This window comes from Schistocerca gregaria, chromosome 7 (assembly GCF_023897955.1).
Source record: "Schistocerca gregaria isolate iqSchGreg1 chromosome 7, iqSchGreg1.2, whole genome shotgun sequence".
NCBI classification, from domain to species: Eukaryota; Metazoa; Arthropoda; class Insecta; order Orthoptera; family Acrididae; genus Schistocerca; species Schistocerca gregaria.
Genome location: NC_064926.1, coordinates 82,207,875 through 82,352,053, shown reverse-complemented (window position 1 = coordinate 82,352,053; position 144,179 = coordinate 82,207,875).

Below are 144,179 nucleotides of genomic sequence, written 5' to 3'. Positions count from 1 at the left end.
AACAGAAGACTGATAAATGACTCTTACTTTTTTCGCGCTCAATCAATAAAAATTGTCCGCCATCTTGTGATGCATTTACATATAATAGAAAATGAACTAATGCAATTTTTAGGTAAACTAAAAAGAAATGGAAAAGAATTTGGAAAAAGGAACTGATGCGTTCTACTCAGTGGGTATCGAAAAAATGAAAAAAAAAACTGTCCCACATTTACTTTCAACTAAAGCGGATTAGTGCTGTTGTTCTTACCTTACGTGTGTTTTCTGACGGTTTTGTAGTGAGAAGAATTAACATTAAATGGTCCAAAACTTTTTTTCGAAAATTAGTAATTTCCATGTGGTTTTTCGTTTCTGGTACGTAGCTCGCATGACATGCAACAGAAACAATATGTTGTAGTGGCAATAATGGATGGCAAGAAAAAAAGCTTAAATATTTCAACTAACAATTCTACTGATTTTTACTGAAATTATGGTCATGGCACTCGGTCGCCATTGTAACGTTCCCTCTTTCTGTTTATTTAGGTTTGATTTGTTTGATTGTTATTCTTTATTTCTATTATTCGGAATCTTCTTTTTTTATTAAATTGAGCCTGAAACTCACGTAATAAATACTTCGCGTGAAGTACGATTTGCAACATAAACAAAAATTAATTTCGGAAATGTAATCCACTGAATATTAAAAGTAAAGCTTTTGAACAACGCGCGTGACTGACTAGATACATTCAGAGGGTACGTACATTCGCGTGCGAGTGGTTGCGGTCTGATGAGAAATTTTCATTGTGAAATAATTTCGTCGTAACACACTCGGAGATTGCGAACGTACATTCAGAGTAGAGGCACGTACGTTCTATCATTCCCCGTGGCCTGGGTAAAAGAATGGCAATTATTTAAATCTAAGAGTATTTCTTTTGCATCGGACTAGTAGTTTTATAAGAAAAAGAAGATTGCAGCTTCTGAATGTCTCGGCAAAACGAATCGGAAGTAATTGTAGCGGCCACGAAAGGAAAGTAGAGAGCACAATCACGCACCTCTATTGTTGAGCAGCGCCGTTCTGAAGATCTTCGGTTCCATCTAAAACTCGCCTTCTCTGCTTAACATAAATACTCCATAGGCATGGGAATAAGGCTTGTTGTGCGATGAAAATAATATAAAACACATCTTGCGTCTTTTAACTCTTTCATTTACCACACACACACACACTAGTAATTAGACAGTACGACATCCCACCAGCCCATCAGAACAAAAAGTAGTCGTTCATACAAGAAATAAAAAACGAAGGGCGAAATTGTTCCTATGTCTCTCAAAGATAAAAGGTTTACCAGCTATTTCTCTGGTGTGTCACTGGAACAATTTTTCAGCGCCTCTGCGATTAAATCACAATATTTTCAGTTCCTTTACACTAGGTTACACAATGCTCCAGCATCGCAGAGTTCTCAGGTTGTAATAATTATTTGTGGCGGTGGTACTCAATACATCAGTTGTGAATTTTGCAATTTTTTTGTCAATTGTTGAGTAGATACACCAAAAAGATGCTTACAATAAGTAATCTTTATTTACACTTACGATTAGCACACTGGACTCGCATTCGGGTGGACGACGGTTCAATCCCGTCTCCGGATTTAGGTTTTCCGTGATTTCCCTAAATCGTTTCAGGCAAATGCCGGGATGGTTCCTTTGAAATGGCACGGCCGATTTCCTTCCCAATCCTTCCCTAACCCGAGCTTGCGCTCCGTCTCTAATGGACGTGAAACACTAACCACCACCACCTACACTTACGACAGCTTAATCGCCATTTCCAAGTACGTGCAATTACAGTTTTAGTGAGAACAGTATTTGAAGCCAATGTCATTGGTATTAAATTAGATGTGTTGTACTCATGTCTAGATTGATGTCACATCCATATTGGGTAGTTAGTGGACAGTTTTGTAACTGACATTGCTTTAATAAGGTCGTAAATATTGTCAAGATGCTGAAATTAAAAGTTAATTACTACGTGACTGTAGTTTGACAGTTCCCCTATTATGTCGCTGTATGTTTACAAAGATTATACAGATGGGCAGCGATACCATTTCATTAACTACAAAAAATGGTTCAAATGGCTCTGAGCACTATGGGACTTAACTTCTAAGGTCATCAGTCCCCTAGAACGTAGAACTACTTAAACCTAACTAACCTAAAGACATCACACACATCCATGCCCGAGGCAGAATTCGAACCTGCGACCGTAGCCGTCGCGCGGTTCCAGACTGTAGCGCCACCACGGCCGGCTATTAACTACAGTTTGTTACGATTATCTTTTTTTGTTGCATATGTTACTTCCGACTCATCCATTTTCGTGTTCTAAAAGTTCAATAAAGTTTTTAAAGTAGTACTTGTGTCTAAATTCTGCATGTTCGATTAACATTTCTTTTGGGTATTTTCTCGTGTACATATAAGTTTCTAATTCCTCAAGAATGTTCTTTGTAAAACATTTTGGTATTCTGTGCAGAATCTGTAGTACATTATCGAACGCACTAACAGTGTGATTTTAATTTTTAAAACGTTGAAAGAAGCTCGACTGATTATATTTACTCTCTCTAGTGAGTTCTTACATCTACATCTACATCTACATCCATACTCCGCAAGCCACCTGACGGTGTGTGGCGGAGGGTACCCTGAGTACCTCTATCGGTTCTCCCTTCTATTCCAGTCTCGTATTGTTCGTGGAAAACATCTGACACATAATTCGTATTATGCTTGTCCATTATCTCGGTTCACAGGTTCGTCAAGATAGCTGATGTTTCTTCCAGCATTTACAAAGACAGATTATTCGAAGCTTCTTCGTTGGAAAAAATTGACAAAGAAAATTATATCACATGGTTGCGCCGTTATTATACAGCAAGGAACCGCAGACTAAAACGCATTCACCTCTCACCCCCCCCCCCCCCCCCATCCGCAGAAATCATAATAATAACGTGTAACACTTATTGCGCCCTTGATAATAGTCTCATTCGGTGAGGAAGTTTCTTTAGGTGTGTCACATCCGGCTGAAGCTGATCTGGTCACGTAAAGCTACGATATTCGTGGGGTGTTGGTTACTACATCTCACAAGACGTTCCATTTAGTACGAGACATTTGATAATACGTGGTATCACGGAAGAGCGGAGTGCTCACAGTACGCTCGTCATCAAGATGTAGAGTACAGGACAACAATTGGTCATCGAGAACATTTAAATAAACAGAGTGATTATATCTCACGTAAAAATTTGTTCCTGTCTAACTAACGTAAATGCTGTATAGCTTAGCATCGGCATTGATTGTCACGTAGTAGATGAAGTTAAGGAATTCTGTTACCTGGGCAGCATAATAACCAATAACGGCCCTAGCAAGAGGGACATCCAAAGCACACTAGCCCTGCAGAAAGGGCATTCCTGTTCTTCTACTAGTCTCAAACAAACGCCTTGATTTGAGGAAGAAATTACTGAGAATGTACGTTTTGAGCACAGCGTTTTATGGTAGTGGGACATGGGCTTAGGTAAAAACTGAACGGAAATGTATCGAAGCATCTGAGGTGTGATGCTACCGACGAATGTTGAAAAATAGGTGGACTGATGAGGTGAGGAATGAGAAGGCTCTGCGTGGAATCGGAGAACAAAGGAACAAGTGGAAAACACAAGGAGAAGGTACGGAATGACTCCCGTGGTAATAGAGCGAGCTGCACAGGGCAAAAACTGTAGAGGATGATTGGTATGCATCCAGCAAATAAATGAGGACGCAAGTGGCAAGTACTACTCTGAGAGGAAGGAGTTGGCACGGGAGAGGAATTCGTGGCGGGCTTCATTAACCCAGTCAGAAGACTAAGAAAGTGAAAAAAGAAAAAAAAAGAAATATTAGAAGCATGATAGCGACATATTGACACTCTTTCCTGTACCAGTACGTGGGAGTATAATATAATAGAAAGTTAATAATACTGTCTACAGAGTGAGCTGTAGTGCCATTGAGTTAGTAGACTATCCGGTCTGGCGCCGCTGGCGCCATTGCCAACACATGTGTGGAACAGATGATATCTGAGAGTTGCGTTCTTTGGGCTTTGCCTGCCTATATACAGGGTGGTCCATTGATAGCGAGCCGGCCAAATATCTCACGAAATAAGCATCAAACGAAAAGACTACGAAACCCGTATAGCCTGAAGGAGAAAACCAGATGGCGCTATGGTTGGCTCGCTAGATGGCGCTGCCATAGGTCAAACGGATATCAATTGCGTATTTTTAAATAGGAAACCCTATTTTATTACATATTCGTGTAGTACGTAAAGAAATACGAATGTTTTACTATTAACACTTTTTTCGCTTTGTGGTAGATGGCGCTGTAACATTCACAAACGTATAAGTACATGCTATAATGTAACATTCCGCCAGTGCGGACGGTATTTACTTCGTGATACATTACCCGTGTTAAAAAGGAGCGTTTACCAATTGCGGAAAAGGTCGATACCGTGTTGATGTATGGCTGTTGTGAACAAATGCTCAGCGGGCGAGTGCTATGTATTGTGCTCGGTCTCCAGGACGACACCCTCCAAGTGTCCGGACCGTTCGCCGGATAGTTAAGTTTATTAAGGAAACAGAAAGTGTTCAGCCACATGTGAAATGTCAACCACGAGCTACAACGGATGGTGATGCCCAAGCAGGTGTTTTAGTTGCTGTCGCGGCTAATCCGCACATTAGTAGCAGACAAATTAGGCGAAAATCGGGAATCTCTAAAACGTCGGCGTTGAGAATGCTACATCAACATCGATTGCACCCGTACCATATTCCTATGCACCAGGAATGGCATGGAGACGACTTTGAATGTCGAGTACAGTTCTGCCACTGGGCACAAGAGAAATTACGGGACGATGACCGATTTTTTGCACCCGTTCTATTTAGCGACGAAGCGTCACTGAGCAACAGCGGTAACGTAAACCGGCATAATATGCACTATTGTGCAACGGAAAATCCACAATGGCTGCTACAAGTGGAACATCAGCGACCTTGGCGGGGTAATGTATGGTATGGCATTATGGGAGGAAGGATAATTTGCCCCCATTTTATCGATGCAAATCTAAATGATGCAATGTATGCTGATTTCCTACGTAATGTTCTACGGATGTTACTGCAAGATGTTTCACTGCATGACAGATAATAGCATGATGGATGTCGGGCCGTTGAAGCGGTACTGAACAGCATATTTCATGACAGGTGGATTGGTCGTCGAAGCAACATTACATGGCCAGCACGTTCACCGGATCTGACGTCCCCGGATTTCTTTCGGTGGGGAAAGTTGAAGGATATTTGCCATCGTGATCCACCGTCAACGCCTGACAACATGCGTCAGCGCATTGTCAATGAACGTGCGAACATTACCGAAGGCGAACTACTCGCTGTTGAGAGGAATGTCGTTACACGTATTGCCTAATGCATTGAGGTTGACGGACATCATTTTGAGCATTTATTGCATTAATGTGGTGTTTACAGGTAATCACGCTGCAAAAGCATGCGTTCTCAGAAATGATAATTTCAAAAAGGTACATGTATCACATTCTTTACAGACGAATGGAAAAACTGGTAGATGCAGACCTCGGGGAGGATCAGTTTGGATTCCGTCGAAATGTTGGAACACGTGAGGCAATACTGACTTATCTTAGAAGAAAGATTAAGAAAAGGCAAACCTACGTTTCTAGCATTTGTAGACTTAGAGAAAGCTTTTGACAATGTTGACTGGAATACTCTTTTTCAGATTCTAAAGGTGGCAGGGGTAAAATACAGGGAGCGAAAGGCTATTTACAATTTGTACAGAAACCAGATGGCAGTAATAAGAGTCGTGGGGCATGAAAGGGAAGCAGTGGTTGGGAAAGGAGTGAGACAGGGTTGTAGCCTCTCCCCGATGTTATTCAATCTGTATATTGAGCAAGCAGTAAAGGAAACAAAAGAAAAATTTTGGAGAAGGTATTAAAATTCATGGAGACGAAGTAAAAACTTTGAGGTTCGCCGATGACATTGTAATTCTGTCAGAGACGGCAAAGGACTTGGAAGAGCAGTTGAACGGAATGGACAGTGTCTTGAAAGGAGGATATAAGATGAACATTAACAAAAGCAAAACGAGGATAATGGAATGTAGTCAAATTAAATCGGGTGATGCTGAGGGAATTAGATTAGGAAATGAGACACTTAAAGTAGTAAAGGAGTTTTGCTATTTAGGAAGTAAAATAACTGATGATGGTCGAAGTAGAGAGGATATAAAATGTAGACTGGCAATGGCAAGGAAAGCGTTTCTGAAGAAGAGAAATTTGTTAACATCGAATATAGATTTATGTATCAGGAAGTCGTTTCTGAAAGTATTTGTTTGGAGTGTAGCCATGTATGGAAGTGAAACATGGACGATAACTAGTTTGGACAAGAAGAGAATAGAAGCTTTCGAAATGTGGTGCTACAGAAGAATACTGAAGATAAGGTGGATAGATCACGTAACTAATGAGGAGGTATTGAATAGGATTGGGGAGAAGAGAAGTTTGTGGCACAACTTGACTAGAAGAAGGGATCGGTTGGTAGGACATGTTTTGAGGCATCAAGGGATCACAAATTTAACATTGGAGGGCAGCATGGAGGGTAAAAATCGTAGAGGGAGACCGAGAGATGAGTACACTAAGCAGATTCAGAAGGATGTAGGTTGCAGTAGGTACTGGGAGATGAAGCAGCTTGCACAGGATAGAGTAGCATGGAGAGCTGCATCAAACCAGTCTCAGGACTGAAGACAACAACAACAACATGTATCACATTGCAAGAAGCGAAATAAAATGTTCATACGTACCTACGTTCTGTATTTAAATTTAAAAAACCTACCTGTTCCAAACTGTTCGTCTAAAATTGCGAGCCATATGTTTGTGACTATTACAGCGCCATCTGTCACAAAAAGTGAAAGAAGTGGTCCGACTAAAACCTTCATATTTCTTTACGTAGTACACGAATATGTAATAAAAAATGAGGGTTCCTATTTACAAAAACGCAGTTGATATCCGTTTGACTTATGGGAGCGCCATCTAGCGGGCCAACCATAGCGTCATCTGGTTTCCCCCTTCAAGCTAGACAAGTTTCGTTCTTTGTAGTTTTTTCGTTTGACGCTTATTCCGTGAGATATTTGGCCCGATCATCATCAATGGACCACCCTGTATATACGGGGTTCGCTGGCCAGACAGGGAAGGACCAAGTTTGGGGACTGGCGGTGGCGTCCCGACAAGAGGTGGTCACGTGGTCCGAGTGACCGAAGCCACGAGCTGCACAAGGAGGGCCTGCGCAGAGCGAAGATACCGGAGTACTTCACGGGAGTCAGCGTCGACTCCAAACAGCATTCCGACATCCCGTCGGTTGGTTGGCAACATTCGTGTCGGACGACCGCTCGTGGCCTGGCTGCCCTCTGCTACCTGGCTTTCATCGACACCACTCAGTAACCGCTGAGACGCACCGTAGATCCATGGAACCGCTTGCTGATAAACTGGAGTAACATTCTGTAATCCTCGTGGTGATTTGTTTCATTGTCTACCTGCCCTCATTTTCTGGTTTGTACCCGACCCTCAGGTTTACTTGGTCGGCTCTTTGATTGTAAATATAGGCAGCATTGTACTTGAAACAGATATTACCTCGGGGTATCATAAAACACCCAAAGGACTAAGTAGAAGGACAGGAGCTTAGGACAAGGGAGCATTCAACATTTTCTGTCCACAATATTTATTAAATTCAATAAAATAACAATTTCCATAAACTTCAAGTGGGAACTTAGTTGACTTTCAATAACCAAGCAAATATAACAACTCTTAAGATGTGAAAGACAGTACCTAAAAAAGGTAACTTTACACGTGAACTGTGACTAACTGCGAATAACTCTTCTTGCAGTTGTGTACCGTAGGTCTCTAGAAGAGCGTAGCGTTCCAAAGGATTGGAAAAGGGCACAGGTCATCCCCGTTTTCAAGAAGGGACGTCGAACAGATGTGCAGAACTATAGACCTATATCTCTAACGTCGATCAGTTGCAGAATTTTGGAACACGTATTATGTTCGAGTGGAGTGACTTTTCTGGAGACTAGAAATCAACTCTGTAGGAATCAGCATGGGTTTCGCAAAAGACGGTTTTAATCTGCCAGAAAGTTTAACATCAGCGCACACTCAGCTGTAGAGAGAAAATTTCATTCTAAACACAATTATACTCCAACAAACCGTGTGTGCGGAAGCAGCAACAACACGCTACAATCAAATGTCTATGTTAATTTGTTAACAGTGCTATGTTAATAAAACCAAAAACAATCACTTAAAACAACTTTAAATAAAAAGACATAGGAGCAGTATCACAAGAGTTAAAACAAATTGGGACTGCTAAATTTTGCTTACAAGTAAAAATTAAACATAGTATTGCGATATTTTAAGTAAGCGATTTAGCTCACTTCCACACGTGATTCCCCAGAAAAAGAAAAAGAAAAAAAGCACGAAATGGCATTTTATCCTAACGATAACCGGCCCCTTGGTGGATGCCGACATTCATACCTCCGCAAAAGTGTCTCACGGAGTTAGCATACCTTGATACATCATACAGTTCAAGATCCACCAGATTGTCTCTAACAAGCTAAGCACTCGTTTTTAAAACGGCTGGGATGGTAAGGCAGAATGCCGACGTTACTAGACACCAAGCAACAGGAGTTCTATCAAAATGGTGCAGCAAATTGCGTAGGGTTCGACCACACATGGATTACTAACAGATTTTCATAACTCAGCACTCGATAATTGTTTGTCTCAGATGAGGTACTCTTGCAATGCGGAGGCAGAAAGTGCATGGCCAGTGAAAAACATGAACAGAACGACGTCACCTCATCAGTCCGGAGAAATAATCGCCCAACAGCATCAGAGAAGCAGGTCGCCAGCCTCCCAATAAATTTGTCATCAGTTAACAGCCACCAACTGCTTGGCTACGCACACCAGCCGTTACAACTGTCACCTGTGCAATGCCTTTTCAAAAACAACTCTTCACTGATCGGGTTACCTCCCCTCCTTGAACAATCGCACCGTCTTCTCTGCCCCTCCCAACTAATCAGCAGTCACGCTCACCCGTTAACCCGCTCACCGGCGCACCACCTCGCGAAGGACTCACCAGCGCCGAAAGGTTAGCATCTCTGAACAAATACCGATAGCCGCAATGCCACCATGGCTAAATACTGGGACACTAACTGTCGTTTGAAAATATGTCTTGCTATTATATTGTCGCAGAAGAAGATGAATGGCACCGTGGTGTAGTGGTTATGATTCTAAACTGCTGCATGGAAGGTCGTCAATTGGAAACTCACCTGGGCTGTAAAACGTTAATTTCTATATTCGGTTTGACTATATTCTAGAAGTATCCAAAAACGTCAAGAATTGTTGTACTGGAATGTTCTGTAGCTGTATATAAACTGTATGTGTTCTGAAACTTCCTGGTAGATTAAAACTGTGTGCCGGACCGACATTCGACCTCGGGTCCTTTGCCTTTCGCGGGCAAGTGCTCTACCATCTGAGCTACCCAAGCACGACTCACGCCCCACCCTCACAGCTTCACTTCTGCCAGTACCTCGTCTCGTGCCTTCCAAACTTTGCAGAAGCTCTCCTGCGACCTTGCAGAGCAAGTACTCCTTTCTGGCGGAGGTGCTGCGTATTGGAACTTGTGATACCGCACATTATCGACGACACAATGGCTCCCATCGGGCTACCACAGAGCCGCCGTTTACGTGGCGAGAACCCGAGTTCGAGCCTGCCGGGTTCTCTGCTGACGTTGGCCAAGATACAAACAAGTGGCTGAAGGTATATGTGCGTATAGCCAAATGTAACACATGGGATGACACCGTGTGTTTGGATAACGTATTTTTCTACTCGGAGGGCACTCCCAAGCGATGGTATGAGAACAAAGAGGAGAAGTTCACAAGCTGGGAAGTATTCCAGGCGGAACTGTACAAGTATTTCGGTGACACACAATGACAGAAGTGAAAGGCTGAAGATAAATTAAAGTGCAGGGCACAGCGTCCAGGAGAAAGTACAGTATCCTATATTCAAGACGTCTTGGAGCTGTGTAAAATAGTGGATCCTAGAATGAAGGAGGAAGAAAAGGTTGCACATGTCATGAAGGATGTTGCTAAGCACATGTATCAAACCCTACTCCTGAAGGAGGTTTCGACAGCAGACGACTTAATAAAATGATGCCAGTATATCGAGACAATGCATTAAGAAAGAATTACACCTAAGAAGTTTGAACGGCTTCTAAACGTGCTATCGATCTCTGTGATGGAGGAAGCAACTGATTTCACAAGTGTTCTTCGTCGGATAGTGAGACAGGAAGTTCGAAAGGTACTTGGATTGCACGGTGAGCAAAAAGACAAAGACGCTTCTAGAGGTCATAAGGGAGGAAGTGGAACAGACATTGAACCCAATCTATCGTCTTTCACTTCCCTTTAAAACGGTGAAAAAGTCGATACGCAGGCGAAGTTACGTTCCTACCATGCCGCATCAGGAACCTGTTTGGGCACCAAGGAAGACTGACGTCTGGAGGACACAGGATAACCAACCAGTATGTTTCCACTGTGGACGACCGGGAGATGTGGTTCGCTATTATCGAGAAAGGCGGCGGATATTTGATGACGCCCGCGACAGAAGACAGCAGACCAATCTTAGCCAACGCCAACTCCGGGTCGACGACGATGAACAAGAAGATGTGGGTGCAGGACGACGAAGGTCACCATCGCCGCAAGCTAACCGCTGCAGGGGACTTTCCGCAACACGCCGATCAAGGTCCTCATTGCCGTTTAAAAGCTCCAGCCGATCACATAGCCGTTACAACCTGGAAAACTAATGGGTGCGACCTTCCTTGGAGGTGAGGCCGCTGACGAAAAAATCCTTCTCCGCCGATCACTACAAAAGTGATACCAAAATAAGTCTATATCCTCATGGCTGGCCGACCAGCCCAAGCTCTTGTAGAATTTTGATTATCGTAGTTATTTCGGAGGAATACCGTCGCCCATTGCAGAAAACCGTATTCGTCCATAACAAAACGTCTTTGCTGAATGAGGCTAAAGCGAAATATGTAATACCTACAGGAAGATGTATCATTCGTGTGGGTATACGAGGCCATACACAACCCTTAGAATTCATCGTCTAGCAAAAGTGTAGTAATGACGTCATTCTCGGATGTGACTTTTTGAAAGATTCTCAGGTAATTATACATTGTGGTCACTCGAAGAGAGATGATAATACTGTGGACAGGAAGATGAGCATCAAAGTGTGTGTAAAATATGTGTCTTAGATGATGTGGTTATTTCTGCAGTCATCGCTAGAAAGGTAACTGTCACGTGTAATGCCATGCATGGCTCATGTAGTGGAATGTAAAAGAAGCATACCACTGGAGAATAACTTAGTCATCCCAGCCTCTGTCGTCTAGTTTAAGAAAAATACCGCTGGTTGAACTTCACCAATAAATACAAGGAATTCAATGATTAATAATAAGGAGCTCCCCAGTTACCTGCCCTGGAAATGAGAGTATTTTTGCGGACCTTTCCTCGCCTTGGCTCTGCTGTCCGGTGAGGCGTGTAGTTCGACAGCCTCCTTCATTGTGGTCCAGATATGTTGTTTCTTATGGTCTAATTTGGTCGTAGAGGTTCCTTCTGCTTCAGGATGTTTTAAACACCGGATTCTGAAGACGCAGTGCTGTCCGCCATTCTGCCTTGCCTGGGTTATTCCAGACGTTAGGTAGATTTTGCAAGCGTGTTGGTCCTCGTTTAAACTGTCACTAGTTTTAGTTGCCAGCTGGTTAAGCGAATACAACTCTTGGCTGCCCATCTTGTCGGTTACAAGTTCAGCTACTTTCCCAGGTCGATCCTTAGAGCACTGTCTGAGGTCCACTTCTCTCTTGATCTGCTCGGAATGTGATGATTGTCAATAAGGTCTTCAGCCAAGAATGCAATTTGCCTTTTTAGTTAGATATTGTCTCTTAATATGACTGTCACTTTTTTATAATATTTTTGTAAGAATTTGCTCACTGGACCTTCAGCCATCAAATTGTTTTTGAGTAATTACTATTGGGGCCTTCATCTAACAAATAATTTGAATTTCTTGTCAGTAAGGCCTTCCACCGTGATTGCAATTTGTCTTAAGAATTTTTAATTAGATGTTGTCTTAACAGTCAAATTTGATAATTGTAACTTATTGTCAACCTTATATGCAACTGGTTCCAGATAAAGTGTACGTGATTTTAAAAAAAATTGAGCTATCAACGGTAACTGAGTAAGACCCTGACCACACCAAATCCTGCCTTCATGTTCCACGTAGTGAACCACTGAAATCGAGTGAACGCAGGATGCTTGTTACACCCAGCGTGTTGTAATTGAATTGCTTGCCATGGAAAAAGAAACCATGATGAATCTATAAACGTTTGTCGTCAATTTATAGTAATCATAGAGTTAATAGGAGTTACTGTTGGCCTCTGGGTAAAGAGAGATGAAGTGTTAGGAAGTGCAAAACCCGAACATCATTTGCCACGTTCAGGACGTTTTCTCAAAGCAGCTGCTCTTTCAGGGTGAATCGTCTGGATGCCGTTATTCACGTAGACCAGTGCATCATAGCTCGACAGATGGCCCTACAGTTATGGTTTATTTATTTATTTATTTCGTATGGCTTTAAATACAGCATCAGATACGTCTCGTACATTTTGAGGTAAAAGATATTATCTACAGTATATACTGATTATTACTGATTATAAGATAAAATACTGGTAACGACAAAAGTATACAGTGGTAAGTAATGATGTACAATTCCATAAGGTGGCCATGTTGTTGGTAATACTGTACTGTTCAAGGATGGTTGTTCAGCTCTTTCAGGCAGGCGGTAGCTTCTCCCTTAAGAAAATGATGGTCCTGGGAGGTCCTAGGAATTTCCTAAAAGGGCATTCAGTGGCGATGTGCCGTAGTGTCTGTTTGTTGCGTCCACAGTCGCAGTCAGGTCTATCCACCACGCCCCATTTATGCCTGCAGCAGTGATAATTTATATGCCCTGTTCGGAACCGGTTGAGTAATGTCCAGGATTTCCTTGGTAGCTCAAACCCGACAGCGGTGTGGCTCGGATCTTTGATTAAACTATTTGATTTTGAGCAGACTGACGGTGTTGCCATGGGAAGTCCTCTCTCGCCTTTGGTAGCAAACTTTTTTATGGAAGACTTTGAGGAAAGGGCACTAGATTCGGCAGAACTTAAACCGAGTGTATTCTGGCGGTACGTAGATGACACTTTTGTAGTGTGGCCCCATGGTGAAGAAGAACTGTCACGGTTCTTGCAGCATCTGAATGCAATCCACAATAACATCCAGTTCACGATGGAAATAGAGAAGGATGGTTGCTTGCCGTTTTTGGACGTCTTGGTTACCAAGAGAGTGGACGGGTCATTAGGGCATTCTGTCTACCGTAAGCCCACACATACGGACCTCTACCTGCAAGCGTCGAGTTGTCATCATTCTTCACAAACTACTGGTGTCCTTAGAACGTTGGTGCACCGGGCTCATGTTGTTTCTGATGGAGACAGCCTTACAAAGGAGCTGGAACATTTAGAGTCGGTGTTCAGAGGTAATGGTTACTCTCCACATCAGATTAGAGCAGCGCTAAAAAGGAAGAAACGTGACCACTCACATCAAGAAGATAAGGAGCTTTTCAGGTCCAGGGCGTTCCTTCCATACGCCGGCAACCTTTCATCTAAAATAGGCAGGATCCTAAGGAAACATCAAGTAAAAGTAATCTTCCGGCCACCGGCGAAGATTAGTGCCCTTCTCGGTTCGGTAAAGGACGATCTGGGTCTGCGGAAGGCCGGAATCTATAAAATTCCTTGCCAGTGTGGCAAAGCTTACATCGGTCAGACGACGCGCACAGTACATGAAAGGTGCGTTGAACACGAACGCCACACTCGCCTTTTGCAGCCCAGTAAGTCGGCCGTAGCTGAGCATTGTATTACCACAGGACACGCTATGGAATTTTCGGCCACGAAAATCTTGGCCCCAGCGAAAACTTTTTGGGATTCCGTTATTAAAGAATCTGTGGAGATACGCCTAGCGCAAAATCTTATAAATCGTGACGGCGGTTTTCAACTAGACAAGGCTTGGGACCCGGTGATCTCTCTAATTTCCTCTGAGAGAAGACGGTTTATTCTAAATGACACGTCTAGCGACATCTGACGTCTGTTTTTAGCGACGCGGGCGCGCATTCCGACAGAGGGCGGACATGTAGTTTTCACCTTTACGCATGTGCCTGCGCTCCAAAGATAGAACAGTAGCTCCAGAGGGCGCGGACTTCGACAGAGGACGCTCCTGTGACGGTGGCCAATGCGCATGCGTTTTCGCGCCAATTTTTTGCTATAAAGCTGACTCCCGGAACTTGCAGTCTCCAGTGACGCACACTCACCTGAAGATGGCTGGACGATTGCCAGCCGAAATATCGTGGCAAGAAGTCAGCGTGATCCGGCTGCAATCCCGAAATCTCATCGAATATTTGATTCTAGCTTAGAGGAAGACCATTCTCAGCGCCAAGTGTCATCAATGTTAAAATTGTCTCTTACTAAACCCTCTTCCCGCTTCCATATGGATTTATGAGACCTTACTCGAGATTGGGGATGAGGTCTTGATGGAAAGGAAGTTGACGATTGTCTAGGCATTTTTGCCACTCTTTTGTCAGCGACATCTGTCTTCGTAATTGTAGAGGATGGATGTTGGACAGAACAGGGAGCCACTGGGTTGGTGTTGGCTAAATGGTTCACGATACCAGCCTCATAGTATTATTGAGTAGAGTATCTACAGCTCTTGCATGGGCGTTATTTAACCACGTAGAGCTGCAGTATCTGCTGCTGAATAGATAAGAGCAAGGGCCGATGTCCTGAGGGTTATCGCATTCGTTCCCCAGCCATTGCATGTCAGTTTTTGGATTGTGTTTGTCCTAGTTTTTATTTTGCAGGCTGTCTTCTCCAGGTGGGCTCTGAAGGTGATAGTGCGGTGAAGTGTTACTCCCAGGTATTTTGGTTGAGGGTTGTGTCTCAACATTAGGTTCCTGAAAGCGATTCTGGGCGCATAGTGTGCCTACTTACTGTTTAGGTGAAACCAGGCTGTCTCTGTCTTTATGGCGTTGGGTTTAATTCGCCATACTTGGAAATATTCATCCATATTTTACAGATCATTTTCAAGAGACATTTCTGATGGCACAAAGTCGACAGATTGCCTAATTAAACATATGTCGTCGGCATAAATGAACTTTTTAGGGTGGGCCTTTGGTAGCTCAGATATGTACATATTGAAGAGCAGAGGAGAAAGAACTGATCCCTGCAGAATGCCGTCATTGAGTTGGTAGTTGAGGCTTTTCTTGCCATTAAGGTGCACTTCGATGTGTCTACTTTAAAGCATGTTGTTAAGTGGTGTGGCCAGTTTTCTGCAAGATATGATGTGTAGGAATTTCAGCAGCGTCCCTTGTCCCCATACTGTGCAATAGGCAGACGATACATCAAAGTCCCTTTCGATATGCGTGGTTAGTGCTAGTGCCATGTCGCTGCAGCTCCTTTCAGGTCTAAAGCCAGCCTGTTCAACTGGTATCTTCTCCTCAAACGTGAGTTTTATTCTGTTATGAATGAGATTCCTCGAGCAATTTACAACAGACGCTTAGGGAAGCTATGGGTCTGTAGTTCAAATGGTTCAAATGGCTCTGAGCACTATGGGACTTAACTTCTAAGGTCATCAGTCCCCTAGAACTTAGAACTACTTAAACCTAACGAACCTAAGGACATCACACACATCCATGCCCGCGGCAGGATTCGAACCTGCGACCGTAGCGGTCGCGCGGTTCCAGACTGTAGCGCAATAGAACCGCTCGGTCACCCTGGCCAGCGGGTCTGTGGTCTTCAGCGTGCTTTGCTTTCCCGGTTTTAGGATTGCTATGATTTTGGTTTTCTTAAATAGGGCTGGTAGCTTTCCAGTCTGTAATTCTGTTATCCATCATAGAGCATTGGGGCCGAAGTCCTTCAAAAATTCTGGGTAAGCGCCGTCTATTCCTGCGGCTTTCCCTGTTCTTGTGTCCTAATGGTCTTGGAGACGCTATTCAGTTAAGCTTTTATTTCTCTTTTTGTCTATCTTCGATGTTCTACGTGTAAGTTTCAAAATTCTGTTGGCAGCATCATTGGGACTTATATCATCACTATTGCACACTGTTTTCTTTGAAATCACACCCAGTCTGGACAGTAAGTGCAATGGCTTTCTGCTGGAATGTTAGAAACTCATTTCATTCGTTAATGTGTGCCATTTTCCTCGGCGAGCTCAGTCCAAACATTCCAAAAGCTCGTCAGCGACGGCGTTCTCCAGGTATTCGTTGTAGAGGTCAATGCATTCCTGGCTGCATCCAGGAATGTATGTTTTCCGATAGCCCCTGGGGACATTCTTTCCGGCGGTGGATAATAGCAGAACTGGACTATGTTGAATGCGAGGGAAATCTGAGAGGACTTTCTCGTTGCAACGTAAAGGTGTATTTTGTACATCTTTTGTGACGAAGCACAAATCTGGAGAGTAGTCTGTACCCCATCTAGCAGAATGGAATGTGCCCCTGTCTTTGGAGTCACATGTTAGAAATGTATTCTGTGTCTTTGCCCCTTTGGATACTTCTGCGCCATCTTGGTTGGAGTAGTTGTATCTCCAATGCGTGCAGTGAAAGTTGAACTCTCCCATGATGACTGTGGGGTGTTGGATATCTCAGATTATGGTGTCATCCGAAGCTTGGGGTGGAGGCTTATAGAGGTTTATGATTTACATATTAGAAATTTTAATGCGTGCGACATACGTGTTTCCTTCTGTAGAGGATACCATGATATTCACTGTCTCGATGTCATTCGTGACATAGGTGGCAGTGCCATATATCATGTGGCTGCTGCTAGGGCGAAACCTGGTAGTTTAAACTGTTTCTTAGTTGTCTCTCACCAGCACAGTGCCTTTTCTGAAGTAAAACGACACCAATAGAGTGATCATTGTGGATCTTTAAAAGGCAATCTGCTTCTATGTTAAGCTGTAATACTTTCAAGACATCTCATCTCCAATATCCCTCGTCGGCCGATTCTGGTAACAACCGTCTGTTTTCGCATTTGCTTTGGTATTCATTGTCCTGTATTTACAGTACCGGCTACTGGACCTAAACGAGATTTCCCAGCTTTCTACAGACTATTTAGGCGTGACAAATCACGTTGCCCGAGATGTATCACGTGGAGGCAAGTCTACATGTACCCCATGGTTATGGGTGAGGTTTGGAATTAAGAGTGCAGTAACTGAGAACTTTGGATATACAAAGGTGTGCTTGAAGCGAGTTTCACGACCGCTCACAACAGAAAAGATTCAATGACATCACAAATCCTGGAGAATTTGGAACCAATGGACAGCTCTTTCTGTCACGTACTGTCACGTACTGGAATAGAAACACAAAGCCAGACACTGAAGTGGCACCACCCACAATCACCAAAAACTAAGAAATCCAAGGCATCTCCCTGTGCTGGCAAAGTTATTATGACAGTCTTTTGGAATAATGACGGTATTCATAGGTGGACGTGTTGCCAGAAGGGTTAACAATTAATCCAGAGGCGTATGTGATGACTTTAAAAGCACTGAAGAACTGTTTCTGATGTTCTGAATATTCCTGATAAAATTCGAGATCAATCTTGATCCAAGACAACAATGCACCCACCACACCCCTCCTCACACACACACACACACACACACACACACACACACACACACACACACACACACACACGTTTCATAACATGGCAGTACATTACTAAATTGTGTTGGACATCATTGCCTCATCCATCCCAGCGACCCAGATCTGGCACCCTTGGACTTCCATCTGATTGGGCCACATGAGCCTTCTGTACATCTGACGTGTAACACCTACTGTTATTTATTACAATAACCAAACACACAAAAATACAGTCCCAATGACAGGACACCAATATTATGTAGGCAAGTGAGAATAGAAGTCCATTCTGTGTCTGATAGCACGCAATGCTCGTCATACAAAAACACAGAACAAACCTGGTTAATAAGAGGAACCTTCAATGAGCATAGCTGAAGTAGAAGACAGTGCATCCTCACTGGTGGCGTGCCGCCAGGGGCACTCGATGAGGTGTGCAGCTGATTGCAGGCGAAGCAGGAGCGTTCTTGCCGACGGTGCCGAATACAAAATTCTGTGGTTATTGTGATGGGTGCGCCGCCACATCCCTTCCCTCCTACAGCCGACACCACAGGTCTGTGGAATAAGCCAGAAGGCTAACCACCCAGAACCTCTGGAGACGGGCTGCAGTGGCCGAGTAAGATAAGGGGTCCATCAAGTGACCCAGAGCTAACAGCAGTGGCAGCGACAGCGCGGCAGGCGACGATGTTCGTCTGCATCACCTTACCAGTGTCAGAAGACACAACACAATCACGTGGGTGGACCATAACCTATCTCCTGCTCAGTGTGACATATTGTCAGAACTGGCCCAGACAGTGGCATGCCTCACACGCGAACGGCGGCTATGGTAGCTCACACTGGGTGGCGAGAGATGGTGGCCGTGAGAGGTCACCACGTGCTCCTGCCTAAGACCGGGCAGTCACCATCAGTCATCGGCTGTGGGTTTGTCACAGCCAGCAGCTGCATATCGCCGTCTTCAGCACCTAACGGCACATGGAGTGGAGGTGTTCCTTGGAGAGGAGTGGCACCCACTGGCGGACTTTCACCAGCATCTGCTTTGGTTACAATAGTGGTGGGATACTGTCCAACGTAGTGCATAGTTGGTTCTGATGGCGGGAAAACAGTTCCTCAACTGCATACATGGTGACGATTCATCGATATCACAATGTGTGAATTGTGGCACGTGCCCAGACAAGGTTTCGTGGATCATATCGTAGGATGTTCAAGTGCACTACGGACTCGAACGTAGTGTAGCCAGAAACGCAGATGCTGTAACGCGTCTCCTGGTGGAAAGATTAATTCAGAAATTTGGGATACCCTCAGTTGTACTCAGCGACAAAGGTGACATACGAAAGAAGGTGTAAGGTTGTTAAGGATTCATGGGGTACAGACCTTTTGTTACCATTCCTAATCGAACGAAGCATTTGAAATATCGCACCAGACCATAACAAATTCCTAACGCTATATCAATACGGCTCAATCAAATTGGGACGAAAGGCCTCCTTAACACATTTGGTACACCATTACGCCCCATGAAGCCTCGAATTACACACTACATGAGTTATTTTTCGGTAGAGTATGGCGCTTATCGCCTATATTGCAGAGAGATCTCACAGGTGTTATTTGTGAATACGATGTTTATGTATTCGAATTAAAACAGAAAATGAGGTAGATACAACAATGTGCTAGAGATTATAATAAACAGTTAAAGAGAAGGACAAAAAGTACTATGATAGACATTAGAATCCGAAAAAATTTAAAACAGATGATCAAGCCTATTTCTACGATGAAAGCGTTATAAGGGGCAGAAGCCGTAAGCTAAACACGCAGTGGCGTGCCCCATATACTGTAGTAAGGAGGAAGGGTCAAAATGTGGTCCATCGTTTAAAGAGAAACAAAGTTTTAACAAAGCATGCCATTAGGTTAATGAAATTCAAGCGGTATAGAACTTTTTCTTAAATTTCAGATGAGGAATTCGACGGTATTGCTGCACCTGGTGTGCTGTATTGCCATAGTGTACACACTTGGACAGTTTCAATATTTTAGAATTTAGAAGTTTCCTTCATCGTTGGGCTTATCTTATGACGGTATTGGCAAGGTAAAAAATTGTCATTGTCACGTGGAAAATCGTCACTTATGTTAGTCTGTGAGAACTTGAGGGAAAAGCTGATGTGACAGAGAGATTGACACATTTATCGGTAGGATAATGTAAACAGAAGTTTACAAGTTTGGAAATAAGCGATCAAGAATGTACCTCTGTATAGGAAGCTTAGATGATATATCAAAAAGATCTAGAATTAGTAAGGTCTAACTGGACAATTAACCAGACATGTGGGACGTAGAAAACGAGATGGCTTAAATTCTGTGGGTGAAATAAGTAAAATATTGTTATGGACATTAGATGAACAGTATGCCGCCAGTTTCAAATCAAAGATCATTGAAAATTAACAGAGGCAGTTGCTGCAGTTGGCCAAAGGTCAAGTAACACTCGTAAAAACAAATTTGACGAGTTTCACTCCTACAGTAGTAAGCCTTCCACGTAACGAGGAAGTGGTTGTTAAGACATGGAAAAGCTCCATAGTTAGATGAATGATCATGCCAATGGTACCGATCAAAATACACAGCACTTTGCTGTGATCAATAGTGTTAATGAGCAGTTAATACAGTTGGCATCGATTTAGACTTAGAAAGGAAAATGAGATGTTAATTTTTCCTACAGTAAATGCTTAGAGCCGGCCGTTGTGGCCGAGCTGTCTAGGAGCTTCAATCATTGACCTTGACATTTGACCTTGAATATCTCAAAACACCTCGTCTTCCATTTTTTTGAAAAAATATATTTAATTGGTCCAGTACGTTACTTTAAATTTAGTGTATATCATGAAGGCTCACCAAAGGCATCATGCAAAAAAAATTATATATATGACATACAAATTATGAGAAAGTACAATCCATAAGTAATATTGTGCAAAAATATGATAAGTAATATTGTGCAAAAATATGGTTTACATTATTATAGTGGTATTATGAATTATTTACATTTCATTATATTATTTACATTAGAGTTATAATGAAAAGGCAATGAAAAGTTATTATATCTCTACTCACCATTCTCCAACTAAATTGTTAATGTTGGCCACATCTGATGCAGGGAGATAGTATGTCCTTCCAGTTGGTGGCACTGGATCCACTATGGTGATAATGTCACATTTTCTAATTACAAAAGTGTCTGATTTCGGTCGGAAACACAAATGACAAGAAGGTCATGCAAGGAGTTGACCTTTACTTCATCTGTTTCTTCATATGTTTGTAAGACATATGCAACCCACCAATGACTGTCATACATGCAGGCAGCAAATCAATGTATATTTGTTAACAGAATTTCATTCATCATAGCAAGCACTGACTCTGCCCGCATCTCGTGGTCGTGGGGTAGCGTTCTCGCTTCCCGCGCCGGCTTCCCGGGTTCGATTCCCGGCGGGGTCAGGGATTGTCTCTGCCTCGTGATGGCTGCGTGTTGTGCGTTGTTCTTAGGTTAGTTAGGTTTAAGTTGTTCTAAGTTCTAGGGGACTGATGACCATAGATGTTAAGTCCCATAGTGCTCAGAGTCATTTGAACTGACTCTTCTCTATTCACTAAATCTTCGTTAACAGGTATTACACAATGAATCTTACAGGTAACTGGAAAGGCCCTCGTATTTTTGAAACGTTGTTTAAGCTTGGCCCTATCTTCATCATGATGGGAAACCGATGTATAATGGAAGTCACGTGAAGGAATAATTCCCTTGCACCACTCAAACAACTGTCGTTACGTCAAAATATAATTTTCGTAAGGTCACTTGCGGCTGGCAAGTCTTGCTGATCTCTTTACAGTCCCTGCCACCCCGTCGCAAGGTCCTTTACCATACGCTGTAGCAAAAAAATGCCTTTCTGCTGTAACATCAAAATCTTCTTGCGGTAGAATATTCATAAAGTTCTTTCTGTTTTTGTGTTAGACAGCACATCCATCCGAAAAGTAATAAATGTGTTTTCGATTTGAAAACTCACATTTTAAGAAATTAATGAAATTTGTCTGGAAAGAATAAACACACACTGTATCACACTAAAGGCAGACATTTCCACGTATGATACATGTCGTATTTCATTAGTGCTTGAGTCTCAGTAGTAAGCCACAAATGGGTGAATTGTAGCCTGTGAATTATTCCAGTGGACTCCTTGTATCTCATCCTGAATGGTGAAGGAGTAATTTTCTGCAAAGTCACAAAGAACAAGAAACTCATTTACCTTGAGACCTTCTTTAGTGATTTTACAGGAATGTGACTGCTGCTGGGAGATAAATGAGTGCAGTAGGAGCTGTTGTAACCTCGATGCAAACATCTCAATGAAATCATATGTTGACTTTGTTATAGAACTACACTGCCTGTAGTTAACCAACACTTTTATGCAATTTTGTCAGTGTAGTTTTCAGTGTTACGTGGCTTTATGCCTAATTACAGACTTACTATTATAGCAGTTGATTTGTTTTCACCACGTAACGCCCGCTGTTTACGTCCTTCTTCGTTGCTGAGCGATGTATCACTTTTCGTTCTGACGCCGCAACTCTTCCTTTCCTATATCTTTACTACTTTTTATCTATATAAATGATGAACTATTGGTTTTGCCGTTTAAAAGCTTTGTAATAACTGTGGAAGTATTACAAGCATAGGGTTCCACCTAATGTGTCACCCGCCTATTCGTTTTTCATGAACCTTTCAAGACTCGATCGATCTGTTTACAAAGAGAAAGCAGAATATCTCTTCCTTTGAGGTTGTCCTACAACGACTTAGGAAGCTCGACACCCTCACGGCCCAGGCTCTTCCATAGCTCGCGGTAGTTTGCAGCATTCGTTTTATTCCTCGCCCACTTGCCGCTACGTCGAACTTTCGTGGTGATCGTTGGGCAACGTCTTCCACATTATCTACAACATAAATAAGCTTTCTTCGCACAGTACTTCTGAAAACCCAAAAACAAACTTAAAGAACATAATAATAATAACTGTTCTTACAATTATTCGTATAAGTCTTGGTCGATTTAATGAGGGGTGGGACAGGCCTAAGCCTTGTGACACCACAAGTTGTTACCAAACAGACAATACACACCTGGACAACAGGGACATGAACCTAACAAGGGAACCTCCCCATTGCACTCCCCTCAGATTTACTTATAAGTTGGCACAGTGAATAGGCCTTGAAAAACTGAAAAGAGATCAATCGAGAAAACAGGAAGAAGTTGTGCGGAACTATGGAAAAGTAAGCAAAATATACAAAATGAGTAGTCCATGCGTAACATATGTAACATCAAGGACTGTATCAGCTCAGGAGCGCCGTGGTCCCGTGGTTAGCGTGAGCAACTGCGGAACGAGAGGTCCTTGGTTCAAACTTTCCCTCGAGCGAAAAGTTTAATTTTTTTATTTTCAGACAAATATCAAAGTTCAGGCACTCACACATAATCAACTTCGCTCTCCAAAATTCCAGGACATGTTCAGATTTGCTTGGACATATGCAGGATTTGACGATCTACACAAGGAAAAATTTGAAAACGTTAAAAGGGAAAACTGTGCGACTGTGAAAGTGTTGCATTCATTTGTTGCTATTTATGTGACAAACTCTTATGTTTTCATCACTTTTTTTGGCAGTGATTATCATATCCACAAGGAAACCTAAATCGGGCAAGGTAGAAGAATCTTTTTACCTATTCACCAAGTGTACAGGTTAGGTGGGTCGACAACATATTCCTGTCATGTGACGCACATGCCGTCACCAGTGTCGTATAGAATGTACGAATCGGTTGACCTATGGCCTTGCGATCAAATGTTCTCGGTTCCCATTGGAGAGGAACGTTCTTTCGTCCACTAATCGCACGGTTTTGCGGTGAGGTTGCAAAACACTGACACTAAATCATAACTTTGCGAAAATAAAAAAAGTAAACTTTTCACTAGATGGAAGATTTGAACCGCAGACCTCTTCCTCCGCAGCTGCTCACGCTAACCACGTGACCAGGGCGCCCCTCAGCTCACATTATCTTCGATGTTGCGTATCTTGCTTATGGACTACTCAGTTTGTATATTTTGGTTATTTTTTTCGTTGTCCCACACAACTTCTTCCTGCTTTCTCGATTGATCTGTGTTCAGTTTTTCAAGGCTTATCGACTGTGCCAGCTTATAACTAAATTTGAGGGGAGTGCGATGGGGAGGTTCCCTTGTCAGAAACATGCTAGTAGTGCATGATTCCATGTAAAAAATGCTACACAGTGATTGTATGATGGTAATGTGTATTGTTCACTCTTCGTTAATGCTTTACGTTTACAGACTTCAATCATTAACTTGAAATTCTGGTGCAAGACACAAACACACAAACAGCATTGGATTCCACTGGCCATGGCAGGAACACAGTGTTGCGTTGGCGAGTAGCTGCTGCTCCGTATTGAGTGGCGCTGAGATCTGCTGCGTCTGGAACTGAAACATCTGCATTAGTTGTAATACATACAACGCTTGCGGATGTGGCGCCTAAGCAGAGGGCTGGACAGGTGGGATTGGCATAATGGAAGTGACATATGCAAAAAGCAGATAAGGCAAGCAAGAAAAATAAGGACAAGCAAAGAAAACTTCTGCAACACCCAACTGAAAACATTTATTACCAAAAAGGACAAGAAACTGTTAAGGCAACAAGCGCTCCTGCAAAGTAAAGACAATAGGAAATTAAGAAGCAGGCAAAAAACAGTCCGTTGCCGTCGGGCACTGGGTTCGGAGGATACTCATCACCAAATTTGGGGACCTGCCTACTCATCGCGTGTAGGGTGCCTAAGGCATGCTGCGTTCTCAGAATGCTATACAACAGTTCCAGCTAATAACATTAGCAGTTTTACAACAATAAAGCCGACTGACGATACTCAACATTGAAATAATAATGGAGGGCAACATGCAGCATAAACACGAGTCCTTTGCTATATATAATGCTCATACAAGTTTGACACAGTTGGTGGACATAACTACTATCATAGCACTCTCTGCTAAGGCGTGCTAATACTTTGCGAACACTGTACAGCCGGCCGCTGTGGCCGAGCGGTTCTAGGCACTCCAGTCTGGAACCGAGCGACCGCTACGTTAGCAGGTTCGAATCCTGCCTCGGGCATGGATGTGTGTGTTGTCCTTAGGTTACTTAGGTTTAAGTAGTTATAAGTTGTAGGGGACTGATGACCTCAGATGTTAAGTCCCATAGTGCTCAGAGCCATTTGAACCAGTTTTGAACACTGTCCACTATCCGGGTGAGGCTGCCAGGAGCGGCGCGTTTACCCACTTCGGCCAGATGCCGCCATATCGTCCAGACAACCTGGTTAGATTACTACTGGCCAACAGTGCAAACACGCTACATTTCCTGAACTCTGTGAGGTAGTGTTGTAACTAAATGCTTCGAGTTTGGCAGAAATATTTAACTGCTAACACCCGTGTGGCTGTCAGTGTATCGTCTTACACTACATAATGACCCTACATACTTAAACTCACATTCTCCTCACTGCGCCTCTGCGAAAATTCCCGCATGCTCTCTCTGCTTCACGCTTGTAGCTGGTTTGCGTGTCACCCAAAAGAGACCCTTCTCATGGGCTCTGAGGTCATTCGTCTCTTTTTTTTTTTTTTTTTTTTTTTTTTTTGCACGTTCCTGACTTGTTTGATGTGTGATGTGGCCCACCTCGTATTCTGCACACATGCCAACCTCATCACCTGGAGGTAGCACTTGCATCAAAAGTCCTCGGTTATGTGTTGCGTGTATGGACTCCACCCTCTGTGTTTCCCTCCCAGTTTTATTCTCGGCAGTAGTTCCCTCTGTTGTATACACGGACCCAACCAACCAACTCGCGCACGCGCGCCCTGGCCGTGACATCGCTGGCCTCAGCTCTGCGCCCTCTGCATTTTGCATATAAGGAGGAGCGCTGGCCCCGAGACTGACAGTCTATTGTCTGTTGCTAGCCTTTCGTGGAGTTTATAGCGGAGCCATCGAGGTATGATATTTGCTATTGTGTATGACTAGGCTCAGTACACGGGTTACTCCTGGATATTACTTGGACTTGTATTGAAGGTGCACGTTTCGTCGGAAATACAGATACCTCTTCATTCTAGCTGGCGCAATTCTTGTCATTAATTATTTTTCGGCCAACAGACATAGCTACATACTGGTCACTACCCACGCTTTATACAATTTGTGGTGGCTGCCCCAAAAGTACCACTGAGGACCTTGAGTTTTGTGGTGAGCGTACTGTAAGACCTTCGGTACACACACCATTAGATTATTTGACTTGTCGCTCTAACGAAGTAGGCAACTGTCAGCAATATGTCTCGTGGTCTTATCGTGGCGTGTTTATCTTTGCCATTAGGTCAGACGATAGAAATGCCACTTGCATACTTAGAGTAGCCCATTGACGGTGATCAACTTTAAACAGAACTTCATTAATTTTCACACACTTTTATTAAAATACTAAAACGCTTAGACCTTACATAACTTGATTCTGGATGCTGTTTACATTTGACAATCTGAAGTTCCTTTGGTATTGGTACGTTAATCTTATTCACATATATCTCTGATACTTGACAAAGTGTCTATTCATTTCTCTTCATGGCTACGTATAGGAATATGGTAATCTTATTAGGTGCACACTGAAACTTGACTATACACTGGTACAGACTAATGCAGACTGGTACAGACTGGTGCAGCCAAATGCAGACTGGTACAGACTGGTACAGACAAATGCACACTGAGTAATCGGAGGTCTGTACACTCGTTATAATACCTCACGCTTTCAGGTATCACTGCTCGAGTGTGATCCGTGAGGAGAAAAGGTTCTACGTGAGAAGCAATCTCATTGGCTGCGTTACACATTAATAATCGGATCGGCAGAAGCAGAATTTGGTCCATCTCTAAGGCACCGCCATCTCGTAGTGCGGAGACGGACGAGCGCTGCGCCTGCGCTGTTGTGCTTAGCGGGGCATGTTCTAGTGGGAAATTTGTGTACGAGCTGACTACGCGGAACTATGTACACAACGGGTTTGGGAGCCGTCACAAAACCCTCTGTATCCCTGATGTCTTATTATGTGTCTTATCATCCTTCCCCTTCTTCTTGTCAGTGTTTTCAGATGTTTCTCTGCTCGCCGATTTTGATGACAACCTCTTCATTTGTTACCCCATCTGTCCACCTACTTTCCCAGATCCGCCTACGTCACGCCGTATCTTCTTTTGCAGCTTTTCTCACAGCTTATGATTCGCTTACGTAAATGCTGTGCCCCAAACGTACCCCCTAAGAAATTTATTTCTCAAATTAAGGCCGATGTTTGATACTAGCAGATTTTCATTGGCCAGGAATGCCTGCCTACGGCAATCTACTTATGCCCCTCACCCCTTCTTCATCTACATCTACATCAGTGCGATTCCTCTGCTATTCACAGTTAAGTCCCTGGCAGACGGTTCAATGAACCACCTTCAAGAACCACCTTCAAGCTGTCTCTCTAATGCCCACTGGAGTGGCCAAGCGGTTCTAGGCGGTACAGTATGGAACCGAGCTACCGCTACGGTCGCAGGTTCGAATCCTACCTCGGGCATGGATGTGTGAGATGTCCTTAGGTTAGTTAGGTTTAACCAGTTGTGAGTTGTAGGGGACTGATGACCTCAGCAGTTTAGTGCCATAATGCTAACAGCCCTCAGCAGTTAAGTGCCATAATGCTAAGAGCCATTTGAACCATTTTTTGGTCTCTCTAATGTTCCACTCTCGAACGGCACGCGGGAAAAACGAGCACTTAAACTTTTCTGTGCGAGCCCTGATTTCTCTTATTTTATCATGACGATCACGTCTCCCTATGTAGGTGGGTGTCTAATGAATGTTTTCGCAATCGGGGAAGGACACTGTTGATTGAAATTTCATGACAAGATCCCGTCGCAACGAAAAACTCCTTTGTTTTTTGATCGCCACTCCAACTCACGTATCATGTCTGTGGCACTATCTCCCATATTTCGCAATAATACAAAACGAGCTGCCAATGAATCGCAGTCTTTTGTTTGCTCTACCCACGACATTATCTGTATCATCATTTCAATTTAGGTTCTCGCTTCCCACATCCGGGTTCCCGGGTTCGATTCCCGACGAGGACAGGCACTTTCTCTGCCTCATGGTGGCTGGGTGTTGTGTGATGTCCTTAGGTTAGTTAGGTTTAAGTAGTTCTAAGTTCTAGGGGACTGATGACCATCGATGTTAAGTCTCATAGTGCTCTGAGCCATTTTTTGAACGCTTCCTTGGGGAACGCCGGATATTACGTCTGCTTTACTCGGTGACTTTCCGTGTTTTTCTACGAACTGTGTCCTTCCTGACACGAAATTACGAATGCAGTCGCACAAAAGAGGCGATATTCCACAGACACGCAGTTTAGTTAGAAGACGCTTCTGAGGAACTTTGTGGAAAGTCTTCTGGAAGTCTAAAAATATGGAATCAATTTGACATGGTGTTCAAACACAGTATATATGTTGTAAAACCCTACTGGAAATCTACGTTTGTGTTATGGGTTTGTGATTCAGCGTATTACTCCTACTTCCATTTTTGGGATTTGGTGTGGCTCAAATGGCTCTGAGAACTATAGGACTTAACATCTAAGGTCATCAATCCCCTAGAAGTACTTAAACCTAGCTAACGTAAGCACATAACACATCCAGGCCCGAGTTGGATTCGAACCTGCGACCGTAGCAGGAGTGCGGTTCCGGACTGGAGCGCCTACAACCGCTCCGGCACCGCAGTCGGCTGAAATTGGTGTGACTTGAGCAATTTTCTAGTCTTAAGGTACGGATCTTTCAGTCAGCGACTGATTGTATATAATTGCTAAATATGGAGCTATTGTATCAGCATTCTCTGGAAGGAACCTCACTGGTATACAATGTGGACCGGAGGCCTAGCCTTTGCTACACCGAGGATATCTACTGTGTTTCTCACCTTGGCAGTTGTACTTGATTGGAATTCAGGAATATTTACTTCGTCTTTTTTGGTGAAGGAGCTTCCGAATACCGTGTTTAATAACTCAGTGACTTCACCGATGTTATCGCGCAGTGAAGGTACTGATTGCATCTGGTGTGCTTTATGTATGACCAGAATCTCTTTGTGTTTTCTGCCATATTTCGACACAGAGTTTCGTTGTGGAAATTATTAAAGGACTCTCGCATTGAAGTACGCGATATATTTTGAACTTCCGCAAAACTTTGTCAATCTTTGGGGTTTTGCGTTCTTTTAAATTCGGCATGCTTTTTTCGTTGCTTCTGCAACAGCGATCTGACCAGTTTCATGTACCGTAGGGGATCAGTACCACCACATGTTAATTTATATGGTACATATCTCTCAATTGCCGTCGATACTATCTCTCTGAAATCATTCCACATCTGTTCTATGCTTACATGATCAGATCGGAGGGAGTGAAGACTGTCTCTTAAAAAGGCGTTAAAAGCAATTTTATCAGATTTTTAAATAGATATACTTTGCGTTTCTTGTTGATGGTTGTAGGTGCTAAGGTATTCAGCCTAGCAGCAATTACCTTGCGGTCTCTAATCCCTGTATCCGTCTCGATACTCTCTATTTGTCCAGAATTATTTGTTGCTGAGAGGTCAAGCATGCTTTCGCCACCATTTACGCTTCGAGTGGGCTCATGAACTAATTGTTCAAAATAATTTTCTGAGAAAGCATTCAGTACAATTTTGGATGACGTTTTATGCCTGGCGCCGGCTTTAAACGTATAATTTTTCCGGCGTGTCGAGGATATATACAAGTCATCACCGACTCTAATTGTATGATTGGGGTACCTATCTGAAATAATGAAGTTTCCTTTGAACTGTTCAGCAAGTGTATCTTCTGCGTGGAGGGAGGGGGGGGGGGGTCGGTAAAACGATCGAATTAATAGGTTAGTCCGATTGTGAAGTAGAACCTCTACACATACTATTTCGCAGGAACTATCAACTTCAATACAATACAGCAATAAATGCTCCACCAGCAACTGTGTTTAATCTGTCCTTTCTGAACACTGTTAGATTGTTTGAAAGCATTTTGGCTGAATTTATTTCTGGGTTTTGACAGCTTTCTGTTCCTATAACTATTTGAGCTTCAGTGCTTTCTGTTAGGGCTTGGAGATCTGGTTCTTTCCAAACACAGCTACAACAATTTACAACTACAATTCCGATCGTTTCTACAGCTACCTTAATGTGTTTTACCTACCCTCTTAGTCTGTCATGTGTTACTTTTATTCCAGTTTAATAGTATTTCTTCACGTGATCTACTTTGCTGTCACCAATTATCATGGTAAGGATCTTAATTATCTCATTTCAGACACAACTAATTATTTTCTTCCTTCTCAAGTTTACTCTGTCGCTTCACCCTAAATTTGAATCCCATCCTTTAACTTTCTTTTCTTTCATTTTCTTCATTTCTTCCTCGATGTATACAGTGGACACTAAGGGTGAAATAGTGCATCACTGCCTTACACACTATCTGATCCGAGCACTTCGCTCTGGGTCTTCCAGTATCATTGTTCCTTCTTAGTTCTTATACATATTCTGTATTACCTACCTTTCCCGTAGCTTACTCCTATTTTGCTCAGAATTTCGATAATCTTCGATCATTTTATCCTGTCGAATGCTTTTCCTAGATTGACAAACCCTACGAGCGTGTCTAGATTTTTCTCCAGTCTTCCTTCTACTATCAAGCGCAAACTAATGGTCCTCAATTTTCTTTTCGGTAATTCTGTATTATTCTTGTCAGAAACAAGGATGTTGAGCTGTTAACCTGATTGTATGATAGTACTCGCACTTATCTTCCCTTGCTGAGTTCGGAATGGTGTGGGTGGTATTTTTCAGGAAGTCTGATGGCGCGTGTGCAGATTATTTTCTCAAACTAACTTGAATACTTGCCGTTTTGTCATTTTCCTCAATGATTTTAGAAATTCCGAAAGAAAGTTATTCTTGCCTTTCGCCTTATTTAATCACAATTCTTCCAAAGCTCTGTTCATCTCTGACTCTAATACTGAAGCTTCTGTGAATTCCATAACGGCTCCCATTTAGTCATTTATCGCGACATTAGACTGTTTCTCACTCTCGTAGAGACCTGCGTCCTCTGTCGTTTTTCATCTTGATGTTGATTATTTTACTTACAATCAAACGGAAGGTTGTTTTGACTTTTCTACGTGCTGAATAGCCCTTCGACGGGCATTTCTTATTCGATTTTTTCTGTAGATATTTCGCCTTGCCTTTCCTTCAGCTCCTGTTTATTCCATTCCTAATTGGCTTATATTGTTGTGTCCTCATCTTTTCCTGAATATTTTTGTAGTTCCTTCTTTCAACGATAATAGACGTATTTGTTCTGGGCACACATTTATGTGTGATTGCCCATTTTGGAGAGGGGGCTATTACAAATGTTATTCACTATCGCGTTATCTACAGCCGTAAAGATATTCAAACGCATCTCATAATTTCTTAACAGTATAGCATCTCATTTCTTTCCACTCTGATAACTCCAGACAGTTCTCTTAAACTTCAACCTGCTCTCCATCAGTACTGTATTGTGGTTTGAGTCTACATCTGCTCTTTGGCACGCATTACAAAGTAAAACTTGATTTCGGAATCTCTGTCTGACCGTGATATAATCTAGATGAAATCCTCTTGTTTCTGCAGACGTTTTCCAAGTGTAACTCCTATTATTGTGATTTTTGATCAGTGTATTCACCACTAGTAGCTGAAGTTCACTTCAGAACTGTATTAGTATATCTCCTCTCTCAATCCTGCTACAGTGTCCATATTCTCCTGCAACTCTGCCCTCTTTTCCTACCCCTACTGCAGTTTTCCAATCATGTATCATTATTAGAAGCTAGTCTCCCATTGTCTATTCAATCAGGCGTTCAATACTCTCAAACATTTTCTCTATCTGCTCATGTTCTGCTTGCGGCTCCTGCATGTATACCTGAACTACTCTTGTTCACGTAGGTTTAGTGTCATTTGAAACGAGTATAATCCTATCGCTGAACTGTTCATTCTCACTTACTCAGTGACCTACCTTCCCATCAAAACAAAACCTACTTCTGTGGCACCATTTGCGCTGATGTGGATATTACCTGATATTAGCAGATATCGCTAACTTTTTTCCATTTCATGTCACTGGTCCTCACTATATCTATATGGAACCGTAGAATTTCCCCTGCCACTTTAATACTTCTGACTTTCCACACTTCGACTCGCAGAATTGTACCCGTTCGTTGCCTATTCCATTTTTCCCCATGAGCTCTTCACGCTTGGCAGTCCGCTCCCGGAGCTCCGGATGGGAGACAAATCTTGAAACTTTTGCTAATGGAATGAGCATCATGACACTTTTCCAGGAACAGGCCACAGGTCCTACGGATATCTTTAGTGCAGTGGTTTCTATTGCGTTTCGTAGCTTTGCGCAATTTATCATTGGTGATTCTAACGCAACACAGGGACAAGGATTTTGATTGGAGTTGATGAAGTACTCAAATGTCAAACTGAGGGCGTGAGAAAGACTATAAATTTCTTAGGTGCTTGCATCAGGCGAGAACGGAATGAATAAGAACAAATTTTTTATGGTGTTTTATTAAAGAGGAAAAGCGCAGTAAACTTCTTTCAACTAAAGGAGTGGGAATATACATCTACTACGCTGATTGAAATTAAAAATCTACGAAAGACAGGATCATTATGTTGTTTACGTACATAGGAGCTGGAATTACGTGGTTAACGTGTCATTGTTATATTAGACATATTAGATTTAAGTATAAAGGGTTTAGTCGGGATCACGCTGTCTGCTCTCTAAAGAACTGTACAACAGATTCCATCAAGTACCCTATGTGACAGGTCGTATGTATCCTTCACACTTCATTAACCATATTTTATGGACATTATCTTCCTTTTAAAGGGGTTCGACATAATATGGAAACACCGTGAAAAATACATTCTAGAACATAAATACAGACGCTAGTCAAATATGCAGGTTGCACTGTTTAATTGACTATGACCGGCCCCTGTGCAAAGTCATCAGTATGTTGTGTCACTCCTGTCGAACGTAAGTGAATTCGAATGTGGGCTAACTGTTGGAGCTTATTCAGCCATCATATTATGCTCCAGGAAGCTATTCCCAGGGCAGTGGAGATGCAAGAAGCATCCAGATCATGCAATATGGGAAGAGGTACCGGTGACAGATGTTAGATTCGGTACCGTTCCCGTGAGAAAGACCGCCTGCATGATGCAGCTGCTCTGTGATTGGCTGCTGTGTTCGGCGATAGCACGCGAAAACGTTAAACTTTAGTTACTATTAATAATTAAACCTGTCATCCGAATTACTACATTTTTTTTAAATAACTTCTCTCAACAGCCAGCTATCAATCAGTCATGTCAAAATTATTAAAATCAAAGTATTACTAAAACAAAACACTGGCGATATTACTGCCAATGCACTTCGGTGGCGTTCGGGTCACGTCTTTCTCGTGTCTATATCAATAAAAACGCAAGTGGCATCCCAAATGAGTTATAGTTTATTCGTAGCAGCAGTTCCTTGCGAAGTTAATTTCAGCCTCAAGAAAAAGAATCCACGACCTGCGTGCTGTTTTCTGCGCTGGGGACATCATCATCATGAAGACAGCAGGTTATGGAAGTGTACAAGAACTTATGTATTCCACTCAGGGCAGGGGAAACAACTAGGCACCTCACGTGTACTGCATGCACAGTACAAATGTGCTCAGTGACACGTCATCTGCAGTAATGCAGAGGAGGTAAAGAAGGATGAAAGTATTAACACTATCTCACTTTTATTCCTTTTTCCTTGTCGCAAGGTACCGTATCGAAGATCCGTACCACGTAAGCGACAGAGGAGAAGCACATCGGCGAAGTCATAACGCAGAGGAAGGTGTGTGTTGAATGTTCGTGACAGACGACCAATGACGAGGATTGTGACGAAACATAAGGAGGCGACACCTGAAAAAATCATTGCCGAGTGGAATGTCACGCTCGTGTAACCTGTCAGTACCGAAACACTGCGAAGGGAATTGCAGGTCGAGGTGGAAATCCAGAACACTCATCAGTAATGCAAATGTTTGTAACAGGAAAACTGACACCATGCCTTAGAACCTGAGCTATGGAGGAATAGACGGAAGTCGTTTGGTCAGATGAGTTTTGCTTGCCACCGTTTCCAACCTCTGGCAGAGTATACGTCTCGACATGGCGGAGGTTATACGATGATTTGGGCAGCCATATCGTGGTGTTCTTTGGGCCCCAAGGTTATTCTGCACCATAGCATTAATGCTTACTCTGCAAGGTCACATTAGTGCCACGGATTATGTGACGATTTTGATGATCAGGTCCAAGCTACGGCACAGTTTTTTTCCCCAACGGTGATGCTGTGTTCCAAGATTATAGGCTCCCTGTTAACGCAGCTCGCGTCGTTCAGAACTAGTTTTGTGAGCGAGAGGATGAACTGTCGTACCTCCGCTGGCCACAACAGACACCAGATCTAAATATAATTGGGTCTTGGACGTCTGTTTTGGAGAGGAACTTGAGTAACCGTTATACACCTCCTGCACTGTTATCTGAACTTGGCACTATTTTGCTAGAAGAATGTTATAAGATACCCTTAAAATCATGCAGGACCTGTATTTAATCTTTCTGAGATGACTGGGAGCTATCTCGAATGCCAACGGTTTTCCTGCGTTGCAATAGGCGTGGTAATGCATAGTGTTTCCATATTTTTGTCCAGCCTCAGTGTGTACCTGTACGTAATGAAATAAAATCCGTGATGTGCTTCGCATATGTTACTGCAGATGTCAGAAACCACAGCAGCGACTGAAATGTGGAACTACCACAAACTTAAATTGAAACGTCCCCTTTGAACAATTATCCAAGACTGTGCTTAAACTGAAACACAATATTTTTGGCGCAACGCAATCTGACTTCCAAAAATCCCTACAAAAGAATGGCCCTGACTAACATAAACCTATACGTTTCACAAATCACTTACCTCACAAAAATCTTCGTTCCTCAAGCTACTGCAATACAGCAAGGGCCACTACTGTCAGCTAAATAAAAGATTCAAACTACTGAAGGCACTAACTACTGATAGGCATAGTTAGCAAATGAAAGATTTTAATACAGAACAAACAATGTATTTACCTTAATAGACAATATATATATATATATATATATATATATATATATATATATATATATATATATATATCAGTTCATGACACCAATTCTTACAAATTTCAAAACTCCGCCATCTCTCTCCCCATGTCCACCACTCCTGGCGACTCACCTCCAACTGCGCAACGCTACGCGCTGTTAGCATCCAGCTGCCGCTGCCCAACACTACAATTGCACACAACAATGCAAACGAGCCACAGACTGCACACAGCACAGCCAGTGATTTTCTTACAGAGCGCTACGTGGCGTTACCATTAAAAAAACCTAAACAGCCTACTTACATAGCCCCCACGCTCCCCACAAAAAATTTTACAAATCGTTTTGGGCAGTGGCCAATACAGGTTTGAAAAAAAAATTCATAATTACAATAACAAAGAAATGAAATGCACACACTTATCGATACAATGTTGGTCAAAAGCTAAAATTTTCTCACAGTCCACAAAGACAGTCCTGATCATTCATCAAAGTAGAATTGCAGTGTTTTTCTCAAAGTCTGAGTAGTAAAAGAAAATGCACACGGAAGTAGTGGATTTCCATGCAGTCTTGAAGAAGTAGTGTTGTCCTTCCAACGGAAAGACAGTGCTGACTCTTGACATGCTGACAGGTAAACAACAGAGCAAACCCACAGCAGAGTCCGTAGAAGGTTTGAAGAATGTTGGTAGGTAGGTTGACACAGAGTAGACCCATTGTAGTCCTGGTAGAGTTTACGGTATTGGTGGGCCACCAGAGGTGCAGACCCACTGCAGTCCTTGTAGAAATAATGGTATTGGTGAGTCATCAAAGGTGTAGACCCATTGTAGTCCTTGTAGAGGGCCAGCAGCCATCTGTTGCGACTGTGCAGGTGCACAATCACCATCGAAGAGTCTTGCGGAGAATATAGCAAGTCCATCAACCACCACCTGTGCACGCACAAAGTTGTTTTTGATATGTCCTTAGAACCAGCAATGCTGTTATCCAGTCCCTTACTGTATTATTAACACACGTGCAAACACTATCAGTCCCTACTTCTCACATTTTGTCCATATACTATGACCAACAGAAATGCGTGCAGTGAAATGTAACTCACAAGTTACTTAATTTGATGAACAGGTGTCAATTACAATTTTATAACATGAGAATACAATAACAAAGGTACAAAATATATCATTGAAGAACATAAAAGTACAGATAACATTAGCAGTAATACAGGCTTTACAAAAGAATCGAAATAACATATACATCAGTGTTACAGGAATTGTGACAGGAGCATAACATAAAAAATCAGAATAAATTTCGAAACATCAACTTCACACATGATCATTAAAACAAAATAGAATGAATAATGTCTAAACATCTTTACAAAGTAAATAACATATTATTGATGTAAATTATATTTGAGGATAACAGTATTCCTCATCATAGTGAATGTACCTTAGTATTAGAACAGAAAAATTCTATGAAACAGTACACAGAGACATGAAGAAAATAAATACAAAAGGGTACACAAACACATAGTGGGATAACACAAAAGGAAAGGACAGGGTTTGTTTTCAGGGTAACATTTGGTACTGGAGTCCAACCCAAAACTTCATTCCATAGATGCTCCAGCCAAAAAAAAAAGATCCTATCCAAGCATGCTTTCTGTATTCTGTTCTCATCCTCTTTCAAAAATAGTTTTCCTCCACTGTACACTACTTTTTTGGCCAAACCATTTTCTTATAGCTTCTCAATGCTTTTCTTCCAATTCATCATAGATAGTTTCTTATATAGTCTATCGCCTCTTAAGCTAACTTAAACCTACTGAGCTCAGATGCTAAACTAAGGGACGACGCAATGTAGCAGCACAAAACAAATTAACACAAACAGCAATGACCCAAAAAAAGGCAGATTTGCAAAGCAAGCAGCAGTAAATGTAATAACTTATATCTAAACATGAAAAAACCCACAAGCAGAAAAAATAATATACTAAAAACAACAATGCAGATAAGAGAAAGTTATAATCACATCTTAATGTCTATGTAATTAAAGTGGTGCACCACAAAAACTAATGCTACAACAAATTATATATACAGTTACTGTTATTAGTCGCTTCTTATTGCTCTTTCCATGCCAAGAGCTCCTTTTCGAAGAATGTGGATCATAAAATAATTATTTAATAGATCGCTCGACAGAAAGTGTTCACATTAGCAACTGCATTTAATTTTATAAAACCAATGCTGCAACACAGCTGGAAAACAGATATCAAATGAAATAAGCAACTATGGACAGCGCATAAAAATATCATTCAATAGTCATGTGACATTTCATAAGTTAGTAAAATTCTCTCAACTCTCATAGAAAGACGTTTGTTATAATCAGGTGTCAGATGTGTCTTTCTCAGTAATGAGCGTGTCGTATTTGCGGTGCTTTCTACAAAGGAATGTCAATAGCGAGGATAATGGCCTCCTTTTTTTTTCACATGTGCCTCTTAAAGGCAGACACTAATGGCTTTCTTTTGTCAGGTGGTTGTCGCACAGCTGGGTGCCCACGGCGCATTACTTGCTGGTGGTCACTTAACTGTCTTATCGAAATATTTACGACACCAATTTCCGCTACAGTGGCATTCTCATATAAAAATATTTCACAGGTCAAGAACTGGCGTTACAAACCTGTAGAAACAAAATCCTACAAACATAACAGTGTCCAAAAAATTTTCGTCGGCATTGTAATAAATTCACGCATTTACATACATTTCATAACTCTTAAAGTACGATTCTTGGTTTCCAACAACCTTTTTCACAAACCAGAGTCCCTGACCACTACTCATTATTCCTTACCTTATTCGTCGACACTTCTTCAATATTTCATCATAACAGATACGTAGCATAATCAAATAACTCTTATACCATCAGCTTATTGATCATAAACATACCGCAACAGAATAATACACATTGTCATTGTCATTATAACATCATAAAAACTCAGCTAAATCTCAAAATCAACGTAGATTTCTGCAATAACTTCAAAACGTAAAAAATATTCTCTGCTCATTTCAATAGTGTCATCTACCTAAAACGTACTTTAAAAATCATGATTCCATACCAAATACATCATTGAAAGCTCTCATAGTATCACAATGGTTCCGAAAAAATAGGAACATTTCACAAAGTACAGACAAAATAGAATTTCATAAGTGTGAAATTATCCAACTGTGTGATTGCGTAAACATGTCACTGACTTAATAAAAAAAATGTTTGTCTCTCAGTTAAATGATCAGATAGCTGTGTAATTTATGTGTTAGAGAAATATGGTACCGATGTGTAAAGTTGTATAAGCAAATACCATATTAGCTAGGGCTCCTTGTGCTTGCCAAACACATGATACACAAAGTAAACGTGTACCCCCCTGAGGATTAATGTAATTATACCCTCAGGTGTTACAGATTACAGCAATGGAATGAAATGTATCACGAAAAACTTTCTTTTTAATTCAACAATCTTGATAAATAAATGGTTTAAGTAGCAAATTAATCACTCAAATGCGTGCCCTGTAGTGCTAAATGTGCGTTTTGCTGTAAGATAATTCTGTGGAACTGTCGTAGTTATCGTCCTCTGTAAGCAAAGTTCTGCTGAAGTCAATGTACTTACCTCATCATAAACGAAGGTGAAATGCTTTCCGTATAGATATCGTAGTTATTACGTACCTTACCGTGATCAAGAAAGTACTGTAATGTAACGTATTGTTCTGCTACGATAAAGTCTGTCTCATTGTAGCTATACCACAAAAGTTACTACTAAAACGTGTTTTACTTTCCAGAATAATACAGAAAAACTGTGCAGATATAAAACAGATACACCGCAAAAGCAAAAATGTAAATCGTGTCACATATTAGTAGCGCCGTGATATAATCGTATAGCTATTAGAGAAACCAAATGCTAAGTCATCTTTAATCTCACCGAATGTACTTCATATAAAGAATGTATTTTCAAGTAAACCAAAATGTTGCATTAAAATCTCATTAGCAGTACTGGTAAATGTTCTAAGTATGTAAGCCTTATAGTCGTTACGTAATCGTGCAACTAACAAGCAAGAATGTACACACACAATAACACTGTGACGTCTGTTCACTATAACAATGCACTCGTAAATACTAAATAAGTTCTCTAAGTTCTAGACTGGATAGTTAACTTCAAAACATTGTTGCATGTTAACAGATTCTTAGTCTGACAAAGTATACTAGTGACGTGATGCGAACAGCTTTATGGCAAAGATAAAGTTAAAAAGCAGATTATCTTTCAATAAATGGTTTTACATGTGAAATTTGGTGTAAACCTTTACTCTTCCTAGTACGAAGAGTTTCAACTTCAACGCAATTACCATGTGGTATACGTCGGATTCTGTAAGGTCTATTGTAAACTAGAAAGAATTTGTGACTCAAGTGTTTCTTCTTATGTGACAATGAATGAGCTTTAATGAGAACTTTCTGACCAATATATAATTTCTTTGGATTGGCTTTACCGTGTAATTTTCTCCTTTTGTCTGCAGCAGAATTTATATTTTTAATAGCCAAATCAATTATGTCTTTGTGTCGAAGTTTACGTGTATTCGGAAAAGGTACAAGCTCTCTGATTCTGTTCGGTGGTTCTTTATTCTTCAGTACAAGAACAGGTGGTAAAGCAGTGGAGTCATGAAGCATTTCATTCAACACGTTTTGAAATAAGTGTAAATATCTGTCCCAATGCTAATGCTTTTTGTGACAATAAATTCTGCAAAGCTTATTGATTTCTTTCATAATCCGTTCAGACAAGTTACAATGTGGTGAGTACAATGAAATAAAAACAGATTTGATTTTATGGTTACGAAGCATGCGTGACCAAACAGCAGATCTGAATTGCGGTCCGTTATCTGAAATTACTTTACTAACGTGTCCAACTTCACGTAAGAAATTTTTAACAAAGCGGTTGGATACAGACCGTCCAGTGGCTTTACGTAACGGAGTGAAAGAAACAAATTTTGAAGTAAGTTCAACAGCGACTAGAAGGTATGAAAATCCATTAGATGTTCTGACAAGCGGTCCGCAGAGATCAACAGCAGCAAATTCTTTTAATTTAGAAGGAATGATAGGAAACAATGGAGCACGATGCGAGACAGTAGATGGTTTCGCCTTTTGACAAAGTTTACAAATAGACAAGACTCTTCGAATTCTCTTTTCAATATTGTTAAAATATCAAGTCGTTCGTAGAATATGGTAACACTTTCGTGGACCAAAATGTGCATAGCTGAAATGAATGTACCAAATGAGCTTATTAACGAAATCGTCTGGAATGCAAAGTACCCATAGCTTGTCATCAACAGTGCAACGTTTGAACAGTATGTTGTTTCTAACCAGAAAACAATGCCGAATCTGTGTGTGTCTTTTCATGCCAATTACTTTTGATGTCTTTCCAAATCGGATCTTTATCTTGTTCATGAGCAATGTCCTTTAAAGATGTGGTGATGAAGTTTTCAAAGGCGACTTTCTGAATGTAAAGAATACTGAAATTTTTCTCGAGGTTGCTTTCTGTGTTACTTTCCTCAAGCCCAGCCGGTGCACGGGACAGTGCGTCCGCAACAATGTTCTCCTTGCCGGGAATGTAGACTATTGTGAAGTGGAATTCTTGCAGAAACAATGCCCAACGTTTTAACCTGTCATGATTTAATTTAGAAGACATAAGAAATTGTAATGCACGATGATCACTGTATACTTTTACGTGCTTACCATAAAGAAAGAAATGGAATTTGTTAAATACCCAAACGATAGCCAAAGCTTCTAATTCAGTAACGGAATATTTTTTTTTCAGATTTTGTTAGCACTCGGCTAGCAAAAGCAACGGTTTTCTGAACGGTAGTGTCATTTTCTATGGCTTCTTGAAATAAATGGGCACCAAGACCGACTTTAGAAGAATCCGTACTAAGGCAGATATCTTGTGACAGATCTGGATGAGCTAGTATTGGCGCGTTAAGTAGCGATTCTTTCAAAGAATTGAATTCCAACTGTGCTTGTTCGTCCCGGTTCCAAATAGTATTTTATCCAGTGAGAGAACAAAGTTTTGGTGTAACTAGAATTTGCATACTCATAAAACGACGGTAAAAGTTTACGAGACCTAGAAAACTGCGGACTTGTTTTTTTGTGGATGAAACTGGAATGGCACTGATTGCTTCTAACTTTCCAGGATCCGGCTGAATGCCTTCAGAAGAAATAATATGTCCCAAAAACTTCACCTTTGTCCTACCGAATTCAGACTTTTCCAAGTTAACTGTAATTCCAGGTTCTGCAAAAATACGTAACACGCTGTTGAGGATGCGATTATGTTGTTCCCATGAGGCTTCTGCTATCAGAATATCGTCCACATATAAGGTGATGTGACGTTTTAAGAACTCAGGTAATATGGAATTTAGCCCGCGAATGAATGCTGCCGAAGAAATCTCCAAGCCAAAAGGAAGTTTCTGAAACTGATGACAAACGGCGAAACAAAGGAAAGTTGTGCATTTTCTACATTCTGGATGAAGTTCGATCTGATAAAAGCTGGAACTGAGATCAATGGAAGACAACACTTTTACACCATTAAAATTTTGAAGAAATTCTTCCAACGTTTGCGGCCTGTCTGTTTCAGGAATAATGATAGTATTGATTTGTCTCGAATCTAAGACAAGCCTGATCGATCCATTTTTCTTCTCAACAACATGTAATGGATTGTTGTATGAGCTTACTGCAGGCTCAATAATGCCCTCGTCAAGCATAGATTGTATTTCTGTTCTAACACGGTCCCTATAATGTGCTGGAATTACGTATGGTCTAACACAAAATTTAGTATGCTCACGAACACGAAATTGGTACTGAAATCCCTCGATTGTTCCTATATTGTGTGTAAAAACTGTGGAATGTGCTTGTAAAATCTCAAAAAGGTCCTGCCTATCAGTGTCATTACAATTATCAATTTTTTGAATTTTATTCTGAATTAACTCATTAGTTTCAAATATGCCGTCGATATCATCCCTGTCAGTACTTGCAGAGTGATTGGTAGTGTCTAGTTACGTAGAAAATTCCGAACTGTTGTCTAACAGAAGGTAAAGCCGATTAATTTCCTCGTCATGGTTTGAGAGCCAATCTTCAAATTTCAAAGGTATTGACTTACCTTCTATCTCTAAACTTATTTCAGCATCGTGAAAGTTTATGATTGCTTTGTTTTCATTCAAAAAGTCTACTCCCAGTATAATTTCCGTCGACAATAATGGAACAATAAGAAAATTCATAGAGAGGCTTTGGCTTTGACAAAAGAATTCTAGGTTGGTTTGTTGGCGTACATCTACACTTTTTCCAATGACTGCACCTTGTAATTTAATCTTGCGTAACGGAAGTGTGGGACAATCCTTCGATTTCCTGCATTTGCTAAAAGCTGTTTCACTAATTACTCAAGTGGGACTGCCTGAGTGAAGTACTGCCGTAAATTTTGCGTCATTTATAGTAATGTGAATCACAGGATATGCGATGTTGTTATGTTTTACGTCGTGTTCCTGGAGTAAGATGTCCCTAATGTCTTCCATTTTTACGTAATTACTAGCTCCGGCAGCTGCGTCGTCAGTTTCATGCGTACGTTTTGTGGCTGTCACCGGTATGAGTCATTGCCTATTGTGTCTTTGTTGGCGCGAGTCGTTAATGGGATTTGGAGACCTAACTTCTACAAATTCACCTTGTCGAGAGGGCCCTGCTCTGTTTGATTCCCGCCAGTTCTGCTGCAATTCAGGTCTGTCGTTACGATCATATCGTCTGTCGTCATGTCTGTAGATTCCATAGTTTCTTTCTTGTAGGTCACGTGGTGGAGAATTTTTCCCTGAATCGTAACTGCACGCTGGACCGTTGCGTCTTAAGTTATTCTGTCTCCCTTGATTATAATTATTTTGGTTTCCATATTGTCTGTTTCTCTGATTGTCTCTGTGATAGTCATTACCGCGTTGAGGTGATCTTTCCCTGTAATAATTACTACTCTGCCAACGGCTGTCATACGGGTGGTGTCTGTTTTGGTCACGATTTACGTTGTACGAATAACCTTGTCGTGTATTATTTCTGTTATTGCGGAATTGTGACAGGTGTGACCTGTAATTGTTGTGCTCCTGTTGTCGCGTTCCGCGATTGTCAGTGTCAATTTCCAGTTCTTGTAACAGTCCCTGAAAAGCTTCAATGTCGTCTTTGCATTGTCCTACTAAAATAATATGTCGTAAATGTTCAGGTAATTTGATTAAGCAAATGCGGATGAGTTCTGAGGGGCTGTATGTGTTTGAAAGATACTGATTCTTATGTAACATGTCTTCAAAATATTTGACGAGACTGGAAAATTCAAATTGTTCGAAATGTTTCATCTTTATGATGCTATGTTTTACTCGGTCTTGTGTAGCTTGAGACCAATATGCTGAGAGGAAGGCATGATAAAATTCTCCTTCACTGTGACAATCGTGAATGACCGATCGCATTCTTACAGCTGGTTCATTTTCCAAGTAGCCACACATAAATTCTAATCTGTGCTCTAGTGACCAGTTGGGAGGAAAACAATGAGAGAATTGATGGAGCCACGCTTGTGGATGAATGTCGTTGCCAGAATTCTTAAATGTTTTGAATTTACGTGCAGTAATGAACAGCTTATAGTCAAAATCATCGTATCGGCGGGTAGCATATCGTTCATTGTTACGTCGAGTCGGCGGTTCCATCTCAAAATTCGGTGCACTTTGCCAATTTCTTTCACAATTTCCGAAATGCCCTGTGTTATTATTTTGTGGCTTTTCCGTATTTCTAAGTCCCTCTTCCCGTGTTGGAGCGCGAGTGTCCTCTGAAATACGTAATTCTTGTATTACCTGTGTCAGCTGATCTTTCACTTCCCGGATTTCTCTTTGGTGTTGTGTATTAATTTGATTCTGATTTTGTTTGAATTTCCTAATTTGTTCACACTCTTCTGTATCATTCAGATCATCTTCTACCTTTGTAGATAAGTTAATGAACTGATCTGAAAGTTCGGCTACTTTCTCCGTTAGTGAACACATTTCCTCAGTGTGTTTTTCTGAACCAAGTTTCAGAGTGTCCATTTGTGTTGAAATCGAATCTACTGTGTCCTTTAACTTTTCCTGAGTTCTTGCAAGTTGCGTAACCGAATCGGTGGATTCAACTGAGTCCATTTTAGCTTGCAAGGTGTCGTGATTTTCACGAACAATAGTTTGCAGTTCTTTTATGGCTGCTTCATGATTCTGTAATGAATTTTCATTCCGGGAAAAAATAGGTTGAAAATTCTCACAAATTTGTATTTTTACCTCATTACAGATTTTTTGGCATTTAGATTCAATGTTATGTAACTCAGTAGTTAAATCTTCACGTGTTTGTTCAAGTGTGGTGTCTAACTTTTGAAGCTTTTGCTGTGTTTGTCTCTGATTTTGTTCCATTGTGTCTAACTTTTGAAGATTTTGTTCCGTTGTGTCTAACTTTTGAAGATTTTGTTCCATTGTGTCTAACTGTTGCTGTGTTTGTCTCTGGTTTTGTTTCATTTGTTGCATTAAGTGCAATAATAATGTATTACTGTCTGGAATCTGTTCCTCTATGCTTTTCGGCAGTGCATTTGCACCGGCAACATTCACAGTTTGACAAGCAGAAAATGTGTCTTGACTTATTTGAGAAAGCAGTGAGGACGCAAAACCTGAATGTACAGTATTTGCAAGATTGTGTCCTGTCATATCGGATTCCTGACGCGAGCTGTTGCCGACCGATCGATCGATAACGCTTCCCTGTTCACTAACTGTTTCACTGCCTACACCATTATTTGGAGCCCACTCCATTTCCCTATGCACTATTACCAAATTACTACTTTGAACATCAGTGAATTCATTACATGTTGACGCTAACACACTGCTTTCGTCTTCACTCTCATTTCTCAGTTTACTTTGTAGTCTAGAATTACGTTTTCACACGCCATTATTGTCACAATATTTCACAGGATAACACAGAAAAGCACAATTTGAAGAGCAAAAATAAGAGAACACATTAACATAGCACTGAAAATAAGATCTAGTTAATTGCAAGCGAAGCTGCAAAATACTTGGTGCAAATCTACATGCATGCCACAACTGTTTTACTGTACAACAATGAAAGACTGCAACTACAAAGGAAATTCTCTCTATGATTACGCGCTAGCAATAAACAAAGGCTACACTAACTACACAAACTACAAGAAAAAATCAGAAGATTCCAGTGAGATATCCTTGGCTAAGGGTCGACGTATGAAACGTCCCCTTTAGCAAATGAAAGATTTTAATAGAGAACAAACAATTTATTTACCTTAATAGTCATAATATATATATATACCAGTTCATGACACCAATTCTTACAAATTTCAAAACTCCGCCATCTCTCTCCCCATGTCCACCACTGCTGGCGGCTCACCTCCAACTGCGCAACGCTACGCTCTGTTTAACATCCAGCTGCCGCTGCCCAACACTACAATGGCAGACAGCAATGCAAACGAGCCACAGACTGCACACAGCACAGCCAGTGATTTTCTTACAGAGCGCTACGTGGCGTTACCAATAAAAAAACCTAAACAGCCTACTTACAAAATGTCTGCATTTGTTAATAAGTAGATAAAAGCTAGCCTCACTTTAGGATACACTGGTTGTCGGTAATTAGTGTTTTGTATTAAATTTCAGCCTCAGATGTTTCAGAAGCCACAGAAAAGCTTCAATCGATATATGTGACAAGGCTTTGGAAAAGTGCTGAAAAAAGCTACAATTCAGTGTTATGTGTACTGTCTCCACGCATTCGCACTTCTGCACAAATTCAGACACGTAATTTCTTCTCATCCTACGTTATTCTGCTTACTTCGTTAAAAACAGTGTACTTTTCGTCCAAAATAATCTTGAAAGTCAAATTTTTGCATTGTGGTTCCAATTATATAGCACAGCAAACTATAATGCAGCGTTCGTAGGCTACGCAATGCCTCTTTTTTCGTTACACGTAGGGTAAGAGCTTGTTCATAAACCGAAGTGAATGGGAGTGAGCGGTGAGAATTGTCTGCGAATCACCGTTACCTTCTGTTCATTTTCAGGGTTTGAAACAGAGCTTTATGGATCCCCATGTCTTCCTCGGCACCTTAAGGAGACCTTTAGAAGTTACAATTCCAAAGCATTCATCAACACTTTTGTCGAATTCTTCATTAGTTTTGTACCGACACTGAGCCACGTCAGACTTGGATGTTCCCTATACATAATACCCTTACGTCCGAGCTGAGATACTAATCACATTTTCAACATGTCCGCGTTAGAAATTTCTACATGTACGCTTCAAAAAAATATGGTGCTGATCGATATTGTAATGACAACATGACACATGTTCCCTTCCAGCTTTTGTACCAATTACGGATTTTAGGGCAGATAACCACTTTCTACTGCTGTATGTTGCGCATTCATGTCGAAAAAACTTTCATGAGTGAGACGCGGCATTTAGAAGTTGTGCCAACCAAACACGGTAGTCTGCAAGTCACTGCTCCATGTTGCTGTAAGCTAATTAATTCAGAAACACCTGTCTAATTCTTTCATATTCTAATCTTTTTTAATGTGGTCTTACGTAGTTGACCACAATACTGGAAGTTAAATTCTATTCTCGCAAAAAAGCGGTAACAATACCCACATTGTAGTAGGGATCGAAAGCTAGCTGCAGACGGATCTCACAATCTATGAAATTGTAAACCCCAGCTGCATTGTATGTCGCAACTATAGATTGAATGCTGTTAGCGAAAGCGTGTTTATAGGAATAAAAAAATACGATAATATCTGGTGAGATTAGTAGACATTCAAATGCGAAATAAATTGGCTTAATGTAGGTGAAACAAGGTAATCGGATGCTATTATAGACTCCCCATCTCAGCAGCAGCAGTGGCGGAACATCTGAAAGGAAACTTTTAAAATATTTTGCGCAAATTTCCTGGTAATGTTATAATTTTACGTAGAGATTTTAACTTACAAGCTATACATTGGGAGACTAAAGTGAGTAGAGTGGGTAGCGGGGACAGAGAATCGACAGAAATATTTCTGAGTGCCTTAGCCGATTGTTATATTGAGCAGTTAAAATAAGAACCGACTCGTAGTCGTTACCTGCAGGTGACAAGCATATACGAACTTTTTAAGAATCAGTCAGCAAAGAACAGGGAATCAATGGTCACGAGGACGTTACAGCAATACTGAATACGGCCATAAATAGTGATACAAAGAATGGCAGGAAGATCTTCCTGTTTAGCAAGAATGACAATCTACAGATTTCAGATGAGCCGACATGCCAACATGAAACTCTCATCTCCAGCACAGACAATGTTGAGTACCAATGGACAAAATTCAAAAGCATCATGCAATATGCATTAGATAGGTACCTGCCGAGCAAAATTGTGGGGGATGAATTTGTTTGTACTTTCAAATTTGCTTTTAACTTCTAATTCATTGAGTACTTATAACATCGCTCCTCCTCACGCTCATCTTGGCTTTGTTTAGTGGTGTCTGTGAGGCATTGGCTACGTTTAGATTTGCAGTGAAGCTCTCTTTGCTTTTGTAGTAGCTTTCAAACACGAGTGTCTTCGCTGCAAATTTAAACTTAGTCACTGCCTCACAAAGTAAAAAAGTCAAAATGAGCGTAAAGAGGAATGATGTTAGAGGTGCTCAATAATGCTAAAGAATTATTCTGTCTACCGACTTGACAGAAAATCGAAAAAGGTTTTGGTCGTAGGCCTATGTTAAATCAACCACTGTGACTATAATGGAACTGAAACAGAGGATGAACAGGAAAGGCGGAAATAGTAAACGTGTTTCTTCACAGAGGAAGATCGCACTGTAGTTCCTCCTTTAAATAGTCCCATGAACGACAAAATGACAGATATCGAAATAAGTGCCCAAGGGTCAGAAAAGCAACTGCAGCCGCTCAACAGTGTAAGGCCACTGGGTGTGACCGTGTACCAGTTCCATTCCACACAGACGATGCGACAAGACTGCCCCTCTTCTAGCACCAACATACCAAAGGTCGGTATAGGAGCGAAGCGTCTCCAATTACTGGAAAATGCGGACATTCAGCACAGCAAAGAGCATTGTTGAAGGGACGCTCAAAGCTATAGGCCTGTATTTCTGACGTCGGTCTGTTGTAAAATTTGGAACATGTTCTATATTCGCGTTGAACCGTGAATTTACTTTCAAAACTTTTCGTTCTTTTAAGACCACTATGGACAAACAGTAGTTACTGTTATTCTGAAGAAGGTTGGGTTATCCGGACTGAAACCTAGGAAATACACTCCTGGAAATTGAAATAAGAACACCGTGAATTCATTGTCCCAGGAAGGGGAAACTTTATTGACACATTCCTGGGGTCAGATACATCACATGATCACACTGACAGAACCACAGGCACATAGACACAGGCAACAGAGCATACACAATGTCGGCACTAGTACAGTGTATATCAACCTTTCGCAGCAATGCAGGCTGCTATTCTCCCATGGAGACGATCGTAGAGATGCTGGATGTAGTCCTGTGGAACGGCTTGCCATGCCATTTCCACCAGGCGCCTCAGTTGGACCAGCGTTCGTGCTGCACGTGCAGACCGCGTGAGACGACGCTTCATCCAGTCCCAAACATGCTCAATGGGGGACAGATCCGGAGATCTTGCTGGCCACGATAGTTCACTTACACCTTCTAGAGCACGTTGGGTGGCACGGGATACATGCGGACGTGCATTGTCCTGTTGGAACAGCAAGTTCCCTTGCCGGTCTAGGAATAGTAGAACGATGGGTTCGATGACGGTTTGGATGTACCGCGCACTATTCAGTGTCCCTTCGACGATCACCCGAGGTGTACGGCCAGTGTAGGAGATCGCTCCCCACACCATGATGCCGGGTGTTGGCCCTGTGTGCCTCGGTCGTATGCAGTCCTGATTGTGACGCTCACCTGCACGGCGCCAAACACGCATACGACCATCATTGGCACCAAGGCAGAAGCGACTCTCATCGCTGAAGACGACACGTCTCCATTCGTCCCTCCATCCACGCCTGACGCGACACCACTGGAGGCGGGCTGCACGATGTTGGGGCGTGAGCGGAAGACGGCCTAACGGTGTGCGGGACCGTAGCCCAGCTGCATGGAGACGGTTGCGAATGGTCCTCGCCGATACCCCAGGAGCAACAGTGTCCCTAATTTGCTGGGAAGTGGCGGTGCGGTCCCCTACGGCACTGCGTAGGATCCTACGGTCTTGGCGTGCATCCGTGCGTCGCTGCGGTCCGGTCCCAGGTCGACGGGCGCGTGCACCTTCCGCCGACCACTGGCGACAACATCGATGTACTGTGGAGACCTCACGCCCCACGTGTTGAGTAATTCGGCGGTACGTCCACCCGGCCTCCCGCATGCCCACTATACGCCGTCGCTCAAAATCCGTCAACTGCACATACGGTTCACGTCCACGCTGTCGCGGCATGCTACCAGTGTTAAAGACTGCGATGGAGCTCCGTATGCCACGGCAAACTGGCTGACACTGACGGCGGCGGTGCACAAATGCTGCGCAGCTAGCGCCATTCGACGGCCAACACGGTGGTTCCTGGTGTGTCCGCTGTGCCGTGCGTGTGATCATTGCTTGTACAGCCCTCTCGCAGTGTCGGGAGCAAGTATGGTGGGTCTGACACACCGGTGTCAATGTGTTCTTTTTTCCATTTCCAGGTGTGTATTAGATTAACGGTTCAACAGAGGCTGTGATTATTGAAAATAATATTTATACAGTTGCTGACAGGGCCACGAAGTCTTGAAGATATTTACAGTATCTCACATGTTGTTTTGGTTGTAGGGCACCACCACCGGAGGAAATTTCGGCAGTTGTGGAAACAAAAGGCGAAGCTAATGTAAAACGTGAACTAGCCGTCTGAGGATGAACCTGAGGGTTGGAAACCGGTATAAATAAATAGCAATGCAAAACGTTGCAGATTGCTGTAATTTTCTATACTATTGGCCATTAAAATTGCTACACCACGAAGATGACGTGCTACAGACGCCAATTTAAAGCAATAGGTAGAAGATGCTCTGATATGCAAATAATTAGCTTTTCAGAGCATTCACAAGAGGTTGGCGCCGGTGGCGACACCTACAACGTGATAACATGGGGAAAGTTTCCAACCGATTTCTCATACACAAACAACAGTTGCCGGCGTTGCCTGGTGAAACGTTGTTGTGATGCCTCGTGTAAGGAGGAGAAATGCGTACCATCACGTTTCCGACTCAGATAAAGGTCGGAGTGTAGCCTATCGCGATTCCGGTTTATCCTATCGTGACATTGCTGCTCGCGTTGGTCGAGATCCAATGACTGTTAGCAGAATATGGAATCGGTGGATTCAGTAGGGGTAATACGGAACGCCGTGCTGGATACCAACGGCCTCGTATCACTAGCAGTCGAGATGACAGGCATCTTATCCGCGTGTCTGTAACTGATCGTGCAGCCACGTCTCGATCCCTGAGTCAACAGATTGGGACGTCTGTAAGACAACAACCATCTGCACGAACAGTTCGACGACGTTTGCAGCAGCATGGACTATCAGCTCGGAGACCATGGCTGTGGTTACCCTTGATGCTGCATCACAGACGGGAGCCCCAGGGATGGTGTACTCAACGACGAACCTGGGTGCACGAATGGCAAAACGTCATTGTTTTGGATGAATCCAGGTTCTGTGTACAGCATCATGATGGTCGCATCCGTGTTTGACAACATCACCGGGAACGCACATTGGAAGCGTGTATTCGTCATCGCGATACTGGCTTATCACCCGGCGTGATGGTATAGGGTGCTATTGGTTACACGTCTCGGTCACCTCTTGACGGCACTTTGAACAGTGGACGTTACATTTCAGATGTGTTACGACCTGTGGCTTTACCATTTATTCGATCCCTGTGAAACCCTACATTTCACTAGGATAATGCACGACCGCATGTTGCAAGTCTTATACAGACATTTATGGATAAAGAAAATGTTCGACTGCGGCCCTGGCCAGCACATTCTCCAGATCTCTAACCAATTGATAATGTCTGGTCAATCGTGGCCGAGCAACTGGCTCGTCGCAATACGCCAGTCACTACTCTTGATGAACTGTTGTATCGTGTTGGAGCTGCATGGGCAGCTGTAGCTGTACACGCCATCCAAGATCTGTTTGACTCAATGACCAGGCGTATCAAGGCCGTTATTACGGCCAGAGGTGGTTCTTCTGGGTACTGATTTCTCAGGACCTATGCACTCTAATTGCGTGAAAATATAATCACATGTCAGTTCTAGTGTAATATATATGTCCAATGAATACCCGTTTATCATCTGCATTTCTTCTTTGTGTAGCAATTTTAATGACAGTAGTGTATGTAAAAGTCAACCAGTACTTTGTAGCCTGCCGGAGTTGTAGGCGCTTCAGTCTGGAACCGCGCGACCGCTACGGTCGCAGGTTCGAATCCTGCCTCGGGCATGGATGTGTGTGATGTCCTTAGGTTAGTTAGGTTTAAGTAGTTCTAAGTTCTAGGGGACTGTTGACCTCCGCTGTTAAGTGCCATAGTGCTCAGAGCCATTTGAACCATTAGTACTTTGTACACATCCACGGGCTCAAAGTGTCACATTTTGGCACACTAACCTTGAAAATTCGTCTATAAATTTTGGCGATTAGCGTGTAAGGACAGACAGTCATGAGGGGCTTACGGGTTTATTATAAGTGTAGATTAGCAGGCCGTAAGCGTGGAGATCTCCTGGGTTGAATTCATGAAATACTTGCGCTATGCAAAAGAGAATTGCTTTACTGAATATCTATGCAGTTGTCTGGAGTTTTCCCGCCACGTCTAAAGCAAGGCTGCTGGCGACTCCAACTTCTTGCGAAGGAAAAATAAATGTAAACAAATAAAAGACAATAAAAGGAGGGGCCAGTGTGAGGACGGGCGGTCTCCCAAGTGGGAGAGCTGCGGCTGCGCGGCAGAACCTGTCGTAGCGGCGGCGGCTGCAGCAGCAGGTGTTCGCGCCGGCGCAGTAGCCTGGAGGGGGGACAGCCTGCCTGACCGGCGCGTATTAAATTCTCAGCCCGCCGCTACCAAGACACTCCGCCCAGGACGGCCGCGGCAAGTGCGTGCTTTGGATCGACGACGCCGTTTCTCTCTCGTACGCGGAATATCTGCGCGGAGGACATGGCTTCCACCTTGACGTCTTCTCTCGCAACCGTTGATACATTTAAATTTAAAATGGGATTGAAACATGTACGTTCGAAATTATAAACATTCACGTTTCCGATATGATTGTAATTACGTAACTGACAGTAGTCTGCAACGCAACTCTGAGAATGGGAATAGCATGCGAATGTGAGGGACGGAAAAAACCAATCGTGGTTCAACAACAAAGTTAGGAAACTACTGCGAAAGCAAAGAGAATTCGAAAGTAAAATTCTATGTTCCGACTTGACAGAAAATCCTAGGAAGTTCCGGTCTTACGTTAAATCAGTAAGTGGCTCGAAACAACATATCCAGGCACTCGGGGTCGATGATAGCATTGAAACAGAGGATGCCACGCGTAAAGCTGTGTGGTGTGCGTACTGTAAGACCTTCGGTACACACACCATCAGATTATTTGACTTGTCGCTCTAACGAAGTAGGCTAGTGTCAGCAATATGTCTCGTGGTCTTATCGTGGCGTGTTTATCTTCTGCCGTTAGGTCAGACGATAGAAATGCCACTTGCGCGCTTAGAGTAGCAGATTGACGGTGACCAACTTTAAACAGAACTTGATTAACTTTCACACACATTTATTAAAATAATAGAAAATATAGACATTACGTAACTTGATTCTGGATGTTGTTTACAATTGACAATCTGAAGTTCCTTTGGTCTGGGTACGTTGTCTTATTCTCACATATCTCTGATACTTGACAAAGTGTCTATTCATTTCTCTTCATGGCTATGTACAGGAATATGATAATCTTATTAGGTGCAGACTGAAACTTGACTAGTACAGACAAATGCAGACTGACTCATCGGAGGTCTGTACGCTCGTTATAATACCTCGCGCGTTCAGGTATCACTGCGCGAGTGTGATCCGCGAGGAGAGAAGGTTCTACGTTAGCAGCAATCTCATTGGCTGCGTTACATATTAATACGCAGATCGGCGGAAGCAGAATTTGGTCCGTCTTTATGGCAGCGCCATCTCGTAGTACGGAGACGGACGAGCGCTGCGCGTGCGCTGTTGTGCTTAGCCGGGCGCGCTCTAGTAGGAAAGTTGTGTACGCGCTGACTACGCGGAACTACACTCCTGGAAATGGAAAAAAGAACACATTGACGCCGGTGTGTCAGACCCACCATACTTGCTCCGGACACTGCGAGAGGGCTGTACAAGCAATGATCACACGCACGGCACAGCGGACACACCAGGAACCGCGGTGTTGGCCGTCGAATGGCGCTAGCTGCGCAGCATTTGTGCACCTCCGCCGTCAGTGTCAGCCAGTTTGCCGTGGCATACGGAGCTCCATCGCAGTCTTTAACACTGGTAGCATGCCGCGACAGCGTGGACGTGAACCGTATGTGCAGTTGACGGACTTTGAGCGAGGGCGTATAGTGGGCATGCGGGAGGCCGGGTGGACGTACTGCCGAATTGCTCAACACGTGGGGCGTGAGATCTCCTCAGTACATCGATGTTGTCGCCAGTGGTCGGCGGAAGGTGCACGTGCCCGTCGACCTGGGACCGGACCGCAGCGACGCACGGATGCACGCCAAGACCGTAGGATCCTACGCAGTGCCGTAGGGGACCGCACCGCCACTTCCCAGCAAATCAGGAACACTGTTGCTCCTGGGGTATCGGCGAGGACCATTCGCAACCGTCTCCATGAAGCTGGGCTACGGTCCCGCACACCGTTAGGCCGTCTTCCGCTCACGCCCCAACATCGTGCAGCCCACCTCCAGTGGTGTCGCGACAGGCGCGAATGGAGGGACGAATGGAGGGACGAATGGAGACGTGTCGTCTTCAGCGATGAGAATCGCTTTTGCCTTGGTGCCAATGATGGTCGTATGCGTGTTTGGCGCCATGCAGGTGAGCGCCACAATCAGGACTGCATACGACCGAGGCACACAGGGCCAACACCCGGCATCATGGTGTGGGGAGCGATCTCCTACACTGGCCGTACACCTCGTCGAGGGGACACTGAATATTGCACGGTACATCCAAACCGTCATCGAACCCATCGTTCTACCATTCCTAGACCGGCAAGGGATCTTGCTGTTCCAACTGGACAATACACGTCCGCATGTATCCCGTGCCACCCAACGTGCTCTAGAAGGTGTAAGTCAACTACCCTGGCCAGCAAGATCTCCGGATCTGCCCCCATTGAGCATATTTGGGGCTGGATGAAGCGTCGTCTCACGCTGTCTGCACGTCCAGCACGAACACTGGTCCAACTGAGGCGCCAGGTGGAAATGGCATGGCAAGCCGTTCCACAGAACTACATCCAGCATCTCTACGATCGTCTCCATGGGAGAATAGCAGCCTGCATTGCTGCGAAAGGTGGATATACACTGTACTAGTGCCGACATTGTGCAAGCTCTGTTGCCTGTGTCTATGTGCCTGTGGTTCTGTCAGTGTGATCATGTGATGTATCTGACCCCAGGAATGTGTCAATAAAGTTTCCCCTTCCTGGGACAATGAATTCACGGTGTTCTTATTTCAATTTCCAGGAGTGTATATACACAACAAGCTGAAATACTAAACAACTTTTTCCGAAGCTGTTTCACACGAGAAGACCGCACAGCAGTACCTTCTCTAAATCCTCACACAAACGAAAAAATGGCTGATATCGAAATAAGTGTCCAAGGAATAGAAAAACAACTGGAATCACTCAACAGAGGAAAGTCCACTGGACCTGACGGGATACCAATTCGATTCTACACAGAGTACGCGAAAGAACTTGCCCCCCCTTCTAACAGCCTGTACCGTAAGGCTCTAGAGGGACGGAAGGTTCCAAATCATTGGAAAAGAGCAGATGCGTAAAACTATAGGCCTACATCTCTGACATTGATCTGTTGTAAAATTTTAAAACGATTTTTTCTCGCGTATCATGTCATTTCTGGAAACCCAGAATCTACTCTGTAGGAATCAACATGGATTTCGGAAACAGCGATCGTGTGAGACCCAACTCGCTTTATTTGTTCATGAGACCCATAAAATATTAGATACAGGCTCCCAAGTAGATGCCATATTCCATTACTTCCGGAACGCGGTCGATACAGTTCCGCACTGTCGCCTGACAAACAAAGTAAGAGCCTATGGAATATCAGACTAGCTGTGTGGCTGGATTGTAGAGGTTTTACCAAACATAACACAGGATGTTGTCCTCAATGGAGAAACGTCTACAGACGTTAACGTAACCTCTGGCGTGCCACAGGGGAGTGTTATGGGACCATTGCTTTTCACAATATATATAAATGACCTAGTAGATAGTGTCGTAAGTTCCATGTGGCTTTTCGCGGATGATGCTGTAGTATACAGAGAAGTTGCAGCATTAGAAAATTGTAGCGAAATGCAGGAAGATCTGCAGTGAATAGGCACTTGGTGCAGGGAGTGGTAACTGACCCTTAACATAGACAAATGTAATGTATTGTGAATACATAGACAGAAGGATCCTTTATTGTATGATTATATGATAGCGGAACAAACACTGGTAGCAGTTACTTCTGTAAAATATATGGGAGTATGCGTGCGGATCGATCTGAAGTGGAATGATCACATAAAATTAATTGTTGGTAAGGTGGGTACCCGGTTGAGATTAATTGGAGGAGTCCTTAGAAAATGTAGTCCATCAACAAAGGAGGTGGCTTACAGAACACTCGTTCGACCTATACTTGAGTATTGCTCATCAGTGTGGGACCCGTACCAGGTCGGGTTGATGGAGGAGATAGAGAAGGTCCGAAGAAGAGGGGCGCGTTTCGTCACAGGGTTATTTGGTAAGCGTGATAGCGTTATGGAGATGTTTAGCAAACTCAAGTGGCAGACTCTGCAAGAAAGGCGCTCTCCATCACGGTGTAGCTTGCTGTCCAGGTTTCGAGAGGGTGCGTTTCTGAGTGAGGTATCGAACATTTTGCTTCCCCCTACATATACCTCCAGAGGAGATCATGAATGTAAATCAGAGAGATTCGAGCGCGGACTGAGGCTTTCCAGCAGCCGTTCTTGCCGCGAACCATACGCGACTGGAACAGGAAAGGGAGGTAATGACTGTGGCCCTCAGTGACACACCGTTGGGTATAACTTCGAGTTCTGGCCTTCCTTACACTGTGTAAGGAAGGCCAGAACTCGAAGTTATGAGTATGTGGCACTGAAAAAAGTGGTAGTGCGACCTCTACACCAGATGTGAGAAAACGCAGATCAGCAAATTGTAAGTAACTACTTTTTTACAAAAATTGCGACGTGAACTGTTTAATAATCTAAAACTAAACAAAAATGTATCTTTGTAGATCCCACTGAGATGCCTTAAAACAAGAAAAGGCGAAACGCGTATGGGAGAAATAAACTAAATAGCAGCAGCAAAAGGCAGTTTAATTTACAAAACAAGTATTTATATGCTTCCTGCGGAAGATGGCCACGCAAACAAACTTGTTAATGATCCTAGTGTTTAATGATTGCTATCCATGAAATAATGAAATTTCTTACCTGTATCTGCGTAGTGGTAACGCTCTTTGCACTGCTCCCTGTTAGTACTCTAATTGTATGGTTAGCGAACAGCTATGTTGCTTAGCATACAATTTAATTAAATCGAATATGACTGAGTCAATAATTTCTTGAGCAAAGTAGTTAATCAAATACTACATGGATCTGGGAACTGGTATTGACCTGTGGTAAGGAACAACATGACACTAACTTTAAAACTTGTGATTTGACTCGTTGAAAATTAATAATGTTCAAAATTAACACACGTAATACCCTGATTCTGCATAAATAATTAGCGTTACAAAATCATTGGATGCGACTGCTACACAATGTCTCAATCATCACTTATGAATACGCACATTGCTTTAGTAATAAACTAACTTTCTTCACCTTAATTATTTCCAGTATGGTATCTTGCAAATAAAAAAATCGACACTGCCGTAGCGATTAAGTATATATCCAGCACACATTAGACACAACACGTCTTTACACTTGAGAGTCCTCCATACTTCTGACTATCTAAAACCTCTAACACGTCTTTACACTTTATAGTCCTCCATACATCTCTCTATCTAAAGTTACTCTAACACATTACCCATCACACCTTAAACCAGCGATCGCTGTTGAGCAACGACGCTACTACACACTCGATATTAGATTTAACCATCTGTGGTTCAATATACTCTGTGTATATAACTTTTACCTATTCAATAAACTAACATACTAAAATACCTCACACTATCCCTCATGCATAAATCAACTCGGAAACTGAACGTACTAAGAACACAGTAAAAATTGTACAATAAACTTGAAGTGCCCTTCACCCTAACCCGCATCTGGTGCGACGATTTCACGCAGACGCCTGGGAATTACTTTTTAAATTTCTTTTGTTTGCAACACTGTAGCTCTGCAAGTCTCAGCACCTTTCAGATAGCGTTCTCCAAGCTGCTAAACAGAGTGATTGTGTTTACAGCAAGACAGTTTCCGACCGCAGGCCTATTTTCCTTTCTAGACTTGTGATGATGTGGCGATTTAGAGCTGTCGAATAACTGTGAGACTCCGTTGCAGAGGACCATTAGTCGTTTACTTTTATGATCAGTGCTACCGGCTTCGATCAGTAGTCCATTATGAAGCAGAAGAAAAGCGTAACCAGCTTGTCACTACAACATTTGTATTGAGCAACTTTGACTGAGGTAGAAAATAGAGAATCTCTTAAAGATACAGATATGTAGGTCATCTGTGTCTTTAGGATACCCTTTATTTTATACCTACGTCGAAGATGCTCACTTCAAATGTTGTAGTGACAAACTGGTTACGCTTTTCTTCGGCTTCATAATGGACTACTGAGCGAACCTGGTAGCACTGAGCATAAAAATAAACAACTGATGGTCATCTACAATGACGTTTCACAGTTTTTCTTTCGGTTGGGTCGGACTGACCCCACCATACCGAGTATGAGGTTTTTCTAAGTATTTTCTGGTTTTCTAGATGGAAATGTCGTTACCGTCTCGTATTTACATGGAAGTAACCTCGATGTATGCGCACGGTTAATCCTTGATGAAACAGAGAGGTAGTTCAGCCATACGCTGACTCAGATCTTGATCCGGCTTCCAGAAGTAATGATGACAGTGGTTCAAAGGTAGGTGAGGAAGAGGAAAATGAAAATGAGGTGCAAAATGAAAAGATGTTAGAAGCATCTAGACCAAAAGACAGGAAAACAAAAGTTTGCTGTATTAGTTCTGGTTCTGTGCCACGTGATGACTGGGTGTTGTGTGATGTCCTTAGGTTAGTTAGGTTTAAGTAGTTCTAAGTTCTAGGGGACTGATGACCTCAGAAGTTAAGTCCCACAGTGCTCAGAGCCATTTGAACCATTTCTTTGCCCTACTGTATTAAAAACATCAAGATTTCCTACACTTTCAGCAATCTTGACACTGACCATGCGGTACCTCATGTATCGAGAGCTTTCTTTTAAAAATACTTGATTTTACTGAACCTGTAAAACTTAAGAGAAATTTGGGGACCTACTGGAAAAGTGGATACTACTTACGTAAGATGTAATTAAACACTGGGGCCGAATTCCACCAGTTTAATCTCGTTCCATTGAGCACGGGGAACTGGAAGTAATATCTCGAGGTACAGGAGCCATTGTAGTCAACGTCTGAGTTCCACGCCTTTGGAAACCGATTAATTAATTAATATCCGCAAGATGGCTGGTAACTGGAAGGCACTGCCGCGAGTTTAGACGAGTTTAGCCTGCCCCACTCCCAATACAGTAGGTGCCAACCGGAGGCGGCTGCAACGGTCCGTATCCGGTCCAGTTTGTAGCTGGAGGCGTCGGGACGGGCTGCAGGACTGGTAACTTCGCAGAGTTCGGCGGTCTCTGCTGTTTGATCGGAGACCACGCTCGCTCTCACTCGGCGCCTGCGCTTCGCGAGAGACAGACGGTGGTAGCGAGGGGCAACACAAGGTAGACCAGTACTGGGGTCGCCGTTAGCTCAGAACGCCCATTTCTGTGTGTCTGCTGGGTTTGATGACAGAGACCGGTGTACAGGTGTACCAGTTTTTGGACAGTACAGGAAATCATGCAACCCTCTGCGCACTCAGTCGATAATTCCTTAACTTTAATATCAACAACTGTGTCGAGATTTCAGTAGTTGATTCGCCACCGCTGAAGCCACCGCAACAACGGTGATGATGCTGTCTCCAATCTTGACCTCGTGGTCGAGCCAGGTAAGGCACTGATAACGTAAATTACCATCCTTTCTAATGCTTACCATCGCTCTTTTGAACAACTGCAACAATTTCGGCGTTTGTCAAAATACAATCCATTACATCGAACTTGCATTTTCATTTCTCACATTAGCCGTGGTCATCTCACTAATGATGGTTATAAAACTGACTAAATTGCTTGTGATAAGGACAGACCCTAATTTACGTTCTTAATATAATTTTTCGAGTAAATGATTTCAATAAATCAGTGAAACAGAGTTCCTGTCTTTATCAGTGAATAGTGCTGTATCTGGTCTTGATTATTTATCTACATTTTAACATTCTTGTTACCGAAGGACAAGCACGTAATATTTTCATATGCCTGGCTTATTATTCCTGTCGGTTTCCGGTAGTTGAGTTCCTTTGGAGAAACGAAGCAGAAGGGCGGAAATATTCTGCGAGGATGCGACGGTGACAGCGGCTGTCCGCTAGTATACCGTCCAGGCCGCGCTGTTTGTGATGGTGGGGGGGGGGGGGGGGGGCGTGGGGAGGGGAGGGGCAAGGGGAACTATAGCCATTCACCAGCCAACTACGGTATTCATATTCACGAAGAACTCTGTTTGTCACTCTAGTCCCATAGTCATCAGGCGCATTATCTCTGGTGTGTCGGCTGGCATTTGTTATTTCATTCGTGCAACGAGTAGCTGCAGTTAATTTTCCGTTACATAAACATCATCATCATGATCGTTTAAGACTGCCTTCAAGCGTTCAGTCTGGAGCATAGTCCCCCTTATAAAATTCCTCCATGATCCCCTATTTAGTGCTAACATTGATGCCTCTTCTGATGTTAAGCCTATTACTTCAAAATCATTCTTAACCGAATCCAGGTACCTTCTCCTTGGTCTACCCCGACTCCTCCTACCCTCTACTGCGGAACCCATGAGTCTCTGGGGTAACCTTGCTTCTCCCATGCGTGTAACAAGACCCCACCATCTAAGCCTGTTCGCCCTGACTGCTACATCTATAGAGTTCATTCCCAGTTTTTCTCTGATTTCCTCATTGTGGACACCCTCCTGCCATTGTTCCCATTTACTAGTAGCTGCAATCATCCTAGCTACTTTCATATCCGTAACCTCAACCTTATTGATAAGGTAACATGAATCCACTCAGCTTTCGCTCCTATACACAAAGTTGGAAGAAAGATTGAACGGTGCACAGACAACTTAGTCTTGGCACTGACTTCCTTTTTGCAGAAGACAGTAGATCGTAGCTGAGCGCTCACTGCATTAGCTTTGCTACACCTCGCTTCCAGTTCTTTCACTACGTTGCCATTCTGTGAGAATATGGATCCTAAGTACTTGAATCCGTCCACCATTTCTAACTTTGTTCCTCCTGTTTGGCACTCAATCCGTTTATATCTCTGTCCCACTGACATTACTTTCGTATTGGAGATGCTAATCTTCATACTACAGTCCTTACATTCCTGATCTAGCTCTCAAATATTACTTTGCAAACTTTCAATCGAATCTACCATCACAACTAAGTCATGCGCATATGCGAGACTGCTTATTTTGTGTTCACATATCGTAATCTCACCCAGCCAGTCTATTGTTTTCAACATATGATCCATAAATAATATGAACAACAGTGGAGACAGGTTGCAGCCTTGTCTTACCCCTGAAACTACTCTGAACCATGATCTCAATTTACTGTCAACTGTAACTGCAGCCTGACTATCTTCGTAAAGACCTTTAATTGCTTGCAAAAGTTTGCTTCCTATTCCATAATCTCGTAGAACAGACAGTAACTTCCTCCTAGGAACCCGGTCATATGCGTTTTCTAGATCTATAAAGCATAGGTACAATTCCCTGTTCCACTCGTAACACTTCTCCATTATTTGCCGTAAGCTATAGATCTGCTTCTGACAACCTCTAAGAGGCCGAAACCCACACTGATTTTCATCCAATTTGTCCTCAACTAATTCTCGGCCTTTCCTTTCAACAATACCTGAGAAGATTTTACCCACAACGCTGATTAAAGAGATACTTCTGTAGTTGTTACTATCTTTTCTGTTTCCATGTTTAAAGATTGGCGTGGTTAGTGCTTTCGTCCAGTCTGATGCAAACTGTCCCGACTCCCACGCCATTTCTGTTAGCCTGTGTAGCCATTTACGACCTGACATTCCACTGTATTTGATGAGTTCCGACTTGATTTCATCCACCCCAGCCGCTTTATTGCACTGCAATCTATTGACCATTTTCTCCACTTCCTCATATGTGATCCTATTGTAAGGTGTCAGGCAAATCCAACACCTTCCATGAAAACCCTTACATGACAAGCAAATCTAGTAGTATGTCACTTAGCTCCGAATAAATCGTGACATTAAATTAACCAAAGTAATACGAGTAACGAGTGAGCAAATGGAATACCACAGACTAACACAAGAATGCCTAAATGCATGTCGTACCTCCCCACCGTGAGACCGACGCAGTTCCGAGGGGAGAAACGAGAACAGAAGCCGAGAGCAGAACCGTGTTAAGTTGGAAGGCTCTACCATAAGGGATGGACGGACACCCATGTCGCCAGTCTACCGCGGACTTTTTCGCGTCTCTGTTACGTTAGGATCACCCCCCAGGATAGAGCCCTCCAGAAGAACAGTATAGATCTTACGATAACGCTAAAAGGACCACACCAGCTGCAGATTTTAGCGTGAGACTTTTTCGCGTCTCTGTTACGTTGCAAACTTTAAAAACATTCTCCACCACGAAAATTAAAACGTTTCTCATTGGATAGACAGAATTTCTGAAGGCGGAGTTTAAGGTTAACATTGAGACCCTGATTGGTCAGATGAAAACACAGTCAGATATTTTTTTTTAAACCAACTTCGGTAAATGGTAGTAAGGAGAAGTTAGGAGAAGGGAGTTGTTTCCGAGATGGCGATGTGAGCGGAGCTGTGCTGCCCGCCACCGCCCTGACGCTGCTTAAACACCGACAAGGTAATGAACGCACGCGATGCTGCATTTTTGAGCGCATAAGGCTTCACTCAGAACTGCAGAAGTCTCATCTGTTACACCCCCTTTTTGCGTAATACTAGTGTCGATCGTCAATTAAAGCTCATGGTGTTCACATTTGCCATTTGAAGTAAAAATCTGAAACGCGATGATTTTTCTGTTATATAGTTATTGAGAAGCCACATTAGCCACTGTAATTTACGACAAGTTAGATAAGTAATCAGAGATAATTGAGGGTAACTGAAGACCATTTTGATAGTTTTCTCTTTTGTGAAACTTAATTTAAACCTAGATTATAGATGTGATATGGCATAGGGCATCCTTCGATCCATTGTAGAACTTGGAAACCTACTCAGGGAATATTCGTTCACATTTTGGTTGAACGCAGTTGGCTTTTACCATCCTGTATTAGAACATTTCCTTTTATCAGTAGTGCAATTTATAAACAATGTTTTGTGAGTAGAATAAAATTTCCAATGGTAAACTTAACTGCTTTTTCGACGTTATTTTACCAGGTAACTAAAAATAGGAAACCCTTGAATCCCTTCCACTAAATTTAGTTAGTATTAAGATTCTTTTACAGGGAGTGCAGTGGAGCTGACGCTGAGATAATTTGGTATTTGGTTATATCATCGCTAGTCTCACTGAACTCTTCTGAATTGTACATGTCATGTGTGGTCTGGCGTCTCCTTACCAGCAATAGGTCCCAGGTTCAAACTAGTTAATTCCCTAAAAAACACGCTCAGAGCGTCGTTGCGCGAAAGTGGTAGGGAGACACGATATAGAACAAAGAGACACCAAAATGAATGTTTAGACTATTTCCATCATCATTCCTATCCCATTGTACATCGAAATCTGAAACATTACTGATCGTATTATCACTACATTGAGCAACTCTTCAAATTATTCCCTCCATCTGCCCAAGGCATCCACAAGACTCACCAGCAGTTTTCCTGACCTGTCCAAACTACTTGTCATTTCCTTCTTACCTCCCTTTCCAAGACTGCTAATTACACTTCAGAATGGTTTTCCAGCAGCTTAAAGGCTCCAACCTATTACCAAAGTTTTCCCAAGATTTCTTCTTGGATGCTGCAATCATCTGTGTCGCTTTGTTTCTTTCTTCAACATATCTTTGTCTACCTGACTTCTATTCATAAAAATAATGCTGGCAACAATCAGAGCAAAATGCCTTCCGGTTACAAACAGAACAATTTCTAAACCGGAATTTTACGTGCCCATTCAACATATGTCACAGACTTAGTGCGACATTAGTTCTGTCGATAAGTATTAGCAGAGACAGTAAACTATGTCTGAGCTGCATTGCTGCATGGCAGCAGCAGTCAGCACGGGACTGGGCGGTGCTGTCGCTGCTGCAACACTGGTTGTTCTTCGTGTTCTACTGCCCCTGCTGACACATATCGATAACACAAATATCGCAATAAATCTGTCACCGCTCTATCGAATGGGCGACTAAAATTACGCTTTAAAAATTATTATGTTTGTTCCAGTAACAAACCGAAGCGTACTGTCGACACCAGAGGGAATGCGCCTGACGACTGAAAAACTGACGAGCAGTATTTGTCTGGAACGACGCGAGCTACTCACTGCGAAACGAAATTGTACATCTAATAATTTCCGGGTATGCAGTCCAATCCCGTCGACATTCTGCCACGATATTTCGGCCCAGAGACGTCCGGCCATCATCAGGTGAGTACATAACTACATTGTACATATCTGCCGAATCTGGACAGAAGATTCATATGACCGCTCTCAGGAGGGACACCCGGTATACATGGTGAATCACCTCAAACTTGAGACCTTAGCTTTTCCCGGCGAACTGAATGTTCGAATAACTTACGGGTTTGCTGCCGTGTGACGTCTTCGACCACCGCCGATATTTCGACAGGAGCGCACCCTGCCGTTCTCAAGGCAGTTGTGCCTTGAAAATAGCGGCCGGGGTGGCCGAGCGGTTCTAGGCGCTAAAGTCTGGAGCGGCGTGACCGTCACGGTCGCAGGTTAGAATCTATCTCGGGCATGGATGTGTGTGACGTCCTTAGGTTATTTAGGTTTAAGTAGTTCTAAGAAACATGACCTTAGAAGTTAAGTGCCGTAGTGCTGAGAGCCATTTTAACCATTTTGCCTTGAGAATGGCAGGGTGCGCTCCTGTCGAAATATCGGCGGTGGTCGGCGACGTCATCCGGCAGCAAACCCGTAAGTTATGTGAATACGTCAAACTTGCACAGCAAATACGGAGGAAATGAACGTACTATTGATCTGTGGTTTTCAAAATGTTCAAATGTGTGTGAAATCTTATGGGACTTAACTGCAAAAGTCATCAGTCCCTAAGCTTACACACTACTTAACCTAAATTATCCTAAGGACAAACAGACACAGCTATGCCCGAGGGAGGACGCGAACCTCCGCCGGGACCAGCCGCACTGTCCATGAGTGGAGCGCCTCAGACCGCTCGGCTAATCCCGTCGTTTTCACAGAAAGTATTGGTAGTCAGAGGCTCATATTTTTAGCCAATACACAGATTGCAATGATACCTACCAAGTGTATTTTTGAGCAAACATACTCTTTTGAAAGCGAACAACGCCTATTGGCATTAAAGCACTAAAATGTAAATGTCGTGTGACGAGGGCCTCCCGTCCGGTAGACCGTTCGCCGGGTGCAAGTCTTTCGCTCTCACGCCATTTCGACGACTTGCATGTCGATGGGAATGAAATGCTGATGATTAGGACCACACAACGCCCTGTCTCTGAGCAGAGAAAATCTCTGACCCAGCCGGGAATCGGACCGAGGCCGTTAGGACTGACATTCTGTAGCGGTGACCACTCAGCTACCGGGGGCGGACATGAAAGCACTGGTGTTTGCTGCTGGATTATACTGCGAGTAGTTTACGAGATATTGTATTTTGAAAAAGTTCCCACACTGACATTTGTACAGTACCTGTGGCAGCACACGCTAAAGAACACCACTAGTGCATGCAGCACTATTTATGCGGATTCTGTCCAGAGACAAGTGACCATCACAGGTTGTGTCCAGAACGACTATCGGCAGCGGCAGTACACGCTTCCAGTCTGGTACGGAACGACTGCTGCACACGTGCACGCCGTTCAGTGGAGATGTCCGAGCAGGCTGAAGTAATCCATCGTTGCATGTCATCGGCTGTAGTTGGTATCTCCTTCTAGGCAACGTCTTTCAGCTTTCCCCACAGCAAAAATGTCTACAGACATCAAATGCAGGGACCGGGTCGGGCAATATATATGTCCTCTGCGTCCAATCCAATGATTTGGAAACAATTTATGAAGATATGCTCTATTACTTCGTGCACTATGGGCAGGCCAGCCATCATGTTACAACCACAAGTTCCTCCTAGTCTGCATAGGAACGCCTTCTAGCATCTGCGGAAAATAGTCCATTAGGAGGCTGCGATGCTTGTGTGTGTTCGCTGTTTCCTCAATGAATAACGGGCCTATGAACTGATGGGTTACGAACGCACACCACACGTTTCCATCCCATGGACGCTGACGTTTCACCTAACGAAGCCAACGGTGTTTTTATCTTTTTTGGTGATTTGTGGTAAGATCCTATGGGACCAAACTTCTGAGGTCATTGGTCCCAAAGTTTACACACTACTATGTCGATGGAGAATACGTAGGAACCTTGCCTGACTCATGCCACTTCCTCGTGTGACTGAGCGGGAGAAAGCGTGCGGATCAACTGCAACAGCACAGAAACATTAATTTCCTTCTGCCCCGTCATCACTTGTTTCCTTCTGTCTACATCTACATCTACATCTACATGACTACTCTGCAATTCACATTTAAGTGCTTGGCAGAGGGTTCATCGAACCACAATCATACTATCTCTCTACTATTCCACTCCCGAACAGCGAGCGGGAAAAACGAACACCTAAACCTTTCTGTTCGAGCTCTGATTTCTCTTATTTTATTTTGATGATCATTCCTACCTATGTAGGTTGGGCTCAACAAAATATTTTCGCATTCGGAAGAGAAAGTTGGTGACTGAAATTTCGTAAAAAGCTCTCGCCGCGACGAAAAACGTCTATGCTGTAATGACTTCCATCCCAACTCGTGTATCATATCTGCCACACTCTCTCCCCTATAACGCGATAATACAAAACGAGCTGCCCTTCTTTGCACCCTCTCGATGTCCTCCGTCAATCCCACCTGGTAAGGATCCCACACCGCGCAGCAATATTCTAACAGAGGACGAACGAGTGTAGTGTAAGTGGTCTCTTTAGTGGACTTGTTGCATCTTCTAAGTGTCCTGCCAATGAAACGCAACCTTTGGCTCGCCTTCCCGACAATATTATCTATGTGGTCCTTCCAACTGAAGTTGTTCGTAATTTTAACACCCAGGTACTTAGTTGAATTGACAGCCTTGAGAATTGTACTATTTATCGAGTAATCGAATTCCAACGGATTTCTTTTGGAACTCATGTGGATCATCTCACACTTTTCGTTATTTACCGTCAACTGCCACCTGACACACCAAACAGCAATCTTTTCTAAATCGCTTTGCAGCTGATACTGGTCTTCGGATGACCTTACTAGACGGTAAATTACAGCATCATCTGCGAACAGTCTAAGAGAACTGCTCAGATTGTCACCCAGGTCATTTATATAGATCAGGAACAGTAGCGGTCCCAAGACGCTTCCCTGGGGAACACCTGATATCACTTCAGTTTTACTCGATGATTTGCCGTCTATTACTACGAACTGCGACCTTCCTGACAGGAAATCACGAATCCAGTCGCACAACTGAGACGATACCCCATAGTTCCGCAGCTTGATTAGAAGTCGCTTGTGAGGAACGGTGTCAAAAGCTTTCCGGAAATCTAGAAATACGGAATCAACTTGAGATCCCCTGTCGATAGCGGCCATTACTTCGTGCGAATAAAGAGCTTGCTGCGTTGCACAAGAGCGATGTTTTCTGAAGCCATGCTGATTACGTGTCAATAGATCGTTCCCTTCGAGGTGATTCATAATGTTCGAATACAGTATATGCTCCAAAACCCTACTGCAAACCGACGTCAATGATATAGGTCTGTAGTTAAATGGATTACTCCTACTACCCTTCTTGAACACTGGTGCGACCTGCGCAATTTTCCAATCTGTAGGTACAGATCTATCGGTGAGCGAGCGGTTGTATATGAGTGCTAAGTAGGGAGCTATAGTATCAGCGTAATCTGAAAGGAACCTAATCGGTATACAATCTGGACCTGAAGACTTGCCCGTATCAAGCGATTTGAGTTGCTTCGCAACCCCTAAGGTATCTACTTCTAAGAAACTCATGCTAGCAGATGTTCGTGTTTCAAATTCTGGAATATTCCATTCGTCTTCCCTGGTGAAGGAATTTCGGAAAACTGCGTTCAATAACTCCGCTTTAGCGGCACAGTCGTCGATAACAGTACCATCGGCACTGCGCAGCGAAGGTATTGACTGCGTCTTGCCGCTTGTGTACTTTACATACGACCAGAATTTCTTCGGATTTTCTACCAAATTTCGAGACAATGTTTCGTTGTGGAACCTATTAAAGGCATCTCGCATCGAAGTACGTGCCAAATTCCGCGCGTCTGTTACGTCGTCTAGACATTACAGTAGCACTTCAACATAATTGATTGAAGAGGTTGATAAATAACTGCCGAGGTGATTGACATCTCTTGGGATATCTTGCAGCATATACCGTACAGCAAAGGACTGCGTTCTTCCTATACACCGCCACACGTCTGGTTTTTCTACCTTTGTAAGCCGCGTTCCACACTCACAACCAGCCACTTGGACAGTCACACACTAACTGACTAGCAAGTCGCAATGCACTCAAGGAATGCCATACAAACTGTGGAGTTGCTAGGGACGATGTTGTTATGTTTGCTTAAACATAACAACATCGTCCCTAGCAACTCCACAGATTGTATGCCACAAAACAAGCGTCGGTGTGGAAACTTTTCAAAATACGATGTCTCATAAACGACTCGCACTATAATAAGCATCACTTAGATTCTAATTTACCCAATTTTTAGAATGTTAATGCCAACAGACACTGTACCATTTAAAAAAGTCTGTTTGCACAAAAAATAGACTTTGAAGGATTATCACAGTCTGTTTGTTCACTAACAATAAGAGCCCCTGACTACTAACTAGTTCTATGAAAACTGCACATCAACAGCACTTCCACAATATTTCAAGAGTAAGTTTTAGGTGATTCACCCTGTACAAACGGCATGAAAATAAAATAAAAAAACACTGTCAGGAACAAAGTAAATTTATTGACAAGCGAGACGACAGGTAGTTCATTATTGTAGAGTATATGATAACAAATGGAGAGCAAATGAAATACAAATGGCACAACAAAGTGCGTCCTAATAGCGGCATCAATACGCACTATAGGCCCCTCCTACCCTGGCGGCAAAAGGACATACAGCTACTAAATACCATTCTGTTATAGACCGTCTGAGGCATCTTGCGCCTTTTGTTTCAGTTCGGGAATGGTCGTTGCAAACCCTGGAGAATGAATAAATTTCCCACTTCAACAGGTTCCAAGCGCGTTCAACTGGCGCACGACCTGCCGATCCTACTGGTCAAGGAAGTTGTTGCACATCGTGAAGAGCAAGTTGCGCTGCAGCAGGTATAGTGGAGGTACATTATCCCGCTGAAAAATCCCATCACCTTCCTGTCGAAGAAATGGCAGTAGCCCAGGTATAACAGCCTGTGCAATGAAACGAGCATTTGTTACACTACCCTGAGGAAACACCAAACGCGACCGCAAGCTGTAACTGACGGCCCACAACACAGTAAAGCCTGGAATACGATCTGTGTGTTGTCCGTGACTGCGCACTGGAATACGTGTAAGACCATCACTTACATACAGACGGAACCAAGTCTCATCCCTGAAGACAACAGAGCGTGATGCCACTCTCCCCTCAACAGTTTCACAACAGCGGAGTAGACGTGCTTCACTGTGCCGTGGGACCAATAGTATACTGATCAAAAGCACACGTAATCTTAACCCTGCAGCAAGTGCAACAAGCCCCAGTTAAAGTGTTCACGATCATTGAGTCTCAGGATATGTTGGACATTACTGAAGTTGACACGCAAGTTACGACTATTTCTGTGGCAAAGAACGAGCAGCCTCAACGGGCAACTCTTCACCCCTTTTGACATGGCTCAAGCCGGACATAGGCCGAGGTTTCAGTTTCAAGCTAGCAAGTTCCGCCGTCTGCACAGGATGCAAATCGCACAGACGCGCAAGTTTTTTGCCCATGTTGTCTTAGTGAACATGACAGGACACGGCGTCCGTGCCGGCAGGTAAAGAGTTTCGCTTGCGCCAAGCTGGGCCACACGCAAACAGTGCGTCTTCAACAATCCGGTACCGGGTAGTCTATGCAGGACTCTGTCCCAGAGGGCGAGTATGTTGATTCTGCAGTGTCTGTTCTCGCGTACATGGTAGTTGCTCTACCTGATTGCCAGGACAAACAAACTTCAGTGATCAAAAGCCAATCTAAGAAATTATTTGTGCATTTCCGTGTGGCGAATCAGAATGCGAAGTTTCAATTAGACACCGGGGCCAGAGCCGGTCACTTCAGCCTTCAGGCGCGCTCGTAGCTCGTTACCGCCGTGAGTCGCATACGCAACCACGAGATACAATGGGGCCGGGCGAGTCTGCCGCGGCTCGCCTGCTAAGAGGTTCCACTGCATTCGTGAGACACTCGTGGACACTCCAGTGCTGTTCCTTACGGAGCTTTGACGGTCAAACAGGACGTTCTGCGACTGTTAGCAGGCGGGACGTACATTCTGCTCGATAGACCGGGAACAAGTCGGTATCTATATCTACATTTATAATCCGCAAGCCACAAAACGGTGTGTGGCGGAAGGCACTTTACGTGCCACTGTCAATACTTCCCTTTCCTATTCCAGTCACGTACGGTTCGCGGGTAGAACGACTACCGGAAAGCCACCGTGCGCGCTCGAATCTCTCTAATTTTACATTCGTGATCTCCTCTGGAGGTGTAAGTGGGGGTAAGCAATATATTCGATCCCTCATCCAGAAACGCACCCTCTCGAAACCTGGACAGCAAGCTACACCGCGATGCAGAGCGCCTCTCTTGCAAAGTCTGCCACTTGAGTTTGCTAAACATCTCCGTAACGCTATCACGTTTACCAAACAACCCTGTGACGAAACGCGCCGCTCTTCTTTTGATCTTTCTATCTCCTCCGTCAACCCGACCTGGTACGGATCCCACACTGATGAGCAATACTCACGTATATGTCGAACGACTGTTTTGTAAGCCACCTCCTTTGTTGATGGACTACATTTTCTAAGGACTCTCCCAATGAGTCTTAACCTGGCACCCGCCTTACCAACAATTAATTTTATATGATCATTCCACTTCGAATCGTTCCGTACGCATACTCCCAGATTATTTACAGAAGTAACTGCTACCAGTGTTTGTTTCCTATCATATAATCATACAATAAAGGGTCCTTTCTATGTATTCGCAATACATTACATTTGTCTATGTTAAGGGTCAGTTGCCACTCCCTGCACCAAGTGCCTATCCGCTGCAGATCTTCCTGCATTTCGCTACAGTTTTCTAATGCTGCAACTTCTCTGTATCCTACAGCATCATACGCGGAAAGCCGCATGGAACTTCCGTCGCTATCTACTAGGTCATTTATATATATTGTGAAAAGCAATGGTCCCATAACACTCCCCTGTGGCACGCCTGAGGTTACTTTACGTCTGTAGACGTCTCTCCATTGAGAACAACATGCTGTGTTCTATTTGCTCTAAACTCTTCAATCCAGCCACACAGCTGGTCTGATATTCCATAGGCTCTTACTTTGTTTATCAGGCGACAGTGCGGAACTGTAACGAACGTCTTCCGAAAGTCAAGGAAAATGGCACATACCTGGGAGCCTGTATCTAATATTTTATGGGTCTCATGAACATTTCCGGAATTCATGCTGATTCCTACAGAGTAGATTCCAGAAATGACATGATACACGAGCAAGAAACATGTTTTAAAATTCTACAACACATCAATGTCAGAGATATAGGTCTATAGTTTTGCGCATCTGCTCGACGACCCTTCTTGAAAACTGGAACTACCTGTGCTCTTTTCCAATCATTTGGAACCTTCCGTTCCTCTAGAGACTTGCGGTACACGGCTGTTAGAAGGGGGGCATGTTCTTTCGCGTACACATCGTAGAATCGAATTGCTATCCCGTCAGGTCCAGTGGACTTTCCTCTGTTGAGTGATTTCGGTTGCTTTTTTATTTCTTGGACACTTATTTCGATGTCAGCCGTATATAGTACCTGGTGCGAAAATTCGGGGCACAGGTTTAATTTTATTAGGAATTTTTGAAAATCTGGAAATCTATGGTAAGTTCCTATGGACCCAAACTGCTCAGATCAGCAGTCCTTACTCCTACATACCGCTTAATGTAACTGAAACTAACTTAACTAACTTACGCTAAGGACAACACATACACCCATGCCCCAGGAAGGAGTCGAAACTCCGACGGCGGGTCTCAGATCCGCGCGGGTACATAGATGAACGAGATGCCCACGATAATGTTACTAAATTTTCATTAAGTTTTCTGTTATAGCCGTGTCAAACAAGAGTGCACGATATTCATATTCATATCTCTTTTTACTTTCTCAACAGTGAACGGTTAAGGTTTGTAGTCCGTTATTAGAGCGTTCAGTTTATTTGCGAATCTTACTAATAATGCGGACATTGCGCCGTCGTCACAGAAAAGAAACCATAGACGCTATGCTCCATTAAATGTTTTCTATTACGTGCTGCTAATTGCTTCCACTTGCTGACCGACAAAGCTAGTAAAACTATATGTCATTTGATCACATACTTACTTCTAGTGTTCGCTTCGTATGTTTAAGACTTCCCACGAAAGGTACGATATGTATTTACCAGTAGCAATCAATAAATAACTATTAGATACTTTGAATTACTAGTTAAATTTCTTTTCATAAGATGAATTAATGAGTGACGCACTTCTTAAATGAGCCGTTTTTGAAGAGCCATCACCTTCATTGAATCAAAATTTGTCACAGACGCTCTGGCTATTAAAGTCCACATTTCCTAAAGCGGATTTTTTTCTGAAGGATTAACAATATTGTGGCGTGTAGTGTGACGTTTCTTTACCTGATTTTTTTTACCATAACACGACAGGATCTAAAACTTGCACGGTGTTCTTACGAGTCCGATGCCAAGTTTATTTACATTTAATTCAAATCTTTATAAAACACGAATGACGTCATCTAGCTAAGATGTTGGACGTGCACATTAATAACTATAAAAACTAATGTATTTCTTTCACTCTCTTTAAGTTAACTCACTTCCACATAATGCTGAAAGGATCAGTCAGGGACGAAGTTTGCTGTTAAAAATAGCCAGCCACAGTGGCGAGCGGGCTCTAGTAACCTCAGTACAATAAAAATTTCAATATATCACTTACATGTTGTTGCACCACTGTTTTTGTTGTTGTTGTCTAACTCCGAAATCCTTATTGATGGAGCTCTGTATTCCATATATTACTCCTCGTCAGTATCCGCCTAGCCTACCGCACTCGAATGCTGTATGGGCTTATTACTGTCACTCTTCGCCCTACTGCCGGCCGGAGTGGCCGAGCGGTTCTAGGAGCTTCAGTCTGGAACCGCGCGACCGCTACGGTCGCAGGTTCGAATCCTGCTTCTGGCATTGATGTATGTGATGTCCTTAGGTTAGTTAGGTTTAAGTAGTTCTAAGTTCTAGGGGACTGATGACCTCCGCTGTTAAGTCCCATAGTGCTCACAGCCATTTGAACCATTTTTGTTACAAATAGAAAAGAAACTAAATTAAATTAAATGGGCAAAACTTTTCGCGAACGGAATTAGAAAATGTGTTTCTTCGACTTAGTCAAGATTTGAATAATATTTATAATGGGCTAAACGGACTGTTCCCGCTTTCATCTTGGAACTCTGTGGGAATGAAAATCATAATACCCCACCCTTTACATTTTGTTGCCATATCTTCAGACTATTAAAGACATACGATAAAGAAAGTAGACGGATGTTTATTAGTGCTATTCTTAGGTCCAACTACGGGCTGGAAGTGATACGCGCGATCCTGTAAGGTACGGTCAGTACCGAAGAGAGGTATGCAAATCGTTAGTCGCATACAAGAAAAGCAACACGGGTATGAAAACACATACGCGCGAAAGCACCACACATTAGATATCTACAACAGTTTTGAATAGCGATAAAGTGTTGCTCTTCTTTTCGTTTGATCTACGGCCGTTCAATATTGTTAGTGGGGAAGGGGTCATTAGCCTTTGACAAGGACTAATCGGCATTAGTACCAAGTACGGGAAAGTGGGAGCACAGGAGATTTTGCCTTCTCCGAGAACTGCCTCTCACCATACACGAGATACTACTGACCAAGTGAAAATTGAGGTCTTGCATCAAGAAAAAAGGCTATTGGGCAAATCGAGTGTTCTATGACGCGTGGACTCTGCACAGGCAGTTATCTCAAAGCACACTGGTAAGCCAAACCATTACGAACACTCACCACAGCGATGTTGGATCCCGACTGATGGCGTTGCGGGAACGTGACGTGGTAACGAAAGTACGTAAGCAGAGCAGAAACGGACGCGCGCCACTGAGGCAGGCTGGTTGGGGCAGTACTATTCTAAAGCAGACATCCTCTCCGTTTGCATGGGGCCTGTGATGGTAATCGAAGACACGCTGACAGCTGCAAACCACCTGCATCTTATTCACGCTCACTGACAGTTGCCAACAACCTGCTTGGTGCCTTCCCCGACGTCGATGTCATCTTTCAGCAGTATTGGCGCCAAAAGGTGCTACAGTGGTTTGAGGAGCATTATGGTGAACTCACGTTGACGTCAGGGCGACGAAATGCGACTGACGTAAATCCTATGCAACCTATCTGGGTCGCTATCAGGCGTCAACATCGCGTTCCAAAGCAGCAGCTTGTTGTGGTTGTTGTTGTTGTTGTTGTTGTGGTCTTCAGTCCAGAGACTGGTTTGATGCAGCTCTGCATGCTACTCTATCCTGTGCAATCTTCTTCATCTACCAGTACCTATTGCAGCCTACATCCTTCTGAATCTCCCTCTACGATTTTTACCCTTCAATACTAAATTTGTGATCCCTTGATGCCTCAGAATATGCCCTACGAACCGATCCCTTCTAGTCACACTGTGCCACAAATTTCTCTTCTCTCCAATTCTGTTCAATACCTCCTCATTAGTTACGTGATCTACCCATCTAATTTTCAGCATTCTTCTGTAGCACCACATTTCGAAAGATTCTATTCTCTTCTTGTCCAAAATATTTATCGTCCACGTTTCACTTCCATCCATGGCAACACTCCATAGAAATAATTTCAGAAACGACTTCCTGACACTTAAATCTATACACGATGTTAACAAATTTCTCTTCCTCAGAAACGCTTTCCTTTCCATTGCCAGTCTACATTTTATATCGTCTCTACTTCGACCATCATCAGTTATTTTGTTCCCCAAATAGCGAAACTCCTTCACTGCTTTAAGTGTCTCATTTCCTAATCTAATTCCCCAGCATTACCCTATTTAGTTCGACTACATTCCATTATCCTCGTTTTGCTTTTGTTGATGTTCATCTTATATCCTCCTTTCAAGACACTTTCCATTCAGCTGCTCTTCCAGGTCCTATGCAGTCTACCACAGAATTACAATCTCATTGGTAAACCTCAAAGTTTTTATTTCTTCTCCATGGATTTTAATTCCCAACCCGAAATTTTCTATTGTTTCCTTTACTGCTTGATCAATATACAGATTGAATAACATCGGGGATAGGTTACAAACCTGTCTCACTTCCTTCCCAACCACTGCTTCCCTTTCATGCCCTTCGACTCTTACAACTGCCATCTGGTTTCTGTAAAAATTGTAAATAACCTTACGCTCCCAGTATTTTACCCCTGCCACTTTCAGAATTTGAAAGAGATTATTCCAGTCAACACTGTCAAAAGCTTTCTCTAAGTCTACAAGTGCCAGGAACGTAGGTTTACCTTTCCCTAATCTGTTTTCTATGGTAAGTTGTAGGGTCAGTATTGCCTCAAGTCTTCCAACATTTCTAAGTAATACTAACTGATCTTCCCCGAGGTCGGATTCTACCAGTTTTTCCATTCGTTATTTACGCGAATTGCATGACCTGTGCGTAGACATCTAATGTCACATTTTTCCACAAACCAACCAACAAACTGCCAGATCCTTGACACACAGAATCAGTTAAATATTTCGCACCAAATGCGAACAAACAAGCTACTACACAGGTGGTCATAATGTTTTGACTCGTCAATGTACATGTCTGACAGTCACATCTAGTATTAATGTAATAACATCTGAGAACTAAGGATCTATGTGCTCTTCACGACGAAGTTTCCCTACGTTTCAAAAACGAGTGAAAATATTCCTAGAGAATTATACGAAAACTTTTACGAGGTAGTACATTTCATCTGAAATTAAACAAAGTGAAATTTGTGACGGATCAAGGGCCTATTGTAAAGAAAGCTCTTCAGCACCACAAAGGTCTGACATGAGCAGTATACTGTATAAAGACATTGGATGACAAGTACCGTAGTGAAGAATTGTCTGATACTTATGAACCAATAAAGGCATTGCGTAGAACTGTAGCATATATTGGTCTCAAGACTAGGAAAAAAAAGAATTACATGAAGATGTTGAAACAAAATTAGTAAAAAATACATCAACATGTGCAAACAAGTGGAATAGCAACTTCATAATGTTAAACTCGTTTCATTCACAAAAAATGAAATTGATAATTTGCTATTGGGAAAGAAACAACCTGATGTAATGGAGGGTGTATTTAAATACCTTGAAGCATTTAAAAATGCCACAAATGACCTGGAGGGTGAAACAGAACCGACCTTACGTTTTGTGATACTGTGGGCATTTAGTTTAGTGGATGCACCCCAAATGAAGATGGTAATGCACCTAGTTAAATTCTTGAAAGGGCAGTGAGGAGACTTACCTAAATAAGGAAGTCGTTTGTGATCTACACGATTCTCATTACATGGGTACAGTTTTCATCCAAATTTCAAGGAACTGAGTACTGAGTGAGGAGAAAAAAGAAAATATGTGTCAAACTGTTTGTCAGAACCTAAATAGTGAAGTCGTGGAAGAAGTGAAACAAGATCCCGTTCCGTTTCGCGTAACGAAGATCCGAAGCAGCCGCTCATCAACTTCTAAACGGAAAGACGGACCTGAGCAATTTTTAAACACGGTCGCCCGAGTTGACAACATCCAGAACATTTTGTTGTTGTGGAAGGTCATTGCCTGTGCCTTCCCCAAGCTCTTTACGAAGTGGCGAATTCTATGCATTCCCGTTAGTAGCAGTGCAAACGAAAGAAACTTCATCAGGGCAGGCTTAATTATATCCGAGGAGTGCTGCTATATGGATCTAGAACGCATCGCGACATGCATAGCAATCAGAAGGAAAAGGGAAATGTTTTATGACACAACCATATCATTTGAGATGGAAGACAAATAATCTGTGTAAATAGGGGGGCCGCTTCTATAATATAAACGTAATATACAGGTCTGTATTCACAAGTTTCTGTTATCAATAGATTTTTACATTCTATCTCCAACCTCTATTTCATCAAGCTATTTGATCTGATGATTCATTACTAGATTTAATCTTATTTCTCATCTGTTCCATTAAACAGCCATAAAAATCTTCATAAAGTGAGTTCCATCATAGAAGAGCAAAGTTTTACTTCTTGGCAAATGCTCAACCCAAGAAATTGTGTAACCCTTTCCCCTTCTTCGATATTTCTAAACAAGATATCACGGGAACACAAAGCTCAAAGTATTGAAAGATAAAATAATGAATACATCAAACATGTTTAGTTTTCATCTCAGGCCTGTAATTACCACACTCGGCTAACAACCCTTCAACTACGAATATGACCGAGTCGCCTGACTCGTAAGCGCCTTTGCCCGTGTCACTAATTACACTACTGGCCATTAAAATTGCTACACCACAAAGATAACGTGCTACAGACGCCAAATTTAACCGACAGGAAGAGGATGCTGTGCTGCGCAAATGATTAGCTTTTCAGAGCAATCACACAAGGTTGGCGCCGGTGGCCACAGCTACAACGTGCTGAGATCAAGAAAGTTTCCAACCGACTTCTCATACACAAACAGCAGTTGACCGGCGTTGCCTGGTGAAACGTTGTTGCGATGCCTCGTGTAAGGAGGAGAAATGCGTACCATCACGTTTCCGACTTTGATAAAGGCCGGATTGTAGCTTATCGCGGGTACTGTTTATCGTATCGCGACATTACTGCTCGCGTTGGTCGAGATCCAATGACTGTTAGCAGAATATGGAATCGGTTGGTTCAGGAGGGTAATGCGAAACGCCGTGCTGGATCCCAACGGCCTGGTATCACTAGCAGTCGAGATGACAGGCATCTTATCCGCATGGCTATAACGGATCGTGCATCCACGTCTCGATACCTGAGTCAACGGATGGGGACGTTATCAAGACAACAACCATCTACACGAACAGTTCGACGACGTTTGCAGCAGCGAGGACTATCAGCTCGGAGAGCATGGCTGCTGTTACCTTTGACGCTGCATCACAGACAGGAGCGGCTGCGATGATTTACTCAATAACGAACCTGGGTGCACGAATGTCAAAACGTCATTTTTTCGGATGAATCTAGGTTCTGTTTATAGCATGATGATGGTCGCATCCGTGTTTGGCGACATCGCGGTGAATGCGTATTGGAAGCGTGTATTCGTCATCGCCATACTGGCGTATCACCAGGTGTGATGGTATTGGGTGCCATTGGTTACACGTCTCGGTCACCTCTTGTTCGCATTGACGGCACTTTGAAGAGTGGACGTTACATTTCAGATGTGCTACGACCCGTGGCTCTACCCTTCTTTCGATCCCTGCGAAACCCTACATTTCAGCGGGATAATGCACGACCGCATGTTGCAGGTCCTGTACGGGCCTTTCTGGATACAGAAAATGTTCGACTGCTGCCTTGATCAGCGAATTCTCCAAATCTCTCACCAACTGAAAACCTCTGGTCAATTGTCACCGAGTAACTGGCTCGTCACAATACGCCAGTCATTACTCTTGATGAACTGTGGTATCGTGTTGGAGCTGCATGGGCAGATGTACCTGTACACGCCATCCAAGCTCTGTTTGACTCAATGCCCAGTCGTATCAAGGCCGTTATTATGGCCAGAGGTGGTTGTTCTGGGTACTGATTTCTCAGGACCTAAGCACCAAAAGTGCGTGAAAATGTAATCGCATGTCAGTTCCAGTACAATATATTTGTCCAAGGAATGCCCATTTGTCATCTGCATTTCTTCTTGGTGCAGCAATTTTAATGGCCTGTAGTCTACTTGCTGCCCCACTGCCGAGCAACTGCCATGATCAGGAGTAACGAGTGAGCTTGATGCGCGTGCCCACCGACTCTACACTGGGGCGGCTGTTACTTTGCTCAATCGTGCATGTGATCGTTCGGCTCGCCCCAGCTCCAGCACCCAAGCTCCACGTTGTCAGCATTTACTGAACACGATATTCTTGTATCAGATGTATGAGGGTTTTAACTGTTTCTTTCCGCGGTTCTGCGAAAACACTTCTCTTTCATGTCCTATGTTCACAAGACGGTGCAAACATTTTAGAACGAATACTTTTTTATGTATCTGGTTCATCAGTTCACGGAAATACGTTGCAAGTAAATTGGGCTGTGTCGCTGGCCAGTGACTTGCGACAAGTACAGGTACAAGTACAGGTCTTTGTAGAAAACATTCTCGGACTTTTTGTTGCGTCAGTTCAGGATAAAACCTCGAGCTTTCGACGATTTCCACCATAGTCTCCGTCAGGAGCAACTGTCGTAATTGCTGCTCTGGTGGCCTTACTAGATATATAGCCAAGGATGGCTTCATATTGGTCGGTAGTTACGTCAGACCGTCGCTGATGTAAACGTCTTCCCTGGTGGCACCATCGCTCCCGCCGTAGCGTAAACATTGCGACGAACATCTCTGGCTCTTCTCTGCATCGAGAGCTCGTCACCGTGCACCGCTTACCTGATATCCGCCGTCACGGCTGAAGGTTTTCCCACACAAACTTACTTCCACAGCAACTTAAACTACACTGTGCCTGTATGGGGAAGCCTGGTACAAAACCTTTGTTTCTTAAAATACTATTTTACATTTGTTTGTGAGACTGTGCGCAGTAACTGCAGATTTCTCCAGTTCTCGGTTTTTAATACTGCCCTCATGTTCTGCACTGCTGCCGGAAAGGTGCGGATGGACTGGCTGATGTAACTGCTTCCGCACCCACATGGGATGTAAATCCAAGGAACCGTGAGGCCGAGACTTACCTTAACAGGGCGTAGTATCTGCTTTCTCTTCTTATAAGGTCGGAAAATACATCTGATACCATGTCTTCCCAGGACTTGCCATATTATGCTGGATATAGGGTAGCAATAGGGAAGTAGTGCAGGCGGTGGCGCATCACGTGAATGTGCAACATTTTCACCTTCCCCTTCCTTCCAGAATGCTGACTTCATGTCATGAGGTTCACAGCAGTTAATTCGGAACACGAACTTCAAATGAACAATTTTGGAATCCTCGCCAGAGACAGTCTTTGATGTTTGTATCAGTGTATTTGAAACTTCTCTCTTCTGGACTGAAGGTGAAAACTCTAGGTGGTACCTCAAGTTGCCTAGATGCTTGACGAATTGACTTACGTCCTCCACTCTCTCTTCTGAATCTCCGTAACCCGCGCCGCCGCTTCCTGTTGCCAAAACTTCCTATAACACTCCTTCACTATTTCCCCATCAGGTGGATCACATTCATACCCACAACATTAATTTCTTTGCACAGTAATCGGCGACTTTGTTACTGCAAACCACACTACTGCTTGCACGCACTGCTGCGGAGTCGCCATTTTCACTTCATGCGTCTGACGACAATACTTGGCACTTCTGACGTGGGAATATTAATTCTTTCGGATGCACTACAATGTGGTGCATTTTTCATTCTCTTACCTACTGTGGTTTTTCCCTGTTGGGTCCTTGAAATCAGGAACGATTGTTTGTGGTGCGACGTACTTTTATCATGGTATCCATTGCCGGCCCCTGTGGCCGAGCGGTTCTAGGCGCTTCAGTCCGGAACCGCGCTGCAGCTACGGTCGCAGGTTCGAATCCTTCCTCGGGCATGGATGTGTGTGATGTCCTTAGGTTAATTAGGTTTAACTAGTTCTAAGTCTAGGGGACTGATGTTACGTCCCATAGTGATTAGAGCCATTTAACCATTTTATGGTATCTATTGTTGGCAACAGTCTCTTCTTGGCTAATGAGCTGCTTGATTATGTTTGGACAACACAGAAATCTTCCTTAATTACTGAATGTTCTTATAACCATGTGCTACGCCCTGTAATGGCACTCGGTAGATGTTTCCAAAGAGGTAAACGTAAGATAAAAAAGGAAGCGTTGTAGCAGAGATGCTGTTAGATGACAGAGTTGTGACTACCAAGCTTATCGGGTAGGCGGAAGAAAGAGGAGTCTCTGGTGTGTCCTGAGGAAAAGAGGACGCGAACATTTGTATCGCTCTCCATGTTGTGGCATTTTTGTCAGTATAATTGGATTTTGGGTTAATAAAAAGAACGTGAAGTGAATTACAGATCCTGTCTGTTTACTGACAAACGGTTCATCTCACTGCATTGAAATAAGAGTTTCTTTCATCAGGAGACACAGTCCATATTTAATAACTGCTAGGGCGGCCACCGCAGGAGAGAGAAGAGGTAAAGTTTTCCTCTAAGACGGAAATACAGCTAAGAACATTTACTATAAAATTTCCTAGAAAGTTTATTTCAGATATGTGTGATGGTTTCTGTTGGGCAGCCGGCCGTAAAAGCATTTCATTAACTTCCATTTATGACTTCATAGTTAAATGTTATAAAACATTTCCAATTCAAAAACTGTAATTCGTTATCCAATCAGTAGCAAAAAATATGAGGCTATCCACAAAGTACATCACGTTTTGGAATTAAAAATCAATAAAGTATTGGAATTTTTTTATTATATACAGATGAGAACCACACTTAAATACTACATAGTTGTCATTTAAATTAAGGCACTTATCGAAGCTATGGACGAGCTTGGAAATTCCTTCGTCGTAAAATTCGGCCGCCTGCGCCTTCAACCACGTGGTTACCTCTTCTTGAAGCTGTGCATCGTCGTCACAACGCTGCATAGCCAACCACTTCTTCATTGCTGGGAATAAGTGGAAGTCACTCGGTGCCAGGTCCGGACTGTACGGCGGATGAGGAAACAACTCCCACTTAAAAGATTCGAGAACTTCACGAGTGGCATTTGCCGTGTGGGCCCGGGCGTTGTCGTAAATCTGCAAGATCTTTGAGCCCAACTTTCCCCTGCGCTTATTTTGTCTTGCTCTTCTGAGGTTGTGCAGAGTTTGGCAATACCTTTGAGAGTTTATTGTAGTTCCTCTTTCCAGGAAATAAAAAAAATCATACCTTTTCTGTCCCAAAAGACAGTCACCATCACCTTCCTCGTCGACATTGTCTGCATGCTTTTCTTCGGTTTTTGGGAGGATTTTGTGCGGCCCCACTGCACTGACTGCAATATTGCATCGTAGTTAACATGCTTAACCCATGTTTCGTCACCAGTAACGATGCGATCGAGTAATGAGTCGCCATCTTTCTCGAAAGCGTCCAAAAACGTTAACGCTGCAGCCATTCACTGATTTTTGTGAATCTCTGTCAAGAGTTTTGGTATCCATCTTGCACAAAACTTGTGATAACCAAGCTTTTCGGTAATGATTTCGTGCAACAAACTTCGTGAAATTTGTGGAAAACTCGTAGAGAGTTCCATTATTGTGAAATTACGGTTTTAACGGACCGCGGCATCGACTTTTTCGACAAGTTCGGCAGTCACTATGCTGCATCTTCCACTTCGCTCTTCGTCGTGAACGTTAGTTCGGCCATTTTTAAATTTTATGACCCATTGATGCACTCCACCTTCAGTGATTATGTTGTCCCCATACACTTCACAAAGCTGCCGACAGATTGCTATCGGTGTACAGTTTTTTGCAGTCAGAAACTTTATTACAGCACGCACTTCACACTTCGTGGCATTTTCAATTAACGCCGACATTTCAAACCGTCACAGTAACTCAACGGAGTACAGCATGAACCTCTGACTAGCACGGCAGGGTGCCGACTGAACGGCGGAATGCCATGACACCAAGATGGCCGCGCTAGCCCGTCCCCTAACGGACTCAAACGAAAACGTAATGTACTTTGTGGATAGCCCTCGTCGAATACGCTGGCGACCGAATAAGCATCAGATCCCACACTCTCTGGATCGTAAGTGACAATTAATGTGAATGTAACGATGATTGTTGAAACACTAATTGTATTCTTTCTTTTTTTCATATATTCGACAGTGAGGATACAAGATGCCATTGATAATGTTGACAAAAAAGACGAAATAAAATTATGGAAATTACGGAAAATTTTCTCCACATAACGGCACTATTAATTGAACTTTACGAAACGTGAACAGAAACATGTCAACAAAGTTAGGATGAAGATATTCCATTGATCACACCACGCAGAAGCAATTTCGCCTCAATTTCCTGATCTTTAACCTGCTTAAAACCTTTTCGCAAACAACAATATTTATGATAGAGTGCAATTTTCATTGTGCTAGTGAACGATTTTTGTATACATACAGTGACCGAGCGAGGTGGCGCAGTGGTTAGCACACTGGACTCGCATGCGGGAGGACGACAGTTCAGTCCCGTCTCCGGCCATCCTGATTTAGGTTTTCCGTGATTTCCCTAAATCGCTTCAGGCAAATGTCGGGATGGTTCCTTTGAAAGGGCAAGGCTGATTTCCTTCCCCATCCTTCCCTCACCCGAACTTGCGCTCCATCTCTAATGACCTCGTTGTCGACGGGACGTTAAACACTAATCTCCTCCTCCTCCTCCCATATATACAGTGAAAATAATGAGACACCCTCTTGTCGCGAATATATACCTCGGGTGAAACTTTCCACAGCTATTGAGTTTATGTTATATTTCAATATTTCAGTTACAGTGTGTATCATTTATTATCAGTATGAATTGAATCAAGTGGTATTGAGAAAATTGATACTAACGGCAGTGATCACGAACACACTCAATCAGAATCTAATGTATTAGATAATGAAAACGACAATGCATCGCAACAGGATGGCAGTGTCAAAGTAGAAAACCATAAACTATTGAACTTAGCTGTAATTAATGGATAGAATGTTAGGCCAGATGATGGCGCATGGCTAACACACGATGAGATTCGTCCACATTCCTCAATAGGAAACGTCTCTTTTCGAAATAGTTTGGACAGAAACAATGAAACAGACGTAGGAAACTCTCCGAGCCCGATACTGAGTGAACGGAATGGTCACACACACATACTCAGGCTATATGCACATGAGACTACCATCATTCACAGATATCATAGAATAATACTTACAGAAATTCACACAAATGAATACGGACTTCAGTACAAAAATCACGAACGTGTCCACTGATCTCGGCAATTTAGATCAAAGTCTCAGGGTCTTAGTCCAAAAAGGTCACGCATTCGAACGACTTCGAAAATTTCATATTAATTCAACGCAAGGTTGACAGACGCTGCCGACAAATTCACTAATATGTACAACAAGCAAGACAAGTAACGTTCTAGTATGAGTGAAGATCAAGGTGTAAGTGCATGTCAACCTGCAACGGCGGACGGTGGTTTACAAAGCGTACGTGGATGATTAGCTCAAGCAGTAAACAACACTTCTATCTGAAATGAAGTCTGCAAGCGTAAATTTACCGGATGATATACAAAAACTCACGGAAGACGAAGGATTTCTGACGTTAGGATAATCGTTTTTGAAAACCGATTACGAACGTATCAATAAGGTTATAAAAAGCTAAAATGAGATAACTGAGGCCAGCGCATCTGGCTAGGATTCTGCCCTAGCTGAAAAGTGCGTCATGGAACAAAACACTTCCGTTGACACGGTTGAAGAAGTCATAACCTTTCGCTAAAATCGATAGTGATAGGAAAGCAGTATAAGGTAAGATTCGTTCCAAATTTGCCAGCGAAAGAAATAGTTCGAACGAGTCGCCTTCCACCCATAACCAAACAGAAAAACAGTACTTTACGGTAGTCATGCGAACATTGTTCACTCAGACCACGACAAAAGCGAAGGAGAACAGTTTGCAAACAATAAAACGTACGTACCAGAACTAACCCGTAGTCTAGGGGTAGCGTCTTTCATTCATAATCAAAACGTCTTCGGTCCCGGGTTCGATCCCCGCCACTGCCTAAATATTGATAAATAATCAGCATTGGCGGCCGAAGACTTCCGGCATAAGAAGTCAGCCTCATTCTGCCAGCGGCTTTGTCAAAGAGGGCGGAGAAGCGGATGGAGGTTCAGGGCACTCTCTTGTCCTAGGGGTGAGAAATTGCCCCTAAAGGCGGAAGATTAAGCAATGATCAACGACATGAGGATGCAGAAGGCAATGGAAACCACTGCATTAAAGACACGTAACCTGTATCCACAGGACATGTGGCCTGTAGTTGAGAAGTGTCATGATGATCTCTCCATTGGCAAAAGATTCCGGAATAGTCCCCCATTCGGATCTCCGAGAGGGGACTGCCAAGGGGGAGGTTACCACGAGAAAAAGATTGAATAATCAACGAAAGGATAATGTTCCACGAGACGCGTCATGGAATGTCAGACGCTTGAACGTGTTAGGGAAACTAGAAAATCTAAAAACTAGCAAAGGCTCAATCTATTTATAGTGGGGGTCAGTGAAGTGAAGTGGAAGGAAGACAAGGATTTCTGGTCAGATGAGTATCGGGTAATATCAACAGCAGCAGAAAATGGTATAACAGGTGTAGGATTCGTTATGAATAGGAAGGTAGGGCAGAGGGTGTGTTACTGTGAACAGTTCAGTGGCCGGGTTGTTCTAATCAGAATCAACAACAGACCAACACCGACAACGGTAGTTCAGGTATACATGCCGACGTCGCAAGCTGAAGATGAACACATAGAGAAGGTGTATGAGGATATTGAAAGGGTAATGCAGTATGTAAAGGGGGATGAAAATCTAATAGTCATGGGCGACTGGAATGCAGTTGTAGGGGAAGGAGTAGAAGAAAAGGTTACAGGAGAATATGGGCTTGGGACAGGGAATGAAAGAGGAGAAAGACTAATTGAGTTCTGTAACAAGTTTTAGCTAGTAATAGCGAATACCCTGTTCAAGAATCACAAGAGGAGGAGGTATACTTGGAAAAGGCCGGGAGATACGGGAAGATTTCAATTAGATTACATCATGGTCAGACAGAGATTCCGAAATCAGATACTGGATTGTAAGGCGTACCCAGGAGCAGATATAGACTCAGATCACAATATAGTAGTGATGAAGAGTAGGCTGAAGTTCAAGACACTAGTCAGGAAAAATCAATACGCAAAGAAGTGGGATACGGAAGTATTAAGGAATGGCGAGATACGTTTAAAGTTCTCTAACGCTATAGATACAGCAATAAGGAATAGCGCAGTAGGCAACACAGTTGAAGAGGAATGGGCGTCTCTAAAAAGGGCCATCACAGACGTTGGGAAAGAAAACGTAGGTACAAAGAAGGTAGCTGCGAAGAAACAATGGGTAACAGAAGAAATACTTCAGTTGATTGATGAAAGGAGGAAGTACAAACACGTTCCGGGAAAATCAGGAATACAGAAATACAAGTCGCTGAGGAATGAAATAAATAGGATGTGCAGGGAAGCTAAGACGAAATGGCTGCAGGAAAAATGTGAAGACATCGAAAAAGTTATGATTGTCGGAAGGACAGACTCAGCACACAGGAAAGTCAAAACAACATTTGGTGGCATTAAAAGCAATGGTGGTAACATTAAGAGTGCAACGGGAATTCCACTGTTAAATGCAGAGGAGAGAGCAGATAGGTGGAAAGAATACATTGAAAGCCTCTATGAGGGTGAAGATTTGTCTGGTGTGATAGAAGAAGAAACAGGAGTCGATTTAGAAGAGATAGGGGATCCAGTATTAGAATCGGAATTTAAAAGAGCTTTGGAGAACTTACGGTCAAATAAGGCAGAAGGGATAGATAACATTCCATCAGAATTTCTAAAATCATTAGGGGAAGTGGCAACAAAACGACTATTCACGTTGGTGTGTAGAATATATGAGTCTGGCGACATACCATCTGACTTTCGGAAAAACATCATCCACACAATTCTGAAGACGGCAAGAGCTGACAAGTGCGGGAATTATCGCATAATCAGCTTAAGAGCTCATGCATCTAAGCTGCTTACAAGAATAATATACAGAAGAATAGAAAAGAAAATTGAAAATGAGCTAGGTGACGATCAGTTTGGCTTTAGGAAAAGTAAAGGCACGAGAGAGGCAATTCTGACGTTACGGCTAATAATGCAAGCAAGGCTAAGGAAAAATCAAAACACGTTCATAGGATTTGTCGACCTGGAAAAAGCGTTCGACAACATAAAATGGTGCAAGCTGTTCAAGATTCTGAAAAAAGTTGTGGTAAACTATAGGGATAGACGGGTCATATACAATATGTACAAAAACCAACATGGAATAATAAGAGTGGACGATCAAGAACGGAGTGCTCGTATTAAGAAGGGAGTAAGAAAAGGCTGTAGCCTTTCGCCCCTACTCTTCAATCTGTACATCGAGGAAGCAATGATGGACATAAAAGAAAGGTTCAGGAGTGGAATTAAAATACAAGGTGAAAGGATATCAATGATACGATTCGCTGATGATATTGCTATCCTGAGTGAAAGTGAAGAAGAATTAAATGATCTGCTGAATGGAATGAACAGTCTAATGAGTACACAGTATGGTTCGAGAGTAAATCGGAAAAAGACGAAGGTGATGAGCAGTAGTAGAAATGAGAACAGCGAGAAACTTAACATCAGGATTGATGCTCACAAAGTCAATGAAGTTAAGGAATTCTGCTACCTAGGCAGTAAAATAACCAACGACGGGCGGAGCAAGGAGGACACCACAAGCAGACTCGCTATGGCAAAAAAGGCATTTCTGGCCAAGATAAGTCTACTAATATCAAATACCGGCCTTAATTTGAGGAAGAAATTTCTGAGCATGTACGTGTGGAATACAGCATTGTATGGTAGTGAAACATGGACTGTGGGAATACCGGAACAGAAGAGAATCGAAGCATTTGAGATGTGGTGCTATAGATGAATGTTGAAAATTAAGTGGACTGATAGGGTAAGGAATGAGGAGGTTCTACGCAGAATCGGAGAGGAAAGGGATATGTGGAAAACACTGATAAGGAGAAGGGACAGGGTGATAGGACATCTGCTAAGACTTGAGGGAATGACCTCCATGGTACTAGAGGGAGCTGTAGAGGGCAAAAAATGTAGATTAGCACAGGAAAGGAATTCGTGGTGGGCCGCATCAAACCAGTCAGTAGACAGATGACCAAAAAAACAAACTGTGTTAGCATGTGTAGCACTGCACCCTCCTAAAAGGCCCAAGGCGGCGTCACAATCTGATGACGTAATGCCTGCCCTATCATCACTCATAATAAATGAAGGTCTAATAAATATAAAAAATTCCCAGTCTTCTCACAAGCATCCAAGAAAACATAGTCCGTTGTCTTTGCAAGATTTTTTAGAAATGTTTAGCCTCCGCACGTGTCCGGATTAATTTCGTTGGTTTCGAATAAGGTGATGCGCGTTTGTGGGCAGCCGAAGAAGCGGGTCATTGCCGAACTTACTGAGAATCTGAACAGGACTTCCTAGAGAAATAATGGTGGCAGGGTGATCAGAAAAGATTAAGAATCCAGTCATTTAACGAAAAGCAAGGCGTACTTCGCCGGTATTTCGAAAGAAACTTCAACAAGGTGAGAGGCTGGAGCAGTCCGGCATCATATGTCGTTGTTTTGGGAATATTTAACAGTCGTTTGACTAATAACATTCGTGAGAAACTGGTTACTGTGCCATCTTATGACCTCTAATACTTTCTCACATTCGTGGTTTTGATTGATCTCACTTATGAAAGCAATCAAAACTGAAATGAGTGTATCGCCGAAAAATGAGGGGCTTAATAGTCGTGCTAAAGGTAATAACAACAACAAAACTATAACCAATGCAGTAATAGCAAAAATCAATACGGCAACGATCAGTGCGTTTAGCATCCATAGGCAGCGCTGCAGGAATAATCGTTTTTGAAAACCGAGTACTAACGTATCAATAAGGTTATAAACAGCTAAAATGATATATCTGAGGCCAGCGCATCTGGCTGGGATTCTGCCCTAGTTGAAAAGTGCGTCATGGAACAAAACACTTCCGTTAACGCGGTTGAAGAAATCATAACCGCTCGCTAAAATGGATAGTGATAGGAAAGCAATAGAAGGTAAGATTCGTTCCAAACTTACCAGTGAAAGAAATAGTAACGGAGGATTCGGAAATCGTCAGAGTAACGGATTCCACGAGAAAAATAATAGAAATTACAATTCAGGATGCCTTAGCTCACCAACAGTAATGGTTGGCATAACTGGAGCGGTCCCGGCCATGACAGACAATTTGGGTATAGTAACGCAAATAAGTACCCGCACATAAATAATAATTTTAAAAACAACGACTATTATAGTGGCATAAATTAAAATCAGCGAAACGCCCCCCCCCCCCCCCCCCCTCCAGCTATGCGCATAATAGAATACCGATACCGTTGTAAAGTTTGTAGAAGTAAGTGACAGTAATAGAAGCTACAAACGATAAAGGCGACCCGAGACGAAAGTTGGGCACGACGCTAATAAACAATTATTTCTTAAGGTATATTAAAGAAGTCGATGTTCGAGATGACCTGTAAATCAGTAAGACAAATTATACAAAAGGAATAAACGATGAAGTACAGACGTTGGTTAATGCCAAAACCGGAATAATAGATATACATGTGATACTGGACCCTGGAGCGACCAACGAATCTTTTTTCGTACAGATCATTCAATGAAATAACCACCAACTTTACCCGGGCAGAACTGCCATATTTTAACAGGTATAAGAAGTAAGTCAAAAGTCAACTTACAAACATGTATTCCAATAGCTATCGATGGAACCACAATTACTTGTACATTCCTAACGGCAGAAAAAATAATAGTTAACTATCTCCTAGGACTGGATTTTCCAGGCAATAGAAAGTTAAAACTGAGTTCTATTTTGAGTTACTTTATATCAAAGTTAAACAGAATATTTTGGCAGACGCCCTGTCTAGAATCCCGCAAGGATTAAATGAATATGCATAAATAACAGAACAAATATTCGTCTTTAGGATTCTACTCATGTACGATGGTACATATTGTCGCTGTTCGGTGAAAATGTGTAACAATATGAGTCAGCTTCGAGAGAAATATACCCTATTGATCAAGGTAAGGAAACAACTAACAAGTACTGACAATGCAGACTTGAGAATATAATGGAGTTTTGTTTCATTGTTCAACCCCTGATGTATTTGTTTATCTGAAGCATATAAAGACAGTTTTCCCTAGGGTGTAGTCAAATGTGCTAAAAACTTAATGTCATGTTCGGATTTCCCTAACAGTAGGCGTGGGGTACAAAATATGAAAACTGTCAAAAGGCCAAACACTTAAACAGATCAGGATTCAGTGAATTACATCCATTAACCTTGTATCTATTAATGATTCAGTACCTTTTCAGGCGACAAATGATGTAGTGGAATATGTAATAGCCTTATTTGATGTGATAAATAACTAGAGATGTTTGCCACTAAAACTTTAACGGCAGGGACTACAATCAAGCGAACTGTGAGAGAATATTTTGTGACAGTGGGTAAACCAAAAACTATCCTGTGTGAGAATGCAACTATCTTCACAAATGCGAAGTGGACAGAAATTGTTAAGTCACATAACATAACAAAAGTAAATTTAATTCCGAGGCCAGCCCAGAAGAACGGATATTTCGTGAGTTTAACACGATGATCCGAATGTGTACACCACACAGACACCCTAAGTGGACTAAATACGTGACGGTCTTTCAGCAAATAGTAATTAATTTTTTACACTCAGCAACAGGTATTACACCAATCGAATTAATGTACGACAAGTATAAAATAGACACTAGATTATAGCCTTACCCAAAATGTTGTGATAAAGAGATACCATTAGAAACCAGTGTTAGACTAGACTTAATAACGTGGGAAGCAAAGGCAAAAGCTAGGAAAAAACAGTGTGACAAAATAATAGGTCGCACAGCTACATTTCACGTTGGACAGGACGTGCTATTGCAAATTTATCCTCGAGCTACCAAAAATAAAAAGGTTAACAAAAATGGCAGTTGTTGAACACAGGACCAAAATTTCACCCAGAATACGACACTCGAGATACTATTTGTTGAGCAGCCCCAAAAACAGTGAAAATACATGGGTTATATGCAGATAAAGATATCAAAGAATCCATACGCTAAACATAGGAGGTCAACGCATCTCAACCGTTTCAGCCCCTACTGCCTTTATGGAAAATACAGTGATATATAATCCTTACAGAAATTTGGAGAGTATCTGAGAGTAAAAAAGTAAAACACTACTAGTATGTGACACAATATACATTTTCTTTTACGTACATGTAAAATATCCATACTACTTTTGAAACAAATTGGAGAATCTTGTAACGAATTATTTGACTAAATGAAATCCGAGGTAAATATGAAGATTGTTTGAAGTATATTAGATAAATTTTGTTATTCAGAGCGAAATGACAACATATTAACTGTACGTTAAATACATTTTTGCAAACAATGAGTATGAACGGCAACGACACAGTCTAGCAACCTGATCTCAGCACAGCTCGAAGGGAGGAGTTATCTGAGTTGCAAGCAGTGTTGCCTATAGTCAAAGTCAGCTCTCCGCCAGTCTGAAATGGAAAAACCACCAGAAACCCATTAACAAAAATGCCCCTACTCTCATAATCGCTAAGATTTCCAATAGAAAATCTTAAACTGTAATGGAAGAAAACAATAAGTATATTAGTAATTAGTTTTCTTTATCATTAAATAATAAAATATTCATAGTCACTACAAGACATGCAATAAATAAGTGAACAAATTAAGGTCAGGAACATTTAAATAGTTCTATAACAACATATAATTATTTAAATGAATTCATCTTCCTCAGATGTATCATTTTTGTCTGCATCAGCATCATCATCGGTTTCAGACTGATACCATTCTTTCGTACCAATACAAAGTTTATTGGAATTTCATATTCCTTGCAGTATTTTCCTTCCAACCTCAAACCACAGCGTATTCTTAATACAGCAGTATGAGGTGAGTAGTCGCAAAAGTCACTAATTCCTAAAATCTGGATTCCCCTTGAGTATCTTTGAAATTCAATACTTCACTCCTTTTTTTTCCTTGGGTCTCGTTCCAGTTCAGAAAATGAATTTGTCGCCATTGCTCATCCACTGTTGCTATAGTTTCTACACTTTTACCGAACTGAGCCATTATATCAATTAGATTTTCTTTGTTGTGAAAAAGTGCTTTGCAACACTTATTCCGGAAATTTTTTAATCAACGTTAAATTTTCTGGTAACCTATTCTTTATTTCTCCAGTCAGAGTTACTCTAAATGTTGTGCAACTATTGCGCAACATTTCTTGGTCTTTCCGTGGTAATCCAGTTTCTCCCATTTCAAGCAACCGGTTTTCAAAGCGGAATCCCAGATAACATCTTCGATCGAAGAAATCACGATTATTGTGAATAAAAATATCAACTTTATTTGCAGGTAACATAACTTTCCTGACAATCATATCTATCATGTTGGTCAACTCATCAAAGAGTTTGGTGTATCTTTCGACTCGAAAATTTCATCCACTCTGTTTATTTCAATTAATATTTGATTTAAAAAGGATTTTTTTGCGTAATTAATCTCGTTCGCATACATAGCATGCATAAACTCTGCTATGTGACATCTATCGCGCAGTAACTGAAAAATGTATTTTCAGCTCTGACCATTGCGTGTATATTCTTGATACAGCGGATTCTACCGATAACCACCTTGTCTGGCATGCCTGAACTATTTTTAAATTTTTCTGTACATCGTTGATGGTTTTGTATAGTTCCTTATAAAGACATTTTCTGGAAGAGGAGCGACTAAACCAATCATATGTCTCTTTAATTAAAAACTCCAAATTTTTCATGACTGTGATTAATTACCTCTCCAAAATGGTCGACTACATGTACATTAGTATGAATGACAATGAATAATGCAAACCTTCCTTCCCCATTTCTTAATCACAATGGTCGCTGACTTAAAAGCAATTTTAAGCTGCATAGTTACAACGTGTAACAATTTACTTAGTCAAAGAGTGCTCAGAACTGTAAAAAGCGACCAATGAAAGACTAATCAATTTAAAAACAGATTGCTTACCTTTTTATATTCTAGAAAAAAGGTGGCAATTTAAGGAGATGGGACCTGGATAAACTGAAAGAACCAGAGGTCGTACAGAGTTCCAGGGAGAGCATAAGGGAACAATTGACAGGAATGGGAGAAAGAAATACAGTAGAAGAAGAATAGGTAGCTTTGAGGAATGAAATAGTAAAGGCAGCAGATGATCAAGTACCTAAAAAGACGAGGGCTAGTAGAAATCCTTGGGTAACAGAAGAGGTACTGAATTTAATTGATGGAAGGAGAAAATACAAAAATGAAGTAAGTGAAGCAGGCAAAAAGGAATACAAATGTCTCAAAAGTGAGATCGACAGAAAGTGAAAAATGGCTAAGCAGGGATGGCTAGAGGACAAATGTAAGGATGTAGAGGCTTATCTCATGAGAGGAAGGATAGATACTGCATATAGGAAAATTAAAGAGACCTCTGGAGAAAAGAGAACCACTTGCATGAATATCAAGAGCTCACATGGATATCCAGTTCTAAGCAAAGAAGGCAAAGCAGAAAGGTTGAAGGAGTATATAGATGGTCTATACAGGGGCAATGTTATTGAGGACAGTATTATAGGTATGGAAGAGGAAGTAGATGAAGATGAAATGGCAGATACGATACTGCGTGAAGAGTTTGACAGAGCACTGAATGACCTGAGTCGAAACAAGGCCGCGGGAGTAGACAACATTTCATTAGAACTACTGACAGCCTTGAGAGACCCAGTCCTGACAAAACTCTTCTATCTGGTGAGCAAGATATATGAGACAGGCGAAATTCCCTCAGACTTCAAGAAGAACATAATAATTTCAATCCCAAAAAAGCTGGTGTTGACAGACGTTGAAATTATTGAACTATCAGTTTAATAAGTCACGGCTGCAAAATACTAACACGAATTCTTTGCAGACGAATGGAAAAACTGGTAAAAGCCGACCTCGGGGAAGATCAGTTAGGATTCCGTAGAAATGTTGGAACACGTGATCCAATACTGACCCTATGACTAATCTTAGAAGAAAGATTAAGGAAAGGCAAACCTACGTTTGTAGTATTTGTAGACTTACAGAAAGCTTTTGACAATGTTGACTGGAATACTCTCTTTCAAATTCTGAAGGTGGCACGGGTAAAATACAGGTAGCGAAAGGCTACTTACAATTTGTACAGAAACCAGATGGCGGTTATAAGAGTCGAGAGGCATGAAAGGGAAGCAGTAGTTGGGAATGGAGTGAGACAGGGTTGTAGCCTATCCCCGATGGTATTCAATCTTTATATTGAGCAAGCAGTAAAGGAAACAAAAGAAAAATTCGGAGTGGGAATTAAAATCCATGGAGAAGAAATAATAACTTTGAGGTTCGCCGATGACACTGTAATTCTGTCAAAGACAGCAAAGGACCGGAAAGAGCAGTTTAACGGAATGGAGAGTGTCTTGAAAGGAGGATATAAGATGAACATCAACATAAGCAAAACAAGGATAATGCAATGTAGTCGAATTAAGTGGGGTGATGCTCAGGGAATTAGATTAGGAAATGAGACACTAAAGTAGTAAAGGAGTTTTGCTATTTGGGGAGCAACATAACTGATGATGGTAGAAGTATAGATGATGATAAAATGTAGACAGGTAATGGCAAGGAAAGCGTTTCTGAAGAAGAGAAATTTGTTAACATAGAGTATAGATTTAAGTGTCAGGAAGTCGTTTCTGAAGGTATTTGTATGGAGTGTAGCCATGTATGGAAGTGAGATATGAACGATAAATAGTTTAGACAAGAAGAGAATAGAAGCTTTCGAAATGTGGTGGTACAGAAAAATGCTGCAGATTAGATGGGCAGATCACATAACTATTGAGAAGATATTGAATAGAATTGGGGAGAAGAGGATTTTGTGGCACAACGTGACCAGAAGAAGGGATCGGTTGATAGGACATGTTCTGAGGCATCAAGGGATCACCAATTTAGTACTGGAGGGCAGCGCGGAGGGTAAAAATCATAGAGGGAGACCAAGAGATGAATACACTTAGCAGATTCAGAAGGATGTAGGCTGCAGTAGGTACTGGGAGATGAAGAAGCTTGCACAGGATGGAGTAGCATGGAGAGCTGGATCAAACCAGTCTCAGGACTGAAGACCACAACAACAACAACATGCTTCTTTCACATTCCATGAGACATCATATCTCCACAGTGACTTCTTAAAACTCTACCACAAAATTTGCTCTTTGCTACCTGAACCATAGTACTTTCAATAACTTGAATCCAATCTTTTAAATGTCGGTATAGAAGCCAAGAATACTGAAACCTTAACGTATATTTTGGTTTCGGCAGAATTATACTTGTATGAAGTCGTAAAATTATACAGTACACTGAGAATCACAATTGTGCAGTGAATACCACGAACGATGACAGTCGAGTGACTTTTTCTGCGCATCTGACGTTACGCACCCTGTGTAGGCCCAGAAGCGCTCAGTGGTTATTCGAAGCCACAACGAAATAAGAGAGCACCATTGTTTGAAACCGGTTGCTGCACTCCCCGCACTCCCCGCACCTGTGCAAGCCACCATCGCTCGTGAAATGGAATACAAACAGGTGCTACTAAATACTGATAATTCTACAGGGAATATCCGCATGTCGTCTATCGAGTATGATGCTCCGTTGGATGTCACATTGTAATGCATCAGTGTTTTCGCAGTGAAAGTTAAAAACTCCTGAAATCAAATAAAGTAGAAATAACATATTTCGAAACATGTAAATAGCTTAGTGGTTGAGAGTCCGCATTTTCAATAACTGAAACTGAATTCTACTAAACCACAATAAAATCCAGCAGCCACTAGAAGCAATATTTCGCCTCTAAAAGAAGGGTAGAAACCGCCTGTTTTAATGGATAATCCACTATGTTGGCAACACTAGTTGCATGTGGTAAACATTTACCCCCTCTTCTCATCCCACTTCTGGCGTAGTCTGCAGAGGCCATATTCGAGCATGCTCACTAGACCCAGCACCTCAGTGCGCTGCTTAACAAACAATGATTGAATGTCACAGACACAACACGTAGCGCAAGCATTAACTAGTGAAAATGACTACATAAGACCTAATTCTGCAAAGGAACTACTACACTACTGGCCATTAAAATTGCTACACGAAGAAGAAATGCAGATGATAAATGAGTATTCATTGGACAAATATATTATACTAGAACTGACATGTGACTACATTTTCACGAAATTGGGGTGCATAGATCCTGAGAAATCAGTACCCAGGACTACAACCTCTGCCGGCCTCGGTGGTCTCGCGGTTCTAGGTGCGCTGTCCGGAACCGCGCGACAGCTACAGTAGCAGGTTCGAATCCTGCCTAGGGCATGGATGTGTGTGATGTACTTAGGTTAGTTAGGTTTAACTAGTTCTAAGTTCTAGGGGACTGATGACCTAAGATGTTAAGTCCCATAGTACTCAGAGCCATTTGAAGTATTCGAACTACAACCTCTGGCCGTAATAACGACCTTGATACGCCTGAGCATTGAGTCAAACAGAGCTTGGACGGCGTGTAGAGGTACAGCAGCCCATGCAGCTTCAACATGATACCACAGTTCATCAAGAGTAGTGACTGGCGTATTGTGACAACCCAGTTGCTCGGCCACCATTGACCAGACGTTATCAATTGGTGAGAGATCTGGAGAATGTGCTTGCCAGGACCGCAGTCGAACAGTTTCTGTGTCCAGAAAGGTCCGTACAGGACCTACAACATGCGGTCGTGCATTATCCTGCTGAAATGTATGGTTTCGCAGGGATCGAATGAAGGGTGGAGCCACGGGTCGTAACACATCTGAAATGTAACGTCCACTGTTCAAAGTGCCGGCCTTGCGAACAAGAGGTGACCGACATGTATAACCAATGGCATCCCTTACCATCACGCCGGGTGATACGCCATTATGGCAATGACGAATACACGCTTCCAATGTGCGTTCACAGCCATGTCGCCAAACACGGATGCGACTATCATGATTCTGTAAAGAGAACCTCCATTCATCCGAAAAAATGACGTGCAGACGGTTGTTGTCTTGCAAACGCCCCCATCTGTTGACTCAGGAATCGAAACGTGGCTGTACGATCCGTCATCTCGACTGTTAGTGATACGAGGTCGTTGGGATCCAGCACGGCGTTCCGTATTACCCGCCTGAAGCCACCGATTCCATATTCTGCTAACAGTCATTGGATCTCGAACAACGCGAGCAGAAATGTCGCTATACGATAAACCGCAATCGCGAGAGGCTACAATCCGACCTTTCTTAAAGTCGGAAACGTGATGGTACGCATTTCTCCTCCTTACACGAGGCATCACAACAACGTGTCACCAGGCAACGCCAGTCAACTGCTGTTTGTGTATGAGAAATCAGTTGGAAACTTTCTTCATGTCAGCACGTTGTAGGTGTCGCCACCGGCGCCAACCTTGTCTGAAAAGCTAATCATTTGTATATCATGGCTTCTTCTTCCTGTCGGCTAAATTTCGCGTCTGTAGCACGTCATCTTCATGGCGTAGCATTTTTAATGGCCAGTAGTGTATGAATAATTCACAAGTTAACACTGACACATACGTAAGACCAAATTACGGGAAATTCGAACAAGAGATGTAGGAATTTTTCCATGTTACCTATACAATTAGCTCTAGGAACAACGACTACACTTGATAGCCCGCATCGCTAGCCGCTGTATTAACCATAAAAATAAACTTGTATAACGAGTATTATTACTGCATGCTATGTATTTTCCACACAGAGTTGGTGGTATGAAATATTTTATCTAATGTCAAGTCCATTTTGCCTCGTCATTATGTGACGAACTTCAAAAACCAACTTTACACACACTATCCCACGTAGACAGGACAACGTACAGAAGAAAGAGATATCAGAGTAAGAGGGCATATACAAAAGAATTATTTACACATAAGGAAGAAAGAGCCACTTACAGAAAGGTTATGATTATACTAAAGTAATAAAGAAAAAAATGTTAATCAGTAAGCTACGAAGAGAAACCGGGTAATGAATATAGTGACAGTGCTGACATTGTGTGCGATTTATACTGCGCTATCTAGAGCTACTTACAATAACAAAGAACCACAGTATTTGTATATAACTTCAGCCAATTAAGCTATGACAATTATACAATTACACAGTTCTATTGAAAACTCTCTCTACATTAAAGCGAGTAAGAAAAACGAATGTATGGTATAGAAAGGAATTTTTAAAAAATTAAGAAAAAATGAAATTAGACATATATTATTAAAACTGCAAAAGCTTTGCATAGATAGCGACTACAAGCCTCAAGGTAAGTTAGGGTTCATTTCGGCTAATGAACGTTATTTACACGAAGACATTGCGGCAGGTAAATCACTGTCAAAGAGTGCACTATGAAATATTGATAAAAATATACTTTGAGAGGTATGAAGTCGAAACGTTATTAGAAAAAGTATGAAATGGTACATTTCATATTTTGTTGTGCTTTACGTATTTGTATCTGTGAATAAACACGTTGACTGACCTACAGGCAGTCATGCATAATTAAGAATTTATGTAGTAATGAGAATTTTGTAGGGAATAAAGCAAAGTGATGCGTATCGCTTGAGGAAGGATTGAACTGGAGGTGGAAGATACAAAATAAAAGGCATCCCTCGTATTAGTTTATAAGTTACGTATAATTATGATTGTGTGTGAATTTATGGATAAATAGATACATTTACATTCAGTACGCTGAAACAGCTAAACATGAGTGTAGCTCTGCGGGCTCACATCTACATAACCTTTGTGTTAAGGGATTACGTAAATCTTTCAATGCTACGTCCAGTGAAATACATATATGGTTACGCAAGCCACATGTGAGGGTTAATTAACAATTATGTTGACGTGGTACAAAGATTAAAACAAAAATAGCGTTTTAGATGAACTTGGACACTGTATTCAAGCAGTGAGTTATCACTGTACCTGAACATAAGACGCATTGAACGTTTGTGTACAGTGTATGGCGACGCTGCAGTTGATAGGAGGTGAGTTGAGCTACGGATAGAGAAAGTTACAGCCTGAGGAAACGCAGAAACAGAGCTCCATGATCAGTCATGCTCGGGATGTCCTGTCAGAGCCACTGCTCGAGACAGGCTGAATCGTGCGGATAGCATTATTCGTGCCGGCCGGCGCATCACAACTCCAAATTCGCTTCGCAGTTGTCGGTCACTTTGAAGATGACGAGAGTGTGAGTCATGCAGTGAAAACCTTGTTACGCCTACAGGACAAGAGCTGTTACCAGCAGGTAATACATGCTGTTCCACAACGTTGGTGTATGGCCATAAATTGTATCTTTTGGAAAATAAAGTTCACAATGACGAAGGTAAGTTAAATGTGTGTGTGTGTGTGTGTGTGTGTGTGTGTGCGTATGTGTGAGTATGTGTGATATAGATAGGTCTCCTATTAACGAAAATACACACACTCACAAACACATCTAATGTATCCTTCTCATTGTGAACTTCATCTTCCAATAGACACTTGTCAGTATCACTGAAGAGCAGTTATCATACTTTCGTCATAGAATGACTATTTCCATTGCGATCCATATTGTGCCACACAGACCAAGCCTTTTCACTAGTCCTTGATGATATAAATTTTGTCATCATATGACCCCCAAACAAGTTGATGATGGATGCGTTGTTGAATCGTAGATCTTTATGCTCGAGGGAATGAATTGTGCTCGGTTGTCATGCAGTCCTCAGTGTATTTCAGATTGTTGCACAAATGATCCCACTCCATATCACTGATTTGCAGCTTTGTACCTTGCCGGACATTCTCTGCTTCTACCATAACTTCGAAGTCTATGTCAGGTGCTATTCCAACATTAACACATTTCAATCCATTGTCAGCTTTGTGCTGTTGAACTGAGAAAGAAATAAACGAAAACCATGAAATTACACACATACACTTACATAGTAATGAATAACATATATTGAGAGAGCAATCGTTAAATACAAGGCTGTGCTGAAAAATAATTTTTAATGTGGAAATTCTTAAAGCTTTTTAAGTTAACCAAAGTGTTCTACATCTTTGTTCTTCATGTCTACAAATTTATTTTTCAATACAGTCACATTTCTGCCAACGAGAGACCAGTTGCTTGATACTTTTGCTGTAGAATGTTTGACTTTGTTGACAGAGCCACAAGCTCACCTCTGCTTGCACTGCTTCATAACAATGTGAAGTCCTTAAAGGTGTCCATTAAGTTGGACACGGATGAAAATTGGATGGAGCCAAATCGAGACTGTATGCAGGATGATTGATGAGAGTTAACCCAAGACGTCAGATTGCTGCCGATGTCGCAGTGCTTGTGTGTGTTCAGGCATAATCATGATGGAGAGCCAGTTCCACGATAACAGCACACAGTCTTTCATGCACTGATATACACTATCATCATGATCATGATCATCATCATCATCATTTAAGTATGTCTTTCAGCGTTCAGTCTGGAGCATAGTCCCCCTTATAAAATTCCTCCATGAGCCCCTATTCAGTGCTATCATTGATGCGTCTTCTGATGTTAAGCCTATTACTTAAAAATCATTCTTAACCGAATCCACATACCTTCTCCTTGGTCTACCCCGACTCCTCCTACACTTTAGTACTGAACCCATGAGTCTCTTGGGTAACCTTGCTTCTCCCATGCGTGTAACATGACCCAACCATCTAATCCTGTTCGCCGTGACTGCTACATCTATAGAGTTCATTCCCAGTTTTTCTTTGATATCCTCATTGTGGACACCCTCCTGCCATTGTTCCCATGTACTACTACATGCAATCTTCCTAGCTACTTTCATATCCGTAACCTCAACCTTATTGATAAGGTAACCTGAATCCACCCAGCTTTCGCTCCAATACAACAAAGTAGGTCGAAAGATTGAACGGTGCACAAATAACTTAGTCTTGGTACTGACTCCTTTCTTGCAGAAGAGAGTAGATCGTAGCTGAGCGCTCACTGCATTAGCTTTGCTACACCTCGCTTCCACTTCTTTCACTATTTTGCCATCCTGTGAGAATATGCATCCTAAGTACTTAAAACAGTCCACCTGTTCTACCTTTGTTCCTCCTATTTGGCACTCATTCCGTTTATTTCTCTTTCCCACTGCCATTACTTTCGTTTTAGAGATGTTAATCTCCACACCATAGTCCTTACATTTCTGATCTAGCTCTGAAATATTACTTTGCAAACTTTCAATCGAATCTGCCATCACAACTAAGTCATGTGCATATGCGAGACTGCTTATTTTGTGTTCACATATCTTAATCTCACACAGCCAGTTTATTGTTTTCATATGATCCATAAATAATATGAACAACAGTGGAGACAGGTTGCAGCCTTGTCTTACCCCTGTAACTACTCTGAACCATGATGTCAGTTTACTGTCAACTGTAACTGCAGCCTGACTATCTATGTAACTCCTATTCCATAATCTCGTAGAACAGACAGTAACTTCCTCCTAGGAACCCTGTCATATGCCTTTTCTAGATCTATAAAGCATAGGTACAATTCCCTGTTCCACTCGTAACACTTCTCCATTATTTGCCATAAGCTAAAGATCTGGTCCTGACAACCTCTAAGAGGCCTAAACCGACACAGATTTTCATCCAATTGGTCCTCAACTAATACTCGCACTTTCCTTTCAAGAACACCTGAGAAGATTTTACCCACGAAGCTGATTAAAGAGATACCTCTGTAGTTGTTACAAACTTTTCTGTTTCCATGTTTAAAGGTTGGTGTGACTACTGCTTTCGTTCAGTCTGATGGAACCTGTCCCGACTCCCACGCCATTTCAGTTATCCTGTGTAGCCATTTAAGACCCGACATTCCACTCTATTTGATGAGTTCCGACTTAATTTCATCCACCCCAGCCGCTTTATTGCACTGCAATATTTTGACAATTTTCTCCACTTCTTCAAATTTAATCCTATTTCCATCATCATTCCTATCCCATTGTACATCGAAATCTGAAACATTACTCATCGTATTTTCACCTACACTGAGCAACTCTTCAAAATATTCCCTCCATCTGCCCAAGGCATCAACAGGAATCATCAGCAGTTTTCCTGACCTGTCCACAACACTTGTCATATACACTACTGGCCATTAAAATTGCTACACCAAGAAGAAATGCAGATGATAAACGTTTATTCATTGGACAAACATATTATACTAGAACTGACATGTGATTACATTTTCACGAAATTTGGGTGCATACATCCTGAGAAGTCAGTACCCATAACAACCACCTCTGGCCGTAATAACGGCCTTGATACGCCTGGGCCTTGAGTCAAACAGAACTTGGATGGTCCGTACAGGTACAGCTGCCCATGCAGCTTCAACACGATACCACAGTTCATCAAAAGTAGTGACTGGCGTATTGTGACGAGCCAGTTGATCGGCCACCATTGACCAGACGTTTTCAATTGGTGAGAGATCTAGAGAATGTGCTGGCCACGGCAGCAGTCTAACGTTTTCTGTATCCAGAAAGGCCCGTACAGGGCCTTCAACATCCGGCCGAGCATTATCCTGCTGAAATGTATGGTTTTGCAGGGATCGAATGAAGGGTAGAGCCACGGTTCGTAACACATCAGAAATGTAACGTCCACTGTTCAAAGTGCTGTCAATGCGAACAAGAGGTGACCCAGTCGTGGATCCAATGACACGAAATGCCATCACGCCAGGTGATACGCCAGTAGCCCGAATGACGAATACACGCTTACAACGTGAGTTCACCGTGATATCGCCAAACACGGATGCGACCATCATGATGCTGTAAACAGAACCTGGATTCATCCGAAAAAATGACATTTTTTCCATTCGTGCACCCAGGTTCGTCATTGAGTACACCATCGCGGGCGATTCTGTCTGTGATGCAGCGTCAAGGATAACCGCAGCCATGGTCCCCGAGCTGGATAGTCCATGCTGCTGCAAACGTCGTCGAAGTGTTCGTGCAGATTGTTGTTGTCTTGTAAACGTCCCCATCTGTTGACTCAGGAATCAAGACGTGGCTGTACGACCCGTTACAGCCATGTGGATAAGAAGCGTGTCATCTCGACTGCTAGTGATACGACGCCGTTTGGATCCAGCACGGAGTTCCATTATCTTCCTGAACCCACCGATTCCATATTATGCTAACAGTCATTGGCTCTCGACCAACGCGAGCAGCAATGTCGCGATACGATAAATCGCAATCGCGATAGGCTACAATCCGACTTTTATCAAAGTCGGAAACGTGATGGTACGCATTTTTCCTCCTTACACGAGGCATCACAACAACGTTTCACCAGGCAACGCCGGTCAGCTGCTATTTTTGTATGAGAAATCGGTTTGAAACTTTCCTCGTGTCGGGACTTAGGTGTCGCCACCGGCGCCATCCTTGCGTGAATGCTCTGAGAAGCTAATCATTTGCATATAACAGCATCTCCTTCCTGTCGGTAAAATTTTGGGTCTGTAGCACGTAATCTTCGTGGTGTAGAAATATTAATGCCAGTATTGTAGTTACATGACAAAGAGCCTGGTTACATGCCGCAATTAAGAAGCTTATATGAAAAGTGGTTTCATTTGGAGACCACTCATAGAAGCAGCAGTAAAAAAAAAAATAATAATTTTCTTTATAGTAACAGTAGGTATACTTACTATCACTGTCAATTGTATCCTCAAAAATTAAAAAATTAACAGACACGTGTCACAGTATCCTACAGTCACGTAGGACAATCTCCAAACAGACTTTTGGTTTTAACGCTATAAGAATCTCTACACTGCATTACTTTCGTAGAAGTACGTCAGTGTAGCACTAGATGTATATCTCTGACAATACTTCATCTTAAATATATGACACTTAAAACATATTAATGAAATAGTGGTTTCGTACAGAAACCCCTGGATCTCACATAAGCGACACATTAATTTGAACTGACACTTGTGTTGCAAATAAGTGCAGGGCAGTAGACTCCAGAGTCTGGGCGCAGCATGAATGGCTCCAGTTTTATCCGTTTGGCGGAAGGAAAGCAGATTTCCCGACAGGCCGGCGCCTAATCTATAGATCACAAGGTATTCAGCCAGTTGTAAAGCGAAATCAGGTATACATCCGCTGGCAGCTCATGTCGATCGCTACCGCCGAGCTAACATGATAGCACCTTTTACGCTTAACTTGAGCACGCCTTGTCATGACCTTTCCTTGCAGCACAGCCCATCCTCCTAACTCATTGTGAGTCCAGGATGAGACTTTCACTCTGCAGCGGAGTGTGCGCTGATATGTAACTTCCTGGCAGATTATAACTGTGTGCCAGACCGAGACTCGAACTCGGGATCTTTGCCTTCCGCGGGGCAGTGCTCTACCAACTGAGCCACCCAAGCACGACTCACTCCCCGTCCTCACAGCTTTCCTTCTGCCAGTAACTCGTCTCCTACCTTCCAAACTTAACAGAAGCTCTCCTGCGAACCTTGCAGAACTATCACTCCTGAAAGAAAGGATATTGCGGAGACATGGCTTAACTACAGCCTGGAGTATGTTTCCAGAATGAGATTTTCACCCTGCAGCGGAGTGTGCGCTGATATGAAACATTCTGGCAGATTAAAACTGTAAAGCTTCTGTAAAGTTTGGAAGGTAGGAGGCGAGGTACTGGCAGAAGGAAAGCTGTGAGGAGGGGGCTTGAGTTGTGCTTGGGTAGCTCAGTTGGTAGGGCACTTGACCGCGAAAGGCAAAGGTCCCGAGTTCGCGTCTCGGTCCGACACACAGTTTTAATCTGCCAGAAAGTTGTGAGTCGTGTGTGTGTGTGTGTGCGTGTGTGTGTGTGTGTGTGTGTGTGTGCATATGTTCTTTTTTATTTAATTTCAAGGCACCGTTTGCCCATTGCCACTTTCCATCAGTAATACATTGGGCGTTCAGTAAGTAAGGCAACAGCTTTTTTCTGAAAGCAGATTGGTTTTATCTAGGACTCCAATACACCATAGTATCCCCTACTCTTTAGGCTACAAAACTCCATTTTTCAGCAAAACTCCGCTCAGTACGAAGGCCCTGCCATCTTACTGGGTTGGCCAGTCTGCTCGCGTGTCACCACTCTACAGTACGGTGTCGGAGCCACCGCCTTGCTGCATCAGTAACCTCCATATGCTCCCCGCGGAATGCCTCCTTCATCGGGCCAAACAAATGGAAGTCAGAAGTTGCGAGATCCGGGCCGTACGGTAGACGAGTAAGAATACTCCAGCGGCGTTTTGTCAGCTCATCTCAGGTGCGCAGACTTGTGAGAGGCCTTGCACTGTCGTGGAAAAGGAGAAGTTCCAAAGAGACTGTCTGCGCGTTCCAAAATTGTAGGATGACGTCACAGTTGTGTGCGGCCGACCGGCACGAGGAAGATCTCGTTGCGATGATGACAGACTCTTCGCTCAGTGAGTCACCGTGCTTTTGTTCACTGCCAGGTCTCCGTAGACATCATGCAAGCGCCTTGAATACCTGAGATGCTCCGTTTTACTCGTAAAAGAAACTCAAAGTCCTCTTTCTGCTTGGAGAACGGCCATTTTGAAGGCTACGTACGGAGCAGTTACCCCTCGCAACTTCACGAAATTATAGGTACTGAAGTGGGAGTGTTTCACGATGTCCCTCAACTGATTCCACACTTTTTCAAACGAAATCGGCCGAGAAAAAAATGTGACACTACGGAAGTTCGTAGTAATAGACGACAAATCATCGAGTAAAACTGAAGTGATATCAGGCGTTGCCCAGGGAAGCGTCCTGGGACCTCTGCTGTTTCTGATCTATATAAATGACCTGGGTGACAATCTCAGCATTTCTCTTAGGTTGTTCGCAGATGATGCTGTAATTTACCGTCTAGTAAGGTCTTCCGAAGACCAGTATCAGTTGCAAAGCGATTTAGAAAAGATTGCTGTATGGTGTGGCAGGTTGCAGTTGACGTTAAATAACGAAAAGTGTGAGGTATTCCACATGAGTTCCAAAAGAAATCCGTTGGAATTCGATTACTCGATAAATAGTACAATTATCAAGGCTGTCAATTCAACTAAGAACCTTGGTGTTAAAATTACGGACAACTTCAGTTGGAAAGACCACATAGATAATATTGGGGGAAGGCGACCCAAAGGTTGCGTTTCATTGGCAGGACACTTAGAAGATGCAACAAGTCCACTAAAGAGATAGCTTACACTACAATAGTTCGTTCTCTGTTAGAATATTGCTGCTCAGTGTGGGATCCTTACGAGGTGGGATTGACGAAGGACATCGAAAGGGTGCAAAAAAGGGCAGCTCGTTTTGTATTATCACGTAATAGGGGAGAGAGTTTGGCAGATACGACACGCGGGTTGGGATGGAAGTCATTAAAGCAAAGACGTTTTTCGTCGCGGCGAGATCTATTTACGAAATTTCAGTCACCAACTTTCTCTTCCGAATGCGAAAATATTTTTTTGAGCTATATAGGTAGGAATGATCATCAAAATAAAATAAGAGAAATCATAGCTCGAACAGGAAGGTTTAGGTGTCCGTTTTTCCCGCGCGCTTTTCGGGAGTGGAATGGTAGGGAGGTAGTATGATTGTGGTTCGATGAACCCTCTGCCAAGCACTTAAATGTGGATTGCAGAGTAACCATTTATATGTAGATGTAGATGTAGAACGCTTCTCGTAGAATGTTAAGAAGGTTTTTTTCACGTTTAAGACTTTTCATACAAAAATACAGAGGCGCTACTTTTCAGAACGCCGTCTCACGATTATGTGTTAGGCTGTTGTTTTTGAAGGAATTTGCCATGTATTAAACAAGGACGGTGAGCAGTTGGCTACTGAGGACAGTGGAACCCTCTGAAATACGGTGCTGTATAAAAACGCAAACATTAAATAATTAGATCGCCTAACTAATGAGGAGCTGCTTAATAGAACTGGGAAGAAAACAAATTTCTACAATACCTCGATCAAAGGAAGGAATCCGTTGATAGGACGCTTTCTGAGACATCAATGAATCATCATTATAGAGCCCGCGACTCGTGGTCTTGCGGTATCGTTCTCGCTTCCCGCGAGCGGGGTCCCGGGTTCTCTACCCGGCGGGGTCAGGGATTTTCTCTGCCTCGAGATGAGTGCGTGTTGTGTGTCCTCCGTCATCATTTCATCCTCATTCAGTCGCAAGTCGCCGTAGTGGCGCTAAAGAACTTGTGGAGCGGCGGCCGAACCGCCCCGCGAGGGGTCTCCCGGCCACCAATGCCATACGTTCATTATAATCACTATAGTATCGGTGGGACGTGACAATTGTAGATGGAGACCAAGAGACAAATACTGTGAGCAGGTACAAAATGCTGGAGACTGCAGTAGTTATTCAGAAGAAGAACGAAGGAAGATTGGAGTCTAAGTTACCGCCGGCAACGAAAAATCCAGGAGAAACCTCGCGTTTGACTTATTTTTTACTGTCTGTGAGTGAAAGAGTGAATCGAGCTTAGCATGTGTAATCACTGGACACATCTAGTAATAAGGGTTGTGCATCGAAACTGTGCCAAGGGAGCGCAGTTGATTTGTGTTTCTAATTTATTGAAGCAAGAACACTTGTATAATAAATGGCCAAGTGAGGTAGAAACTTAATTATTTATATATGTAGTTCATCCATCTTGGGAATCGAGAATCTCAATAGTTTTTGCTTGTTATCGATATCGATGCTGGCAAACTACTGATCCCAGGGATTGCAAGATCATATCAAAATCTCTACATTAGTTCGTCAGAGTAGCCCGGACATATAAAAAAGAAAGCGAGAAGGGTGCTTCAGTTTATACACCTAAAGAGAGAAGATTTAGTAAAATATTTCTGTTCACTTACAAAAACATAACTTCACCTTACATTATATGTTTCCATGCAGTAATGCTCGTCTGTATGTTTTTGACAGGTGATGAATGCATTGTATACTCAAACGGCGAAAGATTTTCTGATGGAATGTAATTACAATTTAATAAGTTTCAGAATTTTTACTAGAGTTGTACTGTCAGACATGGCTTCTTGCTGAGTTTCATGGTTCTACGTCATCGGAAAGTACCGTGCTATAAGTTTGGATGAGTGAGTTTTGGAGTATCGAAATATGTGACGTAAATGGCCGAATCTGTTGATTGCATTGACTTGACAACTAAAATTTTTGCACCAACAAGGGAGGATTGAGCTCAGTATGTGACATAAATCTGAACTTGATACGCCAACCTCTTCCAGAGAAAAAGGAGTCCTAAAAGATGGACCGACAGGAAGATTGATAAAAACATTAGGGAGAGTTTAGCTTTCGCAATACCTGTGGAAATTCTCAGTGGCCAGAGTCACAGCCCTGGAAAGCAAACGAGCTCAGATGCCGAGGAGAGCTCACAGAATTCTCTTTCCATGTGCTTTGTGACCCATGATGTTGTCCCCTACCCCTGTTGCATGGTGAACAACGTCCTCCCATGCACTCGTGGACGCTGGTTTGCCCTTCAGGTCTTCCAGGTCCAGGCCGCTGTTTCCTCTGATGACCTCAGTCCATGTTATTCTTGGAACGTCTGTTAGAGCGTTATGTAATCCCCTATTGAGTCCTTTACTCTCATCATATTCTTATGGTATCTTCATTGCATCTGTATTAGAAGTTTCATTTTTTGTAGGACAGCATTTTTAAAAATTTTCAGTCCACACCTGCTTCTCAAAAGAGTCGATTTTCTAGCAATCAATTTTTTTTATTGTCAACACGTACAAAACTATGAGAAAGATCAAAGTTTGCAGCCATACTTATTTTGGTCATTAGTAATAGTATCGTTTCTTTAGCAAGTTGCCCAATTTAATCTTAGCAGCTTTTTCAAGTTGTGACCTTTTCTTATTCCCTCAGTTAGGAGGTGCTTTTTTCTATCTTAGATCCTAAAAATACATGTATTTATCGACTTCATCAACAATTTCCCCGTATCTCATCTGATTAGTCTTCATTCCTGTATTCAAAATTTTTGTTTTCTTCAAATTGCCATCGTACTGAATTTCCTTTTTTTAATTTTATTTTACAGCACGCTTTTAACGTCTTCTCTATTGCCTACTACAAGTGTTATTACATTCGCGTATCTTAAATTGTTGATTAAATGATCCCCACTGTAGTGTTGATGATTTAATGATGTTTTGTGTGTAACGTGGCGAGGGGATCAGAGATTGATTGAATTATTCTTTGGTCATGGAGCAGCAGATTAATTTATTTGAGATTGGTAGGAAGCAACATTATCATTTCCGCGCGTTTTCATGACCGTGATGCAGTCATACCCGGATCGACACTAAGGGACCAAAGAATTTACTGACTTTAAAAGAAATCGACACTACATAATTGAAAAGGACTGTTTCAGAAATGATAGGAAAACGATAATGTTCCTCCTGCTTGAAGGAAGCGCTCGGTCCATCAGCGTGATCGTTCTTTCTGGAGATAAACTGATACAAAATGATTAACATTCAAGTGATGAGGAGATGGCGATACTCAAGGGTAATTTGTCTAAATAAGCACACTTCATATATAACACATGCTTTCTAGTGACACGTACTTTTTTATATTACAGTTTCAACTGTTGGAGCGTATGAACAAAAGCTTTGCATATCACAGGCAGTACTTGAGATTAATGTCCTCTTGATGGTGTCTGCTCGTAATTAATTACACAAAACTATATGTTTTCTGATGCAGAAGACAATTAGCACATTACAGACTATTTTTCACGAATTGTAAAATGCAGATTGCCAAACATAGCAAATCCGCATCCGCCTTTCATGGAATAGAAACAGTAAAATGTGAAGCACTCAACGCCTCATTTGTCTTCAAAAAACAGAATTCTTTTATTTCATTAATCGATACGTGTACATAGAGATTTACAGCCGTCGCGCAGGAGCGGCGAAGATAAAGAATAATAGATTCTGTCGCTGATATGCGATGGTTCATTTCTTTTACATTACAATTGTTCTACAACTTCAGGCTATAAGGCGTTTACTATTGAGGAGGGAAGGAATACCGAAGGCATTACTTTCATCCTCATGCCCATTGGAATATTTGTAATTCGTAAAGGTTTTTTTAAGTTACCGTTACCACTCACAAACTTTGTCCACTATTGTATTACTTATTTATTTAGCGACATGTTTCGAGGGTATACCTCATCTTCAGGCTAAATGGCATTACAATAACAACTTTGCCATTTAGCCTGAAGATGAGGTATAACCCTCGAAACATGTCGTTAAATAAATAAGACATATAATAGCTGACAAAGTTTGTGACTGGTAGCGGTAATTTAGAAAAATCTTTACATATAGCTTGAGACAGTCACGGTTGAAAAATAGTCAAAATGGCTTCAACTATGTGTAATTTTCGGGTGTAACATACTGGTAACAAAAAAAAAGTTTTCATTTCGTATTCATTCTACACTCCTGGAAATGGAAAAAAGAACGCATTGACACCGGTGTGTCAGACCCACCATACTTGCTCCGGACACTGCGAGAGGGTTGTACAAGCAATGATCACACGCACGGCACAGCGGACACACCAGGAACCGCGGTGTTGGCCGTCGAATGGCGCTAGCTGCCCAGCATTTGTGCACCGCCGCCGTCAGTGTCAGCCAGTTTGCCGTGGCATACGGAGCTCCATCGCAGTCTTTAACACTGGTAGCATGCCGCGACAGCGTGGACGTGAACCGTATGTGCAGTTGACGGACTTCGCGCGAGGGCGTATAGTGGGCATGCGGGAAGCCGGGTGGACGTACCGCCGAATTGCTCAACACGTGGGGCGTGAGGTTTCCACAGTACATCGATGTTGTCGCCTGTGGTCGGAGGAAGGTGCACGTGCCCGTCGACCTGGGACCGGACCGCAGCGACGCACGGATGGACGCCAAAACCGTAGGATCCTACGCAGTGCCGTAGGGGACCGCACCGCCACTTCCCAGCAAATTAGGGACACTGTTGCTCCTGGGGTATCGGCGAGGACCATTCGCAACCGTCTCCATGAAGCTGGGCTACGGTCCCGCACACCGTTAGGCCGTCTGCCGCACACGCCCCAACATCGTGCAGCCCGCCTCCAGTGGTGTCGCGACAGGCGTGAATGGAGGGACGAATGGAGACGTGTCGTCTTCAGCGATGAGAGTCGCTTCTGCCTTGGTGCCAATGATGGTCGTATGCGTGTTTGGCGCCGTGCAGGTGAGCGCCACAATCAGGACTGCATACGACCGAGGCACACAAGGCCGCCGGCCGCGGTGGTCTCGTGGTTCTAGGCGCGCAGTCCGGAACCGGGCGACTGCTACGGTCGCAGGTTCGAATCCTGCCTCGGGCGTGGATGTGTGTGATGTCCTTAGGTTAGTTAGGTTTAAGTAGTTCTAATTTCTGGGGGACTAATGACCACAGCAGTTGAGTCCCATAGTGCTCAGAGCCATTTGAACCACACAGGGCCAACACCCGGCATCATCGTGTGGGGAGCGATCTCCTACACTGGCCGTACACCTCTGGTGATCGTCGAGGGGACACTGAATAGTGCACGGTACATCCAAACCGCCATCGAACCCATCGTTCTACCATTCCTAGACCCGGCAAAGGAACTTGCTGTTCCAACAGGACAATGCACGTCCGCATGTATCCCGTGCCACCCAACGTGCTCTAGAAGGTGTAAGTCAACTACCCTGGCCAGCAAGATCTCCGGATCTGTCCCACATTGAGCATGTTTGGGACTGGATGAAACGTCGTCTCACGCGGTCTGCACGTCCAGCACTAACGCTGGTCCAACTGAGGCGCCAGGTGGAAATGGCATGGCAAGCCGTTCCACAGGACTACATCCAGCATCTCTACGATCGTCTCCATGGGAGAATAGCAGCCTGCATTGCTGCGAAAGGTGGATATACACTGTACTAGTGCCGACATTGTGCATGTTCTGTTGCCTGTGTCTATGTGCCTGTGGTTCTGTCAGTGTGATCATGTGATGTATCTGACCCCAGGAATGTGTCATTTAAGTTTCCCCTTCCTGGGACAATGAATTCACGGTGTTCTTATTTCAATTTCCAGGAGTGTATAATAAAGGCATTGACGTTACAATTTGCAGTTACTGGTCGTTGATCAGTGTGAATTTGTTTTGTATTTATTTCAGTCTTTGCATGGTTTCAGTCTTTCGCGATAATTCTAAGAAATTAAAGCTATAGGTATACATATTTACAAACGTTACAAGAAAAAAGTCTAACGCTTCATCTTTCGTCATGGCGAAAGCAATTTGACAATTACAACTAGTACATAAATATTTTAAGAATGGTATTCAACATATTTTCATCGTCTTATCAGTTTATTGCTTTGTCGTTTTGTCGAGCTTCATTAGCTGGGTCTCATTTAATTTCGCATTTATTTCCGTCAGGGATACACTGTTTATCATAAACTTGGATTTTAGAGCAGCCACTGCTGATGGCTTCGACAAGGAAGTCCGTATCTTTCACTTTCATGGCTCGAGAGTGGCTCTCCGAATTATGTCACATATAAAACAGATAAATATCTTATATTAGAACAGCTCACAAAACTAATTTTGTGTAAATGTGGGATGGGATATAGAAAGGATCGGATCCTTTGAAGTTTTATCGTGTGCTTATTTTCATTTGAATCGTGACCTTTCGTAAAAGTTTGCATTTCAAGTGTTCTGCGGTGACCTTGTGACTTATTTCTGTGAATGATCAGTCATTGGACTAATTACGCTAATTCCTCTATCTTAGAGTCTCTCAGAATGTTCATGGTATATATAAAAATGTTTTCAGAACTGGGTGACAATGTTTTTGCTACAGGGCGTAGCGCACAGCAACAGCTGTTGGCGGTTGAACGCTTGTATTATTTCGTCGCACTGTGGCTTTCGGCCTTCACTGTTGCGAACGGTTTTACAGTTCAGTCTGCGCGCGCGCGTTACCGAAAGCGGTGCGCGGATATTGCGTTTGATGTGCCGTGCGTCACTTCTGTTCGTCGGATGGTGGCTTTGTGCTTTTTAAATTGCTGGAGGGAGCCTCTGCCACTAAAGCTGCCTCACACCTTTCCTGTTCGTTATCCAGTTACGGATTCACAGGTAAGTGATAGCTATCGCTGCAACTGCATGTGTGGAATGACATGGATTATAATTCGCCGCACACATCGATGAACTTTTTCACATGTATTGTACAGTAGAATACTGCCACTGAAAATCGTCGAAATTTACTACTTCACTTGGACTGTGGTGAGAGCGTCTGCGTGAACGTTGTATTCGGTGAAATTCTCACTTCATAACATTACACTTTGTTTACAAATTGACTTACGTACTAATATTTACAAGAGTTCATTTAAAATCTAGGATTAATTTAAGTGGTCACTTTGAATCAGAACAACTGTTTCCTAATTCGTCTTTTTACTGTGTGCGCCTACGGTCATATGTAAGCTTTCAAAAGTCCTTTTTCTTCGACTAAATTCATTCCAATCTCCTTTACAAATTAATGTCTTTCGTAGTAGTTTTTATCACTCTTGTTTATTCATTTTGAAGGACCAATACGTTTTTAATGCTCATCTTACTTAGTGACTTGTGAGTAGTGCCACGTTTATTTCAAAGTTTCTTTCGTGTGTGCTTGTTATTAAAAAACGAAAAATAATAGTGGGCAAAGTGAGCGCACTCGCGGATCGTCGACGAAATTTAAATTACTCCTCAAACGGGGTCGAAGATTAATTTACGTTACGCAATGCAAAAGCAATTTACGCGTCACGAACCTACTCATTTTCGTAAGTAGTGCCTCACTTGCCAAGCACACGTGCATCTTTACGAGTTAATCCTGGGAAGTGGATAGGATCAAGGATGTCAAAGGATTTGCACTTAGGAAAGTGATTCATTATTCACATAATCACAGAGAAAACAATTAATATTGCAGTGCACACTTAAAAATAAATTTATCACATCAAGTATGTATATTTAATACGCACCTTGCTGCAGCTTGATTACTACTCCTTGTTCATTTATTAGAATAAGTAAAGTTTATGCATTGAGCATTTGGGTATTAATTGTAATTTCTATATTTATATAAGCCTCTCACTCGATCGTTGTTGTATGCTACTATGGTGATCGGTGAAGCTTGGACGAGATTCTTATTCTAGTTGCTGCTAGCTTGCGAGTTTGAAGTTATCGCTGATGTTATATAGTACCGTGAACTTGCCATAACAAACGATGTTACACATGCATTCTTTTCCTCGGTTTCTTTATAGCTTGGCCTAGTCTTATTTTGTGTTATATAATTAGATTTCTTTTTATTCCATCACTCTTTTACTTTTGATCAGCGTCAGTCTTTTTGTTATAGCGCTGCTTGTCTAATGAGATTCCTTTTTATTCCATCACTCTTTTGCTTTTGGTTAGCGTCAGTTTTTTTATTATAGCGCTGCGTTATCTATCTGCTCATACTTAATCTTAGGTGTCGGTTTACTTCAAAAGAAATGTTATTCTCTCGCTGGCATAGCACTGTGCGGGAACTTACAAGCTACATCTAGGGACTGCTTTGCGCTAACGGGTAATGCCATATTGACTTCGTGTTTTAAATTAGGGAATAACCTCATGGAATCGAATCTTTTCACACTATTTTCCTTCTTTGTCTGGACGATAAGTATTTTCTTTCAAAACAGGTCATTCATTTTTCCTCGATTAAATTTCACTTACTAATACTAAGAGCATTTTACTATTTGGCGAGAGAAGTGCATTATTCTCTCCTTCCTCTTTCCCAATTTTAGTATCTCCGGGCTAATACCTCAAGAGTACACAATTTTCCTTACATACTCGCTTATAACTAAAATGGGAAATCGCCTCTGGGACATGTTTTCCTGAATGCATCAAGTTTATTGAAATAAATACTTGTCTATAGCCTATTCTGTATTTTATTTCCCAGACACGTTGTTTGAATACATACGGTTTCCCTTTAGCACCGGTTGACGTTCTTGTCACCCACTAGTTAATCCTGATCTCCAATACTACCTATGTGGGGCTTTCTCATTATCAGAGAAGTACCTCATTAACGTGTTGCCACTTACGATTCTTCTTTAACAACAGGGATGGTTTAAAGTGAGTCCTGACTAATACCTTTTCCCCTTCTTTGAAATAGATAACTGTTTACTTTCTCTTCCAATGTCTTTTTTTCGGAGGTTAGCATACGTTGTCGATGATATTAAAGCTTGTTTGATTTGTGCGTCTATGTCCGATTCGTTGTCTTGTAACTTTGGAAGAGGTTCTATCCACTCATTCCTCTCTTTTGATCTTGACGTTAACTCATGAGGCGTGAATCCGGTCAATAGATGGAGAAGGTGGATTACGATCTGTTCGAAAGGTGTTACAAAGTCTATCCACTTAAGATTGCTTATTCGGAATGTACGTCCTTATAAATCTTTTGAATTCTTTGAATATTCTCGCTGTCGGATTCGATTGGGGCCAGAATCGGTATATCAAAATTTGTTTGATCCCATGGCGAACAAGGAACTCACGCCTTTGGTGTGATGTGAATTTGAACCATTACCAGACAGGATTGACTCGGGAACACCGAATCGTGGGATTTTCAATCGACGAATTATCGGATTTGCACAAGAAGATTTGACTGCGTACAGGCCTATGTGCTTAGAAAAACTGCCCAGAATTGCTACTAAGCATTTAGCGCGTCCCCTACCAGTTGGTAGTGAAACTGCCATATCGATACTAAGACGCTTGTTTGGCCTTTCAGCAATTATTGGATTTAATGAGATTGAAGTGGAAATGTTAAACGATTTTGCCTTTTGACAGATGACACAGTTCCTCAATGATAGATGGATTTTCTCATGTAGATTCCGAGCTTAACAATAAGTCGAGAAATTTCTTTTGGTCGGTAGTGGCCCCATGAAATGTGGGTGTACCACAGAAGATGTTCGATGAAATTTCGAGGGATGTACACACACCATCTTTCAGATGACTCCGACGTCTTATGAAATAGCACTTTGTTATGAACTTTATAAAACTTTGGCAACTTGTGGACTGGATTTTCGTGAAGAATTTTTTTAACCTTCTTCCATTCTGGATCTGTATTTTGTAGAATCTGAATCTGCCTACGTAATTGAAGAAAATACTTTATGTGAATTGGATCTTTTCTTAACTAAATTTTATAATTATACATTTGTTCCACCAATTTACTGGTTTATGGTAAGTCCTCAGGTGAGCGAGAAAGTGTATCTGCTATAATATTATCTTTACCTTTAATATAGGCAATGTCAAAGTCGTATTCCCGTAGGAATAAGCACCATCGAGTAAGACGGGGATGTTGCCACTTATATGTGTGGAGAAATGATAAGGCTTGATGGTCTGAATATACATTAATTTTTCCTCCATAGCTATAATAGTTGAATTGTCTAAAAGCCCATACAACGGCGAGTGCCACCAACTCCGTAACTGAATAAGTCTTTTCACATTCAGATAATACCCGACTCGCAAAGCTGATAACTTGGATTTGCTCGTGTCCATTTACTAATTGAATCTGAAAGAGGTGGGCGCCGATAGCCACAAAGGAAGCGTCAGATGTAATGCAAAATTACTTATCCATCTGAGGATGACAGAGAATGTTACTGTTAATCAGACTGTCTTAAATTTTCTGGTATCTTTCCTGGCATTCCGGAGTCCAATTCCAATGTGAGTTCTTTTTCAAAAGATCGTGAAGAGCGGTATTGTTCAATACTTGATTGGAAACACAACTTCTGAAGAATGACGTGAGACTGATAAATCCTTTCAGTTGCCTTTTTGTAACAGGGGTTGGTAAGCTTTTTATTGCAGACAATTTTCCCAGGTTAGGTTTAATTCCTTCAGGGGTGATGATGTGTCCTAAACATTTAATTTCGCTTTTCGCGAACTTGGGTTTCTTAAGAATTGCTGTAACAAAAATGCTTCAAATGGCCCTGAGCACTACGAGACTTAACGTCTGAGGTCATTAGTCGCCTAGAACTTAGAACTAATTAAACCTAAGTAACCTAAGGACGTCACACACATCCATGCACCGAGGCAGGATGCGAGCCTGCGAGCGTAGCAGTGGCTCAGTTCCAGACTGTAGCGCCGAGAACCACATGGCTACTGGGGCACTTGCTGTAACACCGTACTCTATGAATCGTTGAAATACCTTTTGAAAAATGGCCACATGACCTTTCCAATTTTTGGATGCTACAAGAACGTCTTACATAGACTGTTACCTTCACTACCTAGAACATAGTCAACAGCTGAAATAAAAATTCCGGGGCTCACATTTAGTCCAAACGGCATGACTTTGAAAAGGTAAAATGTACCTACAAATATAAACGCAGTGTACTTCCTAGATTCCTCCGCAAGTTTTACTTGCCAGTAAGTGCTTTTCAGATCAAAGGTACTCAAATACCTGACTCCTTGAAACTTCTGCAGATGCTTTTCAAGAGCCTCAGGTCTAGTTCTTATGGGTCCTTTTTCATCTTGCATCCAAGACTAGCCTTACGCTACCATCTGATTATTATACAGACAATAAAGGACTCCAATAGGGTGAAAGAGATAATTCTATCACATTCCAGCGTAATATTTTCCTAATCTCGCACTTGACAGCTTCGCGTCTTGCATACGTAACTGAATAGCTTGTTTTACAGTAGGTTGAATGGGGCAGCACCTCCATTCGATATTCAAAGCATATTATTAGTCCAGGTTTCTTAGAAAATATTTGAACTTAAGCTGTTAAAAAATTGTAAAGTTCATTCTTCTGTTGTCGGGAATTAGGTCTTTATAGTCATCGTCATTAACACTTTAAAACTCTGTCATGTCTCTTGTCTCACCGTACCGTTGTCTTTTAGTCCATTGTCGTACTGTTATTTGAAACGCGCTAAACTTTGCCTTCACTTTACTTCTTAACAAAATTACTTTTACCTATTGCTGACTTACTACTGGAGACAGATTCCACATTCGACATCAAGTTTAGCTTTCATCTGTCTCAAGAATTCCATGCCCAGGAGACATGGCACTGATAGGTTATTAACAATGAAAAACATGCATGTTACTGCAATAGACTCTACCTGGATTTGAAGCTGAGTTTGAAGATTTACGCGTTGTGTTAGTGGACCAATTGCTCCCGAAACGGTGCAACCTTTAATTAGAAGTGATAAAACTTTGCATACAGAAGATATTCGCTTAAATAAATATAAAGATAAGACATGTATATTAGCTCCTGTATCTACGATGGCTGTTACCGGTATGTTGGCAATTGATAGAAGCTTGAACTTGTTCATCCCAAACGTCATCAATGTTATCCGTCTCAGTGTATGCTACTAGATCATCCGGTTGGTTTGTCTCTTTGTCATACCTGATTGCATTAATTTTGTGTGGACTAATGGACATGCTGCCCCCATACAAACCTGCAGCATCCTCTAGGAGGCTGAAAGGTGCTGCATTTAATTTTCGGCTCGGCGTTTACTTTTCTGCTGGTTCATGTTTCTCAAAGTTTCTTTCGTCTCAAACTGGTGTTGGTTTTGTGGCACGAACTCGGGTGGAAATGGGTCTTGTTCCTCTGGTGTATTCACTTTCGCACAATAAATTTGCGTATTACGCTGGCGTTTAGGCTTCACACTTCCCGGAGGTCCATTCGCTGTGGAGAGTAACCGTTGTTGAAAGAGATATGTTGGCCTCCACTTTGATTATGCCATTTATTTCCTTTTCCCTGGCGATCTGAATTGTAAGACTGTTTGTTTTGATAATTGCCGTTGGTCCGTTGCGTGTTTCCATATTACTGGGACTCTGTGTTATGATGTGCGTTTCCGTTTTGCTGTGGTGGCGAATTATATATTGGATTGTATCTCTGCCTGTTATTGTACTTAGTTTTTTATTTACTTTTGGAGTACGTGCAGTGTTTATTTCTGAAACCGTTGTGGGGTTGATACTGGCTGTCGCTGTGGCGCGCTTTCGATTGGCCACCATTGTTGCCTGCGTACTCTGTATTGTGCTGTCTGCCTGCACTGAAGTGGGTATTGCCAACATTAACTCTAGCGTTCTCGCAAATCGGCTCTAAGGAGTCTAACACAGATACGAAAGTGTCAGTATCTGCCTCAGAGACGTTTACTAAATTTTCTCTGATCGCAATCGGTAACTTTCTTTATAGGATCATAATAACGTCTTTGGCGGTGATCGGCGAATCCCAGAACTTAATTTTCGCTAAATATTTCTTGGTATATCTCGTCAGGCTACCGCCCTGGCTGTTAAACACTTCGGCGTTTTTCAGGCGCTGCTACACACCAGAACTCCATACATTAGCTAAAAACATCTGTTAGAACTCCTTGGAACTTTTACAAGAGTCGACCATTCCGGTTCCCCATGAGGCAGCGACTCCTACGATAAATCCAGTAACGAACTGAATTTGCTGACCTTCACTCTAGCTATTCGGAAAATTCCCGAAAAATTTCGGAGCTATACTATACTATGAATTTCTCTTTGCTGTGGGTGAAAAGTTGGAAAACCACGATGCTTCATGACGCTTTCCTCCTGCAACGAACTGACAAAAGTTTGTGAGCTGGTACTCTGATTGAATTGTGTTTCAATAGAACTGTGAGTTTGAGCATTATCAAATGGTGAACGGTAATGCATCTGCTGTTGTTTATCACGTGGTGGGGAATTTTCAACTTGACAGTTGAGGGTACGGACTTCAACTATCTGTTGACGCCATTCAGGTAAATCCTGAACTTTTCAACTATCTGTTGACGTCATTCAGGTAAATCTTGAGCTAACGTTCGCCTCATCTGACCTAATCCTGACATGACCGTGTATTAGGGTGCACAAACGTCCCGGAAAACCAGGATTGTCCCGGTTTCCATCCCTGTGTTCCGGTGTCCCGAAATTCTGTTTCGGGACGCTCAAAAGTCCCGGAATTCAATTTTTAAATACATTTCGTGAAACTTTCTCAAATTTTTGGGATTTCGCTGTATTAAAGGAAACACAACACAAGAAATTAATACATTTTAGCTTATTTGTCTAAAACCGCCATTGTCCCATACTATTATTCACAATATCAGTATTGATACACTCAGCAATAATTTAGTTTGAGCGGTACTTTGGCCAACAAGTAGTAAGTTGTATTATTGTAATAGAGCTATGAAACCGTCCGATTGCCGCGCCATTTACTCACACACTTATTGCCAGAACAGTGTAGTAGTTGATGTTTTGTCAGACAAACTGCAATAGTTTTTTCTCATATTAATGGTATTATTGCTGCAGTACTGTGAAACGTAATGCCGAAACGTGCCTACAACTTCAGTGACTGTTATTCCAAGGAATGTAATTTCATTAAGAAAGGTCGTTTTGATTACGATGCAGAGTGTTCCGTATGTAACTGTTTTATTAGTATAAGTAATAGTGGACGTTCCGACATAGTTGATCACATCAGGTCAATGAAACACATTAACAGTTACAGTGCACCGAGCAGCAGTAAAACTCTACAAAATTATTTTGTGAAAAATCAGTCAAGTGAAGAGACGAAAGTTCCAGCAGCCGAACTTACACTAGCCTACCGCACGGTAAAACATCACCAAACTAATAGATCTAGTGGCTGTATTAATAAGCTTAACAGCATTATGTTTGATGATTCTTCCACTGCAAAAAAGTTTATTTCAGCAAGAACTAAAGTGTCAGGCCTTTGTGAAAGGAGTTATTGCTCCCCAGAGTGTAAAGGAAAGCCTTGAATACATCAAAAATTCTTCTTTCTGCGGGATATCCACTGATGCCAGCAATCATAAGGCCACTAAAATATTTCTGTTTGTTGTTCAGTTTCAAGATTTTCTATGAATACTATCGAAATGTTTGATCTTGAGAAAAATAAATGTGTGGCATTTTGTGGAGACAACACCAACACAAACTTTGATGGTTTAAAAAGACAAGGCAAATGCAACGTATTTACCAAATTAAAGGCAACATTGCATGAAAACATTGAAGACATAGAGTGCCCTGCACATGTTTTACACAATACCTTGCAAACATCTGCTGACAGTTTAAGCTGTGATATTGAAACAATCGTCATGAAGGTATACTCATACTTTTACATATATACAGTTAGAACAGAGAGGCTTAAGGAGTTTTGTGATTATGTGGGAACTGAATATATGAATGTAATGTGTAACTCGAAAACTCGCTGGTTATCACTGTTTCCAGCAGTTGAAAGAGTATTCCGCCTGTTTGAACCGTTAAAAGATTTTCCCCTAAATGAAGACAAAGCCTCCAAAATATTGGTTCAGTTTTTCAATAACCCTTTAAGTGAAGCCTACTTATGATTCATTCACAGTCAGCTTAGCACTTTGGAGCATCGGATCAAGGAAACTGAAGGAAGCACGAAAAGTGTAATAGAGTTAATGATGTTTTGAAAAATAGTCTTCAAATTCTTGCTAAGAGGAGATAACAGCAGTTCATTTCTTTTAATGTTAAATCTGTTCTTAAAAGAGCAGAAGTATCAGAAGCAGCGGAAAGGAGTTTTAGAGAAGAAGTTAACAAGTCTTATGAACACTGGTGTAGAATATTTCAGCAAGTGGAGCGCCTCATATTTACCCTCATCGCTGGTATTTGATTGGATGTTATTGAAGAGAGTGCCAAAATGGGAAAGTGCTGAAAAGACAGTTTCTTATTTGAAGAGTAAAGATATTGAAATCGATGACTCCATTCTCTTTGATCAGTTCGGCATACTGACAAATTTTGTTGAAGAAAGTCTTCACGACTGGAATGATGAAAAAAAGAAACACCATTGGAATGTCATGAGAGTGGGTGAGCTTTTTTAAAAGCTGTGACTGTCTTCAGCATTACTTTGAGTTTTTAATAATTTCAAGGTATTTATTTTCAATCCCAGCCCATAACGCGAATGTGGAAAGAATATTTTCGTTCATGAATATCCAGGGGATACGTCCTCTATTTTCGACTATACTTGTGTGTCAATTTCTAACCTGATGGCCTTGATCTGACAACTGATTTGGTTTTGCCGTTACCCAACTGGGTATTTAAATCACCTGTTATGTCTCCTTTTAGTTCGGTCTTTATCGAATTTAACCGTGTATTTAGGTAATTTATGTCTGTTTTTTCTAATTTATATTTTCATTAAGATTTCCACGGATCTGGTCTTTATTACACCCTCTTTCAGCCTTCTCATTATCTTCGCGCGTCTTTTTATCCATTTTTTCTTGCTTTTCACGTTCCTTTCTTTGTGTTTCTTTCTGTCTTTGACTTTCAAACTTGCTTTCCTTTGTTGATTCGATCATTGCAGCCGGGTCACTTTTTTAAAAAACTGGAATAGTTTGCGCGCTAGGACAGGCTTCTAAAACTTCGGTCGCGGCTGCTTCTGCCTCCGCACGTGTACCTATCGCGTGTAATCGTAATGGATAGTGTGATCCATTCGGATCACCGCCGTCATGTGCTTTTGTCTGTGTCCGCTGTTTACCGTCAGCCAGGTTCGCGAATTATTTGTCAAACATCAAGATGCTACTGATATTATTTGTCACTGCCGTCAGCCGTTTGTCTATGACGTAGTGCTATGGCTTGCTGGGATCTGAGATGAAATTTTGACTGCGGGTAACAATTGACACTCACGTACGTCAAGAAGACAAGATGGTTCGTATTTACTACAAACGAATGAAATGACACGCGTTTTACCACATTTGAGCGTAACTACCCGCCAAATTGTAAAATTTCATGCTACACTGACAACAATAATACACTTTCACTGAATTTAAGTACCGAAGACTGGGCTATGAAAAACAAAAACAACGAAATAAAGCAGTTTCAAGGCGGGGAAAGACAGGGTTAGGTTTTGATCAACTCGAAAGATGCTACGTCACTGCGACAGCTGGGCTACTGCGTATGAAAATTTCACTTACTTTTTGCTTTCTTGATAGCTTGTACGGCTCGATTCTCGCGTTTTTTGGTATTTCCTGCGTTCGTTCTTCCGGATCGATTAAATGGTTTATCCCACTTCTCTTTCTCCGGTGAATTGTATCCACATGAAAAAATGAAAGTTATGAGAACAAGTACTTAATAGCTGACACTTGGTTCAAGAATCATAAAAGAAGTTTGTATACATGGAAGAATCCTGGAGATACTAAAAGGTATCAGATATATTATATAATGGTATGCCAGATATTTGGGAACCAGGTTTTAAATTGTAGGACATTTCCAGAGGCAGATGTGGACTCTCACCACAATCTATTGGTTATGAGCTGTAGATTAAAACTGAAGAAATTGCAAAAAGGTTGGAATTTTAGGAGATGGGACCTGGATAAACTGACTAAATCAGAGGTTGTACAGAGTTTCAGGGAGAGCATAAGGGAACAATTGACAGGAATTGGGGAAAAAACCAGTAGAAGACGAATGAGTAGCTCTGAGGGATGAAGTAGTGAAGGTAGCAGAGCATCAAGTAGGTAAAAAGACGAGGGCTAGTAGAAATCCTTGGGTAACAGAAGAAATATTGAATTTAATTGATGAAACGAGAAAATATAAAAATGCAGTAAATGAATCAGGCAAAAGGGAATACAAACATCTCACAGATGAGATCGACTGGAAGTGCAAAATGGGTAAGCAGGCATGGCTAGAAGACAAATGTAAGGATGTAGAGGCTTATCTCACTAGGGGTAAGATAGATACAACCTACAGGAAAATTGAAAGAGACCTTTGGAGAAAAGAGAGCCACTTGTATGAATATAAAGAGCTCAGATGGAAACCCAGTTCTAAGCAAAGAGAGGAAAGCAGAAAGGTGGAAGGAGTATATAGAGTGTCTATACAAGGGCGATGTACTTGAGGACAATATTATGGAAATGGAAGAGGATGTAGATGAAGATGAAATGGGAGATATGATACTGCGTGAAGAGTTTGACGGAGCACTGAAATACCTGAGTCGAAACAAGGCCCCTGGGAGTAGACAACATTCCATTAGGACTACTGACTGGCTCAGTCCTGACAAAACTCTACCAGCTCGTGAGCAAGATGTACGAGACAGCCGAGACTCCTTCAGACTTCAAGAAAAATATAATAATTCCAATCCCAAAGAAAGCAGGTGTTGACAGATGCGAAAATTACCGAACAATCAGTTTAATAAGTCACAGCTGCAAAATACTAACACGAATTACTTACAGACGAATGGAAAATATAGTAGAAGCCGACCTCGTGGAAGATTAGTTTGGATTCCGTAGAAATGTTAGAACACGTGAGGCAATACTGACCTTACGACTTATCTTACAAGAAAGATTAAGAAAGGACAAACCTACATTTCTAGCATTTGTAGACTCAGAGAAAGCTTTTGACAATGTTGACTGGAATACTCTCTTTCAAATTCTAAAGGTGGCAGGGGTAAAATACAGGGAGCGAAAGGCTATTTACAATTTGTACAGAAACCAGATGGCAGTTGTAAGACTCGATGGACATGACAGGGAAGCAGTGGTTGGGAAGGGAGTGAGACAGGGTTGTAGCCTATCCCCAATGTTATTCAATATGTATATTGAGCAAGCAGTAAAGGAAACAAAAGAAAATTCTTGAGTAGGTATTTAAATTCAGGGAGTTGAAATAAAAACTTTGAGGCTCGCCGATGACATTGTAATTCTGTCAGAGACAACAAAGGACTTGGAAGAGCAGTTGAATGGAATGGATAGTGTCTTGAAAGGAGGATATAAGATGAACAGCAACAAAAGCAAAACAAGGATAATCTAATGTAGTCGAGTTAAGTCGGGTGATGCTGAGGGAATTAGATTAGGAAATGAGACACTTAAAGTAGTAAAGGTGTTTTGCTATTTGGGGAGCAAAATAACTGATGATGGTTGAAGTAGAGAGGATATAAAATGTAGACTGGCAATGGCAAGGAAAGCGTTTCTGAAGAAGAGAAATTTGTTAACATGGAGTATAGATTTAAGTGTCAGGAAGTCTTTTCTGAAAGTATTTGTATGAAGTGTAGCCATGTATGGAAGTGGAACATGGACAATAAATAGTTTGGACAAGAAGAGAATAGAAGCTTTCGAGATGTGGTGCTACAGAAGAATGTTGAAGATTACGTGGGTAGATCACTTTGCTAATGAGGAGGTATTGAATAGATTTGGGGAAAAGAGAAGTTTGTGGCACAACTTGACTAGAAGAAGGGATCGGTTGGTAGGACATGTTTTGAGGCATCAAGGGATCACAAATTTAGCATTGGAGGGCAGCGTGGAGGGTAAAAATCATAGAGGGACACCAAGAGATGAATACACTAAACAGATTCAGAAGGATGTAGGTTGCAGTAGGTACTGGGAGATGAAGGACCTTGCACAGGATAGATTAGCATGGAGAGCTGCATCAAACTAGTCTGAGGACTGAAGACCACAACAACAACAACAACAACTTAAATGTTTTAAACACATTCATGAAATGATTTTTGATCAAGTCCCTGTTCGGGCACCAAGTGTAGTGTTGAAGATATAATCATGTTTTGTGTGTAACTTTTTGGTGACAGAATCAGAGATTCATTGAATAAACTTATAGCAACAAGTCACTAAATACCTGACACTCTTTGGGCATGGTGCAGCAGATTAATTTATGTGAGACTGGTAGGAAGCAACATTATCATTTAAGCGCCTTTTCATGACCGCGATGCAGTCATACCCGGATCGACACTAAGGGACCAAAAGATTTCCTGGCTTTAAAAGAAATCGACACTACACAATTGAAAAGGATTGTTTCAGAAATGACAGGAAAACGATAATGTTCCTCCTGCCTGAAGGCTGCATTTGCTCCATGAGCGTGATCGTACTTTCTGAAGATAAACTGATACAAAATGATTAACATTGAAGTGATGAGGAGATGGAGATACTCAAGGATAATTTGTCTAAATAAGCACACTTCATATATAAAACATGATTTTAGTGCTACGTACCTTTCTTATATTACAGTTACAATAGTTGGTGCGTATTAACAACAGCTTTGCACATCACAGGCAATACTTGAGATTAATGTCCACTTGATGGTGTCTGCTCGTAATTGATTACATAAAAATAAATGTTTTCTGATTGAGAAGACAATTAGCACATTTACAGACTATTTTGCACAAATTATAAAATGCAGATTTCCGAACGCAGCAAGTCAGCGTCCGCGTTTCATGGAATAGAAACAGTGAAAGGTGAAGCGCTCAAGGCCTCATTTGTCTTCAAACAACAGAATTCTTTTTATATCATTAATCGATACGTGGACATAGAAATCTACAGCCGCCGCGCAGGAGCGGCAAAGGTAAAGTATGATAGATTCTGTCGCTGCTGTGCGACGATTCATTTCTTTTACATCACAATTGTTTGATAACTTCAGGCCATAAGGCGTTTAAAATTGAGGGTATACAAATGTTTGTGAGGCGAAAATTACCAATATTACACCACTCTCAGCCACAATCTTAATCCAGTTTCAATAACTCTTAGACCTGCCACTTTCACTATATAGGGTGAGTCACTAACTATTGCCACCAAGAATAACCCTGAAAGTATGATAGGAGCTTAAAAGTTTCTGGGACAAAAGTTGCATGGTACAATGGGGACCATAATATGACGTAGGGTTTTTGTTGCTAGGGTCGGGTCGCTTCAGAGATGCGAAGGTCAACTTTTTTTTTTGTGTGTGGGGGATGCTATAGTTTGGTACTTATTTTCTGACAGTGGCTATCGAGACGAATCCAATGGTGTGTAAGGTCTTTGAAGGTCAACGAAGGTCACAAAGGTGACATGAACGTCCATTTACAGAAGGTGCTCGAAGTGATGACCATTGGTATCAATGCACTGCTGCAATCTTCTTAGTATGCATTGACTGGTATTCCTTATCGCTTCGGCACTTATCGAAGCAAATGCTTTGACAATTCTCTCTCGTGTATCTTCAGATGTAGTCTGAGCGTCTTTAAAAACAATGTCTTATACGATTCCACACAAGAAAAATTCCAGAGTCGTCAAATCTTGCGAACGAGCCGGCCACTACACATCTCCTCCGCGTCCAGTCTAACGATTTGGGAATTGTCTCTGCAACTAATTTCTAGCCATTAGCGAAGAATGTGCTGGACACCTATCGTGTTGATACCATATTCCGTTTCTTGTTCCTAAAGATATTTCTTCCAATAACAGACCTAATGTTTCTTGCAGGAATGTGGTGTACATCCTACCAACAATATTTCCTTCCATAGAACAGTGGCCTATAATTCAGTCTTCCAGAATCCTACTCTACACATTCACGGTTTTTGGTGTGCAACTTGCCGCAGCCAACATACATTTTCAGTTGCCCAGTAATGCATTACATGCAAATTAAGATTTCCATGGTTCATGAATGTAGCCTCGTCAGTGAATGAAATCAGATTAATAAATGTGTCATCCTTCTGAACCAGAAATTGAGCCCATCGCCAGAATTCAGTACGACGCTTACAATCCATATTAGTTAATTGTTCGTGGAGACCTGGTAAGGATGATATTTATGGTGATGAAGATCACGAACAAACACTACTCTGGCTCATGTCGGTTCCATTGCGATTTGACGCGAACTAACATAAGGATGTCGAACAACAGTGGCAACAGTACCAATTCCCCATTCCTCGTTAGTAACTTTCCTTTGCCCGATATGTTTCCGATGTGTTAAACATCCAGCTGATCTCAATTCCTCATGCAGATATTTAAATGTACGACGTGAAGGGTGAGTACGTTGAGGATACCTTTCAGCGTATGTCTCTAGCTCTGACTGAATTTCGTTGACATTCTCAGTAAATGAGAAGCATATCTACCTGTTCTTCGAAGGAATACATCATTCACATTCGCTTTGCTCGACGATACTAGTCTTACCGTTCCTATTAGCGTTTTATTGCGAAACCGTCTAATGGTGTTTAAATGTCAGTGACACGTTAGATACACTCCTGGAAATTGAAATAAGAACACCGTGAGTTCATTGTCCCAGGAAGGGGAAATTTTATTGACACATTCCTGGGGTCAGATATATCACATGATCACACTGACAGAACCACAGGCACATAGACACAGGCAACAGAGCATGCACAATGTCGGCACTAGTACAGTGTATATCCACCTTTCGCAGCAATGCAGGCTGCTATTCTCCCATGGAGACGATCGTAGAGATGCTGGATGTAGTCCTGTGGAACGGCTTGCCATGCCATTTCCACCTGGCGCCTCAGTTGGACCAGCGTTCGTGCTGGACGTGCAGACCGCGTGAGACGACGCTTCATCCAGTCCCAAACATGTTCAATGGGGGACAGATCCGGAGATCTTGCTGGCCAGGGTAGTTGACTTACACCTTCTAGAGCACGTTGGGTGGCACGGGATACATGCGGACGTGCATTGTCCTGTTGGAACAGCAAGTTCCCTTGCCGGTCTAGGAATGGTAGAACGATGGGTTCGATGACGGTTTGGATGTACCGTGCACTATTCAGTGTCCCCTCGACGATCACCAGAGGTGTACGGCCAGTGTAGGAGATCGCTCCCCACACCATGATGCTGGGTGTTGGCCCTGTGTGCCTCGGTCATATGCAGTCCTGATTGTGGTGCTCACCTGCACGGCTCCAAACATGCATACGACCATCATTGGCACCAAGCCAGAAGCGACTCTCATCGCTGAAGACGACACGTCTCCATTCGTCCCTCCATTCACGCCCTTCGCGACACCACTGGAGGCGGGCTGCACGATGTTGGGGCGTGAGCGGAAGACGGCCTAACGGTACCGAAGCCCAGCTTCATGGAGACGGTTGCGAATGGTCCTCGCCGATACCCCAGGAGCAACAGTGTCCCTAATTTGCTGGGAAGTGTCGGTGCGGTCCCCTACGGCACTGCGTAGGATCCCAGGTCGACGGGCACGTGCACCTTCCGCCGACCACTGGCGACAACATCGATGTACTGTGGAGACCTCACGCCCCACGTGTTGAGCAATTCGGCGGTACGTCCACCCGGCCTCCCGCATGCCCACTATACGCCCTCGCTCAAAGTCCGTCAACTGCACATACGGTTCACGTCCACGCTGTCGCGGCGTGCTACCAGTGTTAAAGACTGCGATGGAGCTCCGTATGCCACGGCAAACTGGCTGACACTGACGGCGGCGGTGCACAAATGCTGCGCAGCTAGCGCCATTCGACGGCCAACACCGCGGTTCCTGGTGTGTCCGCTGTGCCGTGCGTGTCATCATTTCTTGTTCAGCCGTCTCGCAGTGTCCGGAGCAAGTATGGTGGGTCTGACACACCGGTGTCAATGTGTTCCTTTTTCCATTTCCAGGAGTGTAGATACGCCATATTCGGCGAATATTTACTATTTGCACTATATAGAGAGAGAATTGTCACAGCATGTGCTTCGAAAAGTGTTGAAGTGATAAGGAATACCTCTCAATACATCATAAGCAGATTGTAACAGTGCATTGATATCAATGGTCATCATTTCGAACACCTTCTGTAAATTGACGTTCAAGCCACTTTTGTGTCCTTCATTGACTTTCAAAGACCTTACTGTTACATGTGTTGGATTGCTCTGTTATTCCAATAAAGCTTAATTTTTCCTATGTGTTTGGATGACTTACATATCCAAGTGCTTTTCGGTAAAGAAATCTTGCTGATATTCTCTGGCTTTTTCCAAGATCCATCTACCGTTTATTATTTGATCCCTGGTGCCACTGATCTTCCTGAAACATGCTTTTGCCATTCGCAGCTGTTCTACGTATCTTTCAACGTAGCAGGGTGGAATTACTTGCTAATAAGCAAGGGTCAAAATTAATTGCAACAACGTTAAAATAATGTACCAGCATCACACAGAAAAGGAAATGGTAGAAATAAGCAGTGCGTCATAAAAACGAGTTGGTGGGTTTTCTATACTTGAGGAAGAAAGAGACAGTGACTGAATGAACAGTAAATAAAATAAACGGAAGAGTAAAACTCGAGTTCTTTTGGCTATCTTAATAAGATTTACGTAACTAATGTTTTCGGATGTACAAAAAGTAATTAGTAGTTGCTTGTATTACATTGGACAATGAGACACGTGAAAACCTTTCATAAATGGAGGCTTGAACAATGCACAATGGAGAGGTGTTTTGGAATGACTGCGAAAGAAAGGAAAATGAGCAAATGGGGCAGGGAACAGAGTGGAGAAGAACACATAACTATGATCTAAATTGGAGTACAATGGAGGTAGGTGGGGCTTGTAAGCAGGCGAATTGATGGTAGATGGATGATAGAAGCATTTCGATAGATTCGAAGAGATAAGAAAAGGCTAAGGTGATGGCATACTGAAGAGTGGATTCCATCATGGATGTGTGAATGTGAAGAAGATAATGCTTATAGATGATTACTAGATGCCGTTATCCAGTAGTGTGTGCAAGACTGCTAATGATGAAATGTGGGCTCCTCTGACGTAAATCAAATGTGTTGTATTTCTCAGATCATAGTTTTACATAGTCATTATGTTTTACTACGCAAGTAATTCAGTAAAAGTGCAGTGCTGTAGGGATACAATATATTTTGTTAGTGATGTTGCTAGATAGCGCTCAGTTGGAAAAATCTAGCATTTTGTAGTGAAGAGATTAAGGTTTTGCTTTAAATAAGAAAGCAGCCTCACGCATAAAAATGATTTCCTTCAACCCAATAACTTGAGTTTTGTAGTTATTCTTTGTCTTATGCGTGCAGGAAATATCTTCTAAAGCATTGCGATCTTGTCTGCTATTAGTTCCCGCCACAATGAAATAACAACATATCGTTAAATACAGTGGCAGTGCATGAAAACCACGTGGCGCAATGACTACAATGTTCCATAGTGCTCACCATTTAGATGTACTTTCACCGTAAATTTTCCTCATAGCTATATTTGCGACTTATTTTCTTCACTCACGACTACAGGTTCTTCTGAGGCTCTCGTAGAATTAAGCTACTCGGAGCAGAAAACTTCCAGTGGAAATTATTGTTTCCATGTCTAGCGTTTATTGGAGTTGCATCACAGACATGTATTACTAGACTGGCAAAGACGTAGCTGTTATTGAGGCCGAACGTTTGGTAAGGTAAGATGGCAGCGTCAGGAAGTTTGTGTGTGGAACTAACACGATTTTCTGAAACGACATGCGTTGTAAGCTAAACGAGGTGGTTTAAAGAATGTCTTCAGGTGAGCAAATATTTACGTACTAGTTTAACACATTCAACGTGGAATTGTGTTACGAGAAAGCGTCAAGCTGAATATGCACACTTTAAAGCAGACTGAAGTTTTCATAAGAACACTCAAATGAATAAAGACGCTTGTTATCAACGACGAATAGCACGTTATGCTTATAGGAACACTTTCATAACGAGCATGCTCTTCGAAGAAAATTGATCAGAACTGGTTAAACGCACATCATTAAGCGACGTCTGTTAATACTTGAATATTAAACCCCCAAAAATACACATAACATATTTAAATACTGACGGTATTTCGGATACGACAAACTGAAGTGTAATTATTTAGGCTTACATACAGTACAAAAGCAGAAACGCGTAAGATGTTTCTAGTTTTGCTTGCACTGAGACATGTTCCTTTCCTTGCATCATCCGTCTACTGTACGAACACGACGCATGTAATGACCATTATGTTAAAACTCTAAAGATGTTTTGTCAATCTATTCCCATTTCTTACCAGAGTTTTATAGGTAATCAAACAGCTATTTACACTTTCTTTTCGTTCACCGCCATATTGCTGTTCTAAACTGGTGGCTTCAGTGACACCAATGACAGTATTCTATAGAGCATACATTGCAGCTTATGTGGTGTTACAGAACTTTAGCTTCTATGAATCTGATTACTTTTTATTGACGTTGACTGTATCTTCGTAAAGAAGTAAGTGGTTAAAAATGTATGGTTTTATCTATTCGCTGCCTATTTTTGGTTAAAACTGCAGTAATCGCAGCAAAATATTTTCCTAGTTATGTTAGTTTCCTTAATATTAAACTCCAAGAGATGTTCATTAATGTCATTAAGACCTTTCTAATCTTTTTTAAACATTTTTCACTCGTGGTGTATAGTAAAAGAAAGCTCATGTATCGGCATCAATATACTGCTCACTAGAAGTCACATAAAGTATACACAGTCCAGAGGGGAACGAAGTGAAACTTGACTGGTGGAGGTGGTATGTGATGTTATTACAGTGTTGCTAAACTGAGACAAAACAAAAAAGAAGTTGCTACTATGAATCCTGTTAAAAGTACGATGTTCCATCCCCTCTGGTCTAGATGTAAACGTTGTTTCGGTTGGGAAGTGTGACATGATGCAATTATATGCTATTATTCTCTGTACTGGCTTCGGGATGGAGCTGACGTCCAAGCCGGTATTTATGTATCTCATACTTCAGTTTAACAGAGCACTTTAAAGGTCTGACACAAAAAGTCAAGTTTGAAAGTTACAAACTATTAGATGTCTTTACGCAGCGTAACTTACGGTGCGCAAATTACCCATGTTTGAGAACGAGTGTACTTAGCGAATATCAACAAACCTTAATCGTATTTTCAAACTTTCAATAAACGTTTTTCTAGTTGTAATACAGCGCATTATAATCAAAGGAAAAAACTTTATCGCTGACTACGTTATTTCTACTCATGCGGCAAGATTTCTGCCTCAAGCATCACGTTTCAGTTTATTACTTCTTTACCGTTGATTCTATTTGCAACAAATTTTGCAGATCGTATTCACTTATACTAGCCTACTAAAGGTACCTGCATAATAATATAATTTTACGACTCTTAGTTCACGAGTTACGATGTGATAAACATTGAGACCTAACGAAAACTAGCTTTTGCTCGAAATTGAGTGCAAATTACCCTGGCTATATCCATCAAGTATTTGACATATACAACAACCTTTAAACATAGTTTCAAACCTTTTCTTAACTTTTTTCTCGCTTAAATGCTTATCGTCATATATTTAACACATTAACTCGTTAGTAAATCAATCAGACGTTTGAAGCAGTTTTAAACGCGGGAGCTAGGTTCATAAAAGAATCAGGGGGTGGGCGGAGGGGGGATGAAGTTTACAGGCAAGTATACTAATGGCTGTAGCATATTTACTATAATTACGAATAATCAAATGTTTTCTACTCCACCGAATCGTACATTCAGCATCTAAAAGTTCTTTCAAGAGCTATTTCGTAATGAATATATTATTTAATTAAATTTCTGTTCTGCCTTAAGTTATGAGGAAATTTGCTCCCGCTTATCGCTGTTCTCTTGTCAACTAAATTTTTCTGCAGCAAACGATCGATGTTACTTTATTCAGAGATAACTCACTCTTCGAGAAGTTCTGTTCACTAATTTTCTTTGTTAATTTAAGAGCTCATTTATTTCTCTTATGAGCTAGACTTCTTTTTACTTACCGATTTTTATCAGACGTCTGACTACGTATTTAAAATTTCCATACTACTTGAATAAAGTTATTGGTCCTATAATTTTCGTTCAAACAAACACTTGGTACTTTTCCGTACTGTTAACATGAAATTACATATATCTTAAAGCTTTTTTTCAGTTATTTCCTGCATGTAATCTTTTTTGTTCCGAGAATGAAAACATAGTCCAGGCAGCCTTTTGTGGTAACAGCAAATGGCCTTTTACACTATAATGAAACGCTCTTTTCTTTAGGCTTCCGTACCTCAATTGGTGGAAACGAACCCTCATAGGATCACTGTCTGTCTGCCCCTTTCTCTGGAGCAGGTGAGCATATTAAGCTCAAATTTATCTCAAATATTAAGGCCTACAATCATTGTCGGAGTAGAAAAAGTGGAGCTTCTAAATCAATGCAGTCGCAAGATGCGGCTACTTCTGTCACATATTCTGACACTCGCGAACTCACTCATCAAAATTAACAGGGTACTTCCCGTTGACCGAAGACCAAAAACTTGGCAAGAAATAAAGTGTTAATATCTCCAAAGGAAAATATACGAGAACTGTTAATTTCTAATTATACGAAAAAAATACTTTTGTCATTTGTTATCAGACTGTCGCTCTGTCTGTCCCATCACTGAAGACCCCTTTTCTCAGGAACCGGTGGATGTATGAAACTGAACATTATGTCACATTCTCAGGTCTACAGTTCCTTGATGAGGTAAGTATTTTGAGCTTCTAAGTCAAAGCAGTCAAAAGTTACAGCTATTTATGTCACATGTTTTGATACTTGCAAACCCACTCATTAAAACCTGCAGGTACTTCCTCTTGACGGGATATTTGGCAATTAGAATGGTTTCACAGTACAATTAAGTACCAAAAAGACCATAAAATTGCTAATCTGTAATTATATCGCCAGGAAAAGTATTTCTTTTCTGATGTATTCCACTTCAAACTTGAAATTAAAACATTCTCAAAAGTGCTGGGACCGACATCTCGCCAGCATGAATGGTGATGAAAAGCAAAAATCGTCAAGATATTCGATTTCCGGAATGCATGAACTGTCAATACATATAATTAAAGATGTATGGAACTCTCAGAGGCCTACTCGCAGGTGGCCAGTTTTATTCTTTCAGTTGTGTGTCCACTCACAGCCTTTGCGTGTCTCAGTATTCTTCACCCTATACTAGCCTCGGTCTTTTTGAAGAGTAAAAAAATCTAGGTTATACCTCCACTTTGATCCTAATTCTATAAATAATCCATTACAAGCGTTGGCGTGGCACGGCTTATACATCTACCAACTTTATTTACTTAATCGTACGATGATTATTTACAATATGATATAAGACAAGATTGAACCCTAGAGTCCGTGTTTTCCAACCAGTCAATTAAGCTGGGTGTCAGAGTGAACAAGTCACCAGGAATTCCAGGGTATAAATGAAGTGGACAGCGTTGGACTAAATGTTCAATTGTCTGCTCTTCTTGATTACATTCACACATCGGTGAACTGATCCAGACCTAATTGTACCTGAAGTAGCTACAACAACCATGTACAGTTCTTAACCTGTTGAGGCGGCACCAGAGATTCCTCGGTAGGTGAAAACCTTTTGGCTTCTCTGTGGGATCAAGGTGATGGGCTCTTGTTCCCAACGTTTTTGTTGCCCATTCATGCTTCCAGCTTTTACTTAGATCAAAATCATCCGTGATGAGTTGTCCTGCAGTAACACTTGCTGGTCTTCTTGATCGCACTCTTTGCCGTGGCCGATGACAGAGTTCCTGGTGCAGTGGTAGAGAGGGTGATGCAGAGATTTTCTTGGCCTCCCTCAGTAAGGCTTGTTTCCGCCTTAAGTGAGTGGGAGGGATGTGACTCAGTACATGTGACCAGTGACATGGGGTTGATTTGATGGAACCAGTAATGCAGCGCATTGTGTCGGTAAGTTTTTTGTCTATCTTCTTCACATGTACACTTACCAACCAGACAGGTGCGCAGTAATCGGCAGCAGAGTACACAAGACTGATGCCAGTTAACCACAGACAGTCAGCAGAGGTTCACCAGGTGGTACCACTGAACTTATGTAGTATGTTGTTCCTTGCAGCAACTTTATGAGGAAGCTTGGTGATGTGCTCTACCAAATAACTGATCATAATAAATGGTGGATACTCGAAGGAGCCTATTCTTTATGTAGTAAATAATGGTGTACGTTGCTTCAAATGGTTCAAATGGCTCTGAGCACTATGGGACTTGACATCTGAGGTCATCAGACCCCTAGAACTTAGAACTACTTAAACCTAACTAACGTAAGGATATCACACACATTCATGTTCGAGGCTGGATTCGAACCTGCGACCGTAGCGGTTGCGCGGTTCCCGACTGAAGCGCGTAGAACCGCTCGGCAACTGCGGCCGGCGTACGTTGCTTCCTACTGTTAAACAACATCTGATTAAAAATATGGTATCGATAAGCAAACATTTTATCTGAGGTTTTGAATACGACATGGTGAACCATTAAATAGTACCATCTGTTTCACCGTCCAGATACCAGTGAATCTAGTACAGTACTCAGAATAACGTTATATTGCAATACCAACGCAGACGAATAGCCACCTCTGTCACCAGACACGGTGCTGCCTATGTGTGAATTCTAAATCATGAATAAAGATCTGTAAAAACTTTAAACATAATCTGCAAACCCATTCGAGATGTGATTTACCTCGCGATCAACTAATGATGACTGTTTCCTCAGCAACATTGTTCTCTATTACACAGATTAACTCAGCAACTGAAAACAACAAGATGTACCGAACTGATCACAAAGCTATTTGCTTTTTGTTACTAGTAAGATTACCATACTCTGCCTACCAATACACGTTGTCGACTCTATACTCAAAATCCAACTGTTTGCCAATACCATTCTGAGCCTGTGATGCTCTGCGCGTTGCTTAGCATCTGGATTAACGACGAGGGTCTGTTCTTAGGCGGTTTCGCAAATCCGGCTAGGTGAATACCAGGCTGTTGCCCATGTACCGTCCCATTTACAAAATAAGCAGTTATTTTGGAAACGTTCGCACACTTCAGCAAGGAATAACGCTAGAGGCCAGGCGTGGAGGGGGGCGGGGAAGGGGAGCGATGGTGGTTACACTGAAGGGCATTATCCCATACTGTAGCGAAAAGGTAAGGAAAGAGAAGACCTCAGTAATAGTGCTAAAAATCAAGGGGCAAACACATTGATTTTAATGTCGCTAAAGTACATATATATTAAATTTTCAGATCTCCATATTCATAATTAGTGAAGTGGCTCGGCTTTGGGAAAGAACAGAGGGTCGATATAGCAGTCTAGCAATCAATAAAGTGTCCTTAATGGTTACCGTAATGTTAACAAACTCATACTATGTCTTAATCATCAGTTTATAATGCAAGGCGAGTTGAGGTCAACAAACACAGTCAAGATCACTGCGATCTACTTTTTTTTTTTTTTTTTTTTTTAAAAAAAAGAACGTTTGACCTATCCGTTTTGTTACAGATTTTCTTCAATTTCGTTATTTGAACAGGACATGCCTTAATAATTTTCTCACTTTATAGTTACTTGTAGCAGCAATATTTATTACTGTATTCCTCAAAATATTCAAGTGTGGTAATTTCAGAATTTTCGTTACAGACATTCAAGCACACGCAGTAACAGTAATCGACATCATCATGTAAGGTAAATACTAAATCTAATTCTTTCCTGGAACGATTTAAAAAGAATTTCTTTTCCATCACCTGCGTAATCTGGTGGTGATGGTGGTTAAGTTCCTATGGGGTCATCGGTCAGTAGGGTTATACACTACCTTAAACTGAGTTACGCTAAAGACAACTCACAGACCCATGCCCGAGAGAGGACTCTAACCTCCGAGAGGGTAGTCGAGCGATCTGTGGCAAGGCGCCGAAGACCGCGCGATTAGCACGCACCGCTTGCCTAATCTGCACCGCCAGATAAAACGGCGTGGCACTGAAAGATTCCTCTCGGCATTGAGTATTTATTGGTTCATTTTTGTTAAAGCTGGAATTTCTGTTCCCTATGCAGGCTATGTACTTTTTTATATTTGCAGAGATGCTCATGTCAGAGATATTTACATGGTAGTATGATTTACACGTGTACTTTACGTGTATAAGTGTGGAGAAATTGTAGCCGGTCAGCGAGAACCAGTGCTTACCGTTGCTGCTCTTTGCTGTCGGAAAGCATGATTCATTTCCTGTTGTTTATGTTGGACGAACGATAACACTGGACGTTTCTAATTTTATCCTGCCGATCGCTCAAGGAAAAGGATATCCATCAACTCAACGTTACTGCAGATGGACTCGTGTAATTGGGACCATTACAAAGGTACTGCGGTAGCCCACCGAACAATAAGCTTTTGATAGGCGATTGTCGAAGTGGGCAGACAGTTGACAGTCTGCGTAGAATAGCTCCACCGCCCCGCCAAGCAGCCTTTCTCAACATAACACCGCAAGCGTCATTGAGTACTCTATATGATATCTTCAGCTGAGATGCAACGATACTGTATAGCGTACATCAAAACAGATTGGTTCCAATGGCTCTGAGCACCATGGGACTTGACTTCTGAGGTCATCAGTTCCCAAGACTTAGAACTACTTAAAGCTGACTAACCTAAGAACATCATACACATCCATACTCGAGGCAGGATTCGAACCTGCAACCGGATCAGCAGCGCGGTTCCTGACTGAAGCGTCTAGAACCTCTCGGCCACAACGACCGGCCATCAAAACGGACTGCTTTTAGGACAGCACAAAAAATTGAAAGTGTCAAAAAAAATGGTTCAAATGGCTCAGAGCACTATGGGACTTAACATCTATGGTCATCAGTCCCCTAGAACTTAGAACTACTTAAACCTGACTAACCTAAGGACATCACACAACACCCAGTCATCACGAGGCAGAGAAAATTGAAACTGTCACTTCAATTTAGGACAAGTACAGCAATCGAGCGATGCAATGGCACCGCTGTGCAACTTTCTCATTATTTTAAAGGATAAAGCAAGTATAGCAAAATTAGTTCGATACTACAATTTTTCTCCGCAGATTTTTCGCACCAAACAAGGGTACATCATAGATCTAGCTATTTTCGAAAATTGACAAAGTACTGGAAACCTAAAGATGGGGCAATTTGATGTTGAGGTTACAAGACAATCGTTATAGTGTCAAATGTTTCCCACGGTTAAAAGCGCCATATAACGTCGATAAACTACAGCGTTGTCTATTTCGCTACAGTCTTCTTTGTCAGAATATTTTCGAAGTAATATGTGTACAGGATGACCATTTCTGATTTATACACTGGGCTGACATTAGTCATGGGATAGGTATATGTACGTATGAGGATGGCGGTGATAGCACAGCGTACTCAATGTACGTATTGACGGAGCTGTCATTGGTACTGAGGCGATTATCGTGGAAACGTTTCCGACGTTATTATGCTCGCACGACGAAAGGTAACAGCTTTGAACGCACATTGGTAGTTGTTCAGTTTCGAAAATCGTTAAGGAATGCATTAATCCGAGATCCAAAGAGTCAAGAGGGAAATATCAGCGGCGCCGCAGCATAAAGGAACAAGTAAAAGGGCATGGGAAAGGTGCAGGCCATTTACCGTAAGTCATTTCTTACGTCACAAGAGTGAAACAACCTTTTATTTCACACGTACCTAAAACAAAAATGAAATACAGATGATAACTACTGTTTGCAATGGACGTAATTAAGAAGGTGCAACTATATAGTGATAATAATTAGCGCCAACAGCTGATTTAAAATGTTAGCAAGTTAAATTTCCGCATAAAATTAGATAAAATAAGGAAAGGCATTCAGGAAGTTACTCCAAAATTTCTTCAGTTAAACCAACTAATGATTAATTAGTTAATTTAAACGAATAAGATGCGTCAATTCAGGAAGGAGTATCAAGCAAGAAGTACAGTCAAATTAAACTGAAACACGTGCTCAGCGCTGGGTAGACAATGACAGCAACGACGCTGAATATTACAGTTCCAACAAGGGGGTGCATGACATTATAGAATAAAATTTACAAGAAGTATAGTAACATGAAATTTCACAAGTCTTGTATCTGACGAGCTGAAACCCTTTATGTATTCATATTTTATGCAACACACGTCACCAGAAAATGAACAGGTCTCCAACCCGCACATCAGCAACTACGCCTCCTGAATCCGGCAACGTCGACATTAGGCACGAGTATTGCCGACCAACAGTCCACTTTGACAATCGTGCACCTGTAAGCTCCTAGAACTGTTCACCGTACTTCAAACGTGTCTCTCTCTTTCTCTCTCTCTCCCTCTCTCTCTCTGTCAGTCTCTCTGCCTCTCTCACTGACAGCAACCAACCGCCTTTCCTCGGCAATCCGCCCCCAGAAACTACAACCAAAGACTCAACCAACAGGTGACCGATGCGCCATCCAGCGACTAGACAGAAACGGATCGCGCTAGGAGGCAAAGCTGTGAGAACATAGAACGAACAGACACGACTCAGAAAGTATGCCGAGAATATCAAATTTCAGAGATTACCTCTCACCACAGACAACGAGGTGGCCGATGCCCTTGACTTAACGACCGACTGCAGCGGCGTTTGAATAGGGTTGTCAGTGCTAGCAGACAAGCAACACTCCGTACAATAACCGCAGAAACCAATATGCGACGTACGACGAAAGTATCCGTTAGGACAGTACGGCGAAATTTGTCGTTAATAGGTTATGGCAACAGACGACCGATGCGAGTGCCTTTGCTGACATCACGACATCGCTTGCAGCGCCTCTCCTGGGCTCGTGACTTCATTGGTTGAAACCTAGACGGTTGTAAGACATATACATATGGATATGAAAGTAAAAATTTGAATATCAGCGTTCTGTACGTATCAGAAAGTTTAAACTCGCAGATCTCATCAGAATGACCACAAAAGTGTCCCGCTGTTGAGTAATTTTATGCCGTCTTCTGGCAATTTTTGGCACCATCTCACGATTCACCCGTCCCCGATTGCTATAATCTTGCAGTGGATATATGTGTAGAACATATCTGGGTATAAAGACGTGTCTGAAACGGCCTGTACGACTTCTAAGTATTGGTATCCGGTCTGTTCCAGAAATTCTGTACGTCATGCTTTTGTGAAGCTAAGTAAATTTGTTGAGTACGGACATAAGACTTTCTGTTCCATTTGTTGTAGTTCCTACGTTTTTTTTTCTTTGCTGGGGACTACATGTTGAGGATGATATGAAGACCGTAAACACTGTTTCCCCAATGAACAGTTATCTGCATTTCTAAATGGAGTAAATAGCAGAACAGTGTTCTAAACACATATATTATCTGTTTGTAAGACTCGCCCCTGTATTCTTACTTTTTGTTTTTTGACAGCAGTCGTTGCAGACGTCTGATAAGTCTCGAGAAGCATGTTTATTAGAAGAAAGAGACGCAAATTACGTATTCTGGACGCGTTTCGAAACAGAGTAGGCAGCTGTGGGGAGGCAGTGTGTAGCCATAAAATAGCGTTGTGCGCAACTATAAAGTAACGCCAAGAACTATAGGTCAGTTCAAATGTGAACACTGCATCTTGGCTACCAGATTACTACTGCGGTGATGTTAAATCTTATCTACCTGATGTTAATAGTATGATCTAATTATTAGTCACCATGTATTAAAATATACAGAACACTCGTTCAAAGTAAGATCGGTAAGTGTCACACCTACGACCTCGGATACGTACTCAAGACCAGCACAGTTTGCAACTGTCAGGCGGCTCTGTCACAGTTGCGTAGCAATTTGTGGTATTTCCAGGACGATAAACAGACCACTACTTGTACAGAAAAGAACAAAAAACTGAGGTGAGTAGCTGTGCCATATCTTCGTGTTGTGTTAATACGACCGCCGCACTAATTCTAATATACGGTTCATCTACATCTTTATCACATGACTACCCTGCAATTCTCAGGGTTCATCCAACCACTCTGTGGCATTTCCTTACCGTTCGATCTGTAACAGCGCGTGGCAAAAACAAGCACTTAAGGTTTTCCGTGTTAGCTATGTTTTCTCTCAGTTTATTACGGTGATCAATTCTCCATATGTCGATACGACTGAAACAAAATAGCATATATATATATATATATATATATATATATATATATATATATATATATATATATATATATCTTTGATGATAGCAATTTCATTAAAATATCTCACCTCAATTAAAAACGTCTTTGTTTTAATGATACCCATCGCACTCGCGTATTATATTCGTGACATTCTCTTCCCTGTTTCGCGATAATACAAAACGTGCTGTCCTTCTTTGAACTTTTTCAATGCCTCCGTCAATCCTATCTTGTAAGTACCTAAGGACCTCACACCGTATAGCAGTATTGTAGAGGAGGGTGGAACAGCGAAGTGTAGTGGATTTTTTGCGTCCTCTAAGCGCTCGGCCAATTAAACGCAGACTATGGTTCGCCTTCACCACAACAGTATTTGTGTGATCGTTCATGGTTTAATTTATTAGTAATTGTAATTCCTAGCAATTAAATTAACAGCCTTTAGATATGCGCGTTTCATCATGATTACAGAACCATACATTAAAAAAATAATAAAATGAATATTCGTGGAACAACACTGCATTTTTGAGGCCAGTATTTCTCGAACTATTTGTTTTTTTTAATAAATATTATACTTACACCAGAGCAAAGTGAATTATGAATCTAACCTGTTTCGCCACCGTCGAGATAAAATTTACAGTACACATTAAATTCGGCTTAGAAGATTTTGAGTGTGTTACGTTTATGTATCTAACCTGAGTGTTACAGAAGCAAGTTGACGAATTATCTACGAATCGAGATAAAGAGAAAAAGCTGAAACTTATTATTCGTAAAAATGGTGTCGGTAGTTCGCATACGTTTTCATAGAACGGCACATGAAGAGGTGATACCTTGCTTTTTAATTACAAGAATACTGCCAATGTACTTATATGTCAGTAGTTCCTATACGGGCGTAATTAGATTCACTAAGTATTTGTTTATTGCAGTAAAATGACCATAAAACCTTACTCAGGGAAGTACCAGCACACTGCCCAGCTTTTTATGACACCTGGCGGCTGGTGGCTTCCTCCAGTATGGCCGATGTCACTGACATACCTCTGTAAAACCGTAACTGTAGAGCGGTCCTACAATATACGTTACGAGATTAACGTCTGGGCACAAAAAATTATATTTACAGGGAAAAATTCACCGAGGACCTATTGTCTAGTAATAAATTGATTACCTGAGAAGGAGAGAACATTTGTGTCTCTTTTTCACTGCGAAGCGATCACTGTTCAAGTTGATGTCCATAAATGCGACACTGCTGCCCTCCACAAACGTTAAAGGGCGAATAACAAAAGACTCAGTGAATCCTAATACAACGTAGCGGCAAGCTAACGCAAAGATATTTTCACAACTGTCTGCGAAGCAGGAGAGGGGCGGGGGGGGGAAAGAGGTGGACCTGACGTACAGACAAGCTAGTTTTTGACAACTCGTGATGCTTGACAAAAATCAGTCTGCCAATCCGAATTATTTTGCTGTTATACAAAATCTGATTCCTAATTAGTGACGTCTAGTACAATCAATTAATTTGAGTTCCTGAATGCAATGACTTCTGTAAGCTATGTTTTGGGGAAGCTCGTGACTGATTTTCATACAGTCCCAGAGGGAATATTAACTCTATTTCACTTAGTATGTTTCCAGTCGTAAACTCGGAATAAAAGCGAAGTAGATAGCACATAATTTATGCCTTTAGCTCATTATACGAGCTACAAGAATACTGTTGTTGTTGTGGTCTTCAGTCCTGAGCCTGGTTTGATGCAGCTCTCCAAGCTACTCTATCCTGTGCAAGCTTCTTCATCTCCCAGTACCTACTGCAACCTATATCCTTCTGTATCTGTTTAGTGTATTCATCTCATGGTCTCCTTCAACGATTTTTACCCTCCACGCTGCCCTCCAATACTAAATTGGTGATCCCTTGATGCCTCAGAATATGTCCAACCAACCGATCCCTGCTTTTAGTCAAGTTGTGCCACAAACTTCTCTTCTCCCCAATCCTATTCAGTATCTCCTCATTAGTTATATGATCTACCCATCTGATTTTCAGCATTCTTCTGTAGCACCACATTTCGAAAGCTTCTATTCTCTTCTTGTCCAAACTACTTATCGTCCAACATTTCGAAAGCTTCTATTTTCTTCTTGTCCAAACTACTTATCGTCAATGTTTTACTTCCATACATGGCTACACTCCATACAAATACTTTAAGAAACTACTTCCTGACAATTAAATCTATACTCGATGTTAACAAATTTCTCTTCTTCAGAAACGCTTTCCTAGCCATTGCCACTATACATTTTATATCCTCTCTACTTCGACCATCATCAGTTATTTTGCTCCCCAAATAGCAAAACTCCTTTACTACTTCAAGTGTCTCATTCCCTAATTTAATTCCCTCAGCATCACCCGACTTAATTCGACTACTTTCCATTATCCTCTTTTTGCTTTTGTTGATTTTCATCTTATATCCTCATTTCAAGACACTGTCCATTCCGTTCAATTGCTCTTCCAAATTCTTTGCTGTCTCTGATAGAATTACAATGTCATCGGCGAACCTCAAAGTTTTTATTTTTTCTCCATGGGGGTTAATATCTACTCCGCATTTTACGTTTGTTTCCTTCACTGCTTGCTCAATATACAGATTGAATAACGTCGGGGAGAGGCTACAACCCTGTCTCACTCCCTTCCCAACCACTGCTTCCCTTTCGTGCCCTTCGACATATGGTTTCTGCACATATTGTAAATAG